The following is a 131,471-nucleotide window of genomic DNA, read 5'->3' as shown; positions in this document are numbered from 1 at the left end:
CCACTGGCCTATAAGCTCCACACTCAGCTGAGGTTCTGCTTCAGGATTCTATCTCTCCCTCTGCCCTTCCCCTTCCCATCGCTCACTCAAGCCCTCTCTATAAAATAAATTTTTTAAAAAGATGAACCAACAAATGTAAACCGAAGATGTATTTGGCATAACCACAGATTTACAAAAGCTAACACTAATATGTAGCCCATAACACTATATAACCATCAAGCTAAAATGATGTTTAATCTGAACTGAATGTGTTCCTGATCAAAAGAAAGACCATTTTCCAAAAAAAACTATGAGCATACATGTTACATTCTTCAACTATTTTCATACCTGGGGAATACTCCCCCTACCAATCATGAGTTCTTCTTTGTAACTAGAGATTAATACCCCTCATCAACTTGGAGCCAGCATTCGCCCTCACGCTCAGCCCTCATTCCACCTTCTCCCACAATCACTAGTGCGCTGCCAATGACAGTACTTTACAAACAGAAGGCTCTAAAAATAAATTCAGTAATTAATCAATAGCGCCCACTTGTGATAAAACAGACAAAGGAAACAAAATAACTAGCCCACTCAAGGATCTTAGCACACTTTGTTCTCATTAAACCATCTATCACTGTTACAGAAACATAACCATTTAAGAAGGAAATTTATTTGCTTGTGGTTTTATGAAAAATTTTCTGAAATTTAAAAATCTTAGTGTCAGGGCGCCTGGGTGGCTCAGTGGGTTAAAGCCTCTGCCTTTGGCTCAGGTCATGATCCCAGGGTCCTGGGATTGAGCCCCGCATAGGTTCTCTGCTCAGCAGGGAGCCTGCTTCCCTTCCTCTCTCTCTGCCTGCCTCTCTGCCTACTTGTGATCTCTGTCTGTCAAATAAACAAATAAAATCTTTAAAAAAAAAAAAAAATCTTAGTGTCCCTGAAGCTATATGACAGTTCCTTCATTTCTTTATATTCAAAGACCTTAAAGTCTTGACTCCACATTTTCTCACAATTCAGCAAATCTTGTTGGCTCTACCTCCAGACTCCAGCCACTTCTTACCAAGTTCCCTACTTCAGTCGAAGTCCCCACCATTTATCACCTGGATCACAGTACAGCCTCCTGATTGATTTTCCTGTTCCCTTCCCCCACCTTAAATCACTTCTCTGTACTGCAGCCACAGTGACGCTATTAAAATGCACATCAGATGATATCACCACTTTGCTCAAAACCTTCCAATGGCTTCTTATCTCACAGCAAAGTCAGTGTTCTTACAATGACTTACAAAGCCTTACACGATCTAACCCAACAAACTCCCCTACTCACCTCCAATAAACCTCTTTTCTCTACTCTCCTTTTGACTCTCTCCACTTTGGCCTTGATGGGCTCTTTATTGGTCTTGGTTTATGACTGGCACACTCCTGACCGAGGCTCTAGTATTCTGTCTGGAATGCTAGCTTGCTGCTCTTAAATAACACCTACAGGTTTCTTTACTGAAATGTCATTTCTCAGTGAGGTTGTTTTTGGCTACTTTACCTAAAATGGCAATCTCTCTCCCTGATTTACTTTTCTCCTTAGCATTTATATGTATCACTATGTAACATACCATATATTTTAGCTAATTTTTTAAATTATGTTTCTCCCAATTAAAATATGAGCAGAGAATTGTTGGTTTTAGTCATGCTATAAGCACAGTGCCTGATGCTCAATAAATAGTTATTGAGTAAATGAATTTTTCTTACCTAAGTTTATTTTACCTGGAGAAAAAAAAAGAAAAGCAAAATTGTTAAGTCATATGAGATAAAAACCACAACCACTACCAAGTACCTTTTAGTCTCATTTTTCATCTCATGTTGCTCTCTTTTCTTTTCCATCATTTTCCCCCACCTATTCTTTGGCAAATCTCTTTGAGGCAATGGAATTGCGTGCTGAACATAAAGATCAGTGAGATTGTCTTTGTTTATTCTTATGTCATTTTCAACAGCTATGTTCTTCTGTGAAAAAGGAAACAAAAGTAATTTCAAAATAACATCCTTCATGGTAATTACTACCTACCTAACAGGGTAGAACATTCCTGCTTAAGTAACAAATTTTATAATTATAACGCTTAATAAGTATCTATTTTATAATTTATTTTCCACAATATAATTTAATACTTAACTTATTATTTTACTTACAATTTAAAACATATGAAATTTAATATAACTTAACTCATAATTTACATTACAATTCTATAATTATACCATTATGTAACATACCTATGTATTACCGTAATTACAGAATTTGTTATTTAAGTGTGAGTTTATTATTTAAGTCGTATAGGAACTTATAGGGACTTCAAGTACACTGCAATCCCACATAGTACTGTAAGTAGTATTTTGGAGGTTAACCTCTGCAAATATTAAGTTTAGGCTCATCTTAAAAGACAATGGTCATATATTCTCAGTGTGACAAGGACTGCAGTCCACAACTGGTCAGCCAGTCATCAGGCATGGAGACCATTTCCAGTAGCATGGAATCCATGAGGTAAATTGAAAATGGGAGACTTCCTGGGGAAATCAAATCAAAAGAAAAAGCCAACAATGGTAACTATTACTGCATGCTGTCAGAAAGTTACCCAGAGTGTGACTATCATGATCAAAGTAGTGGGCTGGAGGTCTCACCCCAAATACTGTTTCCCTCGTCTCCCTAATAATGCTTCTTAAATTGAAGTCAACTACCAAGATTTCAAATGGCCCTACAGATGGACGCTGTAGTCCCCTTACTAATGACTGTACTGATAAGAGTGCATCATTACAAACTGCCCTTCATATTTTCACCAGTCTTTTCAAGTAGCTTCCAGTCACTGTCCGGCGATTCCTCTCTAAATTACCTCATTCTCCCTCACTTTCCAATTTGCTCTCAACATCATGGAAAACATGCGGCATAAGGAAAAGGAGTAGCTACGATAAAGAGTTTGGATTTATCTGTGTTCTGTTTAAGTGGCAAATCAAGTCCAATCTATGTACTCTGATAAACGTACCCTGATTACTTTTTTCTTCTAAATTTAAAAGTACAAATACTACTTTTCTTTGTTATACTTGACCATCCTTTGTTATCAGTTTTCACCCTCTATTCACTCAGAAATATGAAAAAACCCTGGAGAGTCCCCTGGATAACATTTCCAGATAATTCATAGGCACCTTAGTTTAGGAATTACTGCTCCAGGGTGGTAGTTCTTGAGCTATGGTCCCTGGGCTAGCAGCAAAAGTTGTTGAAAATGCCAATGCTCAGGCCACGCCTTGGACCTACTGAATCTGACACTCTGGGGATGGAACCCAATAATTTATGTTTTAACACGCTCTGGGTTGATTCGTGATTCTGATGTGCCTAAAAAGTTTGAGAACCTCAGGGGAAAGGTAACCTCCATAAATCTACTCAGTAGGGCTGAAGGAAATTAGCAAAAGAGTACTAAGGCGTAAACATATGGAAAGCAACAAAATATGGTACGTAAAACCACAAGAAAACTTTCAGTAATTCTCTACCACTTTAAACCAAGTTCATCTCTTCTTTTGTCTTGTTTTTTGTTGATTGTGTGAGGTCACATTAGCTCGAAAAGAGGAAATGCTGCATTGAGAGCCAGGAGTCCTGAATTCTCCCCCATTTAGCAATGGTGTGACCTTAAATAAAAGTCACTTCACTTCTCTGAGACGGAGTTTCATCTTTAAACGAGGTGGGGATATGAACAAAGGGCGATCTCTCCGACGCTTTCCAGCCCTGACGGTCCTTGATTATTACCCTTCATTTCTACTACGATTCCAACCCCCGACCCCCCGCACACATTTAGGTCGCTGGGGTCGCCTAGGACTCCTCTGTCAGAGCCATCAAATACCCAAGAGGATGAGTCCTAATTCTCAGGAATTCCTGATATTCTAAGGACCTCTGTTTCAAGGATAGAGGTGTGGGGAGACCTGGTTCGTCCGTGTGGAGTGGAGAGTGACACAAACCCGACGGGAGGGGCCACGGCGGCGGGTGTGTCCACTTGCCACTGAGGATTACCTGGGGCCAGCTCAAGTCCGAACCCCTCTCCAAAAAGGCCCACCCGCCCCGGCGCGCCCGACCTGCTCCAGGGTGAGGAGAAGGAACTCCTGGGACAGTAGCTCCGGGTGCAGCAGCAGCTCCGAATCCGTGCAGCTGCGACCGCCCACATCCCCCGCCATCGTCGTCGCCAGGAGACCCCGGCCGGCTACCCACAAGCCTCCACGAAAGAAGCGTCCCGGAAGTGACGTGAGGGCGGGGGGGGTAGTGATTGTGACGTCACTCCTGGTGCGCCGGGCGTCCTGCTCCGCATCTGGTGGCGGACCGGCGTGCTGTGACAGACCTTGTTAAGGGAGGACTCTCGGGACCGAAAGAAGCGGAAGGGACGTCTGCAGAGAAAACGATTGTAATTTGACTTCTTACAAGAAGAGTCAAGAAAAACGAAGATCCCGAAGCGGGCCACGATTGGTCGCGCTTCCTGTGACGTCCAGGGCAGAGGCCAAAGGGATTCCTTAGGGCAATCTCGCGGGAAAGGGGGGGGCAGCTAGATGTCCTTTACCTCTGTATATGGCACTAGTCGCTTCTGAAATTGTTTCTGTTTCCTGATCCTCCTTCGAGATGATGATCTTAGGTCAGAGACTTTAATTCTTTGTAACCCCATGGCCTCACACATAGTAGGTTCTCAAGTATTCCCTGAAGTAATACTCTGAATTAACCTGCTCACGTATGGAAATAAAAACAAAATTACTAGTGAAAAGGCCAGGCATTTGTTAAACATTAACGATGTGCCAGGCACTGGATTTAATACGGATAATTTAATATGGATAATTCTTCAGAATAGCACTATGAAGTATATGTTATGAGAATGTTTATTTTCCAGGTGAGGAAACAGGCATTGGGTAATTTGCTGAAGACCAGAGATTGAGGAAGTAGCAAGCCAGGCACTTAAGTACATTTTCTCTGCTCTTATAACTACTATGAAGTAGCAGTTTTAAACGTATTCTTGGAGGTTTCCGCGATGATATAATCCTTGGCAATTCACTAAGAAATCTCTTCTACTTCTCTTTCATCTTTTGTGGGAGAGATACACATCCCAAAACATTAGGCACATTTAAAACTTGCAGGCTGTTATAAGTGTTTTGCAAACAGCAACTCTATGAGATGCATCCTCTTACTGGAAGTCATTGCACTAAAACATGTGAACAACTCCGAGGACACTAAAAGATAAACCTTGAAGAAGCATTGGAAAATAAGTGAGATGCTAAATCAAAAAGATAATGTAAGGCTTAGAGGTGTTTTGCAATTTTTCTTTATCATTTATGTATATGATATTTTATCTAGAAATTGACTTTCAAAACTGGGCAGAAACTTCAGTTAGTCCGGTTCTTTCATTTTAGTGTTGAGGAAGCTGACCTGAAAGACATTGAAATGAGTTGCCCAAAATAGAACGGAGTTTTAGACCTGAGCTGAGGGAGGTATTTGGATGTTCTAATTTGCAGTTAAGTGTATTAACTTCATGGTATTAGAATTATGGTATTTTATATCCAAAATCTGATCACATTTTCATAACAATAGTGAAATTAGTGTGGCTGGTGTTATCCTCATTTCCCTTTCTGGAAGGCATGTTGTTTTAATGGCAAAAGCAGTTGTCTTGGAAGGAGCCTGGGCTTGAAAACTAGTCCTTAGTTCAGATTTTTTTTCCTGCAGCAAAATGAGACCATGGGTGAGTTACTTAAGTCTCTCAGCCTCAATCTTATCAGAAAAAAAATTGCTGTGCTAACATCTGTGAAGAATTATCAAAGGAGTACAGATTATATAACACACTTGGCACAGAGCAGGTGCTTATTAACTGGTAGCTGTTTTTTTAGAAAGTATTCAACCATGATTATGAGGCAGTCTACAAAACTGGTGAAAGGGCAGGCTTTGGGGTGGCCCAGACTTGGATTTTAACCCTGGCTCCAGCACTCACCTAGGGCAAATATTTCATGTCTCCCCACTGCAGTGCCCTCACCTGTGCAGTGGACACTGTAAGGCTACCCCACAATGTTGTGAGGTTGGAGCCAGAGAATGTAAAGTGCTTCCTCTGTTGCCACTAACTGGAGATTTGTTGTAGTCTATTGATTGTCATCAAAGGAAGCAAGTGGCAGGATGGTGGTGTGGGTGGGGGAAAAATTGAGTTGAAGAGTCTGAAAATATGATTTACATCCTTGCTGTGCTCTTTTACCCTGTGGTTTTCTAGACCAATCACCTAATCTAAAGCCTCAAGCTCTTTATCAGCAAAAATGTTTTGTGGAAGGTAAGATCTGTTCTTCACCCCCCACCCCCCGTTTTTGTTAATTTCCCAAACGTACTTCTCCACTTTAAAACTAAATCCATTAAGATAATTCCAGTTCCCTCTGAACCAAAAATCTCTAGAGGGAGTGTCTCCTGGGGCAGGAAAAAACATCAGATTCAGAGAGGAGGAAGTAGATTCAAACACAAATATTTGCCAAAGGAAAGAGAGACTATTTGATAAAGCCTGCCCCCACTGCATCCTGGGCAGAGCCTGGGGGAATGGAGCCTGAGAGAATTTGTGGTCAGGTGACTGTGCTTTAATCAGAATTTCTGATGTAGGAAATTGGGGTGAGGGAGAATTTGCATTTCTAACAAGTTCTGAAGTAATGTTTCAAATATGTGTGGGCAAAAGGGCCACCTCACAGAAATTTCTGCCACATCACAGGGCAAGGAAGGCACAGACATTCCTCAATCCTTAAGCTAAGCAGTCGCCTTGATTGGAAGGACCAGGCCTGTCAGCACCGGAACAATGCAACCGAAAACCAAACACTAGAGTGGACAAAGAACATCTCAGAACCCTGTGGGGACCAGTGATGCTAGGACCTGACAACTCTGGCTTCCTATCTTGGCACTTTAGAAATTCCCGGACCTGATTAACACAGACCTGGGAAAGAGGGAGGGCCTCTGTTGATAAGATTATTGTCACTGAGGTTGAGTGAGGGCTTGAAAAAGAAATAAAGCTCAGTTATGGAAAAAAATTCTATTTGTTACACATTTGAGTTTGTAGACTAAAGTTCATTCCTGCTACTCTGTTATCTGTGAGTATTCTATAGTAACCAACAGTATTTATGTTTAGTATTTATAAGAATTTTCTCTTTCCTCAAAGATCATGAGGTTTTATTCTTTAACATTTTTATTTGGTGCCTATACTTGAGAGAAACAAACTGAGGGATACCAATAAACACTTCCATGCCTGGCATCATTGCCTCACTAGGTTATGAGTTCCTGTAGAACAGGGTGCACACATTTACTTTGAGTCTCCCATCTGGTTAGTAGCACACACAATGCTTATATTTAGTAGGTACTCGGTAAATGTTCAATGAATGAGTCATGAATAAAATATGTACTGATGACTTTGGGTATTGATTCTCCTTGTTGGTAGTGTAATATTTAAGATAGTTATGTTATGGATATTTTAGTATTCTCAAAAATATACTTGAGCATGAATAAAATTAAGAACTTCAGGGCACCTATGTGGCTCAGTGGGTTAGGGCCTCTGCCTTCGGCTCAGGTCAGGATCCCAGGGTCCTGGGATGGAGCCCCACGTTGGGCCCTCTGCTCAGTGGGGAGCCTGCTCCCTTCTCTCTTCTGCCCTCCTCTCTGCCTAATTGTTATCTCTGTCTGTCAAATAAATAAATAAAATATTTTTAAAAAGTTAAGGAACTTCAAAGTGAATGTAACAGTTTGAAGAGTTCTTCACATTTTTGACCTGGGTTTTTAGGTGTTTAGAACAACAGTTCTGCTTCAAGTTTCAAATAGCTACTTTCAGTGCCGCAGTAATAATTAATGGTTATATTTTTATTACCATTTCTTATTCTTTTTACGATCAGATCATAATAAAGATGCATTTGTGGACTTCAACTACTCATCCCATAGATAACCCTTTCATGAGCTTCTTGAAACATTGTTTTGTCTTTGGGTTCTGGATACCCAGCAAAATGCTTCCAACACTGTGTGAGACCAGTAGCATGCACTGAATGAATATGAGCAAACCATTCCTGATTCTCAGGCACTTCCTAACTCAGCTCTCCTGTGACCAAACTTCTAGAGCACATTACTTTTTGCCTTAGGATTGGATTAGGTGGGTCTTTCTTTCACATATTCCACTAAATCAGAGGTTCTCAAAATTGAGTGATTATTAGGGTCAACTGGAGAACTTGTGAAAAACTCTTTGCTGGGCCCCAGCCCACAATTCTGATTTAGGAAGTTTGGAGTAGGGACATGGGAATTTGCATTTGCAGGTCCTGAGATGATGATATTGTTGATGATTGACCATACTTCCTAAACCACTGCACAAAATTAAGTTGCTTGAGGGCGGGGGCTGGGTCTTCCTCATTTCAGGATCCCCAGCAGCCTCTGCCATAGTACCTGGGACATGGGAGTAGCTCAAGAAATAGTGGACTTGGGGGCATCTGGGTGGCTCAGTGGGTTAAGCCTCTGCCTTCAGCTCAGGTCATGATCTCGGTCCTGGAATCAAGCCCTTCATTGGCCTCTCTGCTCAGCGGGGAGCCAACTTTCCCCTCTCTCTCTGTCCCTCTGCCTACTTGTGATCTCTCTCTCTCTCTGTCAAATAAATAAATGAAAAATCTTTAAAAAAAAAAAAGAAATAGTGGACTTGAATAATAGTTCAAAGTTTATTTTACTGAATTTAGATTACAGGTATATGAATATATGTACATATATCCTTAAGTGAGCTAATACATGTAAAAGCTCTTAAAACATGACATGTAGTGAACTAAGTTTGCTTAAAAAATAATAAATGTGATCTTTCTTTGCTTAACTTCATCGTCTAAAATGATATCCAAACGTTCAAGAGATATGCTCTTAATAAGACTGCTTATAAATGAGAGTAGCAGAATGTTAGCATTAAAAGCCTCTTTTGAAGATAGTCCGGTTTATTAACATTGAGCATCAGGGATTTTCAGAATTGGTTATGTGCTTCCTACATGCAGACAGATACAGCAAGAACATGACAGACATACTCGTTGCCCTCACGAGCTGATAGCCAGTGAGGAAGTGAGGAACCCAGTATGAAGAAGTGTAAATAGAGGATATTAAGTTTGGGGAATGACTAGACACTATGAAAGGATTCCCTTGTATCTTATAACTCCTGATCATCATTAATCTGTCAGAACTCATCTTTTGCATATTCTATAAAATTTTGCTCTTAACATGTTTAGTATGGGCCCAAGGATAGTTACTAAATATTAATAAATGAAGTTGAAAATTCTTTCGAAAAACATATGACTTTGATATTTCTTCTTCAGTGTAATCAATCAAAACAACACTAGGAATTTAGAATAAGCCCGATGCAGATATTTGCACGTATACGGAATAATTATTTATATCCAGGTGTCTGTCATATGTGAAACAGACTTCTTGGAAAGTTCCAGGAAGAACAGATGTTTCTAGGTGGAATCATGTGCACATGTGGAACTTGCCATTTTAAGAATCCTACAGGAAATCTTTTCACAAAGGAAATAATTATTTCTGAATTATCTTTTTCCCCCTCTTTTTAGTTAATACACACTTTGACTTCTCGATTATTTAAAGCAGAACACAAATGCTCCATCTAACCAATCAATAGAATTTAACTTAATAAAAAAGATTTACTGTGGTGTTGAATTCCGCATTCTTCTTCCTGCTCTATTCTTACCACCATGGAAACTGGGACAAGTCTTTGGGACTTTGCTTTGAGGGCAAAAGTGGGCACATTACTAGTGCCCACTTCATAAGGATATGGCAAGGCTTAAATGAAATCATTGCTGTACCACCAGCATCTGGCATTCAAGAGATGGTCACCTCTGCAACCAGTTTTGCACAGCTCTCCGTATGATGTAGAGTAGGACACTAACATAGAAAAGCAAAAATCCTAGGTTCAACTGGGTCAGTGATTAGGTGATGGTCACTCACATATTCTCCCAGAGCCTGGGCAGAATGAGGCGACTGGGCTGAATTTGCTCTGATGCCTTTCTGCTCCCTGGCTCCACTGGCTACAGGCCTCCTTGGATTTGAGTCCACTCACTACCTCTTGCCCTTGAAGTGCAACTGCTGGTCATAGCTTTGCCCTTCAGGGAAACCTGTTCCCCATACCAATGCTAATCTGGTTCCACTGGGCAGAACTGAAGCACTGGTTGGGGGCAGGGCATGTGTGTGGCCATGAACTTACAAGGGAGATGGGTAAAGGACAGGCCACTGAAGATTGCTTCTTGGTGTTTCTTTATTTCCTTCTTTTAACTTTATTGGGGGAAGGGGTCATTGTTTCTTCTCCCTTTGAAACAGAAGACTGCAGAGTAGAATCCAGTATTTGCCTCCAGATTCAGGATAACAACTGTTTTACAATCCCTTGGGGGCGGTGGCAGAAGAAAACTGGGGCCACAGCTCACTGATGGGTTCTAAAGTCAAGGAAAACCATTTAGAAATTTTGCCGTTTATATGCTAATAATCGAACGCTAACAACTCTGGAGGAAGGTTCCTAATTGTTCCATCTTAAGACTGGATTTTGACTATATATTGAAGAGAGAGGTTCGTGGATTTGTAGTATCCCAGGATTCTTCATTGCAGCTGATGACGCAAAGGAATAGCTACTGATAGACTTTACTAAAGACCCAGGACTCCCCTTTAAAATAAATGCGTCATGTAAATGTACAGTCCTCTCTAGGGATCCCGTTCGGCCCCAGGGGCTCTGGATTAGCCAGGGGCTTGGGTGTGGTGGGCAGCTCCTGTCCAAAGGGACACTTCAGCCCCACAGCGGGTACTACCCGCTAGCCAACTCCCCAAGCCCAACTCTGTCAGATGGCAGCGCGGTCAAGCCTTTCCAGGACTCATTGACTGATTGGTCCATTCATTCACTCGGCAGGTATTCCCGAGAGCCTACCCTCTGCCCAGCGCCGCGTTCGTGTTAGAAACTGAGCGGCGAGCAAATCAGGGAGGGACCGTGTTTTCCCGAAGCTCTGAATGCCGGTGGGGGAGGAGAAAATACCTTAACAACAGCAGTCCCCGCCGGCGTTTCTGGGGCACCCACCCCGTGCCAGGCTGTGTTCTAAGTGCTTTTACACGAATTAACTCATCTGACCCCGCGCACCGCCCCGAGGCGAGCGCGCTGTAGTGATCCCGGCAGGCGGGAGGAAACTGAGGCCGAGGGGCAGCTCACCACCGCGCAGCTCGCAGTTTAGAGCCGCCTCGGGCGCGGGGCGGCTGGGCGGCGGGGCCGGGCTGGACCGCGCTGGGATCGCGGCGCTCCCGCCCTCCGCCGGCGCCGGGCGGCCGCCCCACGTGACGGGAAGCAGCGGCGGCGGCGGCGGCGGCGGCGGCGGCGGGGCCGGGCCAGCCCAGGAGCGGCAGGCCGGGAGCCGGCGGCGGGCGGCGCGGGGCCCCAGGCCGCAGGGTCGGCGCGGGACCGTGGAGGCCGGCGGGCGCCGCGCGGGTGAGTGCCGAGGGCGGTGGCCCGGTTGGGACGGGCGCCGGGTGCTGTGGGCAGCGAGCGGAGGGGGTGGGGCGGGGAGCGGTGAGGAGGGGGTGCCTCGGGGGGTGGGGGCGGGGCGCGAGCCGGCAGGTGTGTGTGAGCGGGGAGGGGGACAGGTGTGTAGGCCTGGGGGGGCGGGGGCTTGTTGGGGTGAGCCAGTGTGCACGTGCGTGTGGGCTGGGGCAGGTGTGCCGGGGCTTGGGGTCCGCGGGTGTGGATGATGTGGGGGTGTGTGTCTTTAGGCGGGTTAAGATCCAAGAAGACCCAGTCCCGGGTTTGGGGTAGGCTTTCGGTTTTCTGGCGGGGAGGAGCCGAGGACTCCACCCCTGCGCCCCTAGCCCCGCCACTCCGTGTAAGGAATGGTTTTGTCGCTTTAATTGATGTTTCCTGGAGCTCTTGGGATTTCAGAGTTCAAATTCCGGGTCACGTTCGGGCCTGAATTGTTGCCCCTGAACTGGCAGACTGGGCAGGGGTGTGCCGGGGAAAAGGGAAAAGACCTCAAGGGCTGGGAGCTGCCACCCCTATGGGATTTTTTCCTTTCCGTTGCCTTCTGGAGGTGCAGATGGAAGTTGGGTTTTCCGCTTGCCTCTTGTGGGTTATATGGGTACGATTTTGAAGACAGGAGCTGTGGTCTCCATTTGTCTGCCCCTGTCATTGCTTCTTCCCAGGGGATGTTGGGTGATCCTCGGAAAGTCCCCCCCCCCCCCAGCCTGGTTTTCCTGGGGATTCTATCTGGTGCTGAAATTGGGGTTCACACAGCTTCTTATTGCTAATGGACTGTATTGGGCGGGCACTGGGGTCAAAACCTGTCGGAGCAGGGTTTTATCCTTGACGAAGTGCTTGTGGTTAGCCTCCTGTCCATCCGGAGTGAGGGCAGGCGGCTGCTGGTGTGATTTTAGTGACAGGTGAAAGAACTGACAGGTGTGTGAGGAGGTCCTAGGGCAGTGTGAATGGCGACCTGAGTCAGAACTGAGGTCGTGGGTGGGCCTGCCTGTGCCCACTGCTCCCTCCTGATGGGGACTTGCATCTCTCTGTTGGTCAGCAGGAAGCTCTCAGAGCTATGGTCAGTTAATAGGAACTTCTGGCTGTCTACTTCCCTTGCTTTTTCCTTCCATTTCTGCTAGCCGGGCAGATTCAGCAGTCATTGAAGTGGCATCTTTGATGTGTGGCACCGGAAAGAGTACTGACCAGAATCCCTTGGAACTGTCTGCAGTGAGCTTTCCTCAGCCTCCAGTTCCTCTACAAAACGGGGACAGTGCTGTTCCACGGTGGTGATGAGCATGGAGCTTTGGGTTCATACCCTGTTCCTGCCGCTTCCTAACTATGAGCCTTGGGCAATTGATGGAAAGTTCTGCATCTCGATTTCCTTAATCAAAACAGTAGTCATGGGGTGCCTGTGTGGCTCAGTGGGTTAAAGCCTCTGCCTTTGGCTCGGGTCATGATCCCAGGGTCCTGCCTCTCTGCCTACTTGTGATCTTTGTCAAATAAATAAATCTTAAAACAAAACAAAACAGAAGTCATATTGGAAAGATGCATGTGCTCTAATAAGAAACTGCATTTGGCACAGGGCCTGGCACTTAGTAGGTCCTCAATTAATTAGTAATAAATGTAAATGAGGCTGTAAAGCTGTATCCCAGCTCTGAAAATCAGTAGTTTTATGCTCTGAGAATTTTTTTTTTAAGGTATTCATTTATTTGTCAGAGTGCGAGCGAGTGATTATAGACAGGGGGAACAGAAGGCAGAGGGAGAAGCAGACTCCCCGCTGAGCAAGGAGCCTGATGCGGAACTCATCCTGGGGTCCTGGGATCATGACCTCAGCCACAGGCACACCCTTAACTGGCTGAGCCACCTGGGGGCCCCTGCTCTGAGAAATTGTTAATCCGATGAATACTTTAATCTGGAGTTAGACTTGTAGTGGGTTCTGAATTCCAATTGGCTGTACACATTCACAATATACATTTTACAAAGATTTCAGGTGAAAGGTGTGGCAGTACCCCTCACTTTCAGGTCCTCTGCCTTTCCTCCTGCACTCATGCCTGATAACAGTGGCCCTTGGTCCAAGGGCCTGTGGAGAGCTTATCCACCACCAAGGGGCTGGGGAGATGGGTTGGGGGGGCTTCCTCCAGCCTCACCCAACCCTCCAACGACAGCAGTTTGTAAGAGGGCCTCTTCCTCTAGTGGACCAGTTTTAAAAGCCTATTTTAAAAATGCTTTTTCTTGGCCCGATTTGCAGCTAGCATTTCTGTTTAGGGAGGAGGAAAGAAAAAGTAGTTGTTACGATTTCTTCCTTCACACCAATATTAAAAATGTGCAATCCTTTAAGAAAGCATGAGGACATTTTTCTTACTGCTTTAAGCCTCTTCATCTTGGTCTGAATCCAGTACTCATTAGAAATACATTAAAGGAATCCTTTGTGGTAGCCAGATGTTTGGATACTGCTGGAATAATTTGGCCAGGACTCTACAACTAATCTCCTCTGTGGCCCACCTGACCCGTTTGGCTTTATTAAAAAACACGTAACTCCTAAATGAACGCAGAAGTAACAAGTCAGTTTGGGGCCACCCCAAACGAGCTTGAGTGTTTGGTGCAAAAGAACAGGAGCACTCATGGAGTATGTTGTGCAATCTTGCAGATGATTTGAGAGCAGGATCTTTTCTCTTTTCTTGAGAGTCAAGTAACTGCTTTTGAGTAAATGAAAGACTCAAGAAAATGCTGAATGTAAAAGAGGACAATGGCCTAGCTTCCAGCAGGCACTCCGCAATTCTTTGTGGCTCTTTGAAGGTCCAGTATTGAGGAGATGCACTAAAAGAGATGCCCTTGAGACCTAGCACCCCCCCCCCTCCTCTTCTGTCCCCTCCTTCCCTTCCCAAATCCCTTCAGTTGTAACTGCTGACAGTATATATAGGGTGTATATGAAATACATATACATAGACATACCGTGTACATGCATATGGTGTGTGTGTGTGTTTGTATACGTACATAGTGTATACATACTTGAGGATGCCTGCATATCATACGTATGCATATAGAGTGTTTATATGTATAATATGCATAGTGTATTTGTGTGTGTCCATTTACATATGTGTATTTACATGTATGTGCCAAGGAAAATGATACCAGCTATGAATAATTACATAAACGTATGAGCCTTGCTACTATCAGGATGACAAAGGCGACGTTAGACACGAGCTGTGTTTTCTTCTTCTTCTTTTAGATGCACTTTCGGCTCACGGGAGCAGATTCCTTGTGCGATAGCTAGTCTGAACACTATTTCTCTCACTTGAGGGCAAAGATAACATGAAGCACTTCTCCAGTTGGGTCCTTATCAAAAGAGGAAAGTGTTGTCTGTGGAACAAGTCAATACTTTTGCTGTTGATTCCTGGCAAATTTAAGATTGAGTCATGAAGGAGATGGCTGTGAGAAAGCGGAGAACATGGGACGGGAGCCAGCCTGGGGTACCGTTCCATAAGAATTTAAGTCACACAAGCATATATCTGGTTTTGATAAAATTACTAGGTCAGTGGGGCAAAGTGGGAGCATATATATCATTTCTGCGTCTGAAATTTGGTATGGTGGTGCTGACACTGCACCCCATTTGGTAAGAGCCATTTATTTATGACTAAAGTTGCTGAGGGGGCCGTGGTGCCGGGGGTAAACTGTTTGGTGGCAAGAAGGTAAGCTGAAGGATGATAAGAGGGTTCCTCTTCTGGACTCAGCATGGGAAAGTGAGGGCCCTGCTGGGAGCAAGTGTCCCTGAGTGGAGCTATGACAGGACATCATCTGAAGGCCTCGTACCGTGGTCGCCTCATGCTTAGAATTGTCACTTCCTTCAGGAGGACTGAATTCTCAAAGAGGATCTGAGATCAACTTGCCCCCTTCGGTCCTTAGAGTGGAAAGAATAGGGCCATGAAATCAGAAACAGGAACTGGGGTTGAAGCCGGTTTCCTCCCGTTGTAGCTGTGTAACCTTGAATAAGCTACTGAAAAATGTCTTCATGTCCATAATAGTATCCACCTCTCAGAGAACTGTGGGAGTGGAAGAAAATCATTTACATCATGTGTGTGGTATCCAAACCCAGGGCTTTAGGGGCTCTCAGGGGGTGGACGTAAGGGCATCTGCAGGGGCTGTCTTTGGTTGGTACCCCTCCTCAGTCCACACTTGGAGCAGTCTTTACCCTGAGGCAGGCTGTATGTACAGTGATTAAGGGGGTGGGAGCTTGAGTCAAGCTACCGGGTGGGAATCCAGCTCTCCATGGTCATTTTGCTTTTCTAATCTGTTTCCTTCTCTGCAGAATGGAATAATGATAGTACTCACCTATAGGCTCCTTGTGAGCCTGGAGATACTACTTAACAGAGAATCTGGCACACACTGAGTCTTCTAGAAGTCTTTGCTCCCCTATGGTACTGTTATTAACTACCCTTCTTCCAGAGGAGCTAGAGAGGAGTATAGGGGAAGTCTATAGTCCAGTCCAAATTTCTGTTTTACAAGGAGGCAACAGGTACAGAGGCTTGAAGTGACTTGGCCAAGTTCATGAGCAGATGTCCAAGCTGTGGAGCGCACGATCCCCAGACTGATGTTGAGAATGCCTGCTTTGGACCATTCCTGCTTGACCACAATTCTCTGGGTTAACTCTGGGGCCCAAATCCTTACCTTGGAAGCCTTCATCTCTGTTCTTTTCCAGCTCTGCTGACCCAAAACCCTACTGTTCTCCCTCAGAGCCCTTTGCCTGCCTGCTTCTCCTGAAGCTCATAGTATATCAGATTTTGGACCTGGTGGAATCAGCTCACATTTGCCCCAGTTCAGTCTGAAGTTGTCGGTGGGAAGAAACACCTCAAATGAGCAGAAGTCCCAAAACTTCCTCTTTGACATGCATTTTCAGGAGGTAAAAACAAAACAAAACCAATAAACTCAATTTGTAGGTATTACTGATACACGTCATTTTAAGGTAGGACACCAAACTTGAGAAAAAATCACCTCCAAAAGTAACTCAGTAAAGCAGCAAGTAGAATCACCTCAGCATAGCCTGAGGCTCTAGGGAGGTTCTGCTGGATGGCTAGTCACTTCGTGCTCTCCTCTGTCCTTGTGGGTTAGTGACACCCAGATCATTCTGAGGGTCTCCAGTTAACAAAGGAGATTCTTGGAGCTCCTTTTTCTCTGTCCAATTACTCGAAGGCAAGGTAATAAATCAATAAACTGTGATTACAGTTATCTTTTTAACTTTCTATTTCGAAGTGCCTGTGGGCTTACGGAAGAGTCCGGGAAGAGTACAGAGCTCACGTATGTCCTTCCCCAGCTTCCCCTTTTGTGAGCAAGTGTGGTACAGTGATCAAAACTAATATGTTAACATCAGCGTTATTAACCAAACTTATATACACTAATCATTTTCAGCGGGTTTTTCCACTGACCTCTGTTTTCTGTTCCCTAATCCTGCTTCTGATCCAGTTTACCCACATTGCATGTGGTTGTCATGTGTCCTTGGCCTCTGACCTATGACACTTGCTCAGTCCTCACTCTTTGTGACCTTAGTGACTCGTGAGGAGAGTCAGGGATTTTGTAGTTTGTCCCTCAGCTGGGGCTCAGCTGGTGTTTTCTCATGATTAGGTTGCAGTGATCAATTTTTGTCTAAAATACCCCAGCAGCAACATGCCTCAGTTCCATTTTATTTATTTATTTATTTTAAAAGATTTTATTTATCTATTAGAGAGAGAGAGAGAGCACACAAGTAGGCAGAGAGGCAGGCAGAGAGAGAGGGGGAAGCAGGCTCCTCACTGAGCAGAGAGCCTGACACGGGGCTCGATCCAGGACCCTGAGATCATGACCTGAGCCAAAGGCAGAGGCTTAACCCAGTGAGCCACCCAGGTGCTCCCTCAGTTACATTTTAATGTAAGGTTGGGATGCAGTCCATGGCCGTGCCTTCCACCCCTGAAACAGCAGCAGCAACTGTGCTGAAACTTTGCCGGCAACTTTGTGCTGAAATTGTCCCCAGCACTCTGCCGGAGCCCCAATATTTGATTCCTCTGGCCATGCCCCTGCTGAGCCAGAACAGAACTTTCTTCTTTTTCCCCATCATGTCTCTTCTTGCTTCCAAGTGCCCAGTGGCCTAAATACACTGGTATATTCCCTTGAGAATTTAGGGGAGATCTGTCAGAGGACCCAGTTGCAGTTTAAGAAGCAAAACTGTCAAGCTTTCTTATCATTGGAAAAATTGTGACTACTGAGTCTTTAAATCCTACCAAGTTTTATCTGACTTTCGAGTGGTTACTAAGATAAATTCTCTATTTTTTCCTTGGGATTTTTAAAAAAAGATTTTATGTATTTGTTTGATACAGAGAGAGAGAGAGAGAGAGAGAGAGAGTTACTGCTGCAGACTGAAGGCTACTGTGAACGCCCATAGGAAGTAGGGATGTTTAGCACTTAGTTTTTTTGGTTTTTTTTGTTTGTTTGTTTTGCCAGAACATGTTCTGCCTTTATTTTTTTTAGTTAACATATAATGTATTATTTGTCCCAGGGGTACAGGTCTGTGAATCATCAGGCTTACACATTTCACAGCACTCACCATAGCACATACCCTCCCCCATGTCCATCACTTAGCCACCCTATCCCTACTCCCCTACCTGCCAGCAGCCCTCAGTTTGTTTCCTGAGATTAAGGGTGTCTTATGGTTTGTCTCCCTCCGATCTCATCTTGTTTCATTTTTCCTTCCCTCCGCCCCGCCTCTCAAATTCCTCATATCAGAGAGATCAGAGAGATCGCTCAGCATAATACTCTCTTGTTCTATCCACATCGTTGCAAGTGCAAGATTTTGGGGGTTTTTGATGGCTGCATAATATTCCTGTGTGTGTGTGTGTGTGTATACACACACCACTTCTTTATCCATTCATCTGTTGATGGACATCTACCCGCTTTCCATAGTTTGGCTATTGTGGACATTGCTGCTATAAACATTCGGGTGCACGTGCCCCTTCGGATCACTACATTTGTATCTTTAGGGTAAATACCCAGTAGTAGCACTTTGTTTTTAGTAGGGACTTTGATTACGATTTTATTTTGCTAATTTAGCACAAAGCAAGCATCTGAAGGTAGTTTGCAGTGGAAGAATTTTTGCTAGCAGGATTTCCCTCTTCCCACCCAAGAGCGAGTTTTGAGTCTGTGACTTGGCTGTTTGTTCGGTCAAGAACATAGCATAGGAAATAGAGGTTTCCAGATCAAAGGAAAATGAGTGTCCAGTCCCACCTACCTGCCCTGCTTGATGCCCACGATGAGCGTGTGGTGGGAGGGAGGAGGACAGGCAGGTCAGAGCCCAGGACCCCCTGGACACCAGGCAGTAGGTCACAAGCCACTGCCCACACTGTTTCTGCTTTCTGTAGTAAGCTGACCTCAGCTGGGCTGATACCAACTAGCCAAGCCCATCTCCCGACGTTTCTGGCTGGCCCAGTGCCAGCATGGGTCAGCCTCCATGGCTAAGATCACAGAAAATGGTCCCCCTCACCGATTTCTAACTTTTCCCATTCAAAATGTCTCTCAGGACCAGCCTGAACCTGCATGGCAGTCAGTAGAATGTTGTTCTGTGTTGCAGGGCCCTCCTTTCTGGATCCTTCTTCCCCACAGTGATGTGTTATCAGCTCTAGCCTCTGTGTTTCTGCTGCCCCACCTGATCACAGGGGACCATGTAATAACCCGTTGACATGGAGCCAAAAACAGCTGATGGAGCCCAGGAGGCTCTGTGTTCCCTCCCAGCCCTTTGCAAGAGCACAAGGGCGGATGACGGCTTTGCTTAACTCCCTTCTAGGTTTGGTTTTTAGAATTGGTTTTTTCAGTTTTCATGAAGATTTTCCCCTGTAATGGATATTGGTATCTGTTTATGGATTCATAGTAAGTATATTTACCCAGAGTAAGTGAGAAACTTCTTAAGAAACATTTTTTTTTCCATAAAAGGCAAGTCCTTTATTAAAATGGCAAAATACAAACTTTTTAAAAGTCCTTGTTTTGTATAGAAATACTGCAGGTCATAGGGACATTCAGGAAAACAGGCACATTTCTACCTAATGCCTGATTTCCTGTGATCAGCCGGTGTGGGGTTACGGGTGAAATCTGCAGTCCCCCCATGCCCACCTCCGACCCCAGCTTTGACCCTCACACATTACCTCTCTCCATACGTACAAGTGACTACAGTCGGCAGATGGGAGTGAGACAGTGTTTTTCACTTTAGGGATTGCTATGCTGTTAAATTCAAACAAACCATTGTGGTTAATGGTACCTCTTTCCTGACTCGTGGTTTCAGACCCTTGAAAAGGTGCTCAGAGAGTGGTTTTGGCTTAGGATCCCTCTTCACAACTGGTCAGTTTGTAGAGTCGCTTGGATACTTGCAGACTTAGATCTTGGCACTTTCCAACTCAAGCAACTAGCAGACTCAAGAATTTGGAATTGAATGTGGCCGGGTAATCAGGAAACAGGGTCTACCAGGGACTGGTGTGAGGAAGTCAATAGCTGTAACTCATCTTTCTACGAGGAGCAGAAAGGTTGCCTGAGGTTGGGTTTTTGAGGGCTGCCTATCTTATGCTGAGTTTGGAGTTTATCTGTGAGGCAGCAGCATACTTTCCGAAACATTTTAAGGACAGTGGCAACATGGTGCTGTTTTAGGCATGAGGTCCATGTTCCTGCCGGTCCTCCTGTATGGCTGTGAACCTGGCCTGACTTCAGCCCAGACATTGGGATGACTGTTTGATCTCTGTTCACTTATGATGGATTGTCAAGAAACTCAAAAGAAATTAATGTAAATTGAGAAAAATAGCAAATCTGACTTTTGACAGGTGTCCTTTTTAAAATGTAGATGAAGAATGAATCTTTACCTTGTTATAGGAAGGCACCTGCTATAATAGGGCTGTCCTACCCATTGGTGAGTTTTTGAGTTTTAACCCTCTGACGTGATCTCTGGTGCACATAGAGCTGACAGGGCTCTGAAGTGGTGGTTTCATTTTATTTTATTTTTTTAAGATTTATTTATTTATTTATTTGACAGAGAGAGAGAGAGAGAGAGAGAGCGAGTGCACAAGCAGGGGGAGCTGCAGAGGGAGGGAGAAGCAGGCTGCCCACTGAGTAGGGGTCCTGTTGGGGGACTGGATCCCAGGACCCCAGGATCATGACCCAAGCTGAAGGCAGTCACTTAACCGACTGAGACACCCAGGCACCCTGAGTTTGTTTCATTTTAAAGTGTTGCTGTAATTCTCCAGTGGGAGATTTTTTTGCAGACACATGGGACACCTTATCCATCATGAGTTTGCTTTCATATTCTATGCACATTCTGTGACAGCAGCTAGCAGAGTGTCATTCTATTAGTTCAAGAATAATAATGAGTGGTAAAGATCTCATCTTAATCAATGTCACTTTATCATAGCATTCTTATAGCAGAATGTATTTATTTCTGTCTCAGATCAGGGGTCCATGTATGTGTTTTTTACCTATATAAACATACACATGAACACACACAGATGTATTTTTTTTCTTTAATCTTATAATGTTGCACTACAAGCCTGTTTCTGCATCAAGATAATCTCTTTCAAACATTGTCTTAGTCCATGTTTATTCTTTCTGTGTGACTTTTTTAAATGAGTCCTGGCCTTGGTGGGATTTAGTACAGAGAAAATGAAGAGGGAGCAAGGTACTTTGTAATTCCAATCTTGAACTGGTTCAAAAATAAGAGTGGAGATACAGTTGACCCTTGAAAAACATGGGTTTGAACTGCATGGGTCCACTTATACTTGGATTTTTTAAATTTAAATACAGTACTGAAATTTTTTTCTATAAATGCAGAACTATAGTTTTTTCTATGTATACAGTACTCTTCCTTATGATTTTCTTAATAATATTTTCTCTAGCCTACTTCATTGTAAGGATACAGTATATAATACATATAACATACAAATGCGTGTTAATCTACTGCTTACATTATCAGTAAGGCTTCTGTTTAACAGTAGGCAACTAGAAAGTTAAGCTTTCAGGGGAATCAGAAGCTACACGTGGATTTTGAATTGTGCTGGGGGTTGCTCAAGGGTCAGCTGTGCTTATGTGGAAGGTGAATTGAAGCTGGGGAGAGGTCCAGGGGGGAAGAAGCTGGCCTCCTGGGAGCTGGGACCCCAGAGGATGCGTTTACCTTCTTGGGCATCCCATCATGTGTTAGTATTTTCCTGTCTTTAAAAATCTAGGGGGATGGACGCCTGGGTTGGCTCAGTTGGTTGGACGACTGCCTTCGGCTCAGGCCATGATCCCGGAGTCGTGGGATCGAGTCCCGCATCGGGCTCCCAGCTCCATGCGGAGTCTGCTTCTCCCTCTGACCTTCTCCTTGCTCATGCTCTCTCTCACTGTCTCTTTCTCAAATAAATAAATAAAATCTTAAAAAAAAAAAAAAAAGACCTTGACAGCAAGAAACATGCCATTTTTCACTCATTCATTCATTCCACCAATATTTGGGACGCCTGGGTGGCTCAGTTGGTTGGACGACTGCCTTTGGCTCAGGTGGTGATCCCGGAGTCCCGGGATCGAGTCCCACATCAGGCTCCGAGCTCCATGGGGAGTCTGCTTCGCTCTCTGACCTTCTCCTTGCTCATGCTCTCTCTCACTGTCTCTCTCTCTCAAATAAATAAAATTAAAAAAAAAAAAGAATCTAGGGGGATTTGTGGGAATCACTGATAGGCTGACTGGTGTATATTGGACTTTGTAAATATGGGTACAATGTAAAGTAAGCACTGGATTTAGATGAACTGAGAAATTAGAAGTAAACCATTTATGTCTATGATAAATGTTTTCATTCAGTGAAATTTTTTTAAACTAGTTTTTAAAAGATTTTATTTATTTATTTATTTGACAGAGAGAGAGACAGAGGGAGAGAGATCACAAGTAGGCAGAGAGGTAGGCAGAGGGAGAAGGGAGGGAAGCAGGCTCCCTGCTGAGCAGAGAGCCCAATGCAGGGCTCAATCCCAGGACCCTGAGATCATGACCTGAGCCTAAGGCAGAGGCTTAACCCTCTGAGCCACCCAGATGCTCCCATTCAGTGAAATTTTAGACAAACAACGTGCATTTTGTGAATCTTACCAAGTTCATTAGGCTGAGCTTCTAGGTCTGTTTCCACAGTAGGCTGGTTTGGGGAAATGAGAGAATTTTTAGTGGGTGTGTGTATGCACACATATTATTTAATTACTGTTCAGTACACTTAAAGGAGTATTTATAGTCTGAATTAAGATATAGGGAATAATAATAAGAGCAACCTCAGTTTGGGGCACCTGGGTGGCTCAGTCAAGCGTCTGATTCTCAGTTTGGTTTTTTTTTTTTTTTTCCCCCCCGACTCTCAGTTTTGACTTAGTTCATGATCTCAGGATCTGGGATCGAGCTCTGCATTGGGCTTCATGGTGAACAATGTGTCTGCTTCAGGATTCTCTCTCTCTCCCCCTGCCCCTCTCCTCCAATAAATAAATAAATCTTAAAAAATAAAATAAAGCAACCTCTGCTTAAGAAGCAGAACATTACTAATACTTTTGAAATCTAGCCTATCCTTACTCTCTATCCTGCCTCCCTGAATTTTTGTTTATCCTTCCCTTACTTCTTGTTGTGATCTTAGTATATATGGCTGAAACCCTAAACAGTTTATTAGAGGGACTGTCATATTTTTGAGTCTTACAGAGCCTTGCATATCATTCAGTGTAGAGTACTCTGCAGTTTACCCCTTAGCTGGAGATCTGTCCTTGTTGGTAGCTGCAGCTCTTTCTCTCCTGCGGTTCAGCGCTGTGTCCTGTCTACAGATCGTGAGCTGCTCCCAGTGTCCCTGTCTCAAACAAGATTGCAGCCAATGATGTTCTTGCTTATCACCTGGTGAACATAAATTCTGTAAGTTACGTGCCTAGAAGTGGGATCGCTGGCTTACTCCTAATATCAAGGTCTTCTCCATGGTGCCAGAATGGTCTTGCCAGTTTAGAAGATTCTACCAGCTCCGTAGAGAGTTCTCATTGCTCCCATGTTCTTGCAAGCAGCTGACATCATTGGACTTCAAATGTCTTGTTGGTTTCACGGTAAAAAATGAAGTCCCATGGTTGTTACAATTTGCAACTGCAGATGATGAATCTGGTTGAGCATTCTTTCATGTCTGTTGGCTGTTCATGCTTCTTCTGAGAGACACATGCTCACAGATTTTCCCCATTCATCTATGAGATTGTTGTTACTTTCTTTCTGCAGGAGTTCCCTGTATCATCCAGGGATTTTTATTTTATTTTATTTTTTTTTTTTTTGGTCACTTTCTTCACAATGTCTTTTGAAGAACAGAGGTTTTACATTTTAGCATGAACAAAGTTAATCTTTTTTTTCCTGGTCTTTGTACTTTTTCTTGCACCTTATTTTGGAAATTCTTCTCAACCTGAAGGTCATAAACATATTTTTTCCATATTTTCCTCTCAAAGTTTTAAAGTTATGCCTCTCATTCTTAAGGATCTTAATCCATCTAGAGTAATTATGATCCATGGTAGAAGGTAGGAATTGAGTTTCTTTTTTTTTCTTCTATGCAGGTATCCAGTTGTCCTGCACTGATGATTGTTGTTTTTTTATTAACATATAATATATTATTTGCTTCAGGGGTACAGGTCTGTGATTCATCAGTCTTACACAATTCACAGCACTCACCATAACACATACCCTCCCCAGCATCCATCACCCAGCCACCCTATCCCTCCCCGCCACCTCCAGCAACCTTCAGTTTGTTTCCTGAGATTAAGAGTCTCTTATGTTTTGTCTCCCTCCCTCGTTCCATCTTATTTCATTTTTTCCCTCCCTTCCCCCAACCCCCTGCTCTGCCTCTCAAATTCCTCATATCAGAGAGCTCATTGATAATTGTCTTTCTCTGATTGACTTATTTCGCTCAGCATAATACCTTCTAGTTCCACCCACATCATTGCAAATGGCAAGATTTGGGGGGTGGTTTTGATGGCTGTATAGTATTCCATTGTATATATGTACCAAATCTTTATCCATTCATCTGTTGATGGACATCTAGGTTTTTTCCATAGTTTGGCTATTGCAGACATTGCTGCTATAAACATTCAGGTGCTTGTGCCCCTTTGGGTCACTACATTTGTATCTTTGGGGTAAATACCCAGTAGTGTGGTTGCTGGGTTGTAGGGTAGCTCTATTTTCAACTTTTTGAGGAACCTCCAGGCTGTTTTCCAGAATGGCTGCACCAGCTTGCATTCCCACTAACAGTGTATAAGGGTTCCCCTTTCTCCACATCCTCACCAACATCTGTCGTTTCCTGGCTTGTTAATTTTAGCCATTCTGACTGGTGTGAGGTGGTATCTCACTGTGGTTTTGATTTGTTTTTCCCTGATGCCGAGTGATGTTGAGCACTTTTTCATGTGTCTGTTGGCCATGTGGATGTCTTCTTTGCAGAAATGTCTGTTCATGTCTTTTGTCCATTTCTTGATTGGATTTTTTGTTCTTTGGGTGTTGAGTTTGATAAGTTCTTTCTAGATTTTGGATACTAGCCCTTTACCTGATATGTCATTTGCAAATATCTTCTTCCATTCTGTTGGTTGTCTTTCAGTTTTTTCGACTGTATCCTTTGGTGTCCTGCACTGATTATTGAACATGAAAGATTCTGCATACAGCCCATGATACACAGTGCTGCTCTTGTCAAAGTGGGAGGTTCCAGGTGCACACATCTGTTCCTGGGAGCCTGGACATGTTTTCTTGGGTTCACTTCGTACCAGTACCCCGTTATTTTAATAACCATCGCTTTATGTCACACTTTATCTTTTGAGTCAAGTCTCCTTACCTTATCTTTTCCAGAAGTGTCTTGCTTGTTTTGAAAGGCTCTTCTCTGCTAAATGACTTTCATAATCTTCAAGTTGAGTTACACACAGATTTACCAGTGAGGATTTTTACTGAAATTGCATATATAGACCCTAAGTGCATAGCCCAGTGAATTTTGACAAATCTATGCACCTGTGTAAGCAATACCGAAAACAAAATCTAGAATGTTTCTGTCATCCCAGAAAGTTTCCTTGTGTCCCTTTCCATTTGGTCCCCCTTTGTCTCCAAGGTAAACATTGTTTCGATTTCTGTTGCTAGAGAGGAGAGTTGCCTACTTTTGAACTTCATATAAATGAACATATACCAAATGTGTCTCGTTTCTTTCATTTGGTGTTTTTTATTTCATTCATATTGTTGCTTAGCAGTAGTTTATTCCTTTTTACTTCCAAGTTATGTGAACACCCCACTCTGAAATGGATACAAATGAGTAAAACTGAGCTGTTTCCTGTTTGGGGCTATTATGAATAAGGCTGCTGGGCGTGTTCTGGTAAAAGTCTTTTTGCAGATATTGATTATATACTCAAGAGAACTGGAAACATTCAGAGTGAAATTATGGAATAACAGTGTAAATGCATGTTTAACTTTATCTTAAAAAGTCATATTTCTGTAGTGATGACACCATTTTGTTTAATTGAAATGTAGTTGACATACAGTATTATTAGTTTTAGGTATATAATGATTTCACAATTCTATACATTACTCATTGCTCACCATGACAGGTGTAGTCACCATTTTTGCCGTACAGTGTTACTACAATATTATTTTTTTAAAAAAGATTTTATTATTTTTTTGAGTGGGAGAGAGAGAGGAGGAGGAGAGAAGGGGAAGGAGAGGGACAAGGGACCTCCGTGCTGAGCAAGGAGCCCAGCAGGAGCTCGATCCCAGGACCCTGAGATCATGACTTGAGCTGAAGGCAGACGCTTAACCGACTGAGCCACCTAGGTTCCCCTACAATATTATTGACTATATTCCCTATGTTGTTATCTTTCATCCCTGTGACTAGTTTATTTCATAACTGTAGATTTGTACTTCTTAATCCCTTCACCTATTTTACCCGTCATTCCAATCCCCTACCATCAGGGAACCTCCAGTTTATTTTGTGGTTCTCTATTTTTTTTTGTTTTTGTTTTTGGGGGGTTGCTTTTTGTTCTTAGATTTTGTTTTTTGGATTCCATGTGTAAGCGAAATCATATGGTATTTGTCTTTCTCTGTCTTGCTTACTTCAATTAGCATAGTACTCTCTGGCTCCATCTGTGTTGCCATAAGGTCTTTTTTATGGCTGAGTAATATTGCAGTATGTATATTTTATATAGATATATACAGACATATATGTAACATATATACATATCATGTCTTCTTTATCCATTTATCTATCAATGGGTGCTTGATTGCTTCCATATCTTGGTTATTGTACATAATGCTGCAGTAAACACAAGGGTGCGTGTATCTTTTTGAATTAGTGTTTTCATTTTCTTTGGGTAAATACCCAGTAATGGAATTACTAGATTGCATGGCATTTTTATTTTTAATTTTTTGAGGAACCTTCATACTCTTTCTCATAGTAGTTGCATCAATGTACATTCCTACCAACGTTCCATGAGGGTTCCCTTTTCCGCACATCCTCACCAACATTTGTTATTTCTTGTTTTGATACTAGTTGTTCTGACAAGTGTAGGGTGCATCTCATGGTGCCATGATTAGCGATGTTGAGCATCTTGTCATGTGCTGTTGGCCATCTGTACTACTTTGGAAAAATTCTGTTCAGGTCTTCTCATTTTTCAACCATATTATTTGTTATTTTGGTGTTAACTTGTATAAGTTCTTAATGTATTTTGGATATTAACCCTTTACTGGATATATCATTACAAATATCTTCTCCCATTCAGTAGATTGCCTTTCCATTTTGTTGATGGTTTCCTTCACTGTAAGAGCTTTTTATTTGGCATAGTCCCAGTAGCTTATTTTTGCTTTCATTTCTCTTGCCTGAGGAGACCTATCTAGAAAAATGTTGCTAGGGTTGATGTCCAAGAGATTATTATCTATTTTTTCTTGTAGGAGTTTTATGGTTTCAGGTCTCACATTTAGGTCCTTAATCCATTTTGAATTAATTTTTGGGTATGGGTATAAGGAAGTGGTCCAGTTTCGTTCTTTTGCATGTAGCTGTACAGTTTTCCCGACACTATTTATTGAAGAGACTGTCTTTCCCCCATTGTATATTTTGCCTCTGTTGGCCATGTAAGTGTGGTTTTATTTTTGGGTCCTCTGTCCTGTTCTATTGATCTATGGGTCTCTTCTTGTGCCAGTGTCATATTGTTTTGATTACTACAGCTTTGTGGTATATTTTGAAGACTGGCATTGTGATATGTCCAGCTTTGTTCCTCCTCAGGATTGCTTTGGCTATTCAGGGTCTTTTGTGGTTCCATACAAATTTTAGGATTATTATAGTTCTATGGAAATACTATCAGTATTTTCATAGGGATTGCAATGAATCTGTAAATTGCTTAAAAGTATGGACATTTTAACAATATTAATTATTCTAATCCATAAGCATGGTATGTCTTTCATTTGTGTTATCTTCAGTGTGTTCCATCAGTGTTTTATAGTTTTCAGAGTGTAGGTCTTCTACCTCCTTGGTTAAATTTATTTTTTGGTATTTTATTTACAATGCATTGTAAATGATATATTTTTAAAAATTTCTTTTTCTCCTACTTCGTTATTAATGTATAGAAATACAACAGATTTCTGTGTGTTAATTTTGTACCCTGTAACTTTACAGAATTTATTTATCCTAATGTTTTGCTTTGGTGGGGTCTTCAGGGTTTTCTGTTTATAGTATCATGTCATCTGCAAACACTGACAATTTTACTTCTTCCTTACCAATCTGGATGATTTTTATTTCTTTTTCTTGTCTGATTACTGCAGCTAGGTCTTCCAATACTGTGCTGAATAGAAGTTGCAAGAGTGGACATCCTTGTTTTAGTCTTAGAGGAAAAGCTTTCAGTTTTTCACCATTGACTATGATGTCAGCTGTGGGGATGGTACCATTTTATACAGCTTCCAACAATGTATGAGATTTTTAGTTTTTCTGCATTCTCATTATCATGTAGTGTTGCCAGTCTTTTTAATTGTAACCAGTCTAATAGGTGTGAAATGTTATTTGATTATGGCTTAAGAAAAAATTTTCTGATGACTAATAGTGGTGAACATCTTTTCATGCTCTTATTGGTCACTCATATACCCTCTTTTTTTCTTTTAAGTTTATTTATTTTAGGTAATCCCTACACTCATCATGGGGTTTGAACTCATAACCCCAAGATCAAGAGTCATACACTCCTCCAAACAAGCCAGGCTAGAGCCCCTCATATACCTTCTTTTCTGATTTAAAAAAAAAAAAGTTTGTCTCTTTATTGATGGTTTGTAGAAGTTTTTATATATTCTAGATATGAGCCCTTTGCTGGATGTATGTATTACAAATTTTCTCCCAGTCTGGGGCTTGCCTGTTCATTTCTTTAATGGCATCTTTTAGTGGACACAAGTTTTTTAGCTTTTATGAAATCCAGTTTATCAACTTTTTTTTTTTATGGTCAGTGCTTTTCGCATCCTAAGAAATCTTTATGTACCTCAATGTCTCAAAGATATTCTTCTGTGTTTTCTTCAAGAAGCCTATAGTTTCGGCTTTTACTTGTAAAAATAATTTGATGCAGCTCAAATTAATTTCTGTATATGGTGTGAGGTAGGAATATTTAAGGTAAATTTTTTCCCTCATAAGGTTATCCAGTTGTTCCAGTGTACGTGTAGGTCTAATTTTGGACTTGATCTTCTGTTCCATTGATCTGTTTGTCTTTCCTAATATCTTAATTACTGCAATTTTATAGCAGTTTCTGAAATCAGTTAATGTAGGTCTTTCAAGTTTCTTCTTCATTTTCAAGATTGTTTTGATGATATAGGTACTTTAATAGCCATTTCAATTTTAAAACCAGCTTGTCAATTTTTGCAGAAAAGTCTGCTGGGGTTATTATTTAGTCTTTCTTAATGTCGGACAATAAGATTTTGTTTTTCTCCATAAAGATCTTATACATCTATGTTAGATAATTCCCTCATACTTAATTTTTTAATATTATTGTAAATATCTTTTTTGGAAGATTAAGTTGCCTAATTGTAGATGGAAATGCAGTTTAGTTCGATAAGTTGATTTTTTTAAAATTAAACAAAATTTCTAAAATTTTAGTTATTCTAAAAGATTATTTGTGAGGTTCCATATAAACAGTAATAACATCTGTAAATAATTACAGTTTTATGTTTTTGTTTAACAGGTTTTTATAACTGTTTCTTAACGGGCAGAAACTCCCAGTACAATGTTAAATAGAGATGTTACATTAGTTTGCTAGGGCTGCCATAAAAAAATACTATAAACTGAGTGACTTAAACAACATAAATTTTAAAAATAAATAAATAAACAACATTTAAGTTTATTGCCTCACAGTTCTGCAGGGTAGAATTCTCGGTTCAGGGTGTCCCCTGAGTTAGCTCCTTCAGAGGGACTCTGAGGGACTCTCTTTTGTAGGTCCCATGGCCAGCCTTCCTGTAGCCCCAGGAGTTCCTTGGTTTGTCAGTGGTCATCTGCCTGTGTTTTGATGTCTTTCCGCTATGTCTGTCTTGCCTTGTATCCAAATTTTCCCTGTTATGTAGTGACACCTGTTGTATTGGATTACACCTCTCACCAATGACCTCATCTTAACTTGATCATCTTCAGTGACCTGGTTTCCCATAAGGTCCTATTCACAAGTAGTGGGATTCAGGACTTTAATGTATTTGGGGCAATAATCTACGCATAACAGATGGTAATAGTCTTGTTCCTTGTTTTATGCTTTTTCTCTTTTATTTTGTAAATGTGAATTAAACCAACAGATTTTATTACCGTAAGCCAATATCACTTGCCAGCTTATTCATACTGTGTCTGTGTGTGTTCAGTGCACTAATAGTTAATACTTTTACATGTTGATTTATAAGTAAGAATGATTAGGATTTTCTTTTTTCTATATCCTTATCAGGTGTAGATAGTGAAGTTATACTTTATACTGGCTTTATAAAATGAAGTGGGACATGTGCCTCTCCTTTTTTTTTTTTTCTTTTTATTCTCCAGAACATTTATTATTTCAAGTTAGTATTATCTGATTCCTAATTGTTTGGTAGAACTTCCAAGGAGGGCCGTATACACATGATACTTGCTTTCTGGGACAGTGTCCACAAAAACAGGATATATAGCTGGTGTTGCATTGCTTATAAAACTCATCTGAATCAGCTCTCCTGGGCTTCTGGGAGCCTCTGGAACTGTTGTAACTGATCTTAAGTCAAGAACATGGAAAGACATTTTTGAAGCTCACGGATAACCTCCGAATTGCTGCTGCCCTGCTAGGTGTGTAGCAGAAAGAATGGAGCTGCCATTTTTTGAGCTGAGATTTAAGAAACGTAGAGAATAGGAGGGAAGATGCCAGAGCAGCAAGAGACTTTCACAGGGGCTGCAGGCATGAATGGAAAGCTAATGTTTCTGTGTATGCCTGCAAAAGAAAATTCGGATTTTCTCATTAGCATTTTCAAAGACATTCACTTAGATTCTAATGTCACCAGCAGGGGTGTGTAGGCTCTCTAGGTGGTAGAAAGTCATTACTAATATTTTAACTTGGTTCTTAGTACATACTTTTTTACACTGTTACTTGCTTATTTTTCTAGTCCTTCCTTAATGAGATTGGGGTACTCCTGGGAAATGGAACAGTGCCCTTTATTTTGCACACATAGAAATGCTTGTTGCGTATGTAATGTCATCCTTATTTAAATTGCTCTCTGTCGGGGCGCCTGGGTGGCTCAGTGGGTTAAGCCGCTGCCTTCGGCTCAGGGCATGATCTCAGGGTCCTCAGATCGAGTCCCGCATCGGGCTCTCTGCTCGGCAGGGAGCCTGCTTCCTCCTCTCTCTCTGCCTGCCTCTCTGCCTGCTTGTGATCTCTCTCTGTCAAATAAATAAATAAAATCTTAAAAATATATATATAAATTGCTCTCTGTCTATTAATATTTTCAGTCTCTTTCCCTCACCAGGTCTGTATTTTGCAGTTTTGAGAAAAATATTAAAATGTTGCACTTTCAAATGACCATACCTTTAAGGGTATGTTCTATCAAAATGTCTAAATTTCAGATCAGTTTGAGATCACATAATAGAGTATGAATTGTACATCTTGGAGAAATTTTCAATTTTATTACTATGTTAAAACCTCTCTGACTTCAGACCCCACTAAGCTGGACTTAATGATAATACAGAGAAGCATGACCTACAGTCTATCTTTTTATGATTCATATTGTCTCTAAGTGAGTTTATCCTGTGAATTAGATCACAGAGAAAATTTCTCTGCTGCTTAAAGGAATAAACCACTTTGAAGTACCAGAATATTATTTTGTCAGCTTTCAGTTACCCCCGTGTGATTCTGTTTTAGCAACTGTGAAATTTGTAATACATTGCTGATAATTGGGAGGCTGTGCGTTAGCACCCCAGGACTTATTTATCTCCTGGTTCCAAGTTGGTACCCTACACCACGTCTCCCCAGTTGCCCTCCACCCCGCAGCCTCTGCTAAGCACCACTGAACTCTATTTTTATGAGTTTGACTTTTTAAGATACCACATGTAAGTGAGATCATGCGGTGTTTATGTTCCTCTGTCTGACTTATCTCACTAGCAGAATGCCTCAAAACCCACCACGTTGTCCTTGTCGCAAATGGCAGCATTTCTTTCTTTCTCAGGGCTGAATAATATTCTACTGTATGTACACACCACACCTTCTTTATCTATTCCTCAGGGGACAGATTCTCCTGGCCGGTAAGGGAAAAATGCAGAATCTCTGGAGAGCCTAATGGGATTCCTTTGAAGTTTACAATGTTCCCTCCCTCCCTACATACCCCATCTGCTTTTAGAATTCATTCTTTATCCTTGATTTCTAACAGGTTTTTTTTGCATTGAGATAATAGGGTGATAGCTTTGTGAACCTGGATGTTCAATTCTCTCCCCAGGTTTGGGAAACTCTCAGCTATTATTTCTTTAAATAATTTTCTGCTCCCTTTTCTCTCTCCTTCAGAAACTCCAGGCACTCCGGCATTTGTTCTTTTGATGGAATCCTGTTGCTCACTTTGGCTTCCTTCACTCTTCATTCTCTTCTCTTTGTCCTCCCCAAACTGTGTTGTTTCAGAATGCCCATCCTCTCACCATTTATTCTGTCCTCCACACACTTTACTCTCCTGCAGATGATCTATTGCATTTTTCATTTTACTCATTAAGTTCTTCAGCCTCAGAATTTCAGCTGCGTTCTTTTTTTTGATTTCTTTATCTTTGGTAAAAATCTCGTTTTGCTCATGTGGTTTTTTTTTTTTTCAAGGTTTCATTGAATTGGCCGAGTTTTCTCGTGGCTCACTGAAGTTCTTCAGAGCAGCTACTTTGAAATATTTATCAGCTAGATCACACATTTCATGCCTTTGAACTCAGTTTTGGGGGAGTTCTTACTCTCCTTGTGATGGCACGTTTCCTTATTTTGTCACGTTCCTTGTAGCTTTGCGTTGCCACGTTCACATTTGTGATAGTGGCAGCTCCTTAAATCTGTACGAGTTGCCTGGAGATGGGTGTTCTGGGCCACCGCGGTGGTACACGTTCTTGGTCTCTTGGTCTCTTGGCATGGCAGCCTCCACTCTGCTCCCTTGCTCCCTCTTGTGGTAGGATTCCAAAGCTTTTATGTCTTCTCCGGTTCTTACAACTCACCAGCCGGCTCCTGGAAACCTCTCCTTTGTTTTCCTGAAGGTGGCGCTGTGGCTCGTTTGTGGTTTCTCCCTGGCCGGGCGACCTAGGCCTGCAGTCTGAGGGGCTCTGGGCCTACTGGGCTCTCTCCCATGCTGCACATGTGCAGGAGCTGCTGCTCGGTGGTGGAGGTGGGTCTAGTGCTCAGGCGTTGGGTGTGCCTGGAGACGCACTGGTGAACTCCCTGGGTGTGGTGCTCCCACCCGCTGGTGGTGGACTTTCTGCTGCACACCGTCTCCTTACTGCCCTTGAAAATTCCCATTGGCCTCTCTCCCAGTGTCCTTCCTTCCCGCAGCCGCGGACATCCAGCCTCTGTACTTTGGGTCCTGCTGCAGAGCAATGGGAGTCCGCCGTTGCATCCCACACCGCTGGGGTGGCCCGCGCTGCTGCACCCCTGCTGTACCCCCTGCTGTAGCCCCAGTCTGACCTATCAGTCCCCTGCAGTCGGGACTTGCCAAGCACAGCCCTGGGAAGGTTTCTCTTAACGCCTCCTCTGCTGTGACTGATTGGCCAGTCGGCTCAGATTGTTGTGTGGTGTTGTGTGCTGTTTGCTGCAGTGGCATGCTGGAAGCTCTGCTGCGGAAGGCTGGACTTGTGCACAGTCTGCCCCTTGTGTGTATAGCCACGCCCATCGGCATTCTGCAGGTTTCTCCCCAGCTGCAGGGACAGGGGTCTGGCAGGGTTGGTGGCCGTTTGTTGGCTCCACTGGTTCCACAGCCCACACTGAGTTCTGCCTGCCTGTTGCAGAGTGTGCGAGTGGGTGAGTCTCCCCTGGGTCCCATGGTGTGCGGTGCTAGATCCTAGCACCTGGCCTGGGGCTTTGGTCTGTGGATGGATGTCTAATTGCTTGTGAAAAGGCAGGATATAAAGGAGGAACATCTTAGCCACCATGATGCTGACATCAGTCTCCTTCGGCTTCTTATAAACCACATTTTTTTTCCAAGGCTTATAGCGGGGAACTTTAGCAAGACTTGAGCAGTTGTAGTTATCACAGAGTAAAATATTTCTTCTTAAACACTCATACTACAAAACTTTTAAGTAAACCAGATGCTTGTCTTACAGCTCTAGCTCTCCTCTGCCTTGTCCTCTGTCCACCCAGTCCTTAGACTAAATACGCCATGTTTGCATAAATTCACCACAAATGTGTCTGGTTCATCTCTTGTGTGAAGCGAAGACACCACACCTTGGAAGAGTTAAGTAGGAATTGGCTTATGAGTGCCCACAGCCTGTCTCTCTGTTCCTTCTGCAAAGGGAAGGGTACAACTGACACTTCGAACATTAGAGTCACTCTGTCATGCAATTCCAAAAGACAGCCATTATTGATCGAACAGGGAAGGCAGCAGTATTTCATAACCCCTCGCTTTCACGGACTTAGGATGTCTCGATGTCTACATCTCAATACCTGTGTTTTACACTTTGGCACTGAAATGGGAGAAAAAACATCATCTAGGTTAGATTTTGTGCTTCTGTTTGGTCATGACAAATAGATGGTAGTCTTTAAAAACAGTTGGTGTCACACTCTGAAGCTTACTTTTCCTCCAACCCTGGCTTTCCCCAGGACCCTGCAAGTTCCTGTGGCCCCAGATAGATGGACAGGATTCCTTCCTCTATGATGCCTTCCGAGCCTCACACCCCACTTTCTTGCCTTGTTTCCATAGTCTCTGTGAGAGCAGCTCATGTAAATGAGTATGACAGTGCGTGCGGTGGGGGAGGCTGTGTTTGAGTGTGTGTCTGGCTTACATTTCAGTCTGTCCTTCAGTGTCAACAAGGTGAACACTGGCTCCCTAGCTAAGGGCAGAAGACAGCATTGTTTCATCTCTCGGTACCCAGCTTGGGATATAAAGACCGAAAGTGGGCTGGGGCTTTGAGTCAGATGTATCGAAGATTATTAGATCATAAACTTTTATTGGGTCCTTGTTATGTCCTCAGATATTAAGTATTTTATATGAGCTCACTTACTTAAGCTTCAAAATATCATTATGAGGTAGTGCCCTTACTACACTCATTTTACAAATGAGGAAACTGAAGCATGGAGAAGCCAGGTGACTTTCCAAGTCACATAGCCAGTAAGTGATAGGAAGGAACTCCGAAGGTGTCCAGCAGAAGTGCCTCATCCCCAGACCTGAGATACCCTCCTTCTTGGTGATCTTATTGACAGGAGACTGGAGTTCTCCTTGTGTAGCTGTTGCTTCCCCAGTAGACAGGGGAATACAAGAAATGATAGCATTCTACATTCTTTCTTGAATATTTCCAAGAGGTCTTCTAGCCTTGGCTAGAATGCCTGAAAGGATTAAGGAATTTAGTCTCTCTGGAAGCGACCCTGCTTCTGGACAGCCCAAAGTGACAGAAGAGTCCAGTGGGCCTCCCCTAACTTACACGAACCTTCTACAGACCTCTGTGGAGCTCTTTCTCCCTCCTGCTTCCGTGGAGTGGGGAGCCTGTGTGATTGCCTTCCTGTGGGCTGAGAAGTCAGGGAAAGGCCATCTTGCTCATTTCTGCTTCCTCTGACTTGGTGGTGTTTGAAACCAGAGTTCTCTTCAGAGGTTGGGTCAGTCGGTCTTCTAGCGGGAAGCATCCCTTAACTGACATGTCAGTGACCTTCTCACAGGTCTCTAGATCTCTCCTCCCCTGGCGGACATAGGGATTTGAGGCACATCTTTACCACTCTGCATGAATACCTCTCCTCAGAGAGCCAAATACGGTGCTGAGAAGAACACGACGTGCCAGGTGCGGCTCCTGCCTCAGTGTTTCTGACAAGATCTGTGGGGCAAGGTTTAACCACCGGAGGTAGCTGTGTCCCACTGTTCACTAAAACACTCAGCCAAGTGGCCAGAGAGGCTCAGGGGAAAATCAGTGAGGACCCTTTTTGCCTTTTTCCAAATAGTTTCTGTTATGTTGTCTCGGGGCGGATCTGTGTGCTGGTCTTCTGCAGCACACAGAAGCTCTTGGTCCTCTCCCAAGAGCAACCTGAGGAAACTCCATGGACTTCTGGGCTCCACTGAGAATGGGCAGGATGGCCTTTGTCAGGAGCCCACGCATGTGCTCTCCTGCTGTGGTCTTCCGTTGCCTGGTGGAATGAGACCCAGAGGGAGAGCTTTTCACCCCGGTACTGTTTCTTAAGTGTCGAGTAGTTTCTTTCCACTGAAATCATAACTCAGGAAGGAGGTATATCCGTTGTGACCTGACATGGTTCTGCTTGGCGTTCGTTCCCCTCAATTAACGTCCCGGTCCCTCTCCCTGCAGGTCACCAGCAGACATGATGAGCACCAAGGCCTTCACGCTGGTCTCTGCCGTGGAGTGGGAGCTGCTGGCAGGTGACAAGGAGCGGGTGCACATAGAATGCGTGGAGTGCTGCGGGAAGAACCTTTACGTGGGCACCAGTGACTGCATAGTCTACCACTTCCTATTGGAGGAGCGGGTGCTGCCCACCGGGACAGCCACCTTCTCTGCCACCAAGCAGCTGCACCGACACCTGGGCTTCCGGAAGCCGGTGAATGAGCTGCGAGCAGCCTCAGCCCTCAACAGGCTGCTGGTGCTCTGTGACAACTCCATCACCCTGGTCAACATGATGAGCCTGGAGCCCGTGCCCTCGGGGGCGCGCATCAAAGGGGCCACGGCGCTGGCCTTGAACGAGAACCCCGTGAATGGGGACCCATTCTGCGTGGAAGTCTGCATCATCTCGGTCAAGCGCAGGACCATCCAGCTGTTCCTGGTGTACGAGGACCGGGTTCAAATCGTCAGGGAGGTGTCCACGCCGGAACAGCCCCTGGCCGTGGCCGTGGACGGCCACTTCCTGTGCCTGGCTCTGACCACACAGTACATCATACTGAACTACAGCACAGGCTTCTCCCAGGACCTGTTTCCTTACTGCAGCGAGGAGAAGCGCCCCATCGTCAAGAGGATCGGGAGACAGGAGTTCCTCCTGGCAGGTCCCGGAGGACTGGGTGAGCCTCCACCAACCTCCACCTCCCGTCTGTCCATTCCTTTTGCTTTACCTCCGTGAGCCCATGCACAGACCCTAGCTGTGAGAGAACCTAGCTGTGAAAATAGGTACTCGTGAGGAGTATCTCCAGCATTAGGGATGCGTGGTGAGATATAAACAGAATTCCGAACCATTGTGCACTCTAGCGTTCCTTTAGATTGTCCAGGGAATGTAGGGTCCAAGCAACAAAACTAGTCACAAGGTAGAGCCAGCTTTCTTCTGTGCTAGTGGAGCCTCGAGATGACTCGGGGAGAAAATTCCTTTAAGTAAATGACTACAAAATAAAAATCCATAAGCCTTCCATATAAGATTTTTTCCACGTGGGTGGGTTTGTCAGGTTGTTTGTATTCTTCGTTATGGAAAGGAGTGGAGCTCACTTAGACATAATTTCAGGCGTGACACCCATTACTGAACTGACTGTAGTTTCATCACCCCGCACTGTCTTGTCACCAGGCCTCAAAAGGGCTTTGGCTCTGTCGTTGGGCCTCGTGAATTCCCTGTGCTGCCTTCTCGAAATTCAGGCTCAGAGCTGTTCATGGTGTGGGTGACTTTCATTTTCTTTCAGTCATGGATGGCTCATTTTAGGGTTCGTGTGTGTCTGTGACACACAGTGGGTTGCTGGGGAGGGTGAGCACCCCCTCACTCCCGGTGCTCATTAACCGTAGTCTGTGTGTAGGCATCTCACTCCAGGTGAGGGGTACAAACATATTTTCTGGTCACAACAAAAGCTGAGTCACAAACTCTGGTCAGTGAACACGTACAGATTTTTTACTTTCTTATCAGTTTTATTTTTTTTATCCATTTTGGGTTCACAGCAGGATTGAGCGGAAAGTGCAGATTTCCCATATACCCATTACCCCCAGACATGCACATCCTGGTGCACCATCCGCGTCTCCCCACCAGAGGGCCGCATTTATGATAATGGACGTATCTACAGGAAGACTTTATAACCTCCAAGGTCTGTAGTTTACGTCAGGGTTCACTCTTGGAGTTGTACGTTCTTTGGGTTTGGACAGATATATAATGACACGTATCCATCATCATGGTACCATAGAGAGTATGTTCACTGATTCTCGGTGTTCAAAATTCTTGTCTTCTACCTGTTCATCCCCTGTACCCCCAACCTCTGGCAACTGCTGATCTTTCCAGAGTGCTGTGTAGTTGAGCTCATACAGTATGTTACCTTTTCACATTGACGTCTTTCACTTAGTAATATGCATTTAAGTTTCCTCTGTGTCTCTTCATGGTTCAATAGCTAAGATTTAAAAATATATATATTTTATTTATTTGTTTATTTATTTATTTGAGAATGAGCACACAAGCAGTCAGAGCGACAGGCAGAGGAAGGAGGCAAAGGAGGCAGAGGGAGAAGCAGGCTTCCCACCGAGCAGGGAGCGTGACGTGGGGCTCATTCCCAGGCCCCAGGATTATGACCTGAGCCAAAGGCAGATGCCTTACCGGCTGAGGCACCCAGGTACCCCACAATAGTTCAGATTTTTACTTTTTAGAGAAAATATTCTTTACCTCAGCCACCTTTTTTTCTTAACAAAAATTCCCAATTTTAATAAAAATTTGTGTTATGGAAAACATAACTAAATAGAATATTATAATGAGCTCAAATGTACCCATCGCTCAGCTCCAGCTGTTAGGAATTCCTTGCCAGTTGTTTGATTAATACACCTCCCTGTTTCTCCTGCTTGATTATCATAGCATCATGGGCCTGATAACACTTCTCCTAGAAACCATTCAGTGTAAAGTTCTAAGTTCCTTAAAAAAAAGAAAGAGAAAAGGAAAGAAAGCCACAATACCATTGCATACCTAAAAATAAATATAACAGCAATTCCTTAATATCACCAAACATCAAGGCATGCCATGTTTCTCCTACTATCACACATATTCAAAGAGACATATGTAAATACTTATCTACATAAATTTGTGTGTAAGGATATGTATGTTTTCCAGTTTGAGTCAAATCCCTCATGAGGCCTGTACATTGCCGTTGATTGATCTGTTAAGTGTCTCTCTGTCTCTTAAGTTCTCTTACGGTTCCTTCTCCTTCTCTTTTTTTTTTTTTCCCTAACTTTTTGTTGAAGAGGTTGGATCACTTTACCTGTTACCTCGCACAGCCTGAATTTTGATGATTTTTATCCCCTTGTATTGTTTACTATGTCAGATTGACCTTTGCGTTTCCTGCCAACTGATAATTAGGATGCCAGGTGTTGTCAGATTCAAGTGGGGGATGTTTGGGGATTTTTTGTTGTTGTGTTGTTGTTGTTGTTTTGCTTGTTTCGGGGAGAGGCCAGACTTCGTCACTGGGGTGGAGGCCTTGCATCGGGTTGTGTAATTTCTTTCTCTCTCTGCCTGTCAGTAGCTGTTGATGAGTGATGCGTACAGCCTTTCAGCCTTGGGGCTGCCAAGTGGCAGCGTCCTCTTTCTGTCCCTTCCTCCTCCATGTGTTAACTGGACTGCTTCAGTGGAGAGGAACTTACTGTATTTGGTTGCCCCCGGGTGCATTGTTAAGAAAGGCAGAACGAGGAGGTTCTCAATAAGATGATCCCTTCTGTCTTCCAGAAGTGGCTTTTTAAAAGATATCATGACGCATCATGGATTCAGACACATATGGTGCGTTTCCATCTATTTGTGCTTGGGAGGGGCTTGTCCACGTTGACTGCCAGGCACCTTTCACATGACCCTAGAACTCAGCTGGCTTCCTTGCCTTCTGGTGTGGAAGGTGTTCCAGGTTCATTGTGCACCTTTCCTGCCCCAGATCTGGTTTCAGCCATTTCTCCAAGGACCCCTGATGTTTAGAGACTGGGCTGGTGCTAGATCTGCTCGTTGCCCGTTGTGTTTAGGCTTCGTCATTGAACAGAGTTGGGAAAGAGGCATTTCTGTAAAGGTAAAATCCATGGTGAGGCCCTACTGATAGAAACAATTCATGGCTCCCAGGTGTTGATCTCATCTGTCTCTATGTTCTGTCTGCTTTCAGCCACATCTAGGGTCTTAGTAAACCACTGCCGACATCCTTGTTCCTTTGACTAGTCCCACAGCATGCAGAACAATACTAACACCATTGTTCCCACATTGTAATGACCGAAAACAGTTTGATTGTTTATGGTTCTTTTTGTCTTGAGGGATTGGGAGGGAGACAAACCATAAGTGACTCTTAATCTCACAAATCGAACTGAGGGTTGCTGGGGAGAGGGGGCATGGGAGACGGGGTTGAGGGGCGGTTATGGACGTTGGGGAGGGTATGTGCTATGGTGAGTGCTGTGAAGTGTGTAAACCTGGTGATTCACAGACCTGTACCCCGGGGGATAAAAATATATGTTTATAAAAAAAAATAATAAAAAAAAACCCACCAGGAATTGACCGGTCACATTACTATGTTCTGAAGTCACTTGGAAGAGTCCCCCTCTGTTTGGTTATCCCACCACCTGGATACATAGTTAATTCGTCTTATTTTACTTTTGATTTTTAGGAATTGCTTTATTTTGTTTTGTTTTATTTTATTTTATTTTCACTGTGTAAGTATGTGCAATGTTCTAAGTCATGTGGGCTACAGCAAGGTATACCCAAAGAGCTGATTCCTGTCTTTTTCCCCCTTGGGCAACCTTTATTTTTATTTATTTATTTATTTATTTTTAAAAATTTTATTTATTTATTTGACAGGCAGAGATCACAAGCAGGCAGAGAGGCAGGCAGAGAGAGAGAGAGAGGAGGAAGCAGGCCCCCTGCTGAGCAGAGAGCCTGATGCAGGGCTCGATCCCAGGACCCTGGAATCATGACCGGAACCAAAGGCAGAAACTTTAACCCACTGAGCCACGAAGGCGCCCCGGGGAACCTTTATTTTTATGATATTTTATGGTTTATCCTCTCATTTTTTGATAAAAAATATAAATAAATATGTAAATATTAGCATCTCTTTCTCAGCATTTTTTTTTTTAGCCTAACAATGTATTATGGAGACTCCTTTGTAATATAATCCAGAGATTTCACAGCGGCATGCTACTCCGTTGTGTGGAGGTGGTGTGGTGTTTTATTATTTTTTTTTTTAATTTTATTTACTTATTTGACAGAGAGATCACAAGTAGGAAGAGAGGCAGGCAGAGAGAGAGGGGGAAGCGGTCTCTCCGCTGAGCAGAGAGCCCGATGCGGGGCTTGATCCCAGGACCCTGGGATCATGACCAGAGCCAAAGGCAGAGGCTTAACCCAGTGAGCCACCCAGGTGCTCCTCATGTAGTGTTTTTAATCAGGCCCCTTTTAGCGGGCATGTGGGTTTTTCCAGTTTTACAATTTACTAGTGCCTGATTTTTTTTGTACTTTCCTGGTGGATCTATGGAAAAGCCTTTTGTAGGTGGGATTGTTGAGTCCAAATACAAATGCATGTGAGTTTTGCTAGGTATTGCTGTATTCTGTAGATAAATGTGTGTGCATTTTCTGTTCTCCCCAGCAACATATGACAATGCCCGTTTCCCCTCAGCTTTGCCAAAAGAATAGGGTATGTTGCTGAGCTTCCTTCTGTGTTGTCCCCAGTCCTGTACATGAGAAGTAGTTAATTGCATTTTTCCTGTGATGAGCAAGTGTGAACACTTTTTAAAAATATTTATTTATTTATTTTGGGGTGTGAGGGGAGGGGCTCAGAGGGAGAGGGAGAGAGAATCTTAAGCAGACTTCTCTTGGAGCCCAAAGTGGGGCTCAATCTTACAACCCTGAGATCATGACCTGAGCCAAAACCAAGAGTCGGTTGCTTAACTGACTATGCCACGCAGGCACCCCAAGAGGGGACATTTTTTCATACATTTAGGAGCCATTGCATTTCTTTTGATGGGGAATGTCCTTTTCTCTTGCCATTTCTTTTAGTGTCCTTTCTGTGTTTGGGATACCAGCTTGTTGCCTGGGATAGGTTTCAAATATTTGTTTCCAGTTTTTACCATGAAAAGCTTTTCTTCAATGTTCCTATATAATCAAATGTATTAACCTTTTTACTTTACTAAGTCTTGATTTTGAATCACAGGCGAGAAGTCTACCACCGAACCACCAGTGCACGTGACTTCAAGTCATCATTAGGGTCGCTTCCCTGTCTTCCGGTTACAGACAAAAATCACCCATGTTTTCTGCTGGTACTTTTGTGGTTTCATTTTTCATGATGCGGAGTGTAAGGAGCAGATTTAGTTGTTCCTTTTCTCTGTGGCTGTCCATTATCCCAGCCATCCTACTACACAGCCCACCCTCTGTCACTGATAGAGACAGCCGCCTTTAACACACACCGGATCTCTTACGCCTTTGGCTCTATCTCTGGATTTTCTGTTCTCTTCCATCAGTGTGTTCGTCTGCTTATGAGCCCGTACCTTACTGTTTCAGTTATAAAGGCTTTATAGGGAAAACATTTGATGCCAATCACTTGTAAGCTCTCTTATATGTTACCTATATACAGGTTCTGGATGCAGCATAGTAATCAGCAGCTTTATTACATGGATTCAGAATTAAGTTCAGGTACGGACGCCTGGGTGGTTCAGTTGGTTAGGCTCATGATCCTGGGATCCTGGGTGGAGTCCCACCCCCAACACCCATGTCGCTCAGCAGGGAGTTTGCTTCTCCTTCTGTTCCTCTCCCTTCCCCAACTTGTGCTCTTTCTCTCTCCCTGTCTCTCTCAAATACATAAATAAAATCTTTATTTAAAAAGAGTTAAGTTCAAATAAATACTCTAATGAATGCAAATGCACCTTTAAACATATGAAAGCTATGTATTTTTATTTTGCTCCTCTTTATCCCTGCAGATTTCTCCTGTGTCATGAGAAACCACTCTTAGCCTTTTGCCTTAGCTTAGATTTTCCTGTTCTCAGCAATATTTTGTTGAAATTTTCATAATGCAATTGAGTCTTGTGATTTTAAACTCTGTCCTTTGATACCACTTCTTGAAAAATGCAGACAATTAAGCCTCTCCCGACTCCACATGGCCCCCTGGCTGCCTGGCCCCCTTCCCTTCTCCCAGCTCAGATAAGGGGACCTCTGATATTTAAAGGGTTCACCGTTGAAAATAATGCTTTTTAAAAATGTACCATGTACACATTTGTTACATTTGCACGTTGACAGCACTTGACTCCAACAATATAGAAACAATAGTATTTGTCACCTGCTCTGCAGGCATGTAGTTAATTGGGGGGTGTTAATGACAGTACCTCCGTGCCTAACTGGTTCTGGGCACATTCTAGTGCCCGACCTGGGCCTATCAGCTGCCAGTGACCACTCTGCTTTTTTATTCCAGTGTCATCTGCTTTTTGGGTAAACAGAAGCCTTTGTTCTGGACCTCTGGTTTCTGCCCATTCCGTTACAAGAACATTCATGTCAGGGCCTCTGCGCCGCATATCTCCTGGGCTGGGTGGTACCCAGCCTTACATGGGTAAAGGCAATCACTGGGATTTAATTCCAGGAGGAGGCAGGACAGCATCTTACAGTCCATGTTCCTGGGGGAGTGTGCTGTACATGGTTATTTGACCCGAAATCTGGCAGCGTCATTGGGCTTAACGGTTTACGATTTGCCAGGCACCATGGGGGAGTGGCATGCCTTCAGGTTATTCCAGCTGGCTGCCTCTGAACGCACAGAAGGGTCAAGAGAGTGCTTCCTCCTCCAAAATTCAGTCCTCCTTCCAGAGTCTTAATGCTTCCCAGAGCCTTGGGCCTCGCTTTCTCCCCACCAGTTTTAATGCTGCCTGAACACCTGGGCGGTGCTGTTGGTAGGCTAGTTCCAAGGGTGATGGCGTTCTCTCTAGTATGGTAAAACACTGGCAATGCCAAACCCAGGGCCTTGGGTCCCAGGCATTGTCCCACCTCGGCGACAGAACCAGGCTCCTTTCTTTATTCTGCCCCACCTGCCCCATCTGCCCCACTCTGCAGATGACGGTCCCTCTCGGGTCATCCTGTACTCTGCTGTGGCTTCTGGTGTGCTCTGTGGAAGCATGGTGTGTCCCCCCTTCCTGCCTTCAAGAAGCATGCTACTACCACCCCCTGAGAAAGCCCTGGAACCCCAGGCTTGCGTCTCTCCAAAGTCTGTCACCTCCAGCTCCAGGAAGTGCCAACACTGCCTCTCAACCAGCTCTGCATCCTGGTCCCTGTTTCGTTTCAGACTCTGCAGTCCGTTCGATCTCGAGGCTGACTCCGGCATGGTGGCCCTTGCCTCCCCTTTTCCCCTCCTCCTACTGAGTCTGTGGCTGGGTTCCCCGATTCACCCCCAGAAGTGGCTGCCCCCTCCGTTGTGCCCCAGCCCTGGCCTGGTCCAGCCTACCCTCCATGGTGGCAGGCAGCCATCCGGCCCTCCTCGTGTGGCTCCTTGCACACGCCCTTCACACTCCTGCCCAACTGGCCTTCAGAAGCCCCCGCGATCTATAACAAGTGCGGGCCTCACTCCTTAGCCCACCTAGGGGCCAGCGCTGCCCATTCCAATGCCAACTTGACTTTCAAACAGGGTTTGTCCTGTTCTGGGGACACATGCCCGCCCCACTGCTGCCCCCTGCATGTGTCCTCTTCCCTGTGCAGGCTGGGCTCTGATCACTCAGCTCTGGACTTGACCTCCAGCAGCACTCCATCTGCACTCAGAAAGTTTTTTGCACCTTTCTGTGTCCTGGTCTCCATCTCTTGTGCCGTCATTGTTTAGGCATTTCCCGTAACACCTTCACCACCTTGAACCCTTGAATCCATTGTCCCGTCTCTTGGTAGCGAACTCCGTGCTCCACACAGTGAATGTTCACTGAACTGAAATCACTGCTCAACACGCTAATTTGTAGTAGTTCTTTTTGTCTATACTCATTTAAGAGAGAGAATTCTTTTCTGTTCGTGGTGCGTTCACTCAGAGCCACATCATCTTTTAATGTATTATACTTAATTTTATACCACGATATTATTTATACTATAATATATAATATATACTATACTATAATATATAATATATATTTATACTATTATATATAATATATTATATATTTATATATAATACATATTTATACTACTATATTATATTATACTACTATACTATATATAGTACTATAATACTACTATTATTATATATATAATACTATATATAATATATACTATACTATATATAATATAATATATACTACTATATTATATAATATATCCTACTATATTATATAACATATATTTTATATATTATACTACTATATTATATACTACTATATACTAAAAATATTGCAGAGACCACCCTTGTACTTATCGGTTGGCAATAGATTTAAAAGTGGAATCAATTAAATTCAGTTTGGGTAGATAATACCCAAATTATTCTTCAAAATATATTTTCTTATACCATACCAATACTTGTCTTTATCAGTCTATAACATTTGGCCAGTCTGATGAGTAGAAGTTGTTTTTACTATTTTTCATTTAAACATGTGCCTTTAGTTACTGATAAATATGAGGCTCTCTTCATATACTTATTAGCCATTTGCATTTTGTCTTTTGTGATTTACTCATTTATAGCCTCTCTTTCTGTATTGAGTCATTGGTCTTTTTCCTAATGATGTTTGGAGGCTCTGAAGGGCCAAAGGGAAATGCTGCAGATCAGAATGGTTTACATAAAGCAATTGTGACTTCTTAGTAGATGACATGTACACAAACACACACACACACACACACACACTTTCTCTCTCTCTCTCTCTCTCTCTCTTTCTAGGCTTATTGTGCTGTCATCTTTTTTTTTTTTTTTTTTTAAATTCAAGGTAGCTAACATATACTATAGTTTCAGGAGTAGAATTTGGTGATTTATCAGTTGCATATAACACCCAGCGCCCATCACAGCAAGTGCCCTCCTTCATGCCCATCACCCATCCAGCCCATCCCACCCCTCCCCCAGCAACCCTCAGTTTGGGAGTTCAGTTGTTGCTCGCACATGCCGAGAACCCATACGTAACTTGTTAAGGAGGCTGTAACAGTGCTCTGAGCACAGCGTTGTTCTTCAGGGAGGGCCTCGCATGTGTTCGGCAAGAGCAGGGTGAGTATGCATGTGTGAGGTGCCACGTGCTACCCAGTTTCAGGAATGGCCCAATTCAGAGGACAAGAGCTATGTTTGTAATTAATTGATTAACTGTAGTGTATTTTAGTCTTTGTAACTACAGAAAATTTCGGCGCGTTGATGATTTCACAGTTTAGGAATTTTGCTATATGCGACAGTTGAGATAACCTTCCCTTCTTTATTTAAATCTTGAAGTTCTCTGTGTACCTCTGTGTCTCCCCTCCCTGTTCTCCATCCTGTACAGCAGAGACCAGGTGTCGTGGTGGTTTGCAGGCAACAACACGCTGTTTCTAAAGGTGTTTTATGTCAACTTGTTTGAAAACTAAGTTATATTGCACTGACTTTACTTTGCAAATGTATTAATTTTGGTAAACCCCAGTATCTGCAGACTATATAGCTCATCGAGAAATGGCTGGTCTGGTGCTTCATGCATAAGACAGATAAGCTGTCATTTGTTATGGAAGTTATTGACAAACACTCAACAGCAGTGTGTCTTGCAGTGCAAAGTTGGTTCTGTCCCTGCGTTCGAGGGTGCGTGTGTCCAGTATTAGACTGCAGCTCCGAGCAGGGGCAGTTCCTGATAGGATGCCTTGTGCAGTGCCTGGCACATCGTAGGAGCTCAGTAAATGTTTGAGGGAATGTATTCAATACTCATTCAACAAGGAAGGGCCGTAACTTAGGCACGCTAACCTGCTGGAGGACTGGATGTGGGAAAGACCTTGCAGAGCTGCTTAAATTGCTGGGAAGTAACTTTTTCCACACAGCTGAGGACATGTACTTTATACACCTTCCAGGCGGTACATGTAAACCTTTTTTTAAGCTCATTTTTAACTGGAAGTAAATGAAAGGTACACATTCAGGGCAAGGTAGTTCTCGTCCTGATAAAGTCATATAGGCTTCTTCACACCTGCAGAATATTCTTTTTTTTTTTTAAGATTTTATTTATTTATTTGACAGTCAGAGATCACAGGTAGGCAGAGAGGCAGGCAGAGAGAGAGGAGGAAGCAGACTCCCTGCTGAGCAGAGAGCCCGATGTCGATCCCAGGACCCTGAGATCATGACCTGAGGTAAAGGCAGAGGCTTTACCCCACTGATCTTTCTGATCATAAAACAGAAGGAAGAAGGGGATGGCATTCTGCCCCCAGACCCATCTACAGGAAGGAAAAATGCCACAGGTCTTCTGAGGCGCACCTGACTCTTCCCGTTTTTACAGGCATGTTCGCCACAGTTGCTGGTATATCTCAGCGGGCCCCTGTGCGCTGGTCAGAGAACGTGATCGGCGCAGCCATTTGCTTCCCGTATGTCATAGCACTTGATGATGAATTCATCACGGTGCACAGCATGTTGGACCAGCAGCAGAAGCAGACCCTGCCCTTTAAGGAAGGCCATATTCTACAGGATTTTGAAGGTACTACTTTGCACAGAAATCTCAATGAAATTAGGTTATCAATCCGTTTGTGATGTTCAATAGATGTTAGTAAGGATCCATTCGGAGCTGGACCTCGGGCTAACCTTCGAAGCTACACAGTTGCTGGTAATGTAGTCTCTGGGCTCCAGGGCCTCCAAGGGCAAAGGGGAGATAGACATTTGGGCAGAGAGCTGTAGCAGTGGAAGAGCTTGATAGACATGAAACAAGGCCAGTTGGGAGAGCAGAGGAGGAAGTGTTTCTTGGAAATATCAGGGAGGGCTTCCTGAAGGAGATGGTATTTTAGCCAAATCTGTAAGGATGAGTAGGAGTCAGTCAAGCAGATCTGGTGTGAAAGAACACCAGGTAGAGGGAAAGGTGCCTGCAGATCTGCGCAAGAGGGAGCCCTGAGCTTTAGGCCACGCGACCAATTAAGGATGACTATAGCACGTCATGCTTGAGGGGGGCCGGCCTGAGATGAGGCTGCAGCAGACCAAGGCTGTCCAGACAGACCTCCCCTTGTGTGCACCAGTGAGCCAGGCAAGGGATTTCTTTCACTTTTCCTAAATTTTATTATGAACATTTTCAAACATACTGAAAAGTCGAAAGGAAACAAAGTGAAGCACCATAGACCGTTCAGCTAGACTCAACACTTGGAAACATTTTGCCAAGCCGTTCAAAAGTAAGAAAAAGACATCATGACAGTTAATCTGAAATACTTCAACATGCATCTCTTAAGAATGAGAGCATTTTCCTATGTAACTGCAAAGCCCTTGCACCCCTTAGAAAATGAACTCTAATATCCTGGCCATGTTCAGATTTTCCCACTTGCTCGAAGAAGATCTTTTATGATATTTTCCTCAAACTGGGAACGAATCTAGATTTATACGTTGCATTTGCCACTTAAGGATTTTAGCTCACCAAACATTGCCCTTCCTGTTCAGAACGCAACAGATATCACTTACTAAGACTTTCGGCCCCCACATTAAGCGTGTCACACTTCAGTCGGGGGCCCCAGTACACACATCAGAAGAGCATGTCTCATAACAGTATCCTGGTGCCATGGACCAGTGGTAGAGGTGGGCACGGGGTCATGGGCACATAGAGGCTGCTGATGTAACCTCCCCTGCCCCCGGTGCAAACAAGGGGAGGCTTCCCCGGAAAAGGGACACCCGTGTAGAGAAGGGACAGAATCTCCTCTGAGTATGAGAAAATGACTTCGCTTGTGATATAGGAGACACGTAATCTGAGCAAGAGAGCAGAGTGGGAAGACTATAAGGAAGATGTCCAGGTAAGGAAAGATGAGGCCTTCCGTGACACCAGACAGTGGGGCTGGAGTGGAACGATAGCTTCCTGGGAGAGAAGAGTGGAGGATCTGGGAAGACTTGGCTGACCCTGAGTCATCTTTCAGACAGGAAGGAAACATCATCTCATTGCTTCCTGTGCACAGGTGATAGTTTTCTTAAAAGAGTGTGTCTGGAAGGGAGCAGAGCCCAGAGCTTCATAGCAGGAGTGTGCCTTCGATTAGAGCTCCAGTTCTGTGGACTGTCTGCACAAGGTCTCACAAATCCCATGAGGATGGTGGCCACGGGTCTGTGACCTCACAGGGCTGTGCGGAAGTGATAAGGTCAGACCAAGACTTGGTTATTTGGATGGTAGGTGAATATGAAATACCTCATGGTTCAGAGTGTAGTATTATAATCTTAGTTTCCTATAAGCTAACATGGAAAGAAAAGAATTCTTAAAAAATTTTATAGGAAGTATAGCATAATTCTCATAGATCACCATAATTGATCTCTACAACTTCTTTGTACCGTATGTTATGTATCTACTCAACTGATTTTATTTTATTTTATTAAGATTTTAGTTATTTATTTGAGAGAGAGACAAAGCATGAGCAGAGGGAGAGGGAGAAGCAGACTCCCTGCTGAGGGCCAAGCCCAACACATGCTCAATCCCAGGACTCTGGGATCATGACCTAAGGTGAAGTCAGATGCTTAACCAACTGAGCCAACCAGGTGCCCCACTACCCAGCTGATTTTAAATTAATCAGCCCCCCGCTTTTTAAGATTTTATTTATTTGAGAGAGTGAGAGAGCATGAGAAGGGGGCGGGTCAGAGGGAGAAGCAGACTCCCCGCAGAGCCTGGAGCCCAATGTGGGACTTGATCCGGGGACTCCAGGATCACGACCTGAGCTGAAGGCAGTTGCTTAACCAACTGAGCCACCCAGGCGCCCAGCACTTTCAAATAAACAGCAGAAAAGCTTATTTTTTACTTTAGAAATGTGGTATAACATCCACTCTTTTCCTGACAGTTAACAATATGGGAGGAAGGAAAGAAAAGCATTGCAATGTATAATTTCTTTAGGAATTTTGTGTTGGGAGAACTACAATGAAATCAGCCATCAGATTGGATGACAAGCCTGTTTTGGGAGAGCAGTGTATGTCTGTGCAAGATGTTCTTTCTCTTTCCAACACTGTTGAATTTTTCCCCAGGAAGAGTGATTGTCGCCACCAGTAAAGGAGTTTACATCTTGGTTCCATTACCCCTGGAAAAGCAAATACAGGATCTTCTAGCAAGTCATAGAGTGGAAGAGGCTTTGGTTTTAGCAAAAGGAGCCCGGAGGAACATTCCAAAAGAAAAATTTCAGGTTTGTAATTAAGTTGGTCCCAAGAACGCATGCCGCCAAGCCACCAGCTAGTGAACATTCGGATCTCACTAACATACGTTGGCCCTTTCTGTGCGTCACGACCTTGCAGATCAGTTTTGGCTCTGGTGTTTTGTTTTCACAGCCTGTCCACGTCACACAGGTACGAAGGCTGTTTGCAGAGCAGTCCGAGACAGCTAGAGTGAGGTCTCACTGCCCACCGAGCCCAATAAACCTCTGGTTTGATTCCGGGGTCTCATATACACACCAAGTAGTATTTCCAATCGACTCTCTTCTTCAGTGGGCCTTCAAAGAAGGGTCAGGAGCATAGTTCTCCTAAACCAGCAGAGTAACTGTACCAGCACATCACAGTTCAATATTCAGAATTGGTAAATACAACAGAGATAGGATTACTTTAAAATATCAGGGAGAAGTAAAGACAAATTTAGACCTTGGATCAAAAGAGATAAAGTCTACTTGACTTTCAAATAGGGAGATGGTAGAAACTCATTCATTCAGTAGTTTTTTGTTTTGTTTTGTTTTTTAAAGTTTCTATTTATTTATTTATTTGACAGAGAGAGACACAGAGAGAGGGGGAACACAAGCAGGGGGAGTGGGAGAGGAGGAAGCAGGCTTCCCACCGAGCAGGGAATCTGATTTGAGCCTTGATCCCAGGACCCTGGGATCATGACCTGAGCTGAAGGCAGCCATTAACCCCGGAGCCACCCAGTGCCCACATGCAGTTTTGCTGAACAAAAAGACAATATGGTCTGATGAGGAGAGTAGGGGAATAGAAAAAATGCCCTAAAATGGGGCTGGATATCTTTAATTTCTATGATTATATAAAAAAGAGTGGACTTTACAGATAATGCTATAGAAGCGAACATTAGTAAGAAAAAATCCCAGCTGGTTCCTGTGGAATTATAAATATGTGAAACTATAATAAACCTCTTGTTCAAATTAGAAAAAAAAATTTTTTTAAATTCTAAATTAGAATTTGTCTCCTGATTTAGAATTTGTATTTGTTGGGATGGAGTTGAATGTTAAAAGTTTAGACTTCTAGTATCTATAGGAAAAGCTTTGTTAGCCATACTGATAAATGGCCCAATACTGCAGGAATCCATCTAATTATTTCTGGAGGAGAAAACTTTTAATGCACTCGAGACAGCAACTTTAATGTAGTTGGGGTGATAAATAAAACTGATCCCTCTCTCTCTCTCTGCCTGCCTCTCTGCATGCTTGTGATCTCTGTTAAATAAATAAATAAAATCTTAAAAAAAAACAACTGATCCAAGAATCACAAGTTATTTTTATGTCCAATGAAATCAGGTTCCCTAAAAATTGCTGCGTGATCGGTTGTTAGGTTAGTTCATGTTACACTATGTATTGAAAGTAATGAGACATCCTGGGAGTGTGTGTATGCTGTACTGAATATTGAAACCGATCACGCAAAGTTCTGTGATGTAATCATGATCCCTTGACAGTTACCAATCAGTCTGATTTCCACACGACTCACTGATTGTTGTGGGATGAAGTCATGCCTTCTGACCTCAGTTGCTTTCTGCTGCCAAGTAAAAGAAGACCAGACATGTAATTTATGGTTATGGGTATGAAAGTGGGCATCTTTTTTTGTCATTTTTTCCTTTTTTGTCTAGTTGACACACAATGTGACGTTAATTTCAGGTGTACAGCTGGGGGATTCACTGACTCTATACGTTATGCTATGCTCACCACAAGTGAAGAGGGTGTCTTTTCTGCATTTAAAGATTGATAGTGTTCCTTTTTGTTCTGGATTTTTTAAGATAAGACTTATCTATTTGCGTTCAGCAGGGGGCAGCAGAGGCAAAAAGAAGAGCTGTTCAGGGGCCTTGCTACGCTGAGCGCACTTCCCTCTGCAGCCTGTAGGTCAAAGCCAGGTGGGGTGGCCATGCCTTCCATAGGGTCTGAGGTCTGTCATTGCCCTTTTTGCTCTCTACCCCATAAGCCTCCTGTGGACATGTTGGATGTTTAGGTGGGCCACATGTTGGGGCACCCCCTCCTTGCACACACACATGTTTTAAGTGTGCAACGTTTTCTTACAGAAATCTCCAGTGTTCCTTGTCTGATCTTCGCCCCCTCCCCTCTCCTTTTGCTGGAGTAGTTATGTGCAGTCAGTATGGGATCTTATTAGTTGTCATCTTGCTCGGACATCATCTGAGTGTTATCTTGGTATCTTTTCCTTTCCTTCATGCTCTCTGCCTTCTTGCATTTGCTGCAAACTCCTATATCTAAACCTGGAAATACACCCTCAGAATGAATGATCTTGAATTCAGCCTTCATTCCCTGTGCCCATTGCTGTTGCTGTACAGACCCTTCTGTTTTGCCCAAGTTATTATTTTAACAACCTCTGTGTGTGTGTGTGTATAGTCCATCCTCCATGCCACTGTGGGAATGTTCTTTCTGATTTATAGATGGATTCCTTTGCTTAGAGTACTGCAGCTTTCCAAGCTCTTTGTGGTCTGGCCCCGCCCACTTCCATGACCTACCTGCTGCCTCAAAGGCTAGAGGGCAGCCCCTTAACAGCTGACAGCTCCTAAAGGAGCCAACAACTCCTGAGCCCTGCAAGGTGCCTGGGCTCTGCTGGGCCTTTCAAAACAGTTTTGTTTTTTTTTTTTTAAAGATTTTATTTATTTATTTGACAGACAGAGATCACAAGTAGGCAGAGAGGCAGGCAGAGAGAGAGAGGGAAGCAAGCTCCCCTGCTGAGCAGAGAGCCCGATGCAGGGCTTGATCCCAGGACTCTGGGATCATGACCTGAGCCGAAGACAGAGGCTTTAACCCATTGAGCCACCCAGGTGCCCCTCAAAACAGTTTTAATCGTCAGAACGATTTAGAAGTAACCAGCACTACTATCTGAAGATGGGAAGGCAGGACAGCTGAGAGCTGGTTTCATGCATGGACACCTCTCTAGTTGCATGGGTGCCAGCCCTCAGAAGCAGCATGTGCTCCGCCCCTGACACCCCCCCTGCCCCCCATCCTTGCCCCTGCTCCCACCCTGTGCCTTGCCTCCAGTTAGCAGAAGGAGCCCTGGGCTTTCACACCCCTCTCTGTTCTCCCCTTTGCCTGATTCCTGATACATGCAGGTTTCAGTTACTGGGTGTGCTTCCAGACTGGACAGTGGTTTCCATACTCTGCTTACCCCTCTCATCTGAGTCCTCCCCATCCCCCCAGGCAGAACCGATCCCTCCCCTGCTTTCTGAGGTTTGTGTGTCAACACTTAACCCAGGAGTTTACACTTGGTTCAGGCCTTTCCTGCCTGAGTTCCTAGATGGACTCTGTCCTCTTTGTCCCCAGGCACCCTAGTCCAGACTGGGCAGAAACTCACTGCTCTAAAAACAGAGCCCAGTATATAATGGATTGTGGAGCAGATGGTTTGTGTTAAAAAGCAAGAACCGAAAGGGAAAAATAATATTGACAGCAAAGGAGAGAATTTTCCTGAATGTGTATGTGTTTTTGAGGATGAGACATGATTCTTGTGATGATGAGGTGCATTATTTATTTTAGCCTTCGGGTGCTTCTGACCAAATGCTGGACCCTGGCTTAGAGGAGCTCGAAAAGGAGAGGAAAAGGGACCACAGTCCAGCCTTGTCCCTCTCCTCCCGCCTTCATTTAAAGCAAGTATCTGCTTTGTGTCACTGACTCCTGAACTAGGGAGGACTTTATCAAGAAGTTTAATTCTGGGACTGGGATTAAAGGACTAGTGCTTCCAGAGATCCCTGAGGGCCAGAGAGTTTAGATCTTTAAGAAAGCTGGACTTTCTTTTTTTTCTTTATGTTAAGGTACAAGATGTCATAAAGAAAGTGGCAGTAAGGAGACCTCTTGCATTAACAAAGGCTTGTGTCAGGAAGTTCTCCTGATTTTTGTCATGTACTATGGAAGGTATTCATATTTAAGCTTGAATTCTGGTATCTGTGGGGTACTTTTTCTATTTCACCTAAAACTATTTGATTATGTATCTTTAAAAGGCAAGATTCCCCTTTTAAGTGTAACCACAGTGCCATCTACAGAACTCCCCAAAGTCATCAGAGAGTCCTTCAAAGAACAGAGTCCCATCAGTGTTCACATCTCCCAGGTGTCCTGCGAATGCTGCGTCTTGCCATTCTCCTTGTCCCCCACAGAAGTCCCAGGCACGACCATGTGCCCGAGCCGCTCGGAAGCAACCTCTGTGCAGACCTGCCACCATGTCTTTGATTTATGTAGTTAGGGTCCTTTGTTTCATTTGACTTTTGCTTTCTAGGGATCGCTCTCTGGAATTTAATTTTGTTTTCTGATTATGTAAAATATTTACGGAGCTCGAAGGAATCTTTCCTCCCTTCACCGCTTTTGTCCCCCACCCCCAGTCCCTCTCTCTTCCTTCTTCCCTGTCCCCTGGGTCTTTTTTTGTTGTGAAACTTGTGATTTGTGTTCTAATGGTTACCCTAGTCCTTTGATTTTCTCTTCGTCTTGCGGGAGGGTGGAGAGAGCTCCTGTTTTCTGTTGTTTACCCCCTTTGAGCAGCACTTGGAATTAGCTGGTGAGCTCTTGTTGCCTTCCCCTCTTCTTCCCCAGCATCTGTATGAAAGTTACATCCCGTTATCCCCAGCATGTCCGTGAGCACATTTTCCTTCTGTGTCATCTCCCCATGGCCCCCTGGTTTTGATGGTCACATTGTCTCTGCTGTTGCATGCATACAGCCATCTTCTGTCTCCCTTATATTTGTCCATCTTTGTTCAGGGCAGATGCATATGGAACACTCGGGGCACATTTTATGCTGCCGACTCTCCGGGCCTCTGGTTTTCCCCAGCCATCGATCCTCCTGCAGATGTCCCAGCAGGGGCATATGGGAGCACTGTCCCTGCACATCGACAGCAGTTCTTCCACAGCCTTTATACTTGGGGGCCCATGTGGCTGGCTGTAAAGTCTTTGACTCATGTTATCTTTCAGTGAGAAACTTAAGTAATTTCCACCATCATGTTTTGCCATCAAGAGCTGACCCATATTGGGTGACCATCTCAATTCCTTGCCCTTCTAGCGACTTGGCTTTTTGCCTTGAATACCCAAAGGAGTTTTTCCTTGTCTTTCAAGCTCAGTCTCTCCTTGTCACCTGGTAAAGTAGAGCCAGTGAAGACCCCTTCCCCGGCAGTCAGGCTTTCCAGTGATAGTGGTTTGGGAACTCTGGCTTTCGTGGCCTCACAGCCCCCTTTTCCTCTGTCCACTTCTCCCCCCATTTTCTAACATCACCTGGTTCCTGTAGTTGGTGGTGGGTCCCCAGTGGCTTGTGCTTTTGGGTTTGTGGACATGCCCAGTCACTTTGTGCTATTACAAAAGTTGGCAGTGGGTTTTTGGTTTTGTTACCCCCGATTGTGTTGTCTGTTTTACTTGTGGCAAAACACACAGTAACATAAAATTTACCGTCCTCACCTTTTGTAAGTCTACAGTTCAGTGGCGTTGAGCATGTTCCCACTGTTGGTCACCCAACACCACCACGCACCTCCAGAATGTCTTCCCATCTTGCAGAACTGAAACTCTGTCCTCATTAAGCAGTAGCTCCCCATCCCCCTCCTCGTGGCAATGCCACACTTTCTGTGTCAATGATTTTGACTGTTCCAGATACCTCATGTAAGTGGAATCATGCAGGATTTGTCCTTTTGTTCCACGGCTTGCTTTACTTAGTATGATGTAATCAAGCCTCTTCCATAGTTATATGTCCGAATGTCCTTCCTCTTTAAGGCTGAGTAGTACACTCCATTGTACACATGTACTGCATTTTGTTTTTCCGTTCATTAATTAAAGGACACTTGGGTTGTTTCTACCCTTTGTCTATTGTGAACTGCTCTGAACTAATTGTTCTGTTTTATGTGAAGGCTGCAAGAGTAAAAAGACTGCCCTGCCACAGTCTTCCAAGATACCATGGTTTTGAAACATTTTAAAGTAATACTTAAAAGTTTTAGTAAACTTACACACATATACTCACAAACACATTCTACTTGGTGAAACCTACTCTAAATCAATTAAAAACATAAGTAACAAAAAACTACTTGCACTTTAAAGCACAGAAGGTATTCTGATTTCTCTAAAACATCAGGCCCTCCTTCGAAAAAATTTTTAAATAAAGAATGGCCTCATAGAAAAATGAATATGAACAGATATTTCATAGAAAGTAAAATCACCTGCCTTATGAATGTATGAAAAGATATTTTGTCTTATGCATACAGAGATGTGCAAACTAAAAGTTCATGAGTTTATTCTCTGTTCAGATTGTTAAAATCAGAGGGTTTGGGGATACTCTGTTGAGGGTGTGGGGAAATGGACACTTACATTTATGAATGTAAATTGCCTGCAGGAGGACGAACTGAGAATCTCTCTCCAAGTTACAGGGTACGGTTGTGCTAAGGGGTATTCTACGGGTCTAAGCACAAAAATGCCAAATAACCAATGGAGAAGACTCTACATGATCAAATTGGTTGTTTAAGAAGAAACCCAACGACCCAGATGCTGCTGAGAGAGGAGTGGTTAAATGCGCTGTGGTCGAAGAAGTAGCAGTCTGAAACGACATCAGGTAGCAGGAGATCAGCTAGATAGCTTATCTAAAGATTGCAAACACCTACAAATCCAACGGGAGATCGAAAAGAAGAACAGCAATTCTAGAAACAGAAAATCAACCCCTTTCTGAAAGGTAGGACTGGTGGAGAAGTGAATCCAAAGCAACGGGAAGATAGACCCCGGGGGGAGGGGCCAGCTCCTGGCAAGCGGCAGAGCAACGGAGCACTAAATCAGGACTTTTTTTTTTTTTTTTAATATTTTATTTATTTATTTGACAGATCACAAGTAGGTAGAGAGGCAGGTAGAGAGAGAGGGGGAAGCAGGCTCCCCGCTTAGCAGAGAGCCCAATGTGGGGCTCAATCCCAGGACCCTGAGATCATGACCTGAGCTGAAGGCAGTGGCCAAACCCACTGAGCCACCCAGGTGCCCCTAAATCAGGACTTTTAAAAGTCTGTTCCGCTGAGGGACATTGCTCCAGAGGCTAAACTGGGGTGAAGCCCACGCAGGGTCAGCGTGGCCTCAGGTCCTGCAGGGTCACAGAAGAATCGGGGGTGTCTGAGTGTCGCAGAGCTCGCAGATATTAGAACGGGGAAGCTGGCTACAGAGACAGAGCCAAGGAGTGCGCTCTCAGCTCGGGGTTACCTTGAACCAGTTGCAGCCTCGGTGAGCTTGGAGCATGGCCGGAGGCTAGGGAGATGAGAGTAATTGGGCGCTATTCTCTGAGAGTGCACTGAGGAGTGGGGCCCCAAGCTCTCGGCTCCTCCAGGCGGGAGACTGGGAGGCTGCCATTTTCATTCCCATCCTCCAGAACTCTAAGGAAAGCGCTCAGGGAAAAAAAGCTCCGGAAAGCAAACCCGAGTGGATTACTCAGCCTGGCCCCTGGTAAGGGCGGTGCAGTTCCGCCTGGGGCAAAGACACTTGAGAATCACTACAACAGGCCCCTGCCCCAGAAGATCAACAAGAAATCCATCCAGGACCAAGTTCACCTACCAAGGAGTTCAGGTTCAATACCAAGGAGAGCAGCGGAATTCCAGAGGAGGAGAAAGCAAAGCACAGAACTCATGGCTTTCTTCCCATGATTCCTTAGTCTTGCAGTTTTTTATTTTTTTAAAAAAAGATTTTATTTATTTATTTGACAGAGAGAGCACAAGTAGACGGAGAGGCAGGCAGAGAGAGAGAGATAGAGGGAAGCAGGCTCCCTGCCGAGCAGAATCCGACCCGGGACTCGATCCCAGGACCCTGAGATAATGACCTGAGCCGAAGGCAGTGGCTTAACCCACTGAGCCACCCAGGCGCCCAGCAGTTCTTTACTTTTTTAACCTTTTCTTTTTTTAATGTTTTTTAACTGGTTTATCTAATATATACATATTTTTCTTTTTTATATTTTTCTTTATTTGTTTTCTTTTTTTAATTGTTTCTTTCTTTTTTCTTTTTTTTTTCTGAACCTCTTTTTATCCCTTTCTCCCTCCCCACCCCCCCTTGATTTGGTATCTCTTCTGATTTGGTTAAAGCGTATTTTCCTGGGGTCTTTGCCACACTTTTAGTATTTTACTTGCTCCTTCATATACTCTTATCTGGACAAAATGACAAGGCAGAAAAATTCACCACAAAAAAAAGAACAAGAGGCACTACCGAAGGCTAGGGTCCTAATCAATACAGACATTGGTAATATGTCAGATCTAGAGTTCAGAATGACGATTCTCAAGGTTCTAGCCGGGCTCGAAAAAGGCATGGAAGATATTAGAGAAACCCTCTCAGGAGATATAAAAGCCCTTTCTGGAGAAATAAAAGAACTAAAATCTAACCAAGTTGAAATAAAAAAAGCTATTAATGAGGTGCAATCAAAAATGGAGGCTCTCACTGCTAGGATAAATGAGGCAGAAGAAAGAATTAGTGATATAGAAGACCAAATGACAGACAATAAAGAAGCTGAGCAAAAGAGAGACAAACAGCTACTGGACCACGAGGGGAGAATTTGAGAGATAAGTGACACCATAAGACGAAACAACATTAGAATAATTGGGATTCCAGAAGAAGAAGAAAGAGAGAGGGGAGCAGAAGGTATATTGGAGAGAATTATTGGAGAGAATTTCCCTAGTATGGCAAAGGGAACAAGCATCAAAATCCAGGAGGTGCAGAGAACCCCCCTCAAAATCAACAAGAATAGGTCCACACTCCGGCACCTAGTAATAAAATTTACAAGTCTCAGTGACAAAGAGAAAATCCTGAAAGCAACCCGGGAAAAGAAGTCTGTAACATACAATGGTAAAAATATTAGATTGGCAGCAAACTTATCCAAGAGACCTGGCAGGCCAGAAAGAGCTGGCATTCAGAGCACTAAACAAGAAAAACATGCAGCCAAGAATACTATATCCAGCTAGGCTATCATTGAAAATAGAAGGAGAGATAAAAAGCTTCCAGGACAAACAAAAACTGAAAGAATTTGCAAACACCAAACCAGCTCTACAGGAAATACTGAAAGGGGTCCTCTAAGCAAAGAGAGAGCCTAAAAGTAGTAGATCAGAAAGGAACAGAGACAATATACAGGAACAGTCACCTTACAGGCAATACAATGGCACTAAATTCATATCTCTCAATAGTTACCCTGAATGTTAATGGGCTAAATGCCCCAATCAAAAGACACAGGGTATCAGAACAGATTAAAAAAACAAAACCCATCTATATGTTGCCTACAAGAAACTCATTTCAGACCTGAAGACACCTCCAGATTTAAAGTGAGGGCGTGGAAAACAATTTACCATGCTAATGGACATCAGAAGAAAGCAGGGGTGGCAATCCTTAGATCAGATCAATTAGATTTTAAGCCAAAGACTATAATAAGAGATGAGGAAGGACACTATATATATATATACTATATATACTATATATACTCAAAAGATCTGTCCAACAAGGAGATCTAACAATTTTAAATATCTATGCTCCTAATGGAGCAGCCAACTATATAAACCAATTAATAACAAAATCAAAGAAATACATCAACAATAATACAATAATAGCAGGGGACTTTAACACTCCCCTCACTGAAATGGACAGATCAGCCAAGCAAAAGATCAACAAGGAAATAAAAGCCTTAAATGACACACTGGACCAGAGGGACATCACAGATCTATTCAGAACATTTCATCCCAAAGCAACAGTATACACATTCTTCTCTAGTGCACATTTAACATTCTCCAGAATAGATCACATCCTGGGTCCTAAATCAGGTCTCAACTGGTATCAAAAGATTGGGATCATTCCCTGCATATTTTCAGACCACAATGCTCTGAAGCTAGAACTCAGTCACAAGAGGAAATTTGGAAAGAACCCAAATACATGGAGACTAAATAGCATCCTTTTAAAGAATGAATGGGTCAACCAGGAATTTAAAGAAGAATTGAAAAAAATCATGGAAACAAATGATAATGAAAACACAACAGTTCAAAGTCTGTGGGACACAGCAAAGGCAGTCCTGAGAGGAAAATATATAGCGGTACAAGCCGTTCTCAAGAAACAAGAAAGGTCTCAAGTACACAACCTAACCCTGCACCTAAAGGAGTTGGAGAAAGAACAAGAAAGAAAGCCTAAACCCAGTAGGAGAAGAGAAATCAAAAAGATCAGAGCAGAAATCAATGAAATACAAACCAAAAAAACAATAGAGCAAATCAATGCAACTAGGAGCTGGTTCTTTGAAAGAATTAATAAGATTGATAAAACCCTGGCCAGACTTATCAAAATGAAAAGAGAAAGGACCCAAATAAATAAAATCATGAATGAAAGAGGAGAGATCTCAACTAACACCAAAGAAATACAAACAATTATAAGAACATACTATGAGCAACTCTACGCCAACAAATTTGACAATCTGGAAGAAATGGATGCATTCCTAGAGACATATAAACTACCACAACTGAACCAGGAAGAAATAGAAAACCTGAACAGACCCATAACCAGTAAGGAGATTGAAACAGTCATCAAAAATCTCCAAAGAAACAAAAGCCCAGGGTCAGAAGGCTTCCCAGGGGAATTCTACCAAACATTTAAAGAAGAACTAATTCCTATTCTCCTGAAACTGTTCCAAAAAATAGAAATGGAAGGAAAACTTCCAAACTCATTTTATGAGGCCAACATCACCTTGATCCCAAAACCAGACAAGGATCCCATCAAAAAAGAGAACTACAAACCAATATCCTTGATGAACACAGATGTGAAAATTCTCACCAAAATACTAGCCAATAGGATTCAACAGTACATTAAAAGGATTATTTACCACAACCAAGTGGGATTTATTATAGGGCTGCAAGGTTGGTTCAACATCTGCGAATCAATCAATGTGATACAACACATTAATAAAAGAAAGAACAAGAACCATATGATACTCTCAATAGGTGCTGAAAAAGCATTTGACAAAGTACAGCATCCCTTCCTGATCAAAACTCTTCAAAGTGTAGGGATAGAGGGCACATTTCTCAATATTATCATAGCCATCTATGAAAAACCCACCGCAAATATCATTCTCAATGGAGAAAAACTGAAAGCTTTTCTGCTAAGGTCAGGAACATGGCAGGGATGTCCATTATCACCACTGCTATTTAACATAGTACTAGAAATCCTAGCCTCAGCAATCAGACAACAAAAGGAAATTAAATGCACCCAAATCGGCAAAGAAGAAGTCAAACTATCACTCTTCACAAATGATGTGATACTATATGTGGAAAACCCAAAAGACTCCACTCCAAAACTGCTAGAACTTATACAGGAATTCAGTAAAGTGTCAGGATATAAAATCAATGCACAGAAATCAATTGCATTTCTCTGCACCAACAACAAGACAGAAGAAAGAGAAATTAAGGAGTCAATCCCATTTACAACTGCACCCAAAACTATAAGATACCTAGGAATAAACCTAACCAAAGAGGCTAAGAATCTATACTCAGAAAACTATAAAGTACTCATGAAAGAAATTGAGGAAGACACAAAGAAATGGAAGAATGTTCCATGCTCCTGGATTGGAAGAATAAATACTGTGAAAATGTCTATGCTACCTAAAGCAATCTACACATTTAATGCAATTCCTATCAAAATACCATCCATTTTTTTCAAAGAGATGGAATAAATAATCCTAAAATTTATATGGAACCAGAAAAGACTTTGAATAGCCAAAAGAATATTGAAAAAGAAAGCCAAAGTTGGTGGCATCACAATTCTGGACTTCAAGCTCTATTACAAAACTGTCTTCAGCAAGACAGCATGGTACTGGCACAAAAACAGACACATAGATCAATGGAACAGAATAGAGAGCCCAGAAATAGACCCTCAACTCTACGGTCAACTAATCTTCGACAAAGCAGGAAAGAATGTCCAATGGAAAAAAGACAGCCTCTTCAATAAATGGTGTTGGGAAAATTGGACAGCCCCATCCAAAAAAATGAAATTGGACCATTTCCTTATACCACACATGAAAATAGACTCAAAATGGATGAAGGACCTAAATGTGAGAAAGGAATCCATCAAAATCCTTGAGGAGAACACAGGCAGCAACCTCTTCGACCTCAGCCGCAGCAACATCTTCCTAGGAACATCGCCAAAGGCAAGGGAAGCAAGGGCAAAAATGAACTATTGGGATTTCATCAAGATCAAAAGCTTTTCCACAGCAAAGGAAGCAGTTAACAAAACCAAAAGACAACTGACAGAATGGGAGAAGATATTTGCAAACGACATATCAGATAAAGGGCTAGTGTCCAAAATCTATAAAGAACTTAGCAAACTCAACACCCAAAGAACAAATAATCCAACCAAGAAATGGGCAGAAGACATGAACAGACAATTCTGCAAAGAAGACAACCAGATGGCCAACAGACACATGAAAAAGTGCTCCATATCACTCAGCATCAGGGAAATACAAATCAAAACCACAATGAGATATCACCTCACACCAGTCAGAATGGCTAAAATTAACAAGTCAGGAAATGACAGATGCTGGCGAGGATGCGGAGAAAGGGGAACCCTCCTACACTGTTGGTGGGAATGCAAGCTAGTGCAACCACTCTGGAAAACAGCATGGAGGTTCCTCAAAAAGTTGAAAATAGAACTACCCTATGACCCAGCAATTGCACTACTGGGTATTTATCCTAAAGATACAAACATAGTGATCTGAAGGGGCACATGCACCCGAATGTTTATAGCAGTAATGTCTACAATAGCCAAACTATGGAAAGAACCTAGATGTCCATCAACAGATGAATGGATAAAGAAGAAGTGGTATATATACACAATGGAATACTATGCAGCCATCAAAAGAAATGAAGTCTTGCCATTTGTGATGACGTGGATGGAACTAAAGGGTATCGTGCTTAGCGAAATAAGTCAATCGGAGAAAGACAACTATCATATGATCTCCCTGATATGAGGAAGTGGAGATGCAACATGGGGGGTTAAGGAGGTAGGAGACGAATAAATGAAACAAGATGGGATTGGGAGAGAGACAAACCATAAGTGACTCTTAATCTCACAAAACAAACTGAGGGTTGCTGGGGGGAGGAGGGTTGGGAGAGGGGGGTGGGGTTATGGGCATTGGGGAGGGTATGTGCTATGGTGAGTGCTGTGAAGTGTGTAAACCTGGTGATTCACAGACCTGTACCCCTGGGGATAAAAATATATGTTTATAAAAAGTGAAAAATTAAAAAATAAAAATGAATGCGCTGTGGTCTAGCAGGCTGTCAGGACACCGCGCAGCCAGGAACAAGAACCAAGGAGTTTATGTGTTGAGGCAGACGGTTCTCTGAAAGACAATGAATTAAAAATGTAGAGAGTGCTACTATAATGGGGGACAGAGTTAACTTAAAATACATCACGTATTTCTGCAGCTGCACAGAAATTCATAGCATCGATTACCTCTGGAGCACCACTGGCTGGGACTGTGGTGGGAGGGAGACTCTTCATTAAACCCCTTTGAATGTTTGGAAATTTGAGCTCTATGAATGCATCACTTCCATTGTAAATCTTAAAAAATACAGGAGAAAAAAAATACATGTACGGGTGTGAAGAAAAAAAAATCCAAGAGCAAGGGGCTTTTGTATTTAGAATGTCATTTTTCTTCTTCGTGTATCCTTTGCAAGAATCAGGACCTGTGCTTTGGGTAGGGTTCCTTATTCATGTTGAGTTCCTCAGGCCTCTTCTCCGGCCCCTGCACCTGCTGGCCCTCACTGTCCTGTCTGTGGAACTGACCACTTTTCCTGCTTTGCATGCATATCTGTCACATGACTGATTCCGGGGCAGGGTTTCTAGTCTGCATGTCACCAGACCCTGGCTCTGGGATGGGGGTGGGTGCAGGGCAGAAAGGTTCTGTTTTACACAGTTGCGCTAACTAGGTTTCTTTTTTTTTTTTTTTTTTTAAAGATTTTATTTATTTATTTGAGAGAGAGAGTGTGAGAGAGAGCATGAGCGAGGAGAAGGTCAGAGAGCGAAGCAGACTCCCCATGGAGCTGGGAGCCTGATGTGGGACTCGATCCCGGGACTCCAGGATCACGCCCTGAGCCGAAGGCAGTCGTCCAACCAACTGCGCCACCCAGGCGTCCCGCGCTAACTAGGTTTCTTAACTGGAGGATTTCTCAGAGCTTTTAATACACTAATATCTATTGTGATCCCTAAGAGGCCATATAGCATGTATTTTTATTACTATCTTTCTGTGAGTTCCCAAGAATGGGTATATGTAAAATACATTATTTTATACATTATGGATTTGTATTACATATGTAGGTATGTGTATATACATGTGTGTGTGTTTGTGTGACATGTAAATACTCTTTTATGTATATTTTGTATATATCAGTATTTATAATAAACACACACTCATGTGCATACACATATACATTTGTGTCCAAACTTAATGAGGATGGATTGCCTTTTGAACGAGGAGAGAATGTCATGGCCACTTAGGTGGGACAACTGTTTCACTGTGTATTTTCGGAAAGGTCTTTCTATTTAGTCAGTAACTAAGTGAGCAGAGTTTTAAAATAAGTTTTTTAAAAGCCTAAAACCCACTGCTGCAGTATGTATTACAAGAGAAGGTCTGAATACAATTAAAAGTCCAACATTCATACCAATTTTTGTTTAGAGTTGGGTTGTACTCATTTTACAGGAATGATATGTATGTACCAGATAGCCCAAGTCTTCTTGATCTTATAGGGCCTTATAACCTGAATCTTATGCGTAGTCTCATGTCAAGAGTAGGCTGTACTCTGGATCTGTAATGGTTTGTATCTGGCGTGTAATGACCGCACCCGGTGGTTTCTCTGCACTAGACCTGCAGTCATCCTTGGTAGGAAGCGGGTGTGCCCGTTCGCCCTGCCCTCCTGGAGATGGGCCCACTGGCAAAGCCAAAAGCAGTGCCCTTGACGGGGGAGGGGGATCCAGGCCTGACTCTAGAAGTGGGCTTTCTGCCCTTTAAAAAGAAGCCTCTCTGTAAATAGAATAGAATAGAATCTTCTGCTTCACAAAATTTCTGGTTACCCAAGGCATGACAATTCAGAAACAGAATAGTAGAAACAGGATTTGACTTCACTTTGACCTTGCTCCCAGAGTACATGTGACCTCTTCCACCTGGCTGGTGGGGGCCCTGTGTCTCTGCGCAGAGCAGATATCAAGTGGTACTTATAAGAGCTCTGTTGGGCTAATTTATGCCCTTGGCCTGGGACTTCTGATAGCTGCCTTATGCCAAGGGACAAGTCAGAAAGTTGAAAGGACAGCTGAAGACTCCATTGTGCTAGCTCTGCCACTGGGGAACAGTGGCAGACTTTCTTGTTCTCTCTCCTCACATGGCCATCTTTCTTGTCCTTCTGCTGGCTTCCCTGACTCCAGGTCTGTAACCCCGCCTCACCTGTGTGGAGGGCCAGAGAAGCTGTCAGTCAGAGGGGATGGTCTGGCAAGGAGACAGTCACTTTCAGAGCACCAGGAATCAGCTGTGCTTGCCAAAGTCTCTGATCAGGTGCTTGCGGGTCTGAGTCAGTGGTGTGTTGTGTAGCCTCTGTGGTTCCACGTCTAGGTGCTTCTATTCAGGATGACGGGATCTCTTTGCATGCTTCTTCTAAGTCTGCCTCTAGCATTCGCAAACTCGAATACAGAAATAAGCCCATATTCTTGGAGATGGGGCGTGTTTGCAGAAGTGGTTTATATTTCCCTTTAGGAAGGGAAAGAGTAGATGGCATTTGAGTCCTGCAACCACGTGGAGTAAATCATGATTCGGCTGATTTCTCATCAGCAGGCCGGAGATCAAGAATTCTTCTACTGCAGATGATGGCTGCTTCTTATCCTTTCTGCTAGGTGGATGGTTTTCATCGTATCTGCTTCCAGAAATGGAGCTGTCATTCCCGTACAACAGAACCCACTCCTGTCTGCTTATTGTTGGGGGGATTAAATAGGCCAGTTTTTAGGCCACACATGGTTGCTGTCAGGGAAGAAAGGTAAAGGCAAGTGGTAAGGAGATGAAAAAGCAACCTGCCTTTTCTGACTTCTCTCAGGGAATGTCTGTGGGGAGAGGGAGGAAATGCTACACTATTGAGAACTTTTTAAAACTACAGCGAAAGTCCCTTTAAAAGCTGATGTAAGGGAACGGAACTAATGGTCTCTAGGTGCCAACTGTCTCCACTTCCCTCTCTTCTTCAGTTGGTAGCAGTGTTAACTGCCTGCTGTATACCTGGGTGACTCAGTGGGTGAAAAAAATTGGGCTTTAGAATCCGAAAGGTCTGCTTTTTAAATCCCAGCTCAGCCACTTACAACTTCACGAACTGTGGCTAAGATCTTAACTGTCCCTCCATCTGAGTTCCCAAATACCGAGGAGATAGCTCTTCAGATCCAGAAGGCCTTCCTGAGTGGCAGGTGTCATGCCGGGGTGTGGGGCTACGAAGAGGAATAACGTACGTGCCATACCGCCAAGGACTTCACGGCTCACAGGACAGCACAGTGGTTGGAGGGTGGAGGAATTGAATTCCCAGGGTTTGAAATATGATTGGAGTCTTTGATCGTGAGGAGGTGACCACCTGACTGTGGGATGGTACCAGTATGAACAGAGCGAAGAGGCATGTCCAAGAGCTCCTTGAAGCAAAGGATGCTTGCAGCTCCAGCACTGACCAAGCTGGACAGCGACAGGAGGGGGCGGGGTTAAGACACTACAGGAGAGCTCTCTAGAGTGCCCTTTGCTCTTGCTGGATGTCATGAGAAGAAAGTTCCATGGACAGGGAAATCTGGGCAATTCTGGTTGAAACCGAGATCACTGGCAGCTTGATGGCAGGAATTCTGCCTGGGGAGTGTGACCGTGGGCCAGTCACCTCCAGGAGAGGGACTAGGAAAGCATGTGGGTTTATCTGTCTGCTGACTAAATGGCATTGGCCTTGTGCTCTGAGGGATACTCAGAAGTGAAGTGTCAGCTCCAGAGGAATGGAAGCACGGGGAGCAGCTTCTGGGCCTGTAGAGATGCTGGGGCTGTTGCTCTCTGTCTGAGCTACCAGAAGTAGAAGCTGTCCCCCTAGCCCTATGAGTTAAGGAGGAGGAGGACAGAAGATAAAAGGACACATTGGGGAAGAGGATGAGATTTATGGGGGAAGATCCTTGGAGAGGGAAGAATAGTCAAATAGAGAAGAACTTTGTTTCAGGAATGCAGAGTTAGTTCATTGACACACACATGCACAGAAATCTATTTGTATTGGAAATAATCTCATATATGCCATGTTTTTTCTTTACCTTATAGCTTCTGATTTCTGCGTAATCCTGAACATTGGGGTTTGCATTCTGACCAGAAAGTTTCTCCCCATTGTGCTGGTTTTGCGAGGTTTTGCGGGGTCTATCGAGATGAATTCAACCTATCTTTCCTTGCAGGTAATGTACAGAAGGATCCTGCAGCAGGCCGGGTTTATACAGTTTGCACAACTTCAGTTCCTGGAAGCTAAAGAGCTCTTCAGGTAAATTTGAGGTGTTGATAGCAAGCCTTCCCATGTGTCCTTCTGTGGTCAAGACCATCTCTACCATGATACCGTGAGGGGAATTGTTGCCGTGGTTAGATTGTGCTTCAGGGGGAAGTGGGGAAGCTTGTTGACAACAGCACCCACCAACAGTTGAGAGAAACAGCTCATTTCTCTCCCCTACTCCCTAGCCTCAGTTTACCTGCCCTGTGTCTCGAAGAGGGTGGAGGCTGAGGAGGAGGAGGCACCCATAACAGTCCTGTGGAGAGAGAAGAAGGGAGTCCTAGAGTGAACTCAGTAATGCAGGGGATTCCTAGAAAAATGCTGTTCTTGCTCACTTTTCCTTCTCTTCAGAGATTTTACGGAAAATCGGAAGTTTAGGAATAGAGCAGGTGCCCCTGGGAAGACTGGTAGAAACTGCTCCTTCTAAGACTTCACAAGGAAACATTTGTAAGGACAAGTTAGGACCTGAGTTTTCAGGCCGTCTAACTAGACTAGATTCTGCATGTTTTAGAGCCATCTCAAGGATAAAGGGTGTCTAAAGCGTCGAACAGATCCTTCACATCTGGGGAGCGGCCGGAGCAGAGCACGGCTCAGGAGCATGCTGTCCGCCGCCTGTTCCACAGGCTCTGGGACTCACCACCTCTCTGGCCTCCTGCTCTGTCACACTGGGGGCTGAGGGAACAGGGTTCTGAGTCAAGAAGGAGTCACTTAGTGAATAGCCATGCCCCCTCTAACTTATACTTAGGTCATATTCTGTGTGTGTTCTCATCTGTTCTTGGCAGGAGCAGTAACTGGGGGACTCATGTAGGTTCTTCGTCCCTGTGGACCTTGCTCTCTTCTGTCCTGCCTGTTCTGTCCCTGCAGCGTCAAAAACCTTCTCATTTGGGTCCATTTCTCATGGGTTAATCTGGAACAGTGGGCGAGTGGTCATAATCTGTTCCTAGAACAGTTCACAGATTTTTCTAACAGAATAGCTGTGGGTTCTGTCAGTCATTAATACAAGGCTCCCCTGTCTTTCACACTTCAACCCCTTCATAACATAAACTGACGGCTGCTCCATTGTCAAAATGTGACCGAGAGAATTGGTCCTCAAAGCAGGCAGGCCCAAGGCAAGTGCTCCCTTCCTGCGCCCACAGCAGACGTTGCTAGTTACGTGGGGTTTTTTTTTCCTCATTGATGTGGGACTTGTCCTTGCATTCCATCTCAGTTTGGTGGAGAAGCCACAAGTGCCAACACGTTGTGGTTGGCACCCAAGAGAAAACCTCTGTGGGACTTGTGTTGTGGGCCCCTCTGCTCTGTGTCTGTCCCCCGAGACGTGATACAGCCCATCCTCGTGTGCAGTGAGGTCAGCACTCCTCCCGGGAAGCAGACCTGGCCCAAGAATCAGAGCCAGAGTGCGGGGTGAGACTGCCGCCGGCTTTCCTGGCGTACCCGTGCAAGTATGGACCGCGGCCGTGGGCCCGCCGGGCAGCAGCGTGGGTGCCACTCTGCAGTGGGCGTGGGGCACTCGGAGGGCGGGTGCAGAGCACGGCTCGGATTGGGATTTGGCTGCATCCTAAATGATGAGAAGCTTCCCAAATTGAGAATCTTACAGTCTGGACCCCTTGGGCTAGATAATTTGTTAGGGGTGCTCTCCCTAATGCGTCGGAGGAACCCTGGGCCTCTATTCACTCAGTGCCAATAGCACCTGCCAGTGGTGATCAGAAGTATCCCCAGACATGGCTCGGTGTCCCCCAGGGAGCACAACTGCTGCCATGAGGGCTTTTGCTTTAGGCAGAAGGAACAGGGCAGCAGAGGCCAGGCGTGAAGTGTGTAAACCGGAGAGGTGATGGGTGGAGCTGAAGCGTCAGAGTGTGGGAGGGGTGGTGGAAGCCGATGCTGTGAGGGCATTGGGAGCAGCTGGGAAGGCCCCAGAATGCTGTGCTCAGAGATCTGGGGTTTATCCTAAAGACGCCCAGCACCGTGGAAAGTGACTAGAGGGCAGGAGTGGAAGGAAGGAGAACCAGAGGATGGAAGTCGGGGAGGAGGAGAGACTGTCCAAACTTGAAGGAAGGTGGATGTCGTGTACATTGCCGGGAGTGAAGACTCCAAGCCCAACCTAGGGTTCCCATTCATGTCTGGGAACCCTGCGTCTACTTCCGCAAGAGGGACCCCTGGTGGGGCTGCTCCAGGGCCAGGATTGAGGTCTGCAGCTCCTTTATGCTGCGGCTGTTATCACAGTGGACAGGACGAGCAGGCCGGGGGCACAGCGGGGGACAGGGCCAGCAGGAAAGCAGAGGTGGAGTGTCACCAGATGGGCTCCATGGCCTTGCACAGTTAGGATACCACTGGAGTTGTGGTCTAACCTTCTGCTCCAAGTTGTGGCCTAACTTTGTGCTCTAAGAGGCCATTGAGAGTCACCACAGAAACAGCCTCACGAATGCTCCCGCGGCTCCCATCATAGGATCTTTGATGAGGAAACTAAGTCACCTTCTGGCAAAGTCCCTTGTTTTTGAACCAGTGAGCAAACCTGTTTATAGTTTGGTGCCAGGAGAAGCGTTGGCTTCAGAAGGACGGTCCTTCACCATTGACCAGACAGTGCTGTGTTCCCTCTGCGTTCCTTTCTTGGCCTTAGTTTCCAGGGAGTCTGCTGCTCCCATGGTGTTAGGACCCTCTCCGGGGTCTCGATACTCATGTCAGCACCGGCGGTGCGTGTGTCTTTCTGCACGGCCCGCTCTGTGCTTCACTGGAATTGCGTGGGGGCCCACAGTGCGCCGTGCTCTGCCATGCCGCCTACACCCAGCTCCCCGCGAGCGGGTGTGGACGTGCCCACCCCCCGTGTTGTTTTGTGCGCCTATGTGTACTCTTTCTCTCTTTTTGCTTCATTTAGTTTGACACTGTAATTGCAGAAGCGGCCAGCTTGATGTCCGGGAGCTGATCTCTCTCTACCCCTTCCTGTTGCCCACCTCCTCCTCATTCACACGGTCCCACCCTCCTCTCCACGAGTACGCAGACCTGCACCAGCTGACCCAGGGGGACCAGGAGAAGATGGCCAAGTGTAAGCGCTTCCTCATGAGCTACCTGAACGAAGTCCGCAGCACAGAGGTCGCCAATGGCTACAAAGAGGACATCGACACGGCCCTGCTCAAGCTGTACGCGGAGGCTGACCACGACAGCCTGCTGGACCTCCTGGTCACCGAGAACTCCTGTCTCCTCACCGACAGCGCTGCCTGGCTGGAGAAGCACAACAAGTAAGTGTTCCCTTCCCATGTGCAGCCAGGGCCCCTTGAAGGTGCTGCAGCCGCTGTGCCTCAGGCCCCACAAGACTCTTCCCGTGACAGCTGGGCACCCCCCAGCTTGGAAACCCACCTTGGCAGAGTCTGCAGACTCTGGAAGGTCTCGGAAAGCATACGCTCTCACAGCCCGTCATAGGCCCAGTCAGTGCATGAAGTGATTCTTAGCATCCCCATCTGTACTGTTCCACGTAGGGCTCACCCGTGGACGTCACCATGTGGATGTTGGTAAAATTTGCAGCGCGCTTTAGTCATTCACAGCCAGATTACACAGATAGATAGACAGCTGGGTAAAAAGGTTAAAAGGGAGACTTCTTGATCTTGTTGATAAATGCATATGGCTTAAAACTCTGCCTTCATCATGAGCGTGAGTTGGTAGACAGCTGTATCCTTGCCGTGTGCACAAGGGCAGTCACCCACAGTCCCTGACTGGGTAGGAGCCATTACTGCTTTCTTCTGGGCAGGTATGGGGTTCAGCTGGGGGGTGAGGGAGTTCTTTAAAAGTGTTGGATGACCCCTAGACTCCTTTAAGGAATAAGATTCTTCCTCTGTCATTTTTGTTACGTATTTGGAATGATAGAAGGACTGACGAAAGCCCACAGGAACCACGGGCATCACAGACCCAGATCCTGTCTCTGCGTGGGTACTGGCTCTTCCCCACACTTTCCCTCAGTTTCCCAGATAGACTGTGGAAGGGAGTTGCTTTGTTCAGGAACCAGAAAATACACTGATGCCTCGTGGTAGTGATGGGGTGTGGTGGGGTCCAAAGAGTCGGCTTAACCTCCCGAAAGGCTGAGGAGAAGAGGCAGACTCCAGCAAAGAGTTCAATACCTTGAGAGTTCGCTCTCGGAGGGCAACCCAACATGTCCCCCGGGTCAGCTTGTTCCCGTCACCAGCTGGGGATGGGGAGGATGGGTAGCAGGGCACCGTGTGAACCTGGGGAGGCTGGAACAGCCATGCCATATTATCACCAACGTTTTCCACACACAAGTGAGAAGACGGAGGGCCGGTAGGCATTCCACTTGCTCAAGACCATACAGTCCCAAAGTAACGGAACCTGAAATGAAACTCAGGGCCTAGAACCCTGGGTGCCCTCCCTGGACTCCCCCTGACCTGATCTCTGCGCTGGCTGGGTACTGTGGGCCTGTGTTGCTCTTGTTCGTGTTCACATTGCTGACCTCGTCTTTCAGTAATAGCTCGGATGACACACCTTCTGAGTATTCTTTGAACACTTCATGTTGGGTTAATAGTAATCACCTGAAGAGATACAAAATTATATCAATATTTGAGGAAATTATAAAGCAAATCCAAATAGAATTTTCTGTAGTATAATTATGATTTTATTTTTTAGCTTGTCCTAGAATTTTCTGTAGTATAATTAGGATTTTATTTTTTAGCTTGTCCTAGACTTGAGGATGATCCTTTTTGGAAGTTGATAGGACGTGCATTTGATTGATTTATTTTTTTAAGATTTTATTTATTTGAGAGAGAGAGGAAGTGAGAGAGTGAACACTAGCAGGGGGAGCAGCAGGCAGAGGGAGACGTGGACTCCCTGCTGAGCACAGAGCCCGATGCGGGGCTCCATCCCAGAACCCTGAGACCATGACCTGAGCTGAAGGCAGACACTTAACCAACTGGGCCACCCAGGCACCCCAGTAGGGCATATGTGTTTTTTTTTGGTTTGTTTTTGTTTTTTTTTAAAGATTTTATTTATTTATTTGACAGAGAGAGATCACAAGTAGACGGAGAGAGAGGCAGTCAGGGAGAGAGAGATAGAGGGAAGCAGGCCCCCTGCTGAGCAGAAAGCCCAATGCGGGACTCGATCCCAGGACCCTGAGATCATGACCTGAGCTGAAGGCAGCGACTTAACCCACTGAGCCACGCAGGCGCCCAGGGCATATGTTTTAATACCAGAAATAAATAAACAGAAATGAGGATCTCTTTGGCATTGAAAATTTGTTGTTGAACTCTGAGTTGAACCAAGTATAGGGGACCAGAGGGACCAGGGGCCTGTCACTGGATGGGTGCCAGCCACAGCAGGTGGTTGGGAGAGAGCATACTCACTTCCTTGTTTTCTTTCAGGTATTTTGCACTTGGACTACTCTATCATTATAATAACCAAGATGCTGCTGCTGTTCAGGTGAGTTCAAAAGCATTTTAGCCTGATTTTTAAACATCACTATCCTTTAACTCGGAATAACTTGGGGAAAAAATTTCCCAAGTTGATAGAGACTGCTTTTGCCTGACCTATAACGTTTTCTACAGAAGGAAGTTAATATACTGTTTTAGAAAGTGAATTCCTTGAGAAATGTCAGCCAACGGCTTTCTTTTTTTTGTCTTTACAATTCTTTCAAAGATGTTATCAGGACTGAGTTTTTGAAAATTTAAGAAATAAAACGAACTGATTGCTGAGCCCTCAGGCCTGTGACGTCACCACCTTACTGGGAAATTAAGCCTGGGGACAGCCGTTTGCTTGGAACTTCCATCGTTGATGACAGTAACTGTTGCCAGTGGGCAGGATACATCATTCTCCCCATGTCACCTGTGACAGAACTGAAGCCAGTCGAGGCCGGTCCCTTACCCGGGGTCCCAGCCCTGCTCAGCGGTAGGACAGATATTTGAACCGCTATTCCAGGTGGCCCTGGCAGAGATACTGTGCTGGAGATAAAATGCCACACTCATCTCATCTCCTGTCTTGTCTTGCCTCTCTTGTGAGGCAGCTTGTGACTGGTCAGAAAACATCCTCTCCTTCTGTCACTTGTTCTCCACTGGAGTCTGTGCTACAGTTTCCTCAGGGGCCTTTTTGTTTTCTTCTGTGAGTGGCTGAGAACATTAGCCACTGTCTCCAAGCTAAAGTCAGCCTTGGGCTGTCACTGTCATGGTAACATGATTGCAGATAAGGTTTAAAAAAAAAAAACAAAAACTGGTTTCCATCAACATGCACCCCAATGGCTTCAGTAGATTTGGACATCAAGGGCAATATTTTTATACTCTAAAACATGCAGCTGTAGGAATTACGGCCTGATGTAAATGTAATAGTGACATCAGCAGAGCCATAGAGAGAGGAGGGATTGGCAAAATCAAAGTGATACAAAAGAAATCTGTATATGTGGCAGAATTCTGCTGTAAAAAATAATAACACTTTCCATGTGTGATTAGCTTATTTGGTGTGAGGATGTCAGTGTTAAGGAAACTGGTACCATAGGAAAGGTTCCCATGCTGATACCAGGATCACAGAGACGACATTGCCAGCCCTGTGTTTTGGGCTTCTCGAGAGTAGCATGGTCCTAAAGTGCAGCGTGGTGGACCAGCAGATGGGGTACAGGAGATGTGGTATGGGATGTGGGGCAGCCTCCACCTCCCCGCCCCCCTCTGATGTGGCCCCATTCTGGGTTTCCGAAAGGAAGGTTCGGTTTACACAACAGGGAAGTTTCTGGATGAAATAGCAAGGGACTGTTGTTGGCAGCTCTCATGAGCCCCCATGCACCAGACAGAACACCAGAGGACAGAATGACCAGTATTTTTGAAGACATGGTGTCTGACTATCACAGTTCACAAGAGACTTCAAAGTCAAGGATTCCTCTGATGGGGGAGGTAGAAACGCCCTGCGGATGGAGGCAGGTGAATTTCTTGTTCTGTGTCGAGATGCTGTCAGTGATCGTTTATTTCATGAAGAAACATTTGTAATACATCTACCTTTTCCTGTATGATGTGTTTCCTATTTGTATTACTGCGCTGTCATTAGAAAGGAAAGACAGAGAATCCGCGGCTTTATCTCCTTGATTTCCTGGACCACATCTACTACATATATGGCTTTATTTCTCCCAAAACCTTAAAATTGACTTGGGCATTCAGAATTTGTCCTACCACTTTCAAGTATCAGAAGGCCAAATAAGTAAACATATGCCCCTCCTTAGCTAATTCTAAAGGGTATGTAACTTTCCATTTCTTCTTCTTTCCTCCTCTCCAGCTCTGGGTGAACATCGTGAATGGGGACATTCATGACTCCACTCGCTCGGACCTGTACGAATATGTCGTCGACTTCCTTACCTATAGCTTAGACCAGGAACTCGTGTGGAAGTATGCTGATTGGGTCCTGCAGAAAAGCGAAGAGGTTTGTGCATCATAAATGCTCTTTTATGGGGGGTGGCTGTTAGCAAAAATAGAAGACTTGATTTTCAGTGAGAAACAAGCCGCCAGGCTACAAGCCTCACCCTGTCTGTAGTGTGCTCCCTTCTAATACCTCTCCTTGCTCCACCGGAGTCCCGGCTCTTTGGAAAGTTCTGCATCTCCGTCCTTCTGAGATGCACTGGTCTGCTTCTTTGTCTGGGGCAGGCCATGTTTTTGTAGAAGGGGAGAAAGCATAGCCAGGTCACATTCTTAGCGTCTTCTGAAAAATGTGTGTGTCTATGTGACTCCCCACACCTGAACAAGTGTGGCACTTCCGTTTTCAATGCACTGTCGCCTTGCAGGGTGTGGATACCAGGCCACTGCAGGCCCACCCTTGTCCTATCTCTGTGCCCCAGCCCCTGGTGTGGAAGTTGAGGGTCTGTATGAAGGAGGGAGCCCTGAGTGTCCTTGCTGTCCAGGAGGCTGAGAAGGGACAGCACGGAGGAAACACGCCGAGGAAGCACCTGGGGCTGCTGTGGGGGAGGGAGGAGGCACAACATTCTCAGGACTCCTCAGTGAAGCCCCAAGATGACGGGAAGACAGATAGTCATGGCATTTTGGTTCTCATTGTTGAAAACAGGAATATTTCCTCAGCTCCCCTTGGAGAGACAGACTTAGCTTTGTGACGTAGGACCTTCAACATAAACATAGAGTTTTCTCTGTCACATCCGCTGTTCTGAAATCTCCACTGGCGTATGTCCTCCATGGTGCTGTCTGACCTGGAGGTCTGAGACCGTGGGCTCATGTACTTCTTACTCCATCGTACTTTGCCTGTGTGCATACCCAAAGCTGTCAAAAGCGCTGGGCTCTTCCCAGTGCTGATAGATGGCATCAGCGAATCATTCCCAGAATTCTGTCTATTCTGATAGATGGTATCAGCCTGATGATAACGCCAGGCACTCAACGTACGTCATCTCTGTTAAATATCCCAGCAGGGTCACGGGGTAGAGACTACAGGCGAGGAAACCGAAGCTGAGCTCTGGAAACTTCCCTAGGTCGCGCTGTTGGTACAGTACCAATCCGGGCTTCCAAAACTCAAAATTCACAGTCAGGGTAGCTGTGTGGTGTGACCCATGGGGTGTGGGTCTGCGTGAGCTACAGTGAGCATGTGTCCGTGACTGCCCGGGGAGGAATGGTGTGTGTTTCCTCCCCTACTTGACCCATTCACATTTCCTTAGAAGACGGGTCTGCCACAGCGAGCTCCACTCGACAGGCACGGGAAGGCTATCCGGAAACTTGCCCCAGTGGGTGTGCACAGATGAGCCACATCGTGGGGCTGTGTGCAGAGCACTGGGTTTACAGGACGTTCAGGACTGTACACATTCTGTCACTCACTGCTCAGCAAGTGACCCTCATCCGAGAATGATCTTCATCATGCAAAGGATGAAGTTGTCAAAACTTCATCCTGGGTTGTCAAAACCTGCTACCAACAAACGTTTCTTTCTTTTATTTCTGACCCTTTGAGAATAAAGGAGGAGGTTTCAGAGTTTAGATCACCTTTCCTATCTTTGTGTCATGCTCTGGTCTTTGTCAGTGTCCCACCCTGCCTGTTTTGTCTGTATCCCCATGTTTTTGTTTTTGTTTTTTAGCTTTATTTTAGAAGTGGAAAGAAGCAGAGGGAGAGAATCACAAGCAGACTCCCCACTGAGCATGGAGCCCAATGCAGGGCTCGATCTCACGACCCTGAGGTCATGACCTGAGCCTAATTCAAGAGCTGGGCGCCTAACCGGCTGAGCCACCCAGGCACCCCTGTGTATCCCCATGTTTCTGACAACAATGTTACCCAAACATGAACGGGCAGTGCCCTCGAAAAAAGTACTAGCTAATTGCTGCTCTTCTTCCAGGTTGGAGTTCAGGTTTTCACCAAGAGACCTTTGGATGAGCAGCAGAACAGTTTCAATCCGGACAGAGTACTCACTTGCCTTAAGAAGTACCCTACAGCCCTTGCCAGATACCTGGAACATCTGGTCATAGACAGGAGGCTGCAGGTGAGCCCATGGACCTGGACGAACATGGGGGGGCTGCCACGCCACAGTTGTGCTTTCAGAAACAGAATGGAACTAGGAAGCCTGTTGGCAGATGGTTCTAATGTAGTATTTTAAATGGAGCTGTTTTAAATGTTCTAATGTATTTTCAGTGCCTTGCACCCTGGTTGCTCAGCCTGTCCTCGTGGATGGGCTAGGGCACTGGAGGTTTCCGAAGATTACAGGAACATGTGGCCTTTTCTTTACCCTCCTTTAAAAATTATCCTTAAGGGAAATGAGAGAAGCTGCACGTTTTTGGAAAATACCTAAATCCTGGGGCCCTCACTTTGCAAGTGAGAAACGACCCTTTTATGTTTTTTTTCACGGATGTGAAGTCTGCCTTCTGTGGATGGCAGTTTCTAGATGTTTTCCATCCGGTGAGTGTGTTCTCTTCACTGCCCCTGAGACCCTGCCCCGGCTTGCCCCGCTGGCGCCACGGTCCTGGTCTGGGAGCTCCCGTGGGCTCGGGGAGCTCCAGGTTCCCGCCTGTAAATGCCGTCGGCTTGGAATCCCGTCTCTCACAGAAGGAAGAGTACCACACGCAGCTGGCCCTCCTCTACCTGGACAAGGTGCTGCAGCAGAGGTCCGGCACTGGCAGCGAGGCCGCAGAAGCCACAGACACACAGCTGAAGCTCCAGCATCTGCTCCAGAAGTCTGATTTGTACCGAGTGCACCTGCTGATAGGTGAGGGGCGGTTCACCGGTCTCTCCTCCATCCCCGTGCCCCAGCAAGGAGGGAAGGAGCTGACTAAGGCTCCGGTGTCTCTCCTTGGATCCACCGGGGGGAGTCCTTGAGCCTCTTTTGGCCCTAAGTCAGCCTGTCTGCAGGGGAGGGTGAAGCTTCTCAGGCCTCCGCCCTCTACAAACAGACGTGGGCTCTTTAGCTGATGACACAAAGCTGCCCAGGGAGTTTGGAAGTCTGTCTTATCTGTTGAGCGTGCCTTCATTTAAACTGCCTTACTCGGCTTCGGCACGCTTGAATCCCAGTTCATTCTGATGGCACCAGTGTTTGGACCAGGCTGTGCCAGCTGGCACTGTCCCCAGCTCAGGGCTGTCACCGAGCCCTGAGCCATAGGAAGGCAGGCAGGTATCTTGGACGGGAGCCTGGTTTTCATTTCCTTGGGTTGCAGAGTCTGTGGTTTTTGTGTTGTATAAAGTGCCACGAGGCAGCACAGTGCGCACACCCAGTAGAATTAGCTAGTTTCTTGATACATTTGACATCATAGAATTTTCAGATTTGTTTTTACTGGGATTAATAATATATTTCTTTGACTTTAATGGCACTGACAGTTTTTTGACTATTACCTACAGTCCATTCTCATCATTTGCCATAGTTAACATTCTATAAACTCTCCACGAACACGGAATTACTGAATCCTGAACTATTGCTCCCAGGGAAGTACAGGGTCAGGTTCCTGCAAACCGCGGATCACAACATTTTCATCACCCATCAGTACGTTAACTTGTTTTACGAGTGCTTCTGTTTAAGACACCTTATTTAATAGGTACTGTTGATTGGTTAACATTGAACTCAGAGCTAGCAGAACTCTGGCTCAGGCTGACACACACATTTTCTCCATAAGGCATGTCATAGCCCGCTTGTGCTTGGAAGCATGAGGCCACACCTCAGCACTGTGCTTGGGGCCCATTTTAAATGGCAATGTCACCAAGAGAAAAAGCACGAAAACTCAAAAATTGTGGCACTGAGTAAATCCTAGAGAGGACTGTTTGCAGAATGAGGGCTGCCACAAGAAGGCAGTGCCTCAATGGCCTCACAGGGCCTCATCTGGGACCGTGCATGGCCGGTGGCTCCAATTGTGTGCCAGCCTGTGCCTGTCCGCGAATAATCCTGAAAGCCCTGTGACTGCTGGTTTGGAGATTCCATGGGAATTTGGGCAAGCAAGCCAATTCATGAATACGGAATCTGAATAATGAGGACTGGTGGCTGTGTGTGCCGGGCCCAGGTCAGTACGCTTGGCGTGCATTATGATGCTTTCCACAACGAAATAAGTTGAAATAAGTCCTATTTTAAAAATTATGTGAAATAAGTCCTATTTTTAAAAATTATGGGTTGGTGTCATTTTCCATACAGCCTAAAAACTCAGATTGCAGAAGAAACAAAAGAAGAGCTTTAGAGTCACATCAATAGGGATTTTTAACGACAGGAACCCACACTCCTTCACATGAAATATAGTTTAAATTGGAATAAAGGGGTTCACGGCACTTTTTTGCCAGGAAGGGTTAGTGTCTGAATTTAAATCAATAAAGTGCCTTTTTGCCATAGTTGAAAGATCCTGTACTGGGAAAATAGGAACGATGCCAGATTAATTGGAGGCCTGTGACCGTGATACTCAGGTTTCGCCAGGGCCTACCAGGATGACAGGTCATTTGTTCTGTTCAGTCGCTAAGCATTATTAAAAATGTGTATTCTGCCATTAGGCTCTCCCTGTGAGTAGGGAGTTTCCCCTTTGGAAACACCCAGCTCTGTGGCACGGAGGTCCAAGCAAGCCTTGTGTGAACTGCCTAGGTCGCTGGGCACGCTTTGCCCTTTCTTGAGTGGAGAGCACTGGGCGGCGGGGGGGCAAGCCGGGGCTGGCTCTAACCACAGACTGCTGCCACGCAGATAGAACCCGGGGTGCCGGGCTTCCCATGGAGAGCGCCATCCTGCACGGGAAGCTGGAGGAGCACGAGGAGGCCCTGCGCATCCTGGTGCACGAGCTGCGGGACTTCGCAGCGGCCGAGGACTACTGCCTGTGGCGCTCTGAGGGCAGGGACCCGCCATACCGGCAGCGGCTCTTCCACACGCTGCTGGCCATGTACCTCCAGCCTGGCCCTGCCGCGCCTGAGCTGGCCGTGGCCGCCACGGACCTCCTGAACCACCACGCGGCTGATTTCGACGCCGCCCGGGTCCTACCGCTGTTGCCAGGCAGCTGGTCGGTGCAGCTGCTGCGCCCATTCCTAACCGGGGCCGTCCGGAATAGCGTGCATGCCCGCAGGACCACTCAGGTGGCTCTGGGCCTGGCCAAGTCCGAAAACCTGATCTACAAGTACGATAAGGTGAGAGCTGGGCCCGGCCAGTCATGCCGGCTTCTAGACCCCAGTTGTGGGGGGCTCGGGGGGAGGGGGCACGTTCTATTTCAGTAGTTCCGGGTGCATCTTCTCTGCACCTTCAGCACCTCAAATACTTGATTCTGCTCACGTAAAAGCCCAGGTATGTGGAAGCAGAGGTGGGAGCTGGACTGGCAGGTGCCGTTCTTCTCCCCAGCTAGACGGCGATGCTCGGATGGTGTTCCAGGCAGCGTCCTACGCCGGGCAGCATGGGTCAGGTCATCATCTCAGCTGTCTCATGCAGTGTCTCCTGCCATTCTCCCCATACCCTGAGGCCCAGGGAAGTCACATAGCACATGAAGAGCCCAGACGTGGATCCCAGGCCAGCTCATACCTCCACATTCTAGGTCCCCAGCTGGTGGGCTGGGCTGCAGGAACCAGTGCCATGGACAGCCATCTTCCACTGTGTCCTCACATGGCACAGAGAGGGCAAGTGCTGGTCTCTCTTCCTCTTCTTTTTTTTATATTAGTCCCAGGTGTACAGTAGAATGATTTGATATTTCCGTGTGTGGTGATGTGATCATCACACTATGTCTGGTTAACCCCTGTCACCGCACATAATTATAGGTCTTTTTCTTGTGATGAGAACTTTTGAGATCCGTTCTCTTAGCCAGGAAGGGTTAGTGTCTGAATTTAAATTTTTAAATATACAATACGGTAGTGTTAACTGTAGATTCCATGGTCTACGTCACATCCCACTTTCAACCCACTTCACCCATTGCCCCCACCTGTGGCAACTGCCAGTCCATTCTGTTTCTGTGAGTTGGGCTTTTTTTTTTTTTTTTAACGATTCCATCTATTAGTGAGATCATACAGTATTTGTCTTCTTCTGTCTGACTTATATCACTTTGCTGATACCTTCTAGGTCCATTCATGTTGTTACAGATGGTGAGCTTTCCCTCCTTTTCATGGCCGAGTAGTATTCCATCATATAAATATATTGCATTTTCTTTATCCATCGAGGAACACCTAAGCTTTTTTACGCCTTGGCTATTGTGACTTATGCTACAGTGAACTTGGGGGTTAGTGTTTCGAGTTAGCGTTTCAGTTTCCTTCAGATAAATACCCAGAAGTGGAATTGCCTAATCACGAGGTAGTTCTGTTGCTTTTTTGAGGAACCTCCATCCTCTTCTACACGAGTTTGCATTCCCACCAACAGTGCACAAGCATTCCTCTTCTCCATATCCTGGCCACTTCTATTCCTCTCCTTGTAATGGCCCCAGTGCCATCCTGGGAGCCCCACCCAGTTACCTCCCAGAGGCCCCAGATACCACCCCATTGAAAATCAGAGCTTCAACATAGGAATTTGGGAGGTGGTGGGGGATATAAACATTTAGTCCACAACAGAACCCCAGTATAGATCCCCTTCTGGAGACTTCTCTCTTGTGAGGCCCACACTCCATGCAGTCAGCCCAGGGATCTTTCCAGAGCGGGAACCTGATGTGGCCCTCTCACATGGAAGCCTTCATGACTCTCTAGAAGGGGAGTTGAGGCCTGGAATGTCCCATCTCCCCTCCTTTGTCCTGACCCTCTCCATCTTTCCCTGCTTCCCAGGACATATGGAACCTCCTTGATGTGACTGTTTGACACATACAGCCTTGGTACCTGCAGTTCCCTCTGACACAGTCTTAACCTTTCCTTTGGGGCCTGCTGACCACCTGCTCACAATGCAGCCTTAGAATTTCTTCCTTTGTGAAACCTTCCTGCCCCTTCAAGCAGGAAATCCCCTCCTTTGCCCACCCACACATTCCGTGCACATATCCACCATCATCTCCCTTCATTGTTAGACTCCGGGTTCTTTGGGGGAAGGGAATTCAGCTGTCTAGCTCAGTATCCCTAGAGCCAAGCCCAGTGTCTCAAAGGTGTTAAACGTTTGTTGAAGGATTGATGAAAACTGAGGAGTACAGGGTGACTTCCCTAAGTTGGGTTTGATCCTGCCGGTAGGCCAACTTGCCTGCGCAGTCACCAGTGAACTGTACAAGAAGGCTGCTTCTTGCAGAACTGTAGTCCTTTTTATCAGTCTGGGTCTGGGGAGGTACAGCCTGGTTTGGTTAGTGACCTTTAGACAAATGAAAGGATATTTCCCAGAACCAGGCAGGGCAGTGCCTCCAATAGACTGTATATGGCTTTGATGGAGTCCCTTATTGTGCCTTACTTTTCTTGTTTGCAAATGAGAGGACCCAGGAACTAGATCATCTAAAGGGCTTACCCAGCTCGGACGTGACGTCACTTTCTGACAGACCTTGTGCAAACTCAGAGCTCAGGAAATGTTTGAGAGAGGGTCTGCATAGAAATGCCTAGGTGAGGCAAGCAGCAAGTACTTTTCATGAAACAAGAAAGCAGTTCCATAGCATTTTTTTAAAAAAGTTGGAGGGAGGGGGTGCCTGGGTGGCTCAGTCATTAAGCCTCTGCCTTCAGCTCAGGTCATGATCCCAGAGTCCTGGAATTGAGCCCCACATTGGGCTCCCTGCTCAGCGGGAAGCCTGCTTGTGTTCCCTCTCTCAGACTGTCTCTGTCTCTGTCAAATAAATAAATAAAATCTTCAAAAAAAAATTTTATTACTATTATTTTTACTTCTCCAGTTACTTGGGATGTTTTTGTTTATTTTCCCCTCTAATGTTCTATTTCGAGATCTGTAGGGTGACGTGTGTCTGCTGTGGTATAACTCTTTTTTTTTTTTTCCAGATGAAGTTGAAAGGAAGCTCAGTTCAGCTCTCGGACAAAAAGCTCTGCCAGATGTGCCAAAATCCCTTCTGTGAGCCTGTGTTTGTTAGATACCCAAACGGTGGGCTCGTCCACACCCACTGTGCCGCCAGCAGACACACGAACCCCAGTTCCCCCGGCCCTGGTGCTCGGACTTGAAGAGGCCCACCGGAGGGCGCAAGGAGGACCCTGAGCTCTTTACCGAGCCTGCTGGGTGCAGAGAGCGGAAAGCCGCTGCACTGGTGTCAGCCAGGGAGTGACATCTGGGCGCTGGGAGACTGCAGTCAATGTGAAACAGGGGCTTTTCGCTGCTGACCACTCCACCCTGAATGTTCGCAGGAGATCCTGAAACAGAGACACATCAGGGTTCGCCCGTCCCGGGACACAGTAATCCCAAACAAATGTCTACTTTGAGAGAAAAATGAGCCTTCCCCATGCCGTCCAGACAAGCTGGACGCCCCTGCCCCCGCCCCTGCGCCTCGGTCTTCAAAAATGCATTTGCACTGGAAATGTCTGCTTCAGGGTGGCCCAGACATGTAGCTGTCCCCGGGCAGGGTGAGGAGCACGGCCTTAGGGGGCGCGGGGGGTTGGGGGCTGTTTCCAGGATTACCTCGTGGGCTCTGCCTTTGCCCTTAGAAACGGCTGACCTTGGGGGAGTCTTTGTTCTTGCCTACTTCCCATGGCTCTCAACCCCTAAAGGATTCTGCCTTGTTTACCCAAACAACCCCTCTCGGGGAAGTAGAGGACTCATCGGAAAGTGCTAAAGCCCAGGTGACAAGCTGCCGCCCCCACCACCTGAAAGAGGACAGCAGACAGGAGGGAGGCCTGCGGCACTTTCCTGTCCTGTCACGCTACCTGCTGATTTTGAAACTCCATGATGGCCATGTTTGACTAAAAACTGTTATTTGAAGTTCTGTCATCTCTGCAGTTTTTCTCTTCTTTGGAAACTTATCTGTTGTATCCGTTAGGGACATTTTTTTTTTTCCTGTTAAAATGTACCTCCTACTGACCGCTCGGGAAATGAAAAGGGAAACGTTATGAGCACAAGCCACGTGGAGTTTCACGAGAGGCCGGTTTGAACCTCACACCCTCAGCGGGGCAGGCAATGGGTGGCAACTGCCCTTGCCTGTGACCGAGATGTCATCTTTCCCGCCGGGCGCTTCTGCACACCCCGATGAGGAAGTCCAGTCAGGCTGCCTTACCTCCCAGCACTTTACACGCCTGCTCTGAGGTTTCCTGAACCCACGGGAGGGGTCCCTCTTGTTCACCACAGACTGGGGGACTCACTGTGTTTCTGCCAGACATCGCGGAGAAGCCGAAGTTGTCCTTACTTCACTGCCCTCTTTTGAATTTCTTCACTGGGATGAATGATTCTGTCCGGAACTCACACAAGACACTGTACCCCCTGCCACAATGCCGGGAAAGCAAGCATTAGCTTGTGTGTGTCACAAGGGGAGGACCCTGGGATACAGCCCCTCGCCGTCACCCCGAGCCTGACAGAGCAGGGGCCAAAGAATTCATGGTCCGTTCTCGAAACAGTGTTCTCCTGTACTAATCATGGTCAGTCATCTTCTTCCTTCAGCGATTCTAAGTGGCACAAGAAAGCAATAGCGCGCCTGCGTTCTTCCCTAGCTGCGTCTCCAGCTAAAGAATCAACGATGAAGAAGTTCTCCTTGTGACTCAGCCACATACGATGTCGACGGGGGCTAAGTAGAAGCCCAGTTGTGAATCGACGCTGTGGATGACTGCTACGGAATGGCCTTGTCACCGCGCACGCTACCATGACGACTCGCGAGGTGGCGTTTTCTGCCTCAGAGAGCAGGTCCCTAGCACGTGCCGTAGCCCACCGCTGAAAGCACTGTTTCACTGGACACAAAGTGGGTACAATCTGGAGAGCGCCTTGTGATTGCTCATTCCTAAATTGGGGACACTAGTCTCCGCTCTCTCTCTGAACATGGGTCAGTGTTTTGAAACGTTTGTCATCCTTTAGAATGACGGGGATTAAAGTCAAGTCATCTCCTATGTTCAGAACCGTACCTTGCTCTCCTCTTTGTCTGACGCCCACGGGCCCTTTTCACAAATCAGATTTTTAAAATAAATACATGGTTCTTTCTAAAGGCCTGCTGTTTTGTGACTGTGGCGTTGACTAGAACAATTAGAACGTTGCTCAACCCTTTCCTCCCCTCATTAGGTTCTGTGTAACCACTCTAATTAAAACAGCATGAACTGAACCCAGTTGGCATTCATATTCTATGGGCAATAAATACTGTTGAATTTGAGGAACTGTTTCTCTGCCGTTGCCTGTCAGGTGTTGACGTGGCCGTGCCCCTGAGGGCGTGGTGCAATGGGCCTGAGAGCCGAAGAGTTCATGCTCTGAGCTTGGTGAATGTGCTTGCTGAGGTCAGGAGTCCAGAGCAGCTCAGGTGGCCATGGGGTCACGCCGTCAAACCGAGGCCCGTCACACAGCTACGATAGCCCTTGCGTTTTGCTTGCTTTCCCCCTCTGGAAACCTTTGTCCTTGCAACTTTACCCTTCACCCCTGGTCAGGTCCCAAATACACAAGATGTACAAATGTAAACTTGTTAATTTTATTAAAATTCTTTTAAGTCTTTGTTCTTTCTGTAATTTTTTTATATGTGTTTATAAAAATCATCTCAGCTGGGTGATGGCTTCCACCTGCACAGTACCTAGTCGGAGGAGCTTTGGAACCTACTCACCCGGACCCCATGGCTCCTCCTAGCACCTGAAGCCGACGTTCCCCGGCCACCCCTCAAATTCTTTGTTCCTACTTGACTGAACTTAAATGCTCTACTTCTGAAGGTACCTCCTGCATGTTCTCACGGTGCCCCTTGACATTTGTTACCTTCACAGTAGTCACTACCCTAAGGTCTTTAGCAGAGGAGATTTCTGGTCGCTTCTTCCATACCTCACCTCGTAGCCAGACGCTCTTTAAGTAAGCCTGCTGCCCTTGGATTTCTAACTCTGAACAGAGTCAAGGACTAGAACTTTCTTTCACCTTTTACATTTGACTTCCACAGAATCTTGTTCGTAGCAGGTCTGTGAGAAACGCGGTGGAATGAATTTCACAGCACATTGCTGTGTTTCTTATTCCATTCTGGGTGCCGTGGCAGCCCTGAGGAGAACCCCTGACAGCGGTAACCCTATTGTGCCTGGCAGTCAGGCTGGTAGAGTCCAAATACATGTGGGTGACAGTAAAGGTGAGGTGTCGGGTGGCATCCATATCTCAGGTTGCAGGAACTGAGGCATAGGTTGGTGAAGTGATTTTCTTGGGAGGACAAGACCAAGAGCTCTAGTCCCCCCCCCCCAGCTGAGCTCCCCTCCTGGTGCTTCGCCAAAACCAGCAACCAACCCAGGGTTGACTGGAGTACTCACACAGCAGTGTTGCCGCTCTCCGAAAGTCACAAAGCAACGAGTTGCGTATCCTTTTCTTGTTCTATATTATATCCTGTGGCTCATTGGCATATTAAAGATTGAAAGGGGGCTGGTCAGTCGGTTAAGCTTTCAGCTTAACTTGCTTTCAGCTCAGATCACGATCTCAGGGTGGTGAGACCGAGCCCCGCATTGGGCTCCATGCTGGATGTGGGGCCTGCTTGGGACTCTCTCTCTCCCGCTCCCTCCACATCTCCCCACCCTACTCACACGCTCTCTAAGAATGAATGAATGAATGAATGGGTGCTTAGGCTTCCAAACCTGACTAGAAAGGGAAAAGTGATAGATTCCCACTGCCTACCAGAATATTACAAGGCCAAGCAGCTGCGAGAGAAAAAGAGTGTAAATCGATGTCCTAAATGTGACTTGGTAGAAGCAAAGACTGGCGCCTGACTCCGTGAAATGGGCCGTGGCTTGTGTTAGATTAATTAGGTACTAACACCCCATTTGCTCCTGGCGGATCTGTCAGCCTCAGTGTCGGGAATGAAAATGTACAAGAATCTAGACCATATGGACCAGAGGCCTTTCACCTTGAAAATGCTAAATGGCTCGAGCGCCATCTAAAAGCGTGTTAATACCTTGTTCAGTTGTAAGCACTGGAATTAACGAAGCCTGCTTTTCTTTAGTTCACAGCCGGGGAAGGGGAACAAATAGCTGTAGTTCAGTCTGCGGTCCGGAGCTGTGTATCAGTTAAATGAGACGTGGCCGGCAGGGGCTCAGAAGCACCACAGGCTGCTCAACAGGCCAAGTGAGGCTCGGGAAGGAACATGTCACCACTAGACTCCGGGGAGCCTGGGTCTTGTCGGGCTCCAACACACCCAGCTGGGGGCCGGGGCCAGTCCCATCACCTAGACCTTGGTGGTGTGCTCTGTAGACTGGAGTCGGAGCTGTATGGTATCTGAGGACCCTTCAGGAAATCGGGGCAAAGGAATGGAGTCGGTGTGGTCTAGCCTTTGAGACCAAATGCTGCCCCATAGGATTGTGGGTCTCAGCCTGTGCCCAAGCTCTCCCACAATCCTTCACTGTCAGGGTCATCTACTAGCGAAGGTTTTCCATTTGTCTCGATTGACCAGTTTTTCCTTGGAGTCCCCAACTGAGCTGGGGAGAGAGATACCCAGCCTCATCTCACTAGGCTTGTGAGCGTCGATACACAGCACATGGCACCATTGGTACCCATCTGATAACTCATCCTAGCCTCGGCCTCTTTCATCCACACGTGTCAGTGATTTACCTGGAGTACCTAATGTGCACCATAAAATTAGCATAGTGGGGCTGCCCCTACCACCTCCTACCTCTGCTCTCAGCTCCGTGTCAACCCCCACGGCTGTTCTAAAGTGTTTTTCAACGCATTGCTGATTGACTGCCAACTGTCGACTTGAGCTTACAAATAAACCACAACATTAAACTTTCGCTTTCTTTAGAATTAGCATTTCCCATTGTACATATCTAAAGGCATTTGAATTTTTTGTGCTTTCACTTAATTTACAAGACTGTGTTCAATTTTTTTTATATGAGGTATAGTCAAAATCCATTTTCAGTCAAAAAAAAAGTTACCATAGTACTAATATGGCTGTATGAAAATACATTTTCTGTGGGTTAGTCTTCTTGTTATTTTCATGGATTTTTTTAAGTCATAAAATATACATAACAAAATTTGCCATTTTAACTGATTATTTTTCAGTTTAAATTCAGTGACATTATGTACCTTCATAGTTCCCTCACCACTCTCTCCAGAACTCTTTCTTTCCTCTTCCCAAAGTGCAACTGTGTGCCCAGTAAACACTTACTCCCCACCCTCTTTCCCCCTGCCCCTCAGAACCCCCATTCTACTTTGTGGCTCTATGAATTGCATTACTATGGACCTCCTATAAGTCACAGTATTTGTTCTTTTGTGACTGGTTTATTGCATTCATCATAATGTCCTCAAAAGTCACCCATGTAGCATATGTCAGTATCTTCTTTCTTTTTGAGGCTGAGCAGTACTCAGCTTCATAGCTTTTATGCAGTATACTTAGTTACACAAAGCATGCATACGTAGGCCATCTGCTGATATGTATTTTATATAAAATTAGAATTGCTACTTTATATTATTCTTTATTTAACTTTATGTTCTTAGTGTTCCAAGATTCATTGTTTATGCGTCACATTATTCTCATCAACATGTAAGATATAACCCTGTACCAACCATCGAAAAGTTGTCTGTTGTCCTAATCTCTCCCACTGGGTTAGAACAGATCCACACCCAGAGCTTCCAGATGGCCTTATGTTGGGGACCCCCTGTGGCCAAGGAAGTTCCCACCATTGCAAGATGGTGCCTGGCCAGGTGCCAAAACAGACCTCCACGTAAACAAGTCAATATCAGCAGCAGCCCATGTGGGGGAGGAAAAGCAGACCCTGGATAGACTAACTAGGGGAAGCCTAGCAACAGGTCTGTGATTGGATGTCCTGAGAATATCTGTCTTCTGATAGGGTGCCCTACTGCATATAAGCAAGTGTGGTATGAGAATAAAGAAAGCAACATTAACAAGAGACCAGGCTACGTGTCGTTCTTGCGGGTAGAGAGCGACAAATGGTGCCGAAACCCGGGAGATATTAAGAAAAATTGAAAAACCTTGCAAGGGAGAAGTCCGCAGGTAAGTGGGGTAAAACCACGACAGAGGTGGTGGGAAACTTGTACAAGTCCGCAATAAGAAGCGGGGCGGCCATAGAGCCGGGATTTTACAAGACCGCAATAAGAAGCGGGGCGGGCTTAGAGCCGGGATTTAGGGGCGAGTATACGCTGAACAACCATTAGGTTGGGCTGCGCTCTGTGTTACCCCTGTAAAATTCTCTAGCCTTAGTCAGATTAGCAATTCCTCCCGACTGCTCTCCCGATATTTACAAGGCACCTGGTCTGAAGACTTTCAAAATTTTACACAGAGCCTTCTTGCTGAGATCACTAAGGTTAATAGTACTTGTGTATGGCCCGCATCATTTCCAGACATACTAAATGCACTCGGCAATGTTTCTAATTTTACTAAACAATGGGCTGGAATGATTGGTCTGCTTGTCCTTCTCCTCATTGGCATGCTACTTCTCACTAAGAAAATATATCAGTGGAGACGACAACATCAGGAGCAAAAGCAAGCCCTAGTACAAGCTCTGCTGGCGATCGAAGCTGGAACATCCCCCCAAATACAGTTAAGCATGCTGGATCGGTAGTCAAAGACGGGTAAGATCAGTAGAGAAACATACCAACCTAAGACAGGACAGAGATCATCGATATCTTGTGTCTGATGACGGGTAAGGATGTTTTCTGCTACTGACAACCTAAGACAGGCACGATCCCTGCCATAAAACAAAAAAGGGGGAGATGTTGGGGACTGCCTGTGGCCAAGGAAGTTCCCACCATTGCAAGATGGTGCCTGGCCAGGTGCCAAAACAGACCTCCACGTAAACAAGTCAATTTCAGTGGCAGCCCATGTGGGGGAGGAAAAGCAGACCCTGGATAGACTAACTAGGGGAAGCCTAGCAACAGGTCTGTGATTGGATGTCCTGAGAATATCTGTCTTCTGATAGGGTGCCCTACTGCATATAAGCAAGTGTGGTATGAGAATAAAGAAAGCAACATTAACAAGAGACCAGGCTACGTGTCGTTCTTGTGGGTCGAGAGCGACAGCCTTATGGAGACCTTTGAAAATGAGTTCAAAATCAGCACAAATCTTGTCAACAAGGAAAGAGTACGAAGCCCAGTTGAGTGTGTGAGCGTCGTCTCTGCTCCCCTCAGGGCGGTCTCACGTGGCTGAACATCGGCATCCTGCTGGTGCTATGCCAGATTCTGAGTTGTGCGCCTGCTGATAGAATTTCCAGATACCTTGTTGATGTGTTGATGGAAATACTGGAAAATGAGCTGCTTCGCAGCTGATGGAAGGTCAGCTATTCCCAACCCATCCAGGGGATGGGGAGGATGGCTGGCTGGTGCGTGGGAGCTGTCTAGCGCTGTCCTCCATGCCAAATGGCTACCATCCCTCCCGGGGCAGCCACTGCCACCGTGACTCGCTCCACGTTACTATCCTATTCAAGCAACTGCAGAATTAGAACCAACCTTGCCGTAGAGAAAAACAGCAGAAGGGGCTCAAAGACTCACGTTACCAGAAATTGTATTTAATGTCAGTTTAATGTGATTTTTCATGTTTCAGTTTATGCGTTCATTTAGTCATATACTCGGTCATTCATTCATCCCTCAAGCACAGGCTGGAAGACTGCTATGTGACAGGTATTGTACTAAGTTCTGTGGATAAAACGGTGAGAAAGGGGCGCCTGGGTTGCTTAGTCCATTAAGCCTCTGACTCTCCATTTCGGCTCAGGTCATGGTCTCAGGGTCCTGGGATGGAGCCCCACATGGGGCTCAGCACTCAGCAGGGAGGCTGCTTGTCTCCCTCTCTCTTGCCCCCTCCCCCTGTTCACAAGTATGTGCATGCTCTCTCTCTCTATTGAATAAATCTTTAAACAAAAAACATTCAAAAAGACACATCTGGTCCGGCCCTGCTACAGCTCACCTTAGAGATAATGACAGCACAGGGGGACAAATGCCAAGAAGAGACAATGCAGGTACACCCACAGCATAGACGAGGAGCCCTCGGAAAGGAAGTGCTCCTGGCAGAGGGAAGAGGGAAGAGGTGAATAGGACGGTAGCCCCTTGAAAATAGAGACTCACTTTGACTGCAGTCTGGAGAGCAGGCAGGGGGTAGTGATGGATGAGGCCGCTGGGGGGGGTGGGGGAGGGGGCTGAGGCTTCAGCCTTCTTCTCGACAGAAGGAAAAACACAAGTGCTTATGCTGCGGAATGACCCACTGTCCCCACCCGCCGGGGCAGCCATGGCCAACAGCTGCACCTAGGATTTTGCCCCTTCATCTTTACATAGTTTTTAATAACATGGGAAAGGAAGCCCCCCCCACCGAGAAAGGCACAATACAAACTGTGTTAGCCAGTTTATACACAGTTTTTAATAACATGGGAAAGGAAGCCCCTCCCCCCCACCGAGAAAGGCACAATACAAACTGTGTTAGCCAGTTTACTTGAAGAATCCTTTGCTTTAAAATGTAGTATATTAATAGACACGTCAGGGTATCGAAAAGCCAGCAGACCAGGAGATGATTGCTGTTGAAAAGTTAGTCCTTATGCTCAGATCCCAAGAGGAGGGATCCCAAGAGGAGGGACCATGCCACCGGAGCGACACAAGGAATCCTGGGGAGGGGGGCAGAATCAGGTATCACAGGGAAAGGATGGGTAGTGTATGCAAGAGTCTTTCTGTGGTTTCCCAGGGAAGGAATAGGTGTGGCAGGGGAACCCAGCTTAGGGGTGGGTAGTTGGAATGATTTCAACAGGCTCTGGGGTGTGTAGAGGCTGTCCTTGGTTGTCTAGTCCCAGGCCCTGCTCCCCAGCAGGGGAGGTGAAGAGTGGCTGGGAGCGTGGGAGCCTCAGACAAGGTGGTGGGGTTGTGGGCCCTGGACTGGGGTTTCCTATTTATGCAATGCGCTGGTAGGCGAACTATATACTCTCTCTAAGAATTAGCTGGCCCCGGGAGTGGCATTCTGTCCACAGGCGGCAAGGCCACAACGTCAAAGCATCGCAGGACAGAAAAAAAGGGAAATGGCTAATACGTCCTTTGGATCAGGCCACCAGCGCAGCCACAATTATATTCTATTCTGCTCCCCAGGTCAGGGAATTGGACTTAAACACTTAATACGTTTTGAACAGCAGGGTAGAAAAGGTTGCCTGAGAGTCGCAGAAGCAGAGACACGGAAAATAGAATGGTCTGGAAACGCTTCCTGGGCCCAGCCCACCAGCGAGACCACTGCTGTGTTTGAAGGGTTGGTTGACTCCACTTGGCCTGCTGTTGACACAGATAGTCCTCTTAGCCCAGGTTTCTGGGAGGTGTACTATCTTTAACAGTTATTTCTGGGACTCCATTCTATAGGTAATCCATGAATATGTATTAATTGGCCTTTAGCTTTTCCAAAACCATGGAGCTCTTGTACAATGCCTCCTCAGTCACGATGGCTGCCTATTTTCTACCCCCACAACCTCGATGACCCAATTCATGATCTCACTGAGGCCCAAAGGGGTCTCTGCCTGGCTTGTTGGCAGAGGGCCCATTGGTGGTTAATGGAAAGTGCTTCATGACCTGCCCATATACTTTCTCAAGTTGTTGCTAATTCTTTTTTTTTTTTAAGATTGTAATTTATTTAGTAGAGAGAGAAAGTGAGAGTCAAAGTACGTGCGGAGGGGAGAGAGGCAGAAGTGGGAGAAGCAGAGGGAGAGGGACAAGCAGACTATCTGCAGAGCAGGGAGCCCCACATGAGGACCAATCCCAGGACCCTGGGATCATGACCTGATCCCAAGGCAGATGCTTAACCAACTGAGCCATCCAGGCGCCCTCAAGTTGTTGGTAATTCTTTTTTTTTTTTTTTAAAGATTTTGTTTATTTGACAGACAGAGATCACAAGTAGACAGAGAGGCAGGCAGAGAGAGAGAGAGGGAAGCAGGGCCCCCGCTGAGCAGAGAGCCTCATGTGGGACTCGATCCCAGGACCCCGGGATCACGACCTTAGCCGAAGGCAGCGGCTTAACCCACTGAGCCACCCAGGCGCCCCAAGTTGTTGGTAATTCTTAAGCACAACTGATGAAAGAATAAATTTCCACAGATTGTCTTTAAATAAATAAATATATTTTTAAAATTTCTCGGCAGAGAAATTTACTCCAAGGTTGTTCATTACAGAGTGTTTTTAAAGATGATGAAAAGTGGAAGGGAAATACACAATAAACAGAGAGTACTTCAGTTACTTAGCTTGTGGTACATCTACACAATAGAAGACTTCCAGCCACCAGAAATCACTTTGAAAAAACAAAAACAAAGTTAAAAATAACAACAACAACAAAAAAAACTAGGCTATGAAGTTGTGGCGTGGTTTAGCATGATCTGAACTTTGCAAAAGGAATTATACATTTTTAAATGTTTCTTACATACAAATACAATTGTGTTTTTTAATTATGAAAGTTTAGAACACGTTTAATTTTCTTTGTTTTGGGGTGAACAAATCCAATCATTGTTTTCACTTCTATAAGCAGCAAATTATAATTTTAAAAATCTATAATTTAAAAATTAGTAGATATGATCTTTACAACTTTTCTTTTTTTTAGAGAGAGAGTGTGAGTGGGAGTGGAGGGGAGGGAGAGAGGGAGGAGAGAGAGAATCTTAAGCAGGTTCCAGGCCCAGAGTTAAGCCTGATGTGGGGCTCAGTCTCACAACCTTGAGATCATGACCTGACCTAAAATCAAGTCAAGCGCTTAACTGACTAAGCCACCCAGGCACCCTTCTCTTTACAACTTTTCTTAAGACTAGATATCATACATTCATGAGGATGGAGAATATACCGTTCTTTTACATAATCTAAATCTAAATTTTAGGGGCGCCTTGGTGGCTCAGTCTGCTAAGCATCTGCCTTCGGTTCAGGTCCTGATTTCAGGGTCCTGGGATCTATCCCCAAGCTGGGCTCCCTGTCCCTCTGTCTCTGCCCCTTGAGACTCATGCTTACTCTCTTTCCCTCTCTCTCACTTTCAAATAAATAAATAAATAAAATCTTTATTAAAAAAAAAACCCACTTAATGAATTAGTGTCCCCTCATATCTAATTAAAAGTTTACCTATGTCTCCTTATGGCATTATCAGAAGGAGAAGGGAAGATCCAAGAAAACCAGAGGAGTGGCCCAGGGAATGAAGAGGCTTGTACGAAGTGTAACAGAGATCGGACTCCTTGTGACAAAATCTTGTGGGGCATCCTCACTACGCAAGGGGATAGAGAAAACAGCTAGGAATCTCATCCGGGCTGAGTGAAGTCCAGAAATACCCACCTCCACAGTGCAGGTGTTAGCTGGATGCATGTCAGAAGTCCTAGGGCTCCCCACAAGGCAGGAGACATGTTCTGAATAGTCTGGACTGACTACTTCCAGAGAGGCCCAGCAAATTCCAGAAAATATGGAAAGCCTTGGGAAAGAGCCTCCTCTTTCCCCCTAATGTTTGCCCATTGCCTCTGTTCACACTTTGAAAGCAAACTCAGCTTTCCATTTTTCCATATGCATATTTGAAATTGTTCAGTCTTGTTTGTCTTTTATGGCAAGGTGAGTGACCCTCTCTTCATGGTTTAATAAAACATTGTTAAGACTTCATGACAGTACAGCAAAATACTGTGATCAGGAAAAAGGGCAGTGGCACTTTAATGAGGGGAGAAGTAAGAAATATAGTCCCCACAAAGGACAGTTAATAAGGAGCAGCAAACCTGTCTTTAAAAAAGGCTTCCAGAGGCGCCTGGGTGGCTCATGAAGTTAAGCGTCTGCCTTTCATCTGCTCAGGCTGTGATCTCAGATCACTGAGATCAAGAGCCCGGTTTGTCTGCCTGCTCCTTTTTCTCCCTCTCCCTCTGCCTCTCCCCTCCCTGCTTGTTCTTTCTCTCAAATAAACAAATAACATTTTCTAAAAAAGAATTGCTTCCAAAAGTGAGCTTGGCTATTTTCCCCCTCAATTGCAATGACTGGCAAAAGAATAGCCATTGCCAGAAGCACAGAGAGGGTGCAACACGCAGGTCCAGAGCAAGGGATCTCTCTGTTCTACCTACCTGGGCCTTGGGGGAACTTCAGGCATTTATCGGAGCACCTCAGAAGACTGAACTTGCTTATCAGCATCCTCATATCTGTGATCGCAAAAAGGTAAAGTTCTGGTCCCACAGGTAAGTTCTTTCTGTTGTTACCAGACTAATGAGAAAAAAAAAAAAAAAATCTGTCTGAGCCGCAGCCCCTCCCGGTTGGCTCTCTTAGTCAGGCAATCTCGGGCATCCTTCTTGTCCCTAGAACACCTTGTCCCCGGCTTCTCCAAGATGAATGACAAGAGAGCAGAAGGTAGGCTGGGAAGGTCTGCTAAAGAAACCCTGGACGCCTGCCCGAAATTACGAGGGTGCGCGTGCGCACACACACGCAGACACGCGCACACAATGCCTTTGCCTTCAAACCTCTTTATTCTTGCAGAATCCAGATGTTAACCTCCCAGCTGGGGGCCCCCACGCCCTCCTTTTTCATGAATAGTTAAATTGCTGCAGCCAGGCCTGAGCCCCCTCCCACACTCCCTGGTGGTCCACCTTGCCATGGGCAACCTGTCTCCACCGTACCATAGGAAAAACCTTGAAATTATACTCTTGCCTTGAACATAATTAAATTCTTGGGCAGAGTTAGTTTCAATCACTGTGGACTGTTGTTTTAAATAGTAATTTTTTAAAAAATATCTAGGCCAAATTCATTTCTTCGTGACTACAAATTTTCAAATGGTTACACTTTGTTTCCCTTCTTCTGCGTCTCAAAGATTAAATGTGGCGGCTTTATCTTAGATCAGGCATAAATGCGTGCAGTTTTTCTCTGCGGATGTAGGTCCCTGTATGTTGAGGCTGGAGGTGAAGAGGCACCCCTCTTGGGTTGATGCAATAGAGGTGTGTTAATTTTACAAGGAGCAAGGCTCCCTTATGAAATTTGTGCTTAGGATTTCAGAATTAGTATGTCTGCTAGGATCCCTTGTTTTTCAAAATCGTGGTATTTTGGCAGAAACTGCTGGGAATCCACCAAATCCTCTCCCCTTCCTGGCTAAGAAAGCTGGACGTCGTCACAGGTTCCCCGGATGGGGACTCCATTTCCCAGCCTACTTTGCAGCTGGCTGTGGTCATGTGACTCAGCTCCTGGCGGCAGAAGACCAAAGAAGTGTGGGTGTGTCTTATCCCACCCTTTCTTTCCTCAGGAGCCAAACACAATTGTGGCCACTGCCCAAATGCACCACAAAGAAGACAGGACCCTGGAGAGTTAATGGGAAACTGGATGAAAGGAACCTGAGTGGGGCAACTCCTGAGTAGAGAGCCCACCTTGCTGACGTGAACCTCAACGAGAGGGAAATAAGGTTATTGTTTTAAAAATTTTATTGATTGATTTATTTATTTTTGAGAAAGAAAAAGAGCGGTAGGAGCAGAGAGAGAACCTCAAGCAGAGCCCAAGGTGGGGCTTGATTTAATGGCTCTAAGATCATCACCTGAACCAAAGGCAGACACTTAACCCGCTGAGCCACCCAGGAATCCATGAAGTGGGGTTTTTAGTCCAAAGCAGCGTGTGCTGTGATTCATGTTGGGGAAGATAGTCCCAGTGGTCAAAATAGCCAAGTAGGAATTGATCTAGAATTTCATTGCTTGGCTTGGTTGTCAGAATGACCTAAAGAAACTTTGCCTTCATTTTGTCCCAGCAACAGGACAAAATGTCTCGAGATTCAAGACAAGAAGGTAGTGGATTTTTACGGGTAGTCAGGATTAGGATAACACTTCTGAGGCTTATTTGTGTCTCATTTTCTGGGGCGAGGCTCTCCCACGTCGCCTCTGGAACATTTATTACCATAGTAGCTACCCAGGCCCCACAGGAAAAAAAAAAAAAAAAAAAATTCAGGGGCCGCAGGGCTAAAGAGAAGATGTAAACCAAAACCCAACAAGCACCACTTTTCCTGCAAACCTCGGGGAAGGACATGAGAACTTGGTAGCTGTGCGGGGTCTTAGGAAAGTAAAGTTCGTTAAAGATTCGGCGAGGCTGGAGAGCGCTGTGAAGGTGACGGACCGGAAGTCCGCGGTGAAGACTAACTGGCTGGAGATACTTAGTGGGGCCATGATTGCTTTCAAAAGTGGGCGCCCCGGTTGTGACCCCCCAAATTGTTCAAATAGTCTCCCCATTGTCATCTTTTATTAACTTCCTGTGGTCATTCCAGCTTGGTTACTAACATCAAGGTTCTAGATTTCCTAATGTTGTTTTGTCCTAGGAGGTGTTAGACACCAGATTTGTGGCTTACCCTTCAGGGGCTTGGTGCTAATTTTGATAAGAACATAGTCTTGTACACTGAAAGAGCAATAATACTTTATTTAAAATATATACAAAATTATTACTTTAAAACATATATACTACTGTCCAACATACAGCATATAACACTGGTAGACAGAAATTTGGATACCTTCATTCATTCAGCTTGTGATTTCTTTTTTGCTCCTGAAGAACATTCTCTTAAGCTCCCACTAGAGGGGAGGTCCTAGGGGTCTATTACCCAGGGTGGTCTGGCTGTGCTTCTGGACACCACTGAAGCCAAGCAACTCGTCTTGAGGGAACTGAAGGCAAAACCTGGCCCTGCCTGGTGCACTAGGGACACGGAGTTGACCGGACCCACGTCAATCAGTCACACACCAACTGCCAGTCTTCCTGTGCATTCTCTCTCTATCTCTATCTCTCTGCGCTCTCGTCTGCATACAAATGGATGGGGGAGTTGGTGAGAAAGTGGCAATTATTTCCTTAACAGACCTTCTTCTGGGCTTAGGTTAATGTAAATCATGTTCTCTTTCTTTCCCTCTTTCACCAGTACTGCGGGAAAAGAGCAATAGAATGGGGAGTTGGCCTCTTAACAGTCTTGGAAAGGAAATGAGAAAAGAGACAAAAAGAGACCTTCTGTGCTGTTAGACCAAATTCAAGTTACGATTATCCTGAAATACACTGGACAACTGGTTTTTGTCACAACCCATGCATTATTCGTCACTATTCCCACAGTGCCTTGCATCTACTAGGCACTTAATAAAAGCTCATTGCATGGGTAAACAAACATGCATAGGGGATCTGGTGAGTCCAAGTAGGAAAGGAAACAGACACACAGAATCTGAGCATCTGTGAAACAGTAAGGGACATTGGACCTCATCTGGACCTCCTTCCTTCCTTGGCAATTGGGGAAACTGAGACCCTGTGAAGTGTGGTGAAATGAACAAGTTCACAGGACTAGCTCCTGACAGAGTTAGACTTGCAATCAGATTTTTGGAATCTCCTTGAATTTCCCACTCTCTTCAGATCCGAAACTATAACGAGAACTCAGTGACCTCAGTGGCATGCCTGAACTTGAAAATCATCCCCTGAACATCAGAAGCTCCTGATGGTGAAGGGTGGCCCTGGGCACAGTGGCCGAGTGGATAGCACAAGCAGAAAGGTCCCCTCCAGGCAGCTTTAGTCCTGGGTTCCTGGTCCCAGCTGGGGTTGGGAGCCCCAGGTACTGGCAGGTGGCCTGGACAGCAGCAGTCAGACTGCGGATCTGAATGAGGTAGGAGGAAGGCAGAGCTCAGTGGGGAACCGCTCAGAGCTCAGCGGGTCAGGTGTTTATGATGCCCCCACTCCAGCCCCTGTGCCGAAGTCCATGCAGCAGCTCATCAAGACAGCAGCCTTGGGCACTTGGGAAAAAACATAAACCAAGCCCATTGACCGCTTCTGAAACTGAGAGCAAGTCATTATGGATACTTACTGAAAAGATGAATTACAGAAAGAATGGGTTTCTTCTGTGCATGGGATGGGTGGCATGAAACAAAGGGAGGCATGGGGAACAGTGGAGGGAAAGAGAGAAGGGGCAGGGGGACTCTCACGGCCCACACGGAGGGCTTCAGGGCCCGGGGACAGGGCTAGGCCAGGTAGGAGCGGTTGGGTAAATGCAGGATCACTTGGGTGGGCTTCTCATTTCAGCTGATCTACCCTGATCATTCTCTGGGCTTCAAGCCATGGACACCTCCCATGTGTCCCACTGAGCAACTGAAAAGCACAGGGGCTCACTCTACTTCCTGGTACGATTTTGGTTTATCAAAAGGAAGATTGTGCATGATCAGAAAGGCACACCTGACCAACATAAAGAGCCTTGTGTGTTTCCCATGCTCCACAAACATAAATACCTATGAAGAAGGCTGGCATCAAACCAAAGGAGTGGCAACCCATGAGATGATCCCTTCTGGGTTTCCCATCTCAGAGCAGTTACCACAGGGTTGCTCAGAAACAGGTGCACAAGCAGATCTTTAGAGCCTTTCTCCAGCCCCCACACTCAGTCTCCCTGCCTTCTCCCTAACTTTCTGCCTCCATGTGCCTACCCCATTCCCACTTTATCTCAACTACCTTCCACTTTCCATCAAAACCCAAAAACGGCTCTTCTCCAGTGAGGAACAAAAATAATTCATCTTGCAAACCTGGGAGCTGCAGCCCATCCGGGAACATATGGTACATTTGTGCTTACAGGGAGGGCCACCAAACCTGCAGACTACCATCAGTGCTGCCGGGACACAGAGCAGAGGGGCGTATGAGCTCCTTCTGGCTGGGAACTAGCACATGTGGCTCCTCCCGCTGGCATCCTTCTAAACGGCGGACTGGTTTTCGTTGCACACGTAGACCGTGCTGGGCTGGATTCTCCTCCGGATCCGCTCAGGCACTTTGGGGAGGATTTGGATGGTCTGGGGCAGCAGCTCAATGCAGGCCTCACGGAATTTTTTGATTCTCCAGCAGTAGACGATGGGGTTGAAGACGGACTTGAGGTAGCTGAGCCACAGGACGCAGGCGCTGGTGGTGTAGAAGGAGGAGCTGCAGTAGAAGCCCCGACTGAACACCGACAGCAGGCTGTAGATCGAGTGCGGCAGCCAGCAGAGCGAGAAGCCCACGAAGAGGATCAGGATGGTGGTGCAGGCCTTGGTCTTGAAGCTCAAGTCCAAGCTGACCTGCTGTTGCCGCTGCAGCCTCCGTAGGCCAGCCCTGGTGAGCTGTCTGAGGTCCAGGCTGTCGGACTCGTTGTGCACACGGATGGCGTTCTTGCGGACCGTGTGCAGAATGCACAGGTAGGAGCACAGCATGACGCTGAAGGGCACGAAGAACACAGCCACCACCAGCACCACCACGTAGGCGCGCTCTGCTGGGAACTCCGTGTAGCCCAGTACGCACTGCGGGGCCCGCGCCGGCACCTCCATGAACGTCCGGCCCGCCAGCGAGGGCGCTGACACGCAGAACGACAGCACCCAGGAAACGGCGATGATCCTCTTGGCCCGCCGCGGGTTCAGCTTGTCCTGGCGTTGGACGATGATGAGGAAGCGGTCCACACTGATGATGAGCAGGATGGCCACACCCTCCAGGACAAAAAACCAGTAAAGGGTGGCTGAGAGCCGGCAGAAGTAATCCCCAAAGTGCCAGTGGACCGTGATCAGGGTGACGGCCGTGAAGGGCATGCAGCATAAGGACAGCATGATGTCGGAGAAGGCCAGTGTGGCCAGCAGCAGGTTGATGGCGGAACGCATGGCTGGCCGCTGGTACACAATGATGCAGACCACAGAATTGCCGAGGAATCCCACCACGATCATTAGCATCATGATTATTGCCAAGGATATCCTGAGGGGGGCAGAGGGTGTGGTGACCCCAGAGGCTGACACATTGCTCCCATTCAGCATCAAGTACTGGTAAGTCTCAGTGGTGGAGCTGTTGCAGGCCATCATGGAAAAAAACTTGGAGCCCAGACGGAAAGGACTGGAAGGACTCTCCTCAGCGCTTTGGTGGCTGCCATTTTCTGTCTGTCGGTTGCATGTCTGGGATCTCTAGGGTATGGGAATGGTGGTGAGCAGAAGTCTTTCTTTGGGAGCAGTAACCAGGATTTGCAATTCATGGATCACAGCCTCATTGTCTGCAGACAACTGACTGTCTGCAGCTTCCTGCTTGGATGCTCTCCGTAGCCTAGAGAAGAGAGGAGCAGGGGAGAGAAGGGAGTGAGACTTTCCAAGCACGTTTTGCACACAGCAGTGTTTAGATTTTACAGGTTTTATAAACATGGCGGTGGAGAGAAAGAATGACTCATTGATTCATTCACCATTTGGGATAAAGCTTGGCAGTCGCAAATACTGTGTGCCTTGTCGAGTAGCCCAGGGAAATCTCATCAGACCTACTTTGTGGTGGGATGAGGAAGGGAATACTCTGTAGTCCATATTTATTTAATGAGCATGTATTTGATACATTTTATTGTAAGGAACTTGACCAAATGAAACTTTGGATAAGCCAACTTCCTTTAGCATGCCAGCTTCGTGAGGGCAGGGATTTTTGTGTGTGTCTTGTGCTCTGCTGTATCCCCAGCACTTAGAACGGTGTCTGGCACAGAGAAGATGCCCAGTGTTGAGTTGAAGTTCATAAATACATGGAAGTTGATGCTGTTGCTACAATACTTTTAACTTTTTTAAAAAGATTTTATTTATTTAATTGACAGAGAGAAAACAGGCAGAGGGAGAGGGAGAAGCAGGCTTCCTGCTGAGCAGGGAGCCTGATGCAGGGCTGGATCCCAGGACCCCTGGGATCGTGACCTGAGCGGAAGGCAGACGCTTCACCGACTGAGTTGCCAATGCACCCTGTAATTTATTTTGAGATAAGTGTAGATTCACATGCAGTTGTGAGAAAAAAAATTCAGTGAGATCTCATATGCCCTTCACCCACTTTTCCCTAATAGTAAAGTCTTAAGTTAAAGTAGTGTTGCCTTGCCGTAGGATTACTTTTGGAAATGCTGATGGAAAGGAAGAAACTCTATCCCTAAAGATAGGTTCTTTTAAAAGATAATGTTGATTTTTATTTCTTGTCTCATAGGTGGGGTAAGAATGGTGTCCAGTAGCCCACGTGTGGACTCAGATTGCCTGGGCTGGGTAGAATCTACACCCACTACTTATCTATCCCTGGGCACCCTCCAGCGGGTGGCTGAGCCTCTGCTGATAGGACTACCTCGTCTGTAGCCCATAAGTAATAATTAGGCCTACTACAGAGGAGCTGCAAAGATGAAATGGGAGAATACCCACAGAGTGATTTAACCACACCTAGATCATAGATGGTATTCAAGAAATGTTAACTGTTATCTTTGGAGCCCGGAGGAAAAGCAATCACAATGTTACAATGGCTATTGTTTCATTTGTATGTTATACACATAGAATATTTGCATCTGTTCTAGATCAGTGGCTCTGGGTACCCCAGGGAGAGGGTGTTCGTAATACATTTCCTGTTCCCCCACCCCTCAGCATTTTCAATACAGGCATACCTTGTTTTACGGCCCTTCCCTTTGCCGTGCCTTGCAAATGATTGCATTTTGTTTGTGTGTTTGTTTACGAATTGATGGTGTGTGGCTACCCTGGGTCGAACAAGCTTATCAGCACCCTTTTTCCAACAGCATTTGCTCTCTTGGCATCACTGTGTCACATTTTGGTAATTCTTCCACTATTTCAAATTTTGTCATTATCATTCTATTTGAACTGCTGCAATCTCATGTTGAAACATAAATGTGTGAGGAGTTGCTTCTTATGGATGAGTAAAGAAAGTGGTTTCTTGAGATGGAATCTCCTCCTGGTGAAGACGCTGTGGAGATTGTTGCAATGACAGCAAAGTATTCCAACTGTTAAGTGAACTCCATCAATAAAGCAGTGGCAGGGTTTGAAGATAGACTCCGGTTCTGGAAGGGGTTCTACTGTGGGTAAACTGCTGCCAAAGTGCTTTGCCTGCTGCAGAGAATCGCTCCTGAAAGGAGGAGTCGATCAGTGTGGCAAATGTCATCTTTGTCTCATTTCAAGAAATTGCTACAAGGAAAAATGTGGCCGTATTTTAATAATAGAGGGACAAGGAGAGTGGGGGACAAGGAGAGTGAAAGAAAGAAGGAGAGAGGGAGGGAGGGTGAAAGGAAAGGAAGCAAGGAAGGAAGGAAGGAAGGAAAGAAGGACATTGCCATGGTCCAGCCCCCTGCCTTCAGCAACCACCACCCTGATCAGCAGCAACCATCAACACGGAGGCAAGACCCTCCCCACCAGCAAAAAGATTACAAACTGCTGAAAACTCAGATGATGGATAGCATTTTTTAGCAAAGTATTTTAAAATTAAGGTATGTGCGTGCTTTTTTGAAGATAGAATACCATTTGACACTTATAGGCTAGAGTTTAGTATAAGTACAACTTTTTTTTTTAAAGAATTTGTTTATTTTTTCAGAAAGAGAGAGCAAGCACAATCAGGGGGAGCAGCAGGAAGAGGGAGAAGGAGGCCCCCCCACCAAGCAAGGTGCCCGATGAGGGGGACCCGATCTCAGGACCCCGGGATGACAACCTGAGCTGAAGGCAGACGGCCAACCGACTGAGCCACCCAGGCATCCTGTAAGCACAACTTTTATATGTGCGGGGGAACCAAAAAAGTCATTTGACTCACTATATTGCGACATTTGCTATATGGCAGCAGTCTGGAACTGGACCAGCACTATCTCCGAGGTGTGATTGTATAGCTGATTGGTCGGGCAGCTGACCCAACCGCAGCTAATGCATAGCCTGGCCAATGACGGCAGAGTCCAAATGCTCTCACTCACTCAGCCTGAAATCTGAATGAGGAACTACTAAGCCACTAAAGAGCTGCCCTGAGGGCTGTAACAGAAGGGTATAGAGAGAGAAGTCTCAAGGCCACAAGGGTATGATAGATACTCTGCCTTTGCTTCTCCAGTTCTCCTGGCTACTCTCTCTCTTGCCACTGTGGGAAGGGAGGCAGGGGAGGGCTTTTTTGCTCTGGCCCCCTCCCACCTGGTTGTGGCTGGCAGTGGTTTATTCCTCTCCAAAGCTCTCAGCGCCTCTTAGGGAGTCTGCCCTACAGCCCAGCACTCTCTGCAGATTACCTCCTGGCTCCTGCCTCAACCTGCAGGCTTAGGAGTGACAGGGCTTCCCGATGCTGCTAGCCCAGGGTGCTTCTCCAGCCCTCCTGGGTCTCCCTTAATCTGGCCTCTCCTTTGACAAGAATCCCTTATTAATCAGGGGCTGATCTCCTTCCTATCTATACTGTGATTGATACAAGGAGTCCTGGCTGACCAGAGCTATGAGGAGGCAGAAACCAAGTAGCTATGAGGAGGTAGAGGAAAGTGACATGTGTGTGGTGTAAGGAAACAGAAACACAGGGAAACCTACCTCAATTCATGACAGGTTTCCAATCAGAGTTGCATTTCCAAATGCAAATCAATATTTATGCCTTTGTTTTTAATTGCATTGTTAGCTTTTCGCTTTCATGTAGCTGTTGGCCATTGGTACGTCCTCTTTGGGGAAATGTATAATCAAGTCCTTTGTCTATTTTTTTTCTTTGGATTGTTTTTTCACTCTTGGGTTGTATCTCTTTATATATTTTGGATATTAACCCCTTATCAGATCCATGGTTTGCAAGTATTTTCCCATTCTGCAGGCTGCCTTTTCATTTTGCTGATGGTTTCTTTTGCTGTGCAGAAGCTTTTTAACTTGATGTCCTCTAGCTTTTTTATTTTTGCCTTTTGTTGCTTGTTGATGTCATATCCAAGAAGTCATTGCCAAGACCAATGTCAAGGAGCCATTTTTCTATGTTTTAATAGTTTTGGGTCTTACATTTAAGCCTTTAATCCATTTCAGGTAAAATTTTTGTGAGTGGTGTGAGATAGGGGTCCAATTTCATTCTTTTGTTTGTGAATATCTGGTTTTCCCATAATTTTCCCATCATTTATTGGAGACTATCCTTTCCCCTTAAGTATCCTTTGTCAAATATTAGTTGACCACACATGTATGGGTTTATTTCTGGGCCCTCAATTCTGTTCCATTGATGTATGTACCTGTTTTTATGCCAGTACCATATCATTTGGATCATAATAGCTTTTTCTTTTTTTTTTTTTTAAAGGATCTTTTATTTATTTATTTGACAAACAGAGATCACAAGTAGACAGAGAGGCAGGCAGAGAGAGAGGAGGAAGCAGGCTCCCTGCTGAGCAGAGAGCCCGACTCGGGTCTTGATCCCAGGACCCTGGGATCATGACCTGAGCCAAAGGCAGAGACATTAACTCACTGAGCCACCCAGGCGCCCCCACAATAGCTTTTAATAACGTTTGAAATCAGAAATTGTGATGTTTTTAGCTTTGACCTTCTTTCTCAGGATTGCTTTGGCTATTCAAAGTCTTTATGAGGTGTTGTTGTTGTTGTTGTTGTTTGGTTGCTGTCACATTTCCTTGATTTTTTTATGATCTCCGTGCTCATGGGTTGGTGTCTGCCCATTTGAGGAAATATGCACTCTTCTAGTCTTTATAGACTGACTTCAGCAGCCAAGCTGGCCTAGAGATTCTGGGTGGGTCATCTGGCGATGTCTGGGTCAATAGGTGAGCAGCCCTGATGCTTGGGTACAATGGGTGAGGGTTGGCCTTGAGCCTGCATTTATAGGCCTGAGACCTGGTCTATGTGGGTGGGCCTGGATCCTTGGTCCCCAGGGGTCAAGCAGACTCCAGGGGTCACTGAGGTGGGCCCCAAGTCTGGATTCACAGGCTTGGTCCAAAGGCTGGGGACATGAGGGTGGTCAATGACCTGGGGCTTCAGGGACAGACCTGGAGATGGGTCTGCAAGGGCCTCTCTGGTGCTAGAGTAAGCTAAGAATCTAAGTCTGTGAGAGCTGGTTTAGACTCTGAGTCTATGGGGGCTGGTTGGTCCTGGGATGGGCCAGTGGCCTGGGTCAGTCCATAGTAGTTGGCCTGGAGCTTGGGCTGATTGAGAGCTGGAGGCCACAGGAGTTACTGGGCCAGCAGGAGCCAGCTGACACTGGGGTGAGCAGGTAGCCTGAGTTCACAGGAGCCTCTAGGAGCTTGGTGCCCTGGGAGCCACCTAGGACTGTAGGAATTGGCATGGTACTGGGGGTCCCTGGTGAAGTCAGGTGCTCACTTTTCTCTTCCCATGGAGACAGGGTGTCTCTCTGTGCTGGGCTACCAGGCTTGGGGTAGGGGATGATGGAGGGAATGTGAATCCATCTTTCCTTGCCTCCATTGTTATTTCCAGGAGAGAGGATTCATTTAGCTTGGCAAATGTTTCCATAAGATGGAGTACACTTTTGAATTGCTAAACATTCCTTATGTACTTCATTTTAAAATCACCAGATAGTGATATAAAATAAACCTGCAGGAGTCTGTTGTATTTCAGTACACTAGCAATGAAGCAATAGAAAGAGAAATCAAGGAATCGATCCCATTTATAATTGCACCAAAAACCATAAGATACCTGAAATAAACCTAACCAAGAGGCAAAAGATCTGAACTCTGAAAACTATGGAACACTTATGAAAGAAATTGAGGAAGACAGGAAGAAATGGAAAAACATTCCATGCTCATAGATTACAAGAATAAATACTGTTAAAATGTCCATGCTATGCAAAACAATCTACACATTCAATGTAATCAATCCTTATCAAAATGCTATCAGCATTTTTCACAGAGCTCAAACAAATAATCCTAAAATTGGTATGAAACTAGAAAAGACCCCAAATAGCCAAAGTAATGTTGAAAAAGAAAGTAAATTTAGAGGCATCTCAATTCCAGACTTCAAACTGTATCACAAAGCTGTAATCATCAAGATAGTATGGTTCTGGCACAAAAACAGACACATAGATCAATGGAACAGAATAAAGAACACAGAAGTGGACCCTTAACTTTGTGGTCAACTAATCTTCAACAAAGCAGGAAGGAATATCCAATGGCAAAAAGACAGTCTCTTTGACAAATGGTGTGGGGAAAATTGGACAGCCACATGCAGAAGAATGAAATTAGACCATTTTCTTACACTATACACAAAAATAAACTCAAAATGGATGAAAGACCTAAATGTGAGACAGGACTCCATGAAAATCCTAGAGGAGAACATAGGCGGCAAACTCTCTGACCTCTGCCACATCATCTTGCTAGACACATCTCCAAAGGCAAGGGGAACAAAGACAAAAATGAACTATTGGGACTATATCCAGATTAAAACCTTTTGCACAGCAAAGGAAACAGTCAACAAAATTAGAAGACAACCAACGAAATGGAGAAGATATTTGCAAACATCTTATCAGATGAAGGGCTAGTATCCAAAATCTACAAAGAACTTATCAAACTCAACACCCCCAAAACAAAAAATCCAGGCAAGAAATGGGCAGAAGATACAACTACACATTTCTCCAAAGAAGACTTACAAATGGCCAATAGACACTTGAAAAAATGCTCACATCACTCGGCATCAGGGAAATACAAATCAAAACCACAATGAGATACCACCTCACACCTATGAGATTGGCTAAAATTAACAAGCCAGGAAACAACAGATGTTGGTGAGGATGTGGAGAGTGGGGAAAAGTCTTGCACTGTTGGTGGCAATGCAGGCTGGGGCAGCCACTCTGGAAAACAGTATGGAGGTTCCTCAAAAAGTTAAAAAGAGAACTATCCTATGACTTAGCAATTGCACTACTGAGTATTTATCCAAAGGATACAAACATAGTGATTTGAAGGGGCACATGCTCTCCAGTGTTTATTGCAGCAATGTCCACAATAGCCAAATGATGGAAAGAACCAAGATGTCCATTGGCATATGATTAGATAATGAAGATGTCAGTCAGTCTGTCTGTCTATCTATCTATCCAATGGAATATTACTCATCTATCAAAACGAATGGAATTTTACCATTTGCAACGACGTGGATGGAACGAGAGGGTATTATGCTAAGCAAAATAAGCCAGCTGGAGAAAGACAAATACAGTATTTCCACTCATATGTGGAATTTAAGAAACAAAACAGATGAACATAGGGGAAGGGCAAGACAAATATAATAAGACAAAAAGAGAGAGGGAAGCACACCATAAGAGACTCTTAATTGTAGAGAACAAACTGAGGGTTGCTGGAGGGGAGGTGGGTGGGGTACCTGGAGGGATTTGGGTGATGGGCAAGTGCGGGCACTCGAAGTAGTGAGCACAGCTTGTTATATGCAACTGATGAGACACTAAATTCTACCCCTGAAACTAATAATGTAGTGTATGTTAACTGAATTGAATTTAAATAAAATTTTTAAAAAAATAAAATCGCCTAACAGTATAATAAAATTTTAAAATGTAGGAGCTAATGAACCAACAATTTGACAAAATGTTCTTTTTACAGGCCCAGGTGTTTTGTTTTTTTTTTTTTAAATTTTGGGAAACAAATGTGTAATAATTTCCATAAAGAGTGTTGTAGTTATAAATGCAAGGTGAATGGACTGGCGGGAGAACCTGCAGGAGGGGAGGCAGTGGCTTCTGGCCACACCTGGCCTCTGGAATCTCTGTTGTCATGGTGAAGGATCTCGTGGCAGCACTTCCCTGGGAGTGGGGAGGCTCCTGCAGGCAAGGCCTGAAGATGATCAGTAGGAGCACAACTGACCCACTCCAGACTCCCTCCTTCCCTGGTTAAAGGCACCAGAGTGAAAGCAATAAAAGGAAACTAGAATTTTCTTCATTCTTTTACTTTCCACCAGAAACAAAACATGGGAGTCAGACAAGAATTAGACTTGACAGAGACTTCCAGAGACCCCACAGGGACATACTTTGACCTCCTGCTTTTCTTCTTCTTCAGAAGTCCTTTTCCTGCTTTGCACTTAGCAAGACCCACTTCTGCCTCTGTGCTTTCAAGAAAGCGTCTTTCTTCCTAAGCTCCTTGTGGTCGGTATTATAGATAAAGGGATCCCCTGCTTTTTGAAAGTTTTCCGTATGCCACTTTGCTTTTAGGTAGAACCTACATTTGTCCTGGTTTTCACTAAATGAAAGAAATCCAAAGAGGATTTTTGCTTTTACCAAAAAAAAAGGGCAAGAAGCGACAATAGCATTCAGCATCAGTTTTGCAAGGAGCCGCTCGAGAAACAGTGTGCACCCGAGCTCCTTCCTGCGGATCTATGTGCAGCATCTCAGCATCACACCACCAGTGCTCTGACCCTTGTCTGCAAGTATCTGGGCTTTATCTTCATTTAGGCTGTGCATCCGCTAGCAAGATGTGTCTGCAGGTATCAGAAAAGCCCAACGGAGCTTATCCTTTAGGTCTGGGAGTCCTGAATTTCTTTTCCCCATATAAATTAATGGCAGTTGCTTCTTTGCAGACTACCGTTTCTTTTCTTTTTTTTATTGTGTTATGCTAGTTACCATAAAATACATCATAAGTTTTTGATGCAGTGTTCCAAGATTCATTGTTTATGTACAACACCCCGCCCTCCATGCACTATGAGCCTTCCTTAATACCCGCCACCAGGCTCACCTATCCCCCAACATCCCTCCCCTCCAAAACCCTCAGTTTGTTTCTCAGAGTCCACAGTCTCTAATGGTTCATCTCCTCCTGCGATTTGCCCCAATGCACTTTTTCTTTCCTTCTCCTAATGTCCTCCATGCTATCCCTTATGTTCCACAAGTAAGTGAAACCATATGATAATTGACTCTTTCTCCTTGACTTATTTCACTCAGCATAATCTCTTCCAGTCCCATCCATGGGACTGCAAAAGTTGGGTATTCATCCTTTCTGATGGAGGCATAATACTCCATAGTGTATATGGACCACATCTTCTTTAGGCATTTGTCTATTGAAGGGCATCTTGGTTCTTTCCACAGTTTGGCGACTGTGGCCATTGCTGCTATGAACATTGGGTTACATCTGGCCCTTCTTTTCACTGCCTCTGTATCTTTGGGGTAAATCCCCAGTAGTGCAATTGCAGGGTCCTAGGGAGCTCTATCTCCACACTGCTTTCCAAAGTGGCTATACCAACTTACATTCCCACCAACAGTGTAAGAGGGTTCCCCTTTCTCCACATCCTCCCCAACATTTATTGTTCCCTGTCTTATTAATCTTTGCCATTCTAACTGGTGTCAGGTGGTATCTCATGTGGTTTTGATTTGAATTTCCCTGAAGGCTAGTGATGATGAACATTTTTTCATGTGTCTGCTAGCCATTTGTATGCCTTCCTTGGAGAAGTGTCTGTTCATGTTTTCTGCCCATTTGTTGACACAATTATCTGTTTTTTGGGTGTTGAGTTTGAGAAGTTCTTTATAGATCTTGGATATCAGCCCTTTGTCTGTAGTGTCATTTGTGAATATCTTCTTCCATTCCATGGGTTGGCTGGCTACCATTTCAGCTTGTGAAAGTTTTCACAGGAGCACTCTACTCTCAGATAGTGGGAGACACCTGCATCTCAAATTGAAGGGATTTGGTGAAATAAAAGGTTGGAAGACTGAACACCAGGCCAGCTAGCCTAAAGTTTCTGCAGGTGGCGATATCTTCATGATGTTACCTCGGTTTGGAAACAACCAGTCCTCAATGTGATAGGCCTAGAACTTGATTTGGCCAATTATGCCCAGAAGGGTTTCATCTCTCAGTGGTGGGTCCAGTTATCCAAACTCCTGGAGGGCAAGCTATATAATCAGAAGTCTTGTGTGTTATTCTACAAGTGAGTGATATCCCTCATGCAGACCACAAATGCTTGCATTAGAGTGATACAGTACTTTGGTGTCTCAGTCTTCTGATCTGTGAAATGGGGATACTTACCTGTGTATTCCCAGAATTTTAAAATACATGTGCAATGCATGGTACAAAGAAGGGCATTACTAAATAATTACTAAACTAATAATTAATCAACTCCACATTTCTCATTATTTCAAGCTCACGGGTTTGTTTCTTGGGTCAGAGTAGAACTGTGACACACAGATATGAGGCCTTCATGGATTAAGCTCCTCCTAGAGCATAGAGTAAGGGGTACTGAGTAGAAAACATACCCTTTTGGGTCCGCGTGCCTATCAGTCCTAGCTAGTAGCTGGTCCTTCACCCACGTCCTTGTGATGCTCTAAGATTGGATTGTCCCTATGTGATAGTGACAGAGAGCAATTTCATGCTTCACCAAAGCAATGATAGTGTAGAGAATTTTTTTTAAATGTGTTGTGTCTTGGGGTTGAATCAGATTAAAATTGCTTGGGCTTCTGGGCAACAACTTGTCTTAGATATTTTAATTTAGTGTTTTGGTCACAGTCCTGTTGTTAATATGCAAATCAATAACACTTTTATTACCAGACACTTTGGCAAGTTAAAGATCAAAGTAAAATGTAACAAGTGAACCAGGAATGTTGCACTATGATCCTTCAGTTTGAAACAGCACTCAATATCTCCCTGGTGCTTTTCACTCTGAGGAAATGGGAGCCATGAATGATAAGCCAAGGAAGAAGCCAGCTGGGAACAGAAAAATTTCAAAGTACTTATTATAGTTCTTCCTATCCAAACCACCTCACTCTGGAAAGGGGAGGTCACACAGGTGTTGGAAGATAAAGAAGCTAAGGAAAGGACCATCAGCCTGTGCATTGCCTGTGTGCTCTGGGGTAGGCAGAAGCATACTGACAATGTCTTTGATGAGCTGAACCCATGCAAAGGGCAGAAGGTCCTTTTGACCTTGAGCAATGAGGAAGCACTGCCATCTATACACTGCATTTACTGCAACGCTTGCTGAAACTTCAACCACCCCACCCCACTGTCCTACCACCTAGCTTCTGCACAATGAGTACTCTTTCCCAAGCCCCCAACCATGCCCTGTCCTGCCATCCTCACAACTGGAAGAGGGAGGCCAGGAAATGAAAGGGATGCCTCTGATACAGTCATGACACCTCCAGGTCATAAAAGCAGGAAGAACATGGAGCCAGGGCTGGAAACTAGGTTTCTGGCACTGAGACCCCAGAAGGGGGACCAATCTTGGTTCAGACCATGCGAGAGTGAGGGTGGTTTCAAGTCTATGATGCTCACAAGCATGGGGAAGAGGAAAGCAAACCCCCCACCTCAAAACCATCCAAGAGAAGGTCAGAAAACGTTGAGATGAGATCACACCCTGTTCTCCTTTCCAGAAGGTGAAGAATGGATGTTTACAAACAGAGCTCTGGTGGTTGAGAACCATGGGGGTGAGGGAAGGAATCTCCTCCTCTGCTCTTTCTACAGGACAGTTCAGGGTGGGACCACCACCTGTTGCCCTGAGGGATCTCCCTGGGCACTGACCAGCCACAGGCTGCCGGGAAGCACTGAGGACTTGCCAACATTGTCGCTCCTGCTTGCCTGCCTTCTTCCTCCCTCTTCAGCCCTGTCCCCTTCTTTCTTTCTCCGTCTTTCCTTGATAACTTTTAAAACCTTTCTATTTTAATACATTTCAAACGTATAGAGACATAGAAAAACTAGTATACCAAACACTATTTGACAAAGCTTCTGAGATATGTTTCTCCAACTTCCTTTCATTTATGCGCACAGCAGCTCTACAGTTCCTTGTCCCTGCACACCTGCTCTTTGGGCTTTGTTCCCAATCCACTGAGGAGATTCTTCCAGATTTTCTTGGAGAGAGGAAGCCAGGGTATGAGGTAGAGGAGTGCCCTGATGGACAAGGAGAGGAACACAAGCCAAGGAGAGGGTCCTAGACAGCAGGCGGGCTGCAGGGGGAGTAAAGTTTCCAGAAAGTGCCTCTCCAAGCCTTTTCAAGTATTTGACCCAATCTAATAATAGTGGACCTAATCCAGAGATGAGTCGGATAGGCTGTTTCCTCTATTTTGAAGACCTCTAGTTTCAGGCAGCAAATCTTGTCTTCAGCTGGGGATATGTCTGGTTTTAAATTGATGGGCCGGATGGAGTTCCAAATGTCTTTCTTCTTTCCTCATCCTTGAGGTCAGATATGAAAAGAAAACCAGGCTGTAAACCTGAAACCTGGTGAGCCATGGAGCCTGGAGGGAAGAGGGGCTGAATGCGAAAGACTGAGCAGAGGATGGTGGGAGTCAGAGGAAGTTACCATGTGTACTAGGAAGACTTTCTGAAAGCTGTGGTGACCAAGCACCAGTGTGGGTTTTCAATGAAGGACTCACATCTCCTCTGATGCCTCTACAACAGAATGTGTCACAAAGTGACAGTGAAAAGCATCGAGTCCAATCCTATCCAGAAAGCTCATGTCACTGCCATTAGGGTGTCAGGAAGATGAGTGAATCTCCCCACACGACAGTGACTCTGAACTCCGGAGGTGAGCTCCTTTGTGACATGTGCATGTCCTTCAAGGAGGGCAGTCATTGGCCCTTCCCTCTCCCCACGTTACGCACATTACCTGTGCGTAATGGAAAGTCTCCGGCTATAAGCTTCCCACAGCGGACGCGTTCCTGTGCACCTTTGTGCCCATGACACTTGACGGCCTGGCTGAGACCCCGCCCAGTGCGTGTTCCTGGGGGCGGGGCCACCACCTTCTCAGAAGCAGAAGGCTCCTGGTACTATGCCAGGGAGTAAGTAGTTCTTTTGCAACTATTTTACGCAAACAGTAAAAAAGTCAGGTACTCGCTGTATGCACAGGTACACCTATATTTTAATTCACAGATTTAGAAATAAGCTATACACATTAACATATATGTACACATATGTACATATGCATATAATATACATTATAGCATGTATATAGGTTGCCAATAGAACTTGCTGGTTTCGCTCGTTCCAGTCAAGCCGAATGGCGGGAAATTTGGTGAGCCCTTTCTCCAGAGTGGTTAGTATTGCTTCAAGTAACCAACCGGTGTTTGTAATATTGGATTTTTAATTCCTACTCCAGAAGAACATATCGGTTCACAAATGCTAAATCTAAGAAATGAAGTCAATTTTGGCAGATGGGACAGTTTACTGTTGAAACAGCTTGACTCTGTCATTACCTGCAACTCTGTCACCTGTCTTTTTGATACAAACTCTCAGCCAGATGGTATATTTCAATTTCAATAACTTTATTGGCAATGAAAAAATAGGCAAGAGCCGCCAAAAGTAATATGTCAAGTAGCTGTGTTTAGAAACAGGTGTTACCCCCAAGTGTCTGAATTTCTAAGAAAAGTGAGCTGAAGAAGACCAGATTTTTTATTTCTCAACTCAGGCAGGACTCTTGAGGGGGGGGGGATTTTTAAATAGAACAGAATTGGGAAGCTTTTTAAGGGAGTAAATCTTTATTGATTGTTTCTCTTAGTAGTACCTAAAATTTATGGTGTGCTTATTACGTGCCAGCCTAAGCCCTATCAGAGTGCAGGCGTTCTCTGGACTTGCATATGCACTCTCCATATCACCAAGGAATTTGTTTCAAATGCACCTTATTGAGGCCAGGCAAGACCTCCTGAATCAGCGCTCCGGGAGCAGGGAGGTGGCCGGCTCCACAATCTGTTTCAACATAAGTTTCAGGGAGTTAGACATTCTCATCTGTGGGAACCACAACCGTAGCTCATCTCTCTGAACCTGGCCATTGATCCAGTTTTACCGATGGAGAAACCGATGGGCTGTTCTTTACCTAGAAAGGAGATTCATTGTATTAGGAGCCGGGTGTTCTGGTTTAATCCCTGGCTGTGCCACTTCCATAATGCTATTAAGGGATGATTCACTGAAGACTTTTACATTTGCAATGAACCAGTATTGTGGAGCAAGAGCAAGTATGTCTTTCAGCAGGAAGAGAGAAGAAACCCAGGGAGTGGATGGAGAGACCCTTGGTGAGACTGACAAGGTCTGGAGTATAGCAGAGCCATAGGCAGCCATGAACACCAGGCTACCCTCGCACCTGGATTACACTCTGTGCCCCCAGATGGATGGGCTCTCACAGAGGCTTTTGGGGCCGATGTGGATGGGACCTACTTGTCGCATCCCCTGAAAAATCTGCTGGCTGTAGAGGAGGTGGGATTTACTGCTAGATCCTTGGGAGACCCAGTGTAACATGGGGTTTCGGCCACTAACCAGTCTCTGTTCGATGCTTGCTTCTTCCCTGGGATACACACACAAAATATTTAAGTGACATATTAGAATGACAGTCAGAGGGCTGAGGAGAGGGTTAATTCCTTGGACAGGCCAGTAGCCCATTCACTGCTCCAGAGCCGTGCACGTTTGTTGGGAAACTCTAATCTTTTTTTTTTTTTTAAAGATTTTATTTATTTATTTGACACAGAGAGAGAGACAGGGATAGAGGGAACACAAGCAGGGGGAGCGGGAGAGGGAGAAGCAGGCTTCCCGTCAAGCAGAGAGCCTGATATGGGGATCAATCTCAGGACCTGGGACCATGACCTGAGCCAAAGGCAGACGCTTAACGACTGAGCCACCTAGTCACCCGGGAAACTCTGATCTTAAGTAGCTGAATTACAGGGCTCCACGCATACAGAGTCTAACATAGACTGAATCTTTGATCTGACCAAAGAAACAATAATAATATCTAATATTTGGAGAAGATTTTTAGATATGTAAAATGTTTCCCCCCAAATTGTTCTTCTTTCTTTCTCCTAGCCATCCGTTGATATATTCTTATTACCATTTACAGATGAGGAAACATAATGGATTTGGTGATGTGTTTAAGATGGGACAAGTTAAAGAGGATGTCTTCTACTCATAGACTCTCATCCCCTTTTCTTTGTCCTGGGTAGGGCCCAGGTCAGGAACTCTTACTACCAAACTCAGGATTGTGTTGTGTGTACAAATTCATTTTCACAGGAACTATGATTATGGTTCAGGTGAACCCATTAACTGGCTACACTTGATCTAGTTATGAGAAAGAACCATTGGTATTTTAAGTATTTATGGAAAGTCCAAAATAACCCCCACCCCAACACTCACAAAATATCTGTTTTTATGTCTACACGTGTTACCAACATCCTTTGGAGGAAACCACAGGACATTACTTACTTAGGATCCTTAGTTTCCAAGTGCATCTTTGAAAATTTTATTTGTGCATTTAACTGTTAGAGCCAACTTTTTTTTGTTTTCGCTTTCAGAACTACTTTAGAGGTGTTGAGTCTAAGACAGGGTTTTTAATGTCTCTGAACCATGCCTGAAAGATTTTGCTAGAGGCACAAAGCATATGGCGCTTCTTTAAAAATGGATATAGCTTGATATTTTAATGAAATCGGAGACACTTAGCACTTTTTCAAGATGCTATAAGCAAGACCTGTCGATGCCAAGTTCTTCCAGGTAGAATATATGACGTCCCAAGTAGCCTCACCTGGGGGGCTCCCAGGACAGCTGTGTCTTCCTCACATCCGAAAAGAACCTGATGCCATACCTCCAACTTCTCAGGCTGCAGCCCAGCTGCTTTGCAAAAGCTTTTTCCTCCTTGAACATCACATCTACAGGCACCCTTCCCCCACTTTTACTTGACTTTCTCAAAAACCAATTTTAAACTTCCTTCCGTATCTTTTGCAAATTTTCTAACATTTCATGCCTCTATTTTGGAAAAAGAAAAAAGAAAAGCTAAATCTACTTTAAAATATGCCTTTTCATTTGTAATAAAGACGGACAAAGCTTATGTATTTGCTTAAAATTATTTTTGATGATATCTTACTGTTTTCAACAGCTTTATTGAAAGAGAATTTGCGTATCATAAAATTTGCTCATTGTAAGTTCACGATGCAGTGATTTTTAATCAATTTATAATGTTGTGCAACTGTCCCCACCATCAACTTAGAGCATTTCCACCACCCTAAAAAAAAAATCCCTCCTGTCTATCGCTGTCATCTGATTGAATTGTTTAATAGTGATTTCAGTTAATTTTCCAAAAATGAGTTCCCCAGACCACCCAAGAACTTGACAATTCTAATGGGGGGCTGGTCACTCTAGAAGCTCCTGACCTTAGGTTCTTGCCCAGGCCCATGATATATGGAAAAACGTAGCACTGAAGACGCTACCTTTCTAATAAAGAGGAAGTATCATTGAAATCACTTCAGTCCTTCAGCCTGGCCCATCTTGACATTCATGACCCTGACTTTACAAGTAGGAGCTGGGTAGGGAGCAGGACGAGCTTAACTGATTCACCCAGGCCTCCACAAAATTCTAACCAATTTACATAAGGACAAGATGAGGGAATGAAGTAGAGGAGGGGACAGGGCCTGGTAATTCCCAGGGCAACTCTTATGGTCCTAGCTCTGCTTCTTAGCCTTGTCACCTGGAGAACAATTCCCAAATTCTCAGCCTCTGATTCCTCTTTTGGACCTACTGCGCCCCCACCCCCAAACCCCTGTCCCAGCCCAAGTGCTGTTGTGAACATTAAATATTTATAAAAGCAGCTTGCAAATCACAGGGCACTAGGCAAGGTGAGGGAGGGACCTCTACCAAGGAAGATGGCAACATGCTAGATCTGAGGGACAGTCCCAGCCAATCGTGGGTATGTGGGTCCCCAGGAGTGATGTCCTGAGGTTCTCCTGAGGGTTTTGCTTCTAAGTACATTCTATTTCGAATATGTGACATTTATGCTTTGCTAAGCATTTCATGACCCTGTTACTAGTGCCCTTGAACTCCCCATGAGGTCGCAGAAGGTGTACGTAGTAAAGCTGGGATGCACAGCACCTGGGTCTTCCCTTTTAAGTTCCCCCAAAGTTGGACCTCTGTGATACTTCTCCAGAAGAGGGTGAGAGCCCCCACGTGGCAGAAAGGATGACTCCAGAATTTAAACCCCTTCTCTTAGAAGAGCGTAAGCCCAGTGGCTTTTAAGGTGCATACTTTGACATGAGCCGATTTGTCTGTGACCTTTGCTCATTGTTAACAAGCTAAGAGGGTCTATTTAAAAGTAAAAGGACCACAGAAGAGTTTGATTTGGTCCCTTATAAGGAAAACATGAAATCTAGGGGGGAAGTATTCTGACTTTCACTTTTTGGAGTTGTATGTTAAAATTAATGTCTCAAATCTTTAGAGAAGTATTCATTGAATTCTTGGGTTAAAAAATAATTATTAAAACATCTAGGGGCGCCTGGGTGGCTCGGTCAGTTAAGCATCTTCCTTTAGCTCAGATCATGATCCTGGGGTCTTGGGATCGAGCCCCGCATTGGGCTCCCTGCTCAGTCGGGAGTCTGCTTCTCTCCCTCTGCTGCTCCTGTCCCCCACCCTGACTTGTGCTCTGGCTCTAGCTTGCTCTCTCTCCGTAAATAAAGAAAATCTTAAAAAAAAAAATTATTAAAATATTTAAGAAGGTATTTGTCAACTTGTAAGTTTTTAAGCCCTACATAAATTTCTCGTGGACAATTTCAAATGAGCCGGCTTGCATATGGCTCTCCTGATGTTACACAAACTCAGGCTACCTACACACTGGCTATGAATACAAGGGCAACGTTTCATGGCTTCCTGGGTTGAATGCATGTAACAGCAAGTGCCAAATGGGAAATGTTCCTGCTTGAGTAACGTGTTGGATAGAAGCTCACTATCTCCTGAGAAGCAAAGCCTCTCAGGTCCAAGATGTTGGGGAATGACTTTTGGGGAGGAGGTCTAAGTGGAATCCTCAGAGTGGGTCAGACTCAGCGTTTGGTCTTCCTGTGAAGTCATTTGTCAGTAGCTCAAAATATTTCCATTTTATGAGTCTCAAAAACCTTGTCTGTAAAATGGGCATAATAATGCCTATCTCCTCAGCTTGTAAGAACTAAATGAGAAAAAGATTGGAAAACATACACATTTTGTCTTTCACCCTCTCTGAGAGCCCCTGAATTTAAGATGCTTCATTATCTTGCATACGCTAAGGAGGTAAAAACACTGCCATGTAACCCCAACTCAGAGTCAACAGTGGTCCTACACCCAGCGGGAATGGGCACCAGTGCCTCCCCTTGCTTTCTGATTTTTTTTTCCTCTATCACTCTGGTGTGTAATGGCTTGCTTTTGGGGGGGGGTGTCATATGTCCTCATAGCAAAACAACACAGTTTCATATGTATATTACAAATACTTAAAATTTTCTATATATTGTGATGTTTTGACATCTTTTTTTTTTTTTTTTTACTTAGTGTTGGATTCCCCCCTCCCCAAATTTTTATTTAAATTCTAGTTTGTTCTTTAAAGATCTTCCTGGCTGGGAATATATGCCTCTCTGGGGCCACCCACTTCTTAGAGAGAGCAAAGAGCCAGGCAGATAAGCAAACTGACTGATCCAGAACCTTCTATCTGGCCCCTACAGCCCAGAAGGCAAGGTGCCTCTGCCTTAATCATCCCAGGGCCAGGTGCCAGGCAACAAGAGACCACCACTAGAGCCCAAAGCCCACTAAAATTATTCAAACTAGCCAGTCCTCTGGTGTCTCCCTTGCCCTGCCTTGCCCTTCCTGGGGAGCCCCAATAAAGGCCATGGTCTAAAATTCCCCCCTCTTCTGCCTCCTGACCACCTGCTGTCTTCTCCAGTCACTCCTCATGGCGCGCCTCATCTGTCTAGGACCTGTGAGTATGATAACCTGTTTTCTGGAGCCTCTCTGTTTCCTTTAGTGGCCACACCTGGCTGAACTTTTCGTAAAGAATACAAAGCAATCTGTATGTAGGTTTCTTCCTTTCGATGGTCCTATAAAGCATTTCGTTTCTATGTGACCAAAAAAATGTGGAATTCAAGTAATTCCTGGCATGACCCATCTTCGCTTTACTTGTGTGACATGTACACCCCACTATGCTGTTTTTGTGTGTAACTTAGCATGCGTGCCTGGAACTTTCCATTGTGGCACACAATTAGGATGTCATCTTTTTGAAAACGGTTTAAACGGGGTAGTAGCGACACTGCTCATTACTGAACCATACACTGAAGTGACATGAACCACTGGGACCAGCTCCCCCCACCACACACACATCATGGCACGTAGATGACAACCTCCCAGCCAAAAGCCGGGTAAGATGCACTCCAGTTTTAGAGATGTTAAAATGGGGGGGGGGGAAGCAAAACAAATCAAACAAAAAATGTGTGTCTTAGTACTGACAGATTCTTTATTTGACCAAACTCTAGTCAGGCTCCTGAACCTTCTCCAGCGCCCATGTGTGTCCTTCATGTCAAATCCAGTTTTAGCAAGAACCTGGCTAAGTCAGTTCAACCAGAAACCCCAGCCTTTATATCTGGTGACCCTCAGGGTCTGACCAGGTTCCTCACTCTCCACCTTCCCCAAGTGATGATGTTTGATCGTCCCAAACTGCCTTCAGCAGGATTCCTGTTAGGTGTGCTTAGCTAGAACCCCCCTTAGCACTAATGTTTCCTCTCAGTAATTTTTCACCCACTCAACCCACCCTGTTCCCAGACTCTAAGCCCCCACTTCTCCTTGTTGCATGAGAGGCTGAGTGCCCTCTCTCTCCCCCACGGCAAACTCCCCCTGCACCAGGCCCTGCACCCAACTCAGTGGTCCTCAAGAAAGTCTGCCTGACTGAACAAGTACCATTCAATATACCATTGAAACTTGAACAATACAGGTTTGAACTGTGAGGGTCTTTGCAGAATTGTTTCCATAAATACAGGACAGTACTGTATATGTGTTTTCTCTTCCTTATGCTTTTCTTAATAACATTTTCTTTCCTCTAGTTTATTTATTATAAGAATACAGTATATAATACATATAATATACAAAACATGTTAATCGATTCTTTATATTATCAGTAGATTATTAGTAGTCAAGCTTTTGGCCAGAGTCAAAGTTATATGCACATTTTTTAGTGCATGATGGGGAGGGGGGGTCAGCTCCCCCAACCGCTTGGCTCTTCAAGGGTCAAATGTGTGTCAGTTTCGTCAGTACACATGAGCTATGTTGGTAAGTGCTCTGTACATGTTAGAAAGAGACAAACTTGCATTTTCACTATGCTATTTTCTCTTTCTGTCAGTACACACACACACACATACACGAACTTGGATATAAATCCTGCCTTTGGTCAAATTTCTAAAGCCATGGGCAAGAAATTAATATATTCATTTATTTAAGAAATACTTAATGAGTGGTTGCCACGGGCAGGTGTGAGTCCTTCGATGGTGATCTCTGTTTTTTGGGAATTTATAGTCTAGTCTGTGTTCCTCCAGATGTGATGCGCGGATGAGCCGCACTAAGCCTGCCCGGGCTCTGTGCTAAATGGGAAGATCCTGGGGCCCAACCTCAGACCCATTCGAGCAAAATCTCTGGTTGGGAACCAGGAATCTGATCCTAGGGGACTCTCAGTGCCCCAATCTTTGAGACTGGCAGTGGATCGTAACAGATAACAATAGAGAAGCACACGAGGGGCTGGGCTCTGAAGCCTTATTGCACCATCTGCCTCCCCTCCCCCACCTCCAGGGCCAAGGGAAACTGTGATCCATGATGCCGTCAGGTACCTGTGCCAGACTCCCGAGGAAATGAGAACATGTGAAAGATCATAACTCACAAGGTTATGCTGGGGCATTCATCACCTGCTTCTCCCGCACTGGGACAGGCATGCTGAATTCTACCGTGCACACTGTCACTGGTTAAACACAAAATGTTGGCTAGAAAATGCTCACATTAGGCTGACATTTGGGTGTTTGCTGATGGTGGGAAGTCCATATCCACTGGGGAGTTCCTCTACCATTCCGACTCTCCAGACACACCCCAGCTAGAGGTGGGATTCCCTGTAGTCTAGCGCATCAGATGGTCATCTGAAATCAACCAGAAGCAACCCTAGCTGTGCGGTTTGCTGCTCCAGGGGTTAACATGGGCAGATTGCTTTGGAAAACCTCTGATAGTGTTGCCCAGTGGGCTTTGGAGTTGGTTTTTACAAAGCTGAGTGATTGCCGGAAAGCCCTTGGGTTCCCCAGCCTCATTTCCTGCTGTATAAAATATGGACAATTAAATTCATTATCCAGAGTGTTATAAGGAATCAGTTAAATAAGGCAGCCTATAAAATGCTTAAAAGAGTGAATAACGCTGTGGCTACTATTATGATGATAGAATTTCCTCATCTCCTCCTGCCTGTTCTCCTCCCCTTCCTGCTCCTCCTCATCCCAGGTTCTGAGGTCCTAAAAGACCTGGTGCTCTCAACCTGCCAGGTGGTGGGGCTGCTTCACTTGAAGCATCGACTGACTTTGACCTGAGGTCCTGTTGAGGCCCTTTGCCTCTGGAGCATCTGTTAGTTTCTGTGGCCACTGTAGCAAATTGCCACATGCTCGGGTGGCTTAAAGCAATAGAAATTTACCCTCTCACAGTTCTGGAGGCCAGAAGTCCACAATCAAGTTGTCAGCCGGGCTACGCTCTCCCCCTGACTCCTGACGATCCTTGGTGTCCCTTGGCCTCATGGCCTTCACTCTAGGATCTCCCTGTCTTGAGGCTACATCTTTAAATGTGTGGTTATTCTGTTCGGGGCTCAAACTTCTGTGATTGCCACAGGTATTAATCAGCATTTATTTTTTATTTTATCAAGTTTTTAGGAAAACATTTGATGTCCTATAGGACCCTGATTCAATTAGGAAGAAAGCGGAAAGCGTGAGGGACAGGATGGAACAAGGGGTGTGCTATTTAACTTTTATGTAGTGAGGTATGCTTGGCAAATAACATTGCATTTGTTTCAGGTGTACAAATAATGATTTGATACTCATATATGTTGCTAAATAGTCGCCATGTCTAGTGAATATTCATCAACACACACAGTTGCTATTTTTCTTCTTGTAATGAGAATTTGTAGGATCTATTCTCAGCAACTTCCAAATACAGGTGTCCCCCACTATTCGAAAGCAGTGTGTGGATTGAAACCTTTCTTAAGCTGAACTAATGCAAAGCTTAGAAGTAATTATTGCTTTATATGGGGGAAAAAAAAAAAAGCTGACCATTCCTAGCCCCCCCACCCCACCCAATAGCCTCTTTTAGGCTTTTCTGACACATTAGGAACAGATCTTGCTAATGAAGGCAGAAAAATAAATCAAGATAATGCACAGATGCTCACAGACACAGTTCAAAGCTCTGGCTGCTTGATACTGAGATACTGAGTATGGTTCTGGGGAAGGAGGTGGGAGGTGCCACTCTTCCCAAGAGGGCTAAACACCATCTCTGTAGTGCTGCAAAACAAACACTGTCCACTCTCACCACCTTTATTTAACATAGTACTGGAAGCCCTAGCCACACCATTCAGACAAGGAAAAGAAAAAAATGGCATACAAATTGGTAGGAAGAGGTAAAACTGTCATTATTTGCAAAGGACATGATACTCTATATAGAAAATCATAAAGACTCCACCAAAAAACAAACAAACAAACAAAAACCCTACTAAAATGAATTCAGTAAAGTCGCAAGATACGAAATCAATTTACAAAAATCTGTTGCATTTCTAGACACTACTAATGAAGCAGCAGAAAGAGAAATTAAGAAGACAATCCCTGGGGCGCCTGGGTGGCTCAGTGGGTTAAAGCCTCTGCCTTCTGCTCAGGTCATGATCCCAGGGTCCTGGGATCGAGCCCCACATCGGGCTCTCTGCTCAGGGGGAGCCTGCTTCCTCCTCTCTCTGTGCCTGCCTCTCTGCCTACTTGTGATCCCTGTCTGTCAAATAAATAAATAAAATCTTTAAAAAAAAAAAAAAGACAATCCCTTTGACAATTGCACCAAAAATAATAAGATACCTAGGAATACACCTAACCAAAGAGGTAAATGACCTGGACTCTGAAAAGTATAAAACACTGATGGAAGAAATTGAAGATAACATAAAGAAATGGAAAGACATCCCATGCTCATGGGTTGGAAGAACAAATACTGTTAAAATGTCTATACTACCCAAAGCAATCTAGAGATTTAATGAATGCTATTTTTGCTTCTCACCTTTATTTTGTAAAATGGAAAATCCTCTTCAGATTTCTTTCAGTTAATGAAAATGGACTAACACTGGTCTTTCGTAAAAGAAGAGTGATGTACCACAAACTTGAAAGCAGGGGATTTTCTGTATACGATATGGTATTATTAACTATGGTCACTGTACATCTTCAGGACTTATTTTGGGTAGTTTTATAAAAGTGCATTCCTGGGCAAGCCCCAACCTCTGGGATCAGCACTTAGGTGGGGTCCAGGCCCTGTGCTTCCAGCCCAACCCAAGTGCCTTGGTGAGATCTCCTGGCCCACATTATTCCTACAGTTCCTGTAGCAGATCTGCAGTTTGCACTGCACTAGAGCTGACCCCCCAGTTCTGGGAAGGGGCAGCCTGAGAGTTATGGGAAGAGAAGCAAAATGGGAAGAGGGTGGTTCTGGAAACCAGGAGGGGTTAAAGTTCAATATTGGCTATGCTTTGATGACAGTGCCTCTCCCCAGGAAGACATGATTGGCCAGAAGTGAGGCCTGGACACTGGGGTTTTTAACCCACCCCCACCCCGCCCTGGGTGATATCTTGGGAGGCAGCCAGGAATGAGAACCCCTGTGATAGCAGATATCAAATAGGGTGAAAGTTTGGAACAAAACAATGGATTTGTCCGTAGGAAGTAGCCCAGCCCCACGAATGAGGGGACTCAGTTCAATGTGGAGAAGAGGGAACGTATTAATTAGATTTTCTTATTCTTATTTTCTATATTCTGATGCTTTGACACCTGGCACCTTGCCCACTACCCTGGGGAAGCTGCCCTTCCCAAGGCTGGCCAGTTCCTAGAGATACTAAAACAACTCACTGGTAAACACACTCTTCAGATACAAATCACTCATTCAGAGCCCACCACCCCTCCTTTATGGGGATCCCACACTCTGGGCTACTGTCCACTTGCTCTGATTACCTCAGCCACGTACTGGACAACCAGGAACAGCCCTTGTGTCCCAGAGCCCAATCCTAGACCTGTCACCCTGTCTTTCCCATGGCTTCCCATGGAAACCACAGTAAAACCTCTTGCCCAGTACTGTGCCCCTCTCCCTCTACCTCCTAGCTGACCCTGGTACTTTCCTAGGAGGCCTCCCTTGGTGCAGTGTGCCCTTCCTGTTGGGAACCGAGAGCAATAAACTATCTTTTCAATGGCAGTCATCTCTTCATCTGTTGGCCTCAACACACCTGATAATAAAAATACCCGTATATCTTAAAATAAGGAGTTGCAAACTCTGTTCTCAGCACGGCCTTTGCCCCAGATACAAAACTAAGGGAGCATGACATCTGTCTCCTGTGGTTGTTGCAGGATCACTAAGCAGATGGCCATGATGGAGCTTTGGAAATTAGAACCAGAAAACATAAAGTGCATTCGCGACTTGACCATCAAAATTAATATCGCAATGGAAAAGATACGATATTAAGCACATCATTTCCTTTAAAAAGGTATGGTAAAACACACAACACATAAATGTTACCATCTTACACATTTTTAAGTGTGTAGTTCAGTAATGTTACTGATAAAACTAACACTCTGTACCCACCACTCCATTCCCTTCCCCCTCAGCCTTTGACAGCCACCATTCTACTTTGTGTTTCTCTGAATCTGACTACTCTAGGTACTCCATATAAGAACACTATTTTATTCCAATGCATATTTATGTTCTTGTAGGAGTGGGTTGGGTGGAAGAAACAAGCCTGAGAAGAAGATCGGGGGACTCAGGATTTATTTCTTTATTTATTTTTAAATTTCTTTTCAGTGTAACAGAATTCATTATTTATGCACCACACCCAGTGCTCCATGCAATCCGTGCCCTCCATAATACCCACCACCAGGCTCCCCCAACCTCCCACCCCCACCCCTTCAAAACCCTCAGGGGCACCTGAGTGGCTCAGTTGGTTAAGGGACTGCCTTCGGCTCAGGTCATGATCCCGGAGTCCCGAAATCGAGTCCCACATCGGGCTCCCAGCTCCATAGGGAGTCTGCTTCTCCCTCTGACCTTCTCCCCTCTCATACTCTCTCTCTCAAATAAGTAAATAAAAAATCTAAAAAAACAAAAACAAAAACAAAAAAACAAAAAAAAAACCCTCAGAGTGTTTTTCAGAGTCCATAGTCTCTCGTGGTTCATCTCCCCTTCCAGTTTCCCTCAACTCCCTTTTCCTCTCTGTCTCCCCAAGAAGAACTTAAACAATTCATGGAAATCAATGAGAATGAAGATACTTCGGTCCAAAACCTATGGGATACAGCAAAGGCAGTCGTAAGGGGGGAAATACATAGCCATCCAAGCCTCCCTCAAAAAAACTGAAAAATCCAGAACACACCAGCTGTCTATACACCTTAAAGAACTGGAGAATCAACAACAAATTAAGCCAACTCCACACACAAGAAGGGAAATAATCAAGATTAGAACAGAGATCAATGAGATAGAAACTAGAGATACAGTAGAACGAATCAGTGAAACCAGAAGCTGGCTTTTTGAAAGAATAAGATCATTAAACCATTGGCCAAACTAATCCAAAAGAGAAGAGAGAAGGCCCAAATTAATAAAATTATGAACGAAAAGGGAGAGATCACAACTAACACCAAGGAAATAGAAACAATCATCAGAAGTTATTATCAACAGTTATATGCCAATAACTTAAGCAACCTGGATGAAATGGATGCATTCCTAGAAAACTACAAACTTCCAAAATTGAACCAGGAAGAAATTGACAACCTGAATAGACTGATATCTAGTAACGAGATTGAAGCAGTGATCAAAAACCTCCCAAAAAACAACAGCCCAGGACCTGACGGATTCCCTGGGGAATTCTACCAAACTTTCAAAGAAGAAATAACACCTATTCTCCTGGGCTGTTTCAAAAAATTGAAGCAGAAGGAAAACTTCCAGACTCTTTTTTATGAAGCCAGCATTACTCTGATCCCCAAATCAGGCGAAGACCCCACCAAAAAGGAGAATTTCAGACCAATATCTCTGATGAATATGGATGCTAAGATTCTCAACAAGATACTAGCAAATAGGATCCAACAGCACATTAAAAAGATTATCCACCATGACCAGGTGGGATTCACCCCTGGACTACAAGGATGGTTCAACATTCACAAATCAATCAATGTGATAGAACAATCAATAAGAGAAGAGAGAAGAATCACATGATCCTCTCAATTGAGGCAGAAAAAGCATTTGACAAAATCCAGCATCCGTTCGTGATTAAAACGCTTCAAAGTATAGGGATGGGGGAACATTCCTGACCTTCATCAAATCTATCTATGAAAGACCCACAGCAAATATCATCCTCAATGGGAAAAAGCTTGCAGCCTTCCCATTGAGATCAGGAACAAGACAAGGATGCCCACTCTCACCACTCTTGTTCAACATAGTATTAGAAGTCCTAGCAACAGCAATCAGACAACAAAGAGAAATAAAAGGTATCCAAATTGGGAATGTAGAAGTCAAACTCTCTCTCTTCACAGATGACAGGATACTTTATATGGAAAACCCAAAAGACTCCATCCTCAAACTACTAGAACTCATAAAGCAATTCAGTAATGTGGCAGGATACAAAGTCAATGTACAGAAATCAGTGGCTTTCTTATACACTAACAAAGAAAACACAGAAAGGGAAATTAGAGAATCGATTCCATTTACTATACACCAAGAACCGTAAGATACCTGGGATTCAGGATTTAAATCTGAAGAGGCTGCTGGTGCTATTGGCTAGAATTTTCCCCAGAGCCTGGATTGAGCCAGGTATTAGCATAGCTGACTGTCTCCTTTAACCCTTACCACAAACCCCCAAGTGGGGGTCATTTCTACTTAGAGAGATTGAATAACTTCCTTGTCCAGGGTGGCAGGGCTGATAACTGGTTGAGTGGCTCTTTGAACGCCTCTCCAGTTAACATCTTGTTTCCTCCCTGGGTGGAGGGACACCTAGGTTGTCATGACCTCTTTTCTTGCCAGCTCACTGGCATTGTGCACTGTAGCCACTCAGGAAATGCCTGCCTGCCTGGGTCTCCAAGAGACAGTCCCTGGTGTGAACACTGCCACCAACCTACTGGAGTCCCCTTGAAACAAAGAGCTGAATTTGGAGAAATGCCTGCTAATGCTCGTCCAAGTTCTTGTTCTGGAGAAACCATGTATCCAGGGAGTCACACTTCAAAGAAACTGCATCAGAGCAATGGTAATTATTGCTTTGAAATTGACTACCAGCCATTGTGTTCAATATCATACATGGTCCCTCTGAGATCCGGGACAATTTGCTCGTACTTGTTTAATTTACAAAACAAATATAACCTGTTGTTACCTTAAAAGAATTGACTTAGAAATTCCTCCTCTAGGAATTGATTCTTGGGAAACAATTATTGACATTTGCAAAGATTTAGCAACAAGGATGTTTACAGCAATAGTACTCATAAACCACACAAGTGCATTCTAAGTTCCATGACGGTAAGGTGGTCAGAGGGGTGGGACCTGGAGTTAACCAGCTCATGGGTTAAATATTAAATATTAGCTCTACCATTCACAACTGTGGAGAAGTTGGATGAGGCCCGTGCCTTTGGTTTCCTCATGTGAAAATGGGCACAGACAGATTCCCTGTCTCCCAGTGCTCTTGACAGAACACCGCAGTGCCTAGAATATGGTGAGTGCAAGTCAGGCCAGTTTTTATTACTTCTGCTCTGCCACATAACATCCCAAAACAGAATTTCATCAGGCATAAAAAATCACACTGGACACTCATATTCAATGGCATGGAAAGGGAAAGATATTCATTAAATATCATGTGGGAAATGAAGGTTAAAGAATAGCTTATAGAGTTTGATCCTTCATTTATAAATGTGTACATTAAAAGAAAGACCATTCGCAACGGTTCTCTTTGGCCACCTCCCTGCCTCTAGTGCCCACTTTCATAGCAGCCAGGGGCTCCTGGTAAAATGTAAGTCAGAACAAGACACTTTTGTGCTTCAATTGTTCCATGGATTCCAAACTCACTCAGAAATGAGAGTGAAAGCCAAGCATGTTACAGATCAACCTCCATCTCCAGCTTCCCTCTTATGTCAGCATCTCCCTCGTTTCCCTCCTCTCTTCCTCTGCTCCTCCACATTGATTTCCTCATGGTGCTGCCAACAAATGGGGTATCCCTCTGCCTCAGGGCCTTTGCACTTGCCTTTCCTTCTATCTGAAAAACTCCTGCCCCTGCTATCCTCATGTCTCTTTCCTCCACTTTCTTCAAAAGTCACTTTGGCAATGGTTCCTTCTCTGTCCATCATATCTATAATGTTAACAACCATCCCACTGATAGTTCATATCCACTCTCCCTTCTAAGCACTTACCACAAGAAGACAGGGAACCTGTCAATGTAGGTCACTGTTGTATCTCCAGCACCAACTCCAGTTTTTACAACTTATTAGTGGTTCAGTAATTGTTCACTGAATTTTCCTTTTCTTCCATTGCTAATCTAAATGCGTGATGCTTTCTGTAGGTGACACACCTTATTTTCTCTAATAAGAAAGGTCAGTTTGAAAAATGAGTAGCATTGTGCCTGTATGTGTCAGATTTGAACTCTAGAGGCATAGATGTGTTGGGCAGGGATGGAAGACAAATACCGTGAGATAGAGGGAGTGAGAGGGAGACTGACCAAACCTGTGATTTCAGGCCACTTCCTAGACGCAACCAAGTCCTTTGCTAAATCAAGGGGCTGGAATTGAATACCGCTTTTTATTCAAGAAAGCCAGCTCACTGATTTAAACCTAGGGCCAAAAATATTTTAATACCAGCCGCTCCAACTTCTAATAATTTTCAACATATTTTTATTGTTCAGGTTTCTAATAACATCAAACACATGCCTTCTCCAGCATGAGGAATAAATTTAGTTCAAAAGAAGTCAAGATGGAAAACATTTGAAGTTACGTGGCCCAGCCACAGGGGTGAGTCAGCTCCCAGGTTAGTAATTCCATGTGGGCTGTCCCCACATTCAGCTAGAAGAAGAGTTTCATTTGCTATAACGGAGGCTCAGTTCAGATTCCTTGAGATAATGTTTAACAATTAGCTTGAACACACAAACCTGGTGTGTGTGTGTGGTTTTTTTTTAATTTTTTATTTTTTATAAACATATATTTTTATCCCCAGGGGTACAGGTCTGTGAATCACCAGGTTTACACACTTCACAGCACTCACCAAAGCACATACCCTCCCCAAACCTGGTGTGTGTTAACCTCATCTGAGTAGTATTAGCCAAAGGTCTGGAGTGTATGGGAGATGATGGCTTGATTCTTACTTGGAGACAAGGATTATTCTAGAAAAGAAACAGGGAATGTCCCAGGATCTGTCTTTGCTTTTCTCATATATCTTCCCTAACAGATTGCCTTTCTTCCAAGATTTCAAACACTATTCAGTCTCAGTGCCACAAACCCAATCCAGCACCATTCCTTGAGCAACAAAGTCCATGGAAAAATCAACTGTTGGGTGTCTTACATCCAACATACCCAAACCAAAACTCAACGCCTTCACCCCCAAATGGGACTCTCCCCCATTGCTCTGTATCTCAACAACCAGTGCCATGGCTCCTCCAGTTATCAAACAGAATCCTGGAGTCCTCCTTGACTTCCTGTTCCCCACTTCATGCCACAAACCAGTGTCTGTTCTCCACCTTAAGCATCTCAAAAATCAGCCCATTTCTCTCAGCTCATATGGCCACTGCTTGCATTTGGGGTGTCTTCCTCTCTCAACCAGGTCCTAACAATCAACCAGCCCTAGGGTGCCCCTACCTTCCTCACTCCCACCACAGCCCACCCTCTGCTGCAGCTAGAGCATCATTCCACAAAGGAAATTAGGCCAGCTTGCTTCTTGGCTTAAAGCTCATCCATGGTTTCCTACTAACCTTGGGATAAAGTCCAAGGTCCCTATGATCATTTACAAGGGTGTGTGGAGACTCATTAGAAGATTGTAAAATCAATTTTAAGGGTCATAACCAGCACTGAAAAAAGCAGAATAGAAATAGAGTACTTTGTTCATGGTAAGGGTGTTCTGTGAATATTGTTTCATACGCAAATGTATCCTGAGTTATGACTTAAGTGGTATTTCTTGCTGTGTGTTGCAGTGAAGACTAGTTTGAAAAACACCAGTAGACAAGACCTGTCATGACCAACTCTCCAAATTTCCCTCTGCCTTCTCCTTCTGCTTGCAACATTCTCTAGGTACACAAAGTAGTCTCCCTGAAGTCCTTTGCTTGCCCTGCACCCCCTACATACCCGACCTTAGCTTTGCATGTCTAGTTATTACTTTTTGGATCTAAGCTTAAATGTCCCTTATTCATGGAAGTCTTCCTTGATCCCTAGGCAGGGGGATATGTCACGGGCCTATGTCCCCACAAAACCCCATCTTTCCTCATTGTAGCACATTACACTGTAGTGCAATCCATCCCACTTTGTGTCTGATTTCCTGCTGTTGACTCCAGGAAAGTAAGAATTCCATCTATCTTTTCATTTCTGTGTCCCTGGCACACAGCAGAGTACTCAACGTATAACAGGTTCTCAATGACTATGTGTAGAATAAACACACAAAGGAGCCCATTCATTAATTTCAGGGCCATCTGTCAAAGGGCACTTGAGCCCCTCTGATGTCTAAGACCCAATGAACATGTAGAAACAAGTATGGCAGCATTATTGTCTGGAATTCAAAGATAATACATCACTGACATCTACAACAGACTGTATCTCCCCTAGAGAATGGCTCACAACCAAGTTCATGAGTAAACCATCCTACAGGGTG

At 45.0% G+C, this 131,471-nt stretch overlaps 3 protein-coding genes across 4 annotated transcripts in view; 1 reads left to right on the top strand and 2 right to left on the bottom strand.

Annotated features, from left to right (window-relative positions):
- C8H2orf49 (chromosome 8 C2orf49 homolog) overlaps positions 1–4,236 on the bottom strand; it is an 11,689-nt gene extending 7,453 nt beyond the window's left edge. Inside the window, exons 1-2 of one of the 2 annotated variants that reach the window (XM_044263768.1) lie at positions 4,075–4,236; positions 1,802–1,968 (exon numbers count right to left, since the gene is read on the bottom strand). In XM_044263768.1, the coding sequence (XP_044119703.1) occupies positions 1,802–1,968; positions 4,075–4,173 (266 nt within the window). In that variant the 5' untranslated portion in view covers positions 4,174–4,236. The remainder of the gene's footprint in view (positions 1–1,801; positions 1,969–4,074) is intronic. The other variant, XM_044263766.1, reaches the window with a different exon arrangement.
- A 7,188-nt stretch (positions 4,237–11,424) lies between these two features.
- On the top strand, positions 11,425–85,648 carry TGFBRAP1 (transforming growth factor beta receptor associated protein 1). Its single transcript, XM_044263765.1, has 12 exons — positions 11,425–11,471; positions 36,430–37,130; positions 47,404–47,598; positions 50,091–50,245; positions 67,676–67,758; positions 70,650–70,991; positions 73,116–73,173; positions 75,004–75,147; positions 77,048–77,191; positions 77,752–77,911; positions 79,850–80,283; positions 83,020–85,648. Exons 2-12 carry the CDS (start codon positions 36,443–36,445, stop codon positions 83,194–83,196), a joined length of 2,580 nt encoding a protein of 859 aa, XP_044119700.1. The 5' UTR covers positions 11,425–11,471; positions 36,430–36,442; the 3' UTR covers positions 83,197–85,648.
- A 13,224-nt stretch (positions 85,649–98,872) lies between these two features.
- On the bottom strand, positions 98,873–100,865 carry GPR45 (G protein-coupled receptor 45). Its single transcript, XM_044262428.1, has one exon. The coding sequence runs from the start codon at positions 100,855–100,857 to the stop codon at positions 99,736–99,738; it is 1,122 nt and encodes a 373-aa protein (XP_044118363.1). The 5' UTR covers positions 100,858–100,865; the 3' UTR covers positions 98,873–99,735.
- Positions 100,866–131,471: the final 30,606 nt, after the last annotated feature.

Source organism: Neovison vison, chromosome 8 (assembly GCF_020171115.1).
Source record: "Neovison vison isolate M4711 chromosome 8, ASM_NN_V1, whole genome shotgun sequence".
In the NCBI taxonomy this organism is placed as follows: Eukaryota; Metazoa; Chordata; class Mammalia; order Carnivora; family Mustelidae; genus Neogale; species Neogale vison.
Note: the sequence above shows the minus strand (reverse complement) of the source record. Positions and strands in the feature narration are given on the sequence as shown.

What these genes read in the sequence shown, in the direction of transcription:
- TGFBRAP1 (XM_044263765.1), top strand. Translation starts at nt 36,443, where the DNA reads ATGATGAGCACCAAGGCCTTCACGCTGGTCTCTGCCGTGGAGTGGGAG. An exon ending in GGCAGGTCCCGGAGGACTGG is followed by an intron (nt 37,131 to 47,403) that starts GTGAGCCTCCAC and finishes CCGTTTTTACAG; the next exon opens with GCATGTTCGCCACAGTTGCT. An exon ending in TGATCTACAAGTACGATAAG is followed by an intron (nt 80,284 to 83,019) that starts GTGAGAGCTGGG and finishes TTTTTTTTCCAG; the next exon opens with ATGAAGTTGAAAGGAAGCTC.
- GPR45 (XM_044262428.1), bottom strand. Translation starts at nt 100,857, where the DNA reads ATGATGGCCTGCAACAGCTCCACCACTGAGACTTACCAGTACTTGATG.